The sequence below is a fragment of the Camellia sinensis genome, chromosome 15, assembly GCF_055761805.1.
Source record: "Camellia sinensis isolate YWXY chromosome 15, ASM5576180v1, whole genome shotgun sequence".
In the NCBI taxonomy this organism is placed as follows: Eukaryota; Viridiplantae; Streptophyta; class Magnoliopsida; order Ericales; family Theaceae; genus Camellia; species Camellia sinensis.
Window position 1 is genome coordinate 19,140,579 of NC_138975.1, and position 144,179 is coordinate 19,284,757.

Sequence of the window (144,179 nt, forward strand, 5' to 3'; positions counted from 1 at the left end):
GTATAACTTTATTCTGGCCAAAACAAAATTAACGATCATTTTGACAATTAAGTTAAAAATCCAAAAACTAACTTTTTTAATTTTATTTTATTTTAAATATACCATTCTCTATTTTTTAAAAAATAAAAATAAAAATAAAAAATTAATTTTTAACCTCATTTCCACAACAGTGATGTTAGAGACCTCTAATTTAGAGGTTCTAAACACACCTCTAATTAGAGGTCCCAAGCATTTTTGTTTCCACAGCCACCCTAAATCATTTTTTGGCACATACGGCACGGCGCTTTATGGTCAAGATTCAGTGAGTTTGATTTGAGTTTTTTGGATTAAGTTTTTTAAAAATTAAATTTTTTATTTTTCATATTTTTTTATTTTTAGTGAATATTTTTAAAATTTTAAGTATTTTTAAAACTTTTTTAGATGCACTTTACTTATATGTATCTAAAAAATAAAAAATTTGTAAAAAAATATTTTAAAAAATTAATAAATACATAAAAATATAAAAAATGTACTGAATTTTAGTATTTTTTTTTTGTATTTTTGGTATTTAGTGAATTTTTTAAAAAAAATTTATAATTTTTTTACTTTCTAAATATATTTATGTTAAGTATGTCTAAAAATTAAAAAAATTACGTAAAATATTAAAAAAATCCAATAAAAATAAAAAAATAAAATTTATTAAAAACTGTTTTCAGAAAAACCAAATAAACTGATTATTATTATTATGAATAATGATCCGGTTTTGTCCGCGTCTTTATTATCGTCTCCATTTCTTTACTTTCTCGTTACTCTTGTACTCTGACAGAGAGATAGAGATAGACTCTGTTTACTTATCACGCAAACACAGAGATAGAGATAGAGAGAGAGAGAGAGAGAGAGAAGAGGAGCGAGCGAGCTATGAAACGAAGCAAAAAAGCAAGATCATGGATTGGGAAAAGCAACAAAACCAACAACAACGTCAAGATGAAGTGATGAATAGTAGCAGCAACACCAACAACAACAACGGGGTACTTGTGACGGTGATGACTAACGAGCAATTGGAGATCCTCCGCAAGCAAATCGCTACTTACGCCACCATTTGTGACCAGCTCGTCCAAATGCACAAATCCCTCTCTTCTCACTCCGATCTCACTGGTACCTCTCTCTCTCTCTGTGTGTCTCTCTTAAAAATTTCTCAAGGATAACTATAATTATGTGCTGTTCGTGTTTCTCATACTTTTCCATTTCTCTACAATAATATGAACAACATAACATAACATAACCCTATTTTTATTTTTCAATAATTAAAAAAAAATTATGAATTGAATAAATTATTTGGAATTTTTACCTTTTCTTTTAGGGAGCTTTTTTAGTAAATCCATTATCTAAGAGTGTTGTTCCATAAAACCCATACTGTTTTTTAATATTCCATTAGGTCCATTTCATACAAAAAGACCAAAAAAGCCCTAAAGAAACACGCGCCCCTCTCTCTCTCTCTTTGAATCTAATAACCGTCTCTCTTCCCCTCTCTATTCTTGCGCAGGAAATCACGCGCAGTACCTCTACAGTCTAGAAATCCAAAACCATATTCCACATCGCCTCAACGCCCACAAGACTGTATTCCTTCCATTGTTGCATCGTCGCATCGTCTCATCATCTTCTCCCCCATCCCTACGCCGAGAAGACTGTCTTCATTCGATCGTCACATCGTCTCATCATCTTGTTCGTCGTTCGTACACCCAGAAAACTGTATACGTTCCTTCGTCGCATCGTCCCTTCGTCTCAACATCTTTGTCGTCAAAATGGGCACAAAACGTAAGCATTCTACTCATGCGTGTATTTAAACCGTAAACCTCTTTACCAACAACCAACATTGTGAACTTTTACAAATATCCCCTTTTCCTATGTATACAATATATAGGAGTCCTTATTGTTCATACCCTAAGATTTATTCTGAACCCCTCAATCGTAATCCCTAATTTTATTGATTTTTGCAGTCAAAAACATTACAGTTGCCATTACATTGTGTTCACAACTGTCAACATTCGAAAATGTTTTGGTTGTAGTTGTTGTTATTGAAATCTGTGAACATTCACATTGATTGGAAATGGTTTGATAATCAAATTATTCCAGATGTTATTCGGTTGTTGTGCAATGCTGTGAGCATTCACATGGTTTCAAAAATGTTTTGGCCAATTCTTTTTTTGTTGCTGTTGGTAACAGATGTGAACATTCACATTGAGTTAAAATGTTTGAGTAATCAGGTATTAATGGTGTTGTTGTTGTATGCTGTGACAATTCACAGGCATTGACACTCTTTGGCCAATTCTGTTGTTGTTCTTGTTGTTGGAAGATATGAACATTCACATTGCCTGAAAATTATAGGACAATCAGATATTATTGGTTTATTTTGTTCTAGGCTGTGAACATTTGCATTGCCTGAAAATTTTAGGACATTCAGATATTATTGGTGTTGTTGTTCTATACTGTCAACATTCACATTTCCTGGAAATTTTAGGAGAGTCAGATGGTATTGGTGTTGTTGTTCTACGATGTGAACATTCAGATTGCCTGAAAGTTTTAGTTCAATCAGATATTATTGGTGCTTTTGCTCTAGGCTGTGAACATTCACATTGTCTGAAAAATTTTAGATGAGTCAGATATTATTGGTGCTGTTGTTCTATGCTGTCAACATTCACATTGCTTGGAAATTTTGGGATAGTCAGATATTGTTGGTGCTGTAGTTCTAGGCTGTGAACATTCAAATTGCTTGAAAATTTTAAGAGAGTCAGATATTATTGGTGCTGTTGTTATATGCTGTGAACATTCACATTGCCTGAAATTTTTAGGACAATCAGATATTATTGGTGCTGCTCTTATATGCTGTGAACATTCACACTGACTGAAAATTTTAGGACAATCAGATATTATTGGTGCTGTTGTTATATGCTGTGAACATTCACATGGATTGAAAAATATTGGGCCAATGAATAGGGATATTTAGATTCTTTTCCCCCTATTGCGAATGTTTGCCTTGTTGGTATTGTTGATTGTTAATGGTGATCCAATAAGTTGATCCATCATTTTATATGTTTGTGTTAACATCCACATGTTCTTCAATGATGTTCATGGTTGTATAAAAATGCATTGTTTACCACACACTGACATGATATGTTCATTGTGTTTATCGTGACACAGTCGAAATACACATTCATGTACATATGTGAATGTTCATAACCACACACAAACTCTGGTGATTCACACCCACGCACACAACTGTGAACATGCACATCAGTGGAAATGTTGTGAATGTTCACATCTGTTCCACTATCCTAATCACATGAGCCTTCACTTAATTTTTTTTAAATGCTCCATTTTGCAGATGTCGCACAAAAGAAAACCAGAAAGAGAAAAAGAGATGAGTACCATGTGAAGGAAGAAACCCCAAAAACAAATACTTGCACCAATGTCGACATGCGCCATGTGAACTACAGATCTAATATGACCGGGCTGGTCAAATTGATGAAAACCACCAAGTTCACAGAAGCACAGCTTCGGTGCCTTCAACAAACACCTTTTTGGAATTTGTTTGATGCATTGAGAAACAATCAAATCGACCTTGATAAATGCATGAAGTATGATGATGTTGTTGTGCATGTACTACAAATGTACCAAGCTTCAGAAGATGCCTTCTACATTGGGGAGAAGAAGATGAAAATACATAACAGCGACATCAAGCTGATTTTTGGTGTGGACTGTGGCAGCAAGCCGATGGACATATCATATGGTGCGAAACCAAAGACTGGCATTGTAAACAGAAGATGCAAAAACGTCAGCCGGTTGACTTCAAAATGGATACGCACCCTTTTGACCGAGGCATTGAAAGGAAAAAAGAAAGATGACAACGAAGAAGTTGCCCGACTAGTGTGCATGTATGCTTGCCAAAAGCTTTTTTTCTCAACAAGCGGAGAGACAATAGGATGGGGCTACTACGCACATATGGTCCCACTGGAAAGCATGCAAGAATATGATTGGGCCAAGCAAATTAGGACAACGTTGACATCGTCTATTTCCCAAAATGACAAAAATCCAGCAAAAGTCACCGGCTGTGCCATGTTATTGATGGTAAGTACCCATGTTGTCAAATAATAACATTCACATATCCTCCAGTGTTGTTCATCTAAGCCAACTGTGAACATTGACATCTGCACCACTGATGTGAATGTCCGTAGGGAATTATATTTCACAGATGTGAATGTTCATATCTGAATCACCGATGCGAATGTCCATATTCACTCATAATATACTACTGTGAATGTTTACGACCCTGCTCCGTAGGCAATTATGTTTTCACTACTGTGAATGTTCACATTTGAAACACTGATGTGACTGATCACATTCACTCATAACATACTACTGTGCATGTTTACAATAGTGCCACAGCACTTATGTTTCTGTCATCATTCACATCAGTGATTCAAATGTGAACATTGTGAATGTTTACATTCAATGATAATGTACTACTGTGAATGTTTACGACACAGCTCCGTAGGCAATTATGTTTTCACTACTGTGAATGTTCACAACAGTGCGACATCACTCATGTTTCACAGATGTGAATGTTCACATTCCATGGTAATGTACTACTGGGATGTTCACAACAATGCGACTGTGATTAATATTCACATAGGTTGCCATTAGTATGCAAATGCTAAATAACAATATGCGTTTCTTGTTTTATTGAAGTACTGGTTGTGTGAGCACACAACCGTCCTACAACCTCACAGACCCAATGCTTTTCCTCGCTGTGTGAAGTGGGATCTGACTGCTTTACAGAAGAAGATGAAAACCACCTCTTTAGCTGATTTGGGTTTTAATGAGGTAGGGCCTTCAACTACTGATCAAAACATTCACATTATAACACCACCCAAATATATGCGTTAAGTAACATATTTCTTTCATTTTCAGGTTAATGCCGGTGAACTCTTTGCAATCCTAACAGAATTACAAAAGTTCAAGCGTAAAACATTGAAGGTGGAGCCTGAAATTTATGAACCAGCCAGAACATCTCCCAACGTTTCTGACATCAAGGGAGAACAACATAGTGGCAGCAACTCCCACTTTTCTGGGGATGGGGTGGAGCTGAAGGACAGTAATGAGGACATTCACATTCCATTTAGCAGCCAACATTATGACAGAGCTATTGTAATACCAAACACAAACCAACCTGATATCATTGATGTGCTTATCCAAGAAAATCGAAAGGCTTGGGGCGTCATAAGGCAATGGGAAGCAAAGTACAAACACCTTCAATTTTCATGAGAGTTGAGGGCAAGAGTCATAGCTGCTCTTGAACATAAATTGTTTAACCAGTCCAGCCCGCCCAACGTGAATATCGAAATGAAGAAGTGCATGGAGCAGAAGGATAAAGAAATCAAACGCTTAACGCAGCTGGTCATCGACTTAGAATGCGATAAAACAATTCTTCAGGATCTTTACGATGACCAGTCAGTGCACATTGTCACACAGGCTATGGCAGAAAGGCAACCCCCTAGCCCAATGCAACACAATATCAACCCACCTTCTAGGGTCAAGCGTATAAAGGAAAAAGATCGCAAAGAACATCGCTTGTCTGACTTCCAATACCCAGACTTACCTGGCCAAAAGCAGCCCCATCCAGTCGAAATGGTTAAAGATGTGGAGAAACACCCACCAGCGAAGCAGCCAAAAAAATTATCCTTTACCAACAAGTTCAAAGTCTGGGCCAAGATGTCCAAACAAGACAAAAAAAAGGTCCAAGCTTTACAAAAAAATGAAGGCGATGAGTAAGTGACTGTACAAACATCCAATGTTAACATTCACATTCCGTAATAGTCTATATTCCTCACTGTGTACAATTTTTTTGGTTTGTTCAGATATGTGCAATGTAAATATTTGCATTGGTTTGTTCATAATGCACAGGCTGCTGGTGTGGAAAGGAGATTCGAAGACTACACATGTGTATTTTGATGACATTGTCAACCTTATCAAGGAGGAATCAATACATAGCAATGTATGCCATTACAAATATAATTCACTCTTCATGCATATGCATACACAGACACACACACACTCACATCCACAAAATCTATATAATATGACCCCATGTTTGTGCAGCTCATAGATGCATATGCTGAACTGTTGCATGAACAACAAGAGGTGGTCAACCCAACTTCGGATAAAGCCTTATTGATCTTCACGAGCATGTGTTTGGTAAAATCTATCATTCCATTACTTGTAATGTGACTGTGAAACTTCACAATCCATTAATTATTTGTCAAATGTGTATAGAAAGTGATACGAGAGTACCATCCTCGCAAAAGGAGTAAACACATTGATGCACATGTCAAAAACTACCAAGAAGAGAGATATCTACTATTCCCATTGCATCATGAGTACCACTGGACGATAGTTGTGTATGATGCTAAAGACAATTTGTGGAAGCATTACAACTCGTTGCGCCCAAGAACAAGCATACATGACCCGCATATCGACCAAGCACAGGAAATTGTAAGTGGCTATTTTTCAACACAAACATGACTTGTTCTCGTGCATTAAATGACTGTACACACACATATGTTTGTTGGTGCCTAATTTGAAATTTCATACACAGAGGAAGTACATTGAGCATGTTGTGAGCGTTATTGGCGAGTCATCACCGCTACACACTAAGTTAGCAGGCCAAAATCCAGCACAACCAACCAAAAGTGTTGATGTCTGTCCTCAGCAAGGCGACGACTCGTAAGCCTCACTACATTTTTTTCAAATCCTCCATAACCATTATGTAAATATTCATGTCAACTGCTAATCAAAAACATTTCGCATTTACAGAGTGGACTGCGGACCTGCAGTATGTTACATCATGCGGGCGCACATATATTATGAAGAAATTGTGGGCAGCCTCAGTAGTGCAGAATGGTGTGGACTACGAGATTTGTTAGTGCATAGTTTTTTGAATCATAAGAAATCTGAGCTTCCTTAAAACCTATAGGTGGGGGGTGTCCACCTACAAACTAACCAACAGTCGATTTGAATGTTAATATGGAATGCGTTGATATTTTGACACAACAACTGATTGTAAAACAGTGATACAACATCTGTTAATAGGAAAAAGGCAGCTGCGAATTTTGAACTGCTTTTGGTGTTGTTATGTTTTACTTATGTGAATGTTCACAGTTGTACGACTAATGTGAATGTTCACAGTCACTTACGATATCCACACTGTTGTGTTGTTATGAGTGTAATTTCTGCAAATGTTTGAACCTGACTGTTGTATAATACACATACTTTGTGCAGGAGTGTACACTTGGTCTACGTGACATAATTACAGATCACATACACATGTGTGAATATTCACATTTGTTCTTGCTCATAGCAGTTGTAAATGGCATTCTTCTCTGCCAAATGTGAACATTCACTTATGATATTCAAATGCACTAATTTTTACAGCTGTGACTGTTCACAGTTGCAACACTGATGTGAATGTTCATACTCATTTATGATATTCATAATGCCGTGTTGTAATGAGCATATTTGATGCGATTTGTGGAACCAGTTTTTTATGTAATACACATACCTTGTGCAGGAATGTACACACTGTTTGCATGACATCATTACGGGTAACATGAACAGGTATGAATATTCACATTTCTTTCCATTCATAACAGTTGTGCATGTTCACACCATGTCAATCTTCATGCATGTGAAAGTTCACATCACATCTTGTATTCATGTCAATCTTCATGCATGTGAATGTCCACATCATGTATTTATCATTACAACTTTAACAAAAAAATCAGTTTCATACACAAAAAGAAAATGAAAAAGCACAAATGAAATACTAAGTTTGCCAAACCATTATTTTGCTTGCCAACACAACACAATCTTATTTCAGAAATGAATATAAGAATCCAATGTAAAATACAACGTTAAAATGAAAAATGTACATCCTATATCGGCTCCTTGCATGACTTCCGATTATGGCTCCCCAGCTTATCACATCTCCCGCACCTTATTTGCTTCAGTTTCTCACCCCTTGATGGGATCCTATTCTTTTTCGGCCTTCCGGGTGGTCTTTTCACAGTTGGCGGGTATATAGTGAAGTCCATGGGATCAAAAGGCGGCTTCTCCACCGATGGTATAGGGAATATGGCACCCGAATATGCTGTACGATATGTCTGTACATGAAAGTAATGTTCCACACAATCATTGAGATTGTAGCGGCTCTTCTGAATGGCAACAACAGCATGGTCACATGGGAATCCGTTGATTTGCCATTTGAAGCACGAACATGTACGCCTCGCAACATCAACAGTAACAGATGGTATCGAATGAACTTCAAACACATTCTCATTGGCTTTGCTAACTTGCCAAGACCTGCTGTCATTGAACGAATCCATAAGCCTTGTTTCAAATGTAGGACAAATAAGCTCATTCCATTTGTTTGCTTGGTCACGCCGTGCAGACATTTGCCGCGTCAACTGAGTACGAATTGTGTCCACCATTTGAGTGATAGGAAGATTACGCGCTTCTTTAATCCAGTTATTAAATGAATCCGCCGCATTGGAAGTCATCTCCCCATAACGCATGCCCCTGCACAATATCACAAACATTTTACAATACGAAAGTTAACAGGTCTGAACATTCACGTTGACTGATGTGAACATTAACATCATTCGCAGTGAACATTAACATCAACTTACACGATGCACAGATGTGAACACCAACATCAACTTAAATGACAGAATGATGTGAATGTTAACAACAGCAAAATATGACAACGGATGTGAAGATTCACATCATTCAAATCAGTCATTATTATCAGATGTGAACATTCACATCATTGACATTGAACATGAAACACAATTGGAAGATTTTTACAATTCCTAACTGATAATTCACATCGCTACCATTCTGACTTGACAAATGGAACACTTTATGAAACTATTATTACCTGAAGTATGAATTTGCCCAGTGCTCAGGTGCCAAGTCCTTGAAAAAATCATGTGCTCGTTGTTTACCCTCCTCTTTTAATTTTGCAAGCTTTTCATGGAACCTTACCACAGTTGGCTCATAAGCACAATCACCCAAACTACTTACTAAGTGATCCCTGAAGCCATTATCAATTCCTTTCATCCGGTCTCTTAAATTGCTCTTCAAGTGTTGTAAGCAATAACCGTGATGAGCCGATGGGAACACCTTCGGCATAGCTTCTAACAGGCCAAGATTACGATCCGAAATAAAAGTAATATGGCGCTTACCATCAACAACCTTCCCAAGTTCATGCAAGAACCACGACCAATTCGCCGTGGTCTCCGAATCAACTATCGCAAATGCAGCAGGAAACAGACCTACAACACAACACCAACACACAACTGTTCACAATATTCCAAAATGAATAGAAAACAATATAAACGAAACTGGTCATGTGAATGTTTACATCTACATTGCCCTATTACTATTATTATTTCTGGATTCAAGTTCATAAACAACAATGATGTGAACATTCACATTAACGACCATTAATAATTCATTTTTGATTTTTCATCAATTGATAATGTGAACATTCACAGTACTGTTCATTAATGGATCAACTGACAGTAGTATACACTGATGTGAATGTGAATGTTCACATAACTGTCATTACCAGGCACAGATGTATAATAATATGAATGGATCAGTGTATAATAATGTGAATGTTCACATTACAGTCATCAGCAGACACAGATGTGAACATTCACATCAGTGCATACTAATGTCAATGTTCACAGTACTTATAATTTCTCATTCACTCATTTGTCCACACTATGCATGTCAATGTGAATATTGACATGAATATACAGGTAAAAAAAATACTAACCATTGTTTCCGTCTTTCGCCGTTGCCGCCAGTAGCTGACCTTTGTACTTTCCTTTGAGGAATGTTCCATCCAAGAATAATAAAGGCCGACAAGAATTGAACCCAGAAATACACGCAGCGAATGATACAAAGAAACGACGAAACTGTTAACTACTCGCATCATAGTCAATATTGACATAACTCTCCGGATTGTACCGCATCACAGCATCCGAATACCACCGCAGCTGGTCAAACGATAATGAGTGATCTCCACGAATACCAGCCTTTGCTTTCTCCACAGCCAACCATACAACATGGTAACTCACATCTAGCCCATAATCCCTCTTCAAAATAGTCACAACATCACACGGCCGAGTCAACGACTTGTCCCTCACAATTTCAGATATGGTACTCGACACCAAATCCGAACTAACTCGCGGATTCTTCGATGTTCGGACATCCGTACCACAAGTATGCACATCACTAAAACTCTTGATGTAGAAAAAATCATTTGCTCGTTGTGCTCTACAATGTATAGCCCACAAGCAGCCCCTCTCCTCCCGCATCGCACACACAGCAGTAACTCTTGTTGTCTCGTTCTTCACGTATGTAAACTGAAACCCACATTGGATGGCATACTTACATAAAACGTCACGAAATTCTTGTGCACCTCCAACAAACCGTTGTCCCACATGCGTAATACCATTTGCCCAAGGGACTGACAACAACACCTTCTCGTTATGGTGGCAAAATCTCCGTAATGCATCAATTTCTTCCTCAACCCCCACATGCACCAATCCCAAACTAGTTGGCTGACCAATACCACTTTTCAACTCAACCACAACTTCTACATGTTGTACCCCCATTGATTTAACAAGCAGTAACATGTTCTGAAATTCTTCCTCATTGTCCAAATCACACTTACTAATCCCAGGTAGTTTATAGAACAGTGAAATAGAACCAGCAGACAACTCATCCCATTTCTCACACAAACACTCCACCAAACGAGAATAACACATTGCGCGGGCAACATTTATTACAGTTGTGCTGCAACCATATGTACACACCAACAGCATAAAGGTATCCATCTCCTATAAAAACACAAAAACACAACAACGAACAGTAATAAAAATCCATATGAAAATTCACTTTGTGCCAAAAATAGATAAGTACGCGTACAGTTCAAGTGCTAAATCCATAATTCAGAAAATGAAGATGTGAACATTCACATTGTTGTTAACAACATGTCAACATTAAGCAAACATCAAAGTAAAATGAGAAAATCAAAAATCTTCACATAATATTCGCAAGATGTGAACATTTACATTGACACAGACACTCTAAATTATATGACACACACAGAGCCTCATTCAGCAAACATCAATTTTAAATAAGAACGTCCACATTCTTCACATAATCCACATTAACAAAATGTGAACATTCACATTGACATATGTACTGATAATCAAATCGTCTACAGATATCCTCATTACGCATACGTCCAAGTAAAATGAGAACTACACATTTAATCAAAATCGACATGAAAAATCACATTGTGCAAAAAATCAAAAATTACTACGTGTACAGTTCAAGTGCTAAATCCATAATTCACAATACAAAGATGTGAACATTCACATTGATATTAACAAGTTGCCAAAATTGCAAACATCAAAGTAAAAATGAGAACATCAACAAACTTCACATAATATTAACAAAATCTGAACATTTACATTGACACATAGACTCTGAATTATATCACACACACAGAGCCTCATTAAGCAAACACCAATTTAAAATGAGAACATCCACATTCTTCACATAATCCACATTAACAAAATGTTAACATTCGCATTGCCATATATACTGATAATCAAATCATCTACAGAGATCCTCATTACGCATACGTCCAAGTAAAATGAGAACTAACATTGTTCTTCACATAATATGAATGTACTCCCCTCCACAGGACCACGTAAGAAGCATATAATTGAAAAATCAGAGCATCCAATTCATATCAATCCAAAAACAGAGCATCTGCTCCATCATACAAATGAAACTATAAACTGAACATGTATTCATAATCAAATTGATACTAACCTTAATCATGCAATCCTACAATCCTCCAGAAAGTCGAACACAACTGATTCGAACTACTTAAAGCTCGGAAAATGTGACAGCCGAACACCTACCTCTTCGTCGTCTTCACTCGCAAACCACAGAACCAGACTACAACACCAAGAATGAAACCCTAGCACAACCAATCCTTGGAACGAGTATGCAAAACATAAACGTATCTCTTGGAATTGGATTGATGAAGAAAAACGTAAAATAGAAACTGCCAAACTAAATCAGCGAGGAAACAGCCACGTAAACAGGCACGTAATATGTAAATACGTATTAACACTGTACATATATATATATGGGGGCAAAATAGTCCAGGAAAATATATTAAATTAGGAAAATGGACCTTATGGAATAAACAGAAAAGTTTATGGGACTAATCAGGTTATAATATTCTTTTGTGGACCTAATGGGTTATAACAACTCTAGAATGGATTTATCAATAAAAATCCCTTTCTTTTATTATGTAATATAAAATATTCTCATTTTTTTTAATATATCTTTTTATTGGTCAAAGAATTTGAGTTCTTACCTAATTTGTTCCCGTCAGTTACCTCTTTTCATTCCCTTCCTTTCCATTTTAATAATTTCCTAATAATTCCATATTTTTATCAATATATTGGTATTTTTATTTTTTTTATTGCACAATTGTTTTCACTAGTTCTTGAAATTTGTTTGGAATGATGTCAATTGTTGATTAATAATACACATTTTCAAACAATTAACAAAAAATGGGGTGAAATTTTGTTTGGATCAAACTGAGTTTTTGGTGATCGTCTTGGGAGTTATGTGTAATTAAGTCTTACTTCTTTTTATTCAGAATCCTTTGGTGATTATGCTTAAATATCGTGAATTTATATGATTGGGCCATTTTGTATCCAGTGATTCCTCTTGGTGGGCTTCAAGCCTTCTTTGTTTCCCCTCTTCGTCAAATATTGTACAATTTTTATTATTTTAGGTTTTTTTAGCCAGTATGTTTGGTTTTTTTTTTAAGGTAAGGTATAATTTTATTCAAACACAAAACAAGTACAAAGAACAAGGGTCAAAACCCAAAAACTCTAGTAATATTTGAATTTCAATTACTTGACTTTGCATGTGGGTTGGGTTGGGTTTGAATTACTAGGGTTGGACTTTTTGTATTGGGTAAATTACACTGAGCAATGCTAAATTACACCAACCCTTTTTAGTAATGCCAAATGATCCAAAGTTAATGCAAATAGTGCAAAGAAAGACACAAGGACAATAAGAGTAAATATACATTTCAGTGTAATAGAGATGATAACATTATTTTTTTCATCCATACAACTAACGGATTATTGATGAAAAATGAGTTTAGTGTTCCTTGAATTAAAATATCAAGGAAATCCAATGTAATTATACCAAAATTTTTGAGTTTGGTGTATTTTCTCCAAATCTCAGGAAGGTCATTGTAATTTAATCTTTTGTATTTTTAATTTGCATCATGTTATTTTCTACACATTCTATTTTTTTTATTTTTTATTATTTGAATGATGATAAGCTAATTGTGTTGTCGATTGTTTATATTAGTTTTCTCATGCCAATTATTTGGATTTTCTTTTTTTGAAAAAACTATATATTTTGGTTATATAATCCTTAGTGGGTATTATTGTTTATCGTATTTTTTTTAAACTCATTTTAGTTGATTTCACCTTGTATTTGTTCTTTAGGCATTGGTTAGAGAAGTTAATTGGTTGATATTTGTGTATTTATGCTTTGATTGTTACAATTACAAGGGATTAAAAAATTGGAAGGGAGGAAAGCTAGGCATCCTTAGAGAAAGGAAGTTGCCTTTATCTCCTTCTATTTGTTTGATTGATTAGGAAGGAAAGCAAAGGTGATAGAAAGGGTTAATTTTATTTGCACCCGTGCATATCAAAGGAACGATGATGTTTGAATGTCAAAAACATTAAAAAGAAAGAAAGAACCCGTGTATATCAAAGAAGAAGAAAAAGAAGAAGAGGTAGAGAGGGGCTTAACCTTCATCACGGCTGGAGGAAAATTGCTTTTTCCCTTCTTTCCTTTCTACCAAATGAAGAAAATGCTATAGATCCTTCCTCCCGCTTTTCTCCCTTACCATAAGGAAAATGGTGCTCAAACAGAATTTTCATACACAAATCCCATCCAAAATAATGTGGCAGTGGCAGTGGCAGTGGCAGTGGCATTTTTGAAATTATGAAGTGTCTTTTTTCTGGAATGGGAAGACCACGATGAGTCACACATCTTGTATAGAAATTTTGAATAGAAGTTGTGTTTGTTAACATTATTCTTAACATAAAGATCTTAAAGATGGGAGGAAACTCTTAACATGGTGTTTTTTTCTCCTCTTTTTTCATAAAATGACTGATTTTCTTTTGGTAAATATTAAGATTTTTTTTAAACTTGCTATAAAAATCTTGTTCTTGCTCTCTCAGGAGCCAGGTTGGGAAATCTATATTGTGACCCCTTAATGGCATCTGTTGGCCACAAGATTAGTGGCAGACAACGGTGGACTCCAACACCTGTACAACTTCAAATTCTTGAACGTTTATTTGACCAAGGGAATGGGACACCAAGCAAGCAGAAGATCAAAGACATAACCTCTGATTTGTCTCAACACGGCCAAATTTCCAAGTCAAATGTCTATCATTGGTTTCAGAACAGGCGTGCTAGATCAAAAAGGAAGCAGCATGTTGCAGCACCAAACAATGCAGAATCAGAAGTGGAGACAGAGGTTGAATCACCTGATGAAAAGAAGACAAAGCCAGAGGATTTCCAGTCTCAACATAACCCAGCTCCAAGGGCTGAGGATTTGTGCTTCCAAAACCCTGAAATAAGCTCTGGGATGCGTTCTTTAGATTCAAAGTCCAATAAAGGAGAGCCCATGTTTCCATCAAATGGCAGTTCAAAACCTGAAAGGAGTTTGGGACAAATTTCTTTCTATGATAGCATGTTATCGAACCCAAGTATGTATATCCTTTGAGCATTTGATTTCTTTTTACTGGCCAATCATGCAACACAGATTGATTCTGATGGACCTCATGCTCTGAACTGTTATTTATATAAGTTGATGCATATAGTAGTTGTAGTAATTAAGAAAATGTTATATTCATGTTCAAAGTTCTTTTTTTACTCTTTTTTCTTTTTCTTTTTCTTTTTTTTTTTAAGTTCCATGTTTGTGATTATATTACAGTTTGTTCAATTTTGATTCATCCTTTTTACTTGTGATCAGTTACTAACACACATGCATAGACACTCAGCACATTCTAATTGCATTGACTTTCTTTACAAGTCAACTTAACAAGCTATATCGCAATTACTATTTCTGGCTATGCACTTCTTTTGTTCTTTGTTTCTCCCGTATTTATTTATTTTTGTTTTGTCATTGTAGCACATTATTCTTGAATGAAATCTAGTTCTGGTTGTGGCACTTTTGTTGTCTGCAACACTTCTTTACTCAAATTTTGATTTATATATATCTTTCCATCTTCATATCCTGTCTTTTAAATTGAATTTGTCCCTTCTTTATTTAATGTGTTGTCATTCATATTAACATGCCAAAGGTTCATGTCAAATGTGTTTGTTTTGCATATTCAGATTACGTACTCTCCTGGCGTGTATAGTTTTTACTGTTTGAAAGGTTTTAGGCTATAGAATAACAATTTGATGTGATCATTAATGGGAGAGTTACTAGAACTATAAATTGAAATGTGCTGACAAAGTTCTGCACTACTTCCATGTGGAGATATTTAGAGAGCTTTTAGATAGGTTCAAAAAAGAACGGTTGGAGAATTAAAAATCTTTTTTGCTCGTTTCAATATTACTTTCATGGGTAAATTACACTTTGCACCGTTGCACTTTACACTGGATCCCACTTTAGTATTTCGGTTTTCAGTTGAAATAGTCAATTTCTTTCACTTCTCGTTAACTAGCAATTTAGCCCTTCCGTACGTTTTTCCGTTAAATAGTGTGACATAAAATGGTACATGACCCTCATGTGCATTTTAAAGGGTAAAAATGTAATTTTTTGTCTCTGTATTTCACAAATGGTTACAATTTATCCCTTTTGCATTCAAACTCACTGTCTCATTCAACTCCACACCCAATGCCACACCCATTTCGCTAATATGCACCTCCCAATCCACCCCAACAACCCATCCCACCATTTCCCCTCTCTACTCCTCTACTCTATGATGGACGAAATAGGAACTACTTCAGTGTCTAGGATTGCTTATCAATGACTCCAATGGCATAACTGTAGAGCTAGGGGGGCGGCAGAAATCAGAATAGTTGGTGCCGATTGCAACCCATTAGTGTTGACAACAAACAATAATCATTGGCTCACTTGTCATGCCTGAAAATCAATCCATTGGGCTATGGTGCGGTGGTTCTTTTTGGTCAGTGGTTTGGGCCATGTGAGATTGAAGCTGGGCCAATGGTGGTGGCTTAGGTTGGGATTGGGACAGAGGGGAAGTGGGAAGTTCGAAGTTCGTGGTGGTGGAGAAAGGGATGTTGGTGTGGCTGTGGGTAGTAGGGAAGGGATTGAATTTCTGGGATAAGGGGGAGAAGATGGGTGCGGTCTATCCATAGGGTGAGGGTAGACAAGTAGGCCTCTCTCTGTCAGCCTTGGGAAAATTTCGTGTCCCTTACTCGTTGAAATTCTATATTTGCCCTCAAAGCTACTTATGTGAACCTTAGATAGGAAATTCTGTCAGCCTATTTAACAGAAAATGGACAGAAGGGCCACATTGCTAGTTGACTATTTCAATTGGAAAATTATAGACTAAAGTGAGATTCTATATTTTTATCCATACTTTTTGCTGCTTTACACCGTGAGATATATTATACTTCTGATTTAACTTTTTTGACGTTCAGTAACTCTTGTTACATTGAGTGCAAGTACAACAAGGATATCATCTTGCATGATGGAGATACTTATTATTTTTGCTACTATTTCAATTGTTTAAGAAATATGGTTTGGTATCTTATTTTTTTAATGCTAGGTGGTTTTAACTTATTTCTCAAACCTAAGTTATTTCATAAAATCGTGTTTTGAAAATAGTAAGTAACATGGGCTTAGGAAATGAGTTAAAAACAACATAAATGTGAGAAATAAGTTTTCAAATAACCCGAGTTTGGTAAATAACTTTTAATTACCTGTTCATTGATGATTGCAGGAATCGACCACTTGATTGGAAAGATGAGAGCGTCAGGGAGCTACAATCCATATTTGCAGGAAGATGACTACAACATGACAAGTTGATACTATAATGCAAACTACTGTGGTTTAACGTTACTGGTCTACATAATATTACTATTTGTTGATGAAACATATGAACCCAATATATTAAAGATGCGTATAGTTTTACCACACCAATGAATATATGAGTTTGATAAATTTCCTTTCTCTTGATCATGAGATTGTGTTTTTGGTTGAATATTGAAATCTAGTAATATGCTTTGGGGAGTTTTTTGAGTGAATGATATAACTATTGCATTACTTGCCTACTTGGAGTGGTTGGTTAGTTAGTAATCAACACTTAACCTAAAATGAAAACCCCATAAGAGCTGGCCACAAACCTGTGTGGGGGAATGTATGGCTTAAATTGGAGCCATGACTTGATTGAAGAGGTTGCTTCTGAATGTGAGTCAACTGTTGACACCCAAATCCATCCTTCTTAACCCCAATATGAATTCTGAACATTAATATCCAAATATTCAACAAATCTTTAAAAACAAAACAAGTGTTTTTTTGAAATACCGAAATTTAATTTAATGGCTAAGCATAAAGCATTGACTACTAGATAAAAGTAGTATTTGGGTTACTTGCGGATTAATAGTGGGTTCATATCAACATGTTGACATAAATTATTATACGGGTCAAACATATTATATTTGAGTTATGTATGTTCAATCTAAACACAATCTATTTACTATTCGTGTTATTGTGTTGTGTCATAATCAAGTTTATATAAAAAAGGATCAATCATAAAGCTTTAATTACCTGTATTTGAGTTCCGTGCCAAATTCTCAACCCTACCTAAATGATATAATCAAATGATTGATGAAATTGTATTTTATCTTGATATATTTTTTATTTATTTATGTAAATATTTTTAGCTACTTTTTTTTGTAATTTTGTAGAAAATATTATAATTAATAATTTCTTTTAGAAAAAATTACACACACCACTCCAAATTTGAAAAAAAAAAAATAGTTAGTCGATATAATTATATTATATTAATATCCTTTGAAATTTTAATTTACATAATAATTAAAAAATATTAATCTATAATTTATTAGTTATATGAATAAAAAATAATATTATCATCTTTTTTAAACTAAAATGTATGTTTATTTTTATATATTTTAATATCTACTCACTATTTGTGTTAATTTAACCCATTTAATTTTACTAAAAAAATTAATATAATTAAGTTAAAAATATGAAAGTAATTGTATTTTTTTTTTAATCTCATAAGAAATTTATGTATGTAAACACCATAGATTAAAAATATAATAAGTGGTGTTTGATGAAAATTTGGATATGGTTAATAAATTTTGATTCAATAATATTACAAATTCACCTTTATCAATTCAAAATTTACTTAAAAAAATAAATGAATGGCTCAAATTCATTTCATATGTGAACTCCACACTTCATTAATTCAATCTTCACTACACAAATATATTCTTCATTTTCATTTATTCTTTTTCCTTTTTCATATTTTCAATCTTCGTAAAAGTGGTTCCTAACATTTTTCATTTTGATTTGATCTTTTTCCTTTTCCATATTTTCATTGATCTAATCCCGAGCAATAAGACTATGTGCATGTAAGTCAAACACAAAATGCTACACTGATATCTCATAAGGGGTGGATTCTAAAATTTACCCTTTCTGAATATCTGTATTTGGTATTTGCATTCTTAACCTTCCTTAATCATGAATCAATTGGAGAAAATTACAAGCCTATGTTTGGGAAGAAGGTTTTGTGACTTTTTTTGCTAAAATAGTCATAAAAAATAAAATAGGTTTTTTAACTTAATAAGATAAAACATCACATCCAGATCATAATCATTACATTCTTTATCTCACAAAAAAATTAAAAAAGCCAAAAGTCCTTCCAAAATCAAGCCTTTTAGCCCCAGACTAAAATATTCAAAAAGTCCAAAAACCCAACCCACTTTCCAAACGAAACCTACACTTCGGTTCATTACATATTTTTAAAGGTAAATTATACTAACGGTTTCTATAGCTTAAGAATTTTTAAGGGCAAATTACATGATCATTATCTAAACACATAATAAATATTAATTTGGTAAAAAAATAAAATAAATAAAGGGGGTTTTTTTTTAGGGTCTCTGGTATTAAGATTTTATAGCATAAATGACATCTAATATTTTCATAATGTCTAAGGTCCCTCAATTTGATCCAGAGAAATTTAATTCAGAGAATTTCTCTAGACTTCCCAAAGAAATTCTATCCAGAGAAATTCTGAACCAGAGAAATTCTCTTCAACTCAAAGAAATTCTCTGCTTCTCTCTAGAAAAATTTTTAGATTATGTAAAGAACTAACAGCTATGGATTTTAACTCAAAAAAAAAACCACCATCAACACTGATGCAAAGAGAAATGTGCACACCAGACAGATCATACACAAAATTATTACACTGAGTACAACTAAGAAACAAAATTTCTTTGAACTTTCAAATTTCTCTGACACACTCTCTAGAGAATTTCTCTGACCTTCCCTCTTCTCCAGAGAAATTTCCCTTCTCTCCAGAGAAAATTGAAATTTCTATGAACAAAATTATTTGCTTTTATAGAATCATTTCTCTGTGAAACTAGAGAAAATTCAAATCCTTTACTAGAGAAAATTCAAAATCTTGTACCAGAGAACTGAGTACAACCAAGAAACAAAATTTTTCTAAACTTTTAAATTTCTCTAACCCACTCTCTAGAGAATTTCTCTGGCCTTCCTTCCCCTCCAGAAAAATTTCCCTTCTCTCCAGAGAAAATTAAAAGCTCCCTAAACAAAATTATTTGCTTTTGTAGAATCCTTTATCAGAGAAAATTCAAAATCTTATACCAGAGAAGATTGAAACCAGAAAAAATTCTAAATCTTTATCAATTGAATAGAAAAGAAAGAATGAGAAGTGTAATATATATATATATATATATACTAATAGTACACAACCAAAGTAAAGTGCTGACTAGATTAAATTCTGGACCAGAGACTAAAACACAGAGAAAATACGTCTTCTATTGATTTGAAAAGTTACTGAAAATAAATTGCTCAAATTCATACATTTCGCACTACCAATGGCCGACATACATACGCAGCTCAAACAACAAGAGCTATTAGAGAGGGAGAAAGAGATTCTAGGGAAAGAGTTTGAGATTTCAGAGAGAGAGAGAGAGAAACAATGGCGGCAACGTATATTTGATGTTGTTTCCTACCAGTCCATGTGAGCGAACCGCCGAGGTGCTCGACCAATCTAGGCTTGGCGGTGGGTTCAGATCATATGGCGATGAGTCTTCGAAATCACAGTGGAGCCGCATAGGAATGGAGATTCGAACCAAGAATTAGGGTCGTCTCCTGCTGATGAGGTTGATGATTGGAGGGTATCGAAGAAGTTTTTATCTAGTAATGGTTTTGAGAGGAGAGAGATGAGGGTTTTTTTGGATCTGAGTTTAGAGTTGATGATTTTAAGAGTTGGGTATCGAAGAAGAGCTTTGTTCTTTCAGAAGAGAGTCAAATTTCTCTGGTATGATATATGGGTGTGGGTTTAGGGATCTTAGACATCAAAAAATAATATTGTGGATATTTTCCATTACTAAAAATGAGAGAGGGACCTTAGACTAATTTTCCCATAAATGAATGTCTAAAAATTTATCAATTGTGATTACATTATCATTATCATCCAATAGTGTAACAATTGTAATTTAAAATAATTATAAATTAACAACCATTTGAGATTTTAAAAAAAAAGAAAAAGGAAAAATTAGAAATAGATGAGATAGTCAATCAGAAGTTATATAAAAAAGAATATAATTTTCCTAAAAATATAAACCCTAAATCCAATTTCTCAACAATTGGGATGAACCCTTGAAAGCAGGTATAGATACGCAGCAATGGTCTGATCCGAATGCATCCTAAAGTTGTGAGCTTCAATTTTTAAAAATGGCAGCTGAGTCCTGTGTTGCGAATGCAAAATATACATATATACATGACAATCATAAGGGATCACTAGAAACCCTCGATTCACACCATGTTGTTGTTCGAAAAAGCAGTGCAAAGGCTTTCATTGTATACCTCTCTGCTCTTCTTCTCACAATAACTGCCTTCTCTCTCTTTCTCCTACAGGTATACATACATAGTATATTGATAATATATATTCTCTGCTGATTTTTTATTCTTCATATCTAATAGTGCAAAGTTTTCACTTTCTGCTTGTGGGTTTAGTGAAAGAAAGCTTTTTTGTTGCTACTTTGTTTGAGCAACTGTTTTGTGTTCATGGGTGTACCTATTTGATGCAATGCAACAATCTTGGGAAATTATAACAGTAAAAAGGGTGTTTAAATTTCTGGGTATCATCAACATACATGTAAATCTTGGAAACTCTGCTAAAGATATTCAATTTATCTCAATGCCAGAATGATGATTTACAAGATTTTACTTGTGGAGTGTGTATGTGTGTGTACTATTTGAAGAATATCACAAAATGTTTTTGTTATGGGACCCGAGTTATGCGTGATAAACTCTGACCTGATGATCCAACAAACAACAGGATGGATCAATTCATGTACTTCTTTGGAGCTTATTTTTAAGTGCATTCCTTGTCAAACAATTTATTTGGAAGCCTGTTGAGAAAGGTGAGAAGCTAGCAAAAAGGGTTTCTTTGCTCTGAACTTCTGTTTGCAGGATTTAATTTGTTTGGTTTATATTATTAGTAATAGCTTCAAGTTAATTTGGATGATGACACTAACTGTTATCCTTGTTTGGAGGCATTGCAAAAGCAGAGGGCATTTCTTTGTCATTATCATAAGTTTATTTATCCTGCATTCTCCTTGTCTATCATCATTTTCTTGTGAAAATGGTTTAGTTCGCCAAAGTTATTGCACTATTCTGACCATATGATCAAGATATGAGAGTCAGCTGAGTTGTTTAAAAAACATTAACAATTTTTTTACATGTAACATGAAGTGCTGGACCAATCCCTTTAATTAACATATTGCACTTTGTTGAAAAAGTTACAACTGCAGAGTTCTTTGTTATGGTTTCCCTACCAAGAATTGACATGTCTAAAACTTATTGACAGATCATATGTAATCAGGCTTGTCCATCACCAATTTAGGCGCTCACATTAGTCTATCTTTATTTGCTTCAAAACTGTGTGTAAGTTCATTTGTATTATCCTGTCTATTTCACAACTTTTGTGAAATTATATTCTTCAGTATTTAATTGTTGAGGACATATTGAAACACATTGCTGAGCAGCACGTGTATTATTTATAATATTTGTCTGGTATTTTTAAAATTGACTAATGATAACTCTATTGTCCTTCTAAGCAACACAAAGAAAACACAAACATAAACAAGCATACATATATCATACAAGCCTACAAGGGAAAGAGCATTTGTGAACATGTATATTGTCTTGCAGCATAAGGTTCTCTCTCTCTCTCTCTCTCTCTCTCTCTCTTTTGGTCTGCACAGCATAAGGTTCTCTAATTCTTGAAAACACAAGCCATTTGGTAATTACATATTTTTTTCCACAAATTTAGACTATTACACCGGCCATTTTTTCTGAATTGTATGTATGTTTTTGATATGTGGACTATTAAAAAGTGGTTATGAGAACAAGTTGGATAACATTCTCTGATATTTATCCACTCTCTCTCTCTCTCCCCCCTAAAAAAAAGATAGTCTACAAACAAATTAGAGTAATTCCCAAACAAGTAGTATGAGGATAAGAATGCTTGTTGTCCTAAATTAAATCTTCATTATGTTATGTGCAGTTGATAGCTGGTTTTTTATGATGCAAGATTGCGGCTGTTACTTAGCTTCCCTTATATTTTTTCCTTTTTTTAACTTCCCCGCAAGATAAGCTAGTTGTTTATTTGTTTCATTTTGGGGAGGTATTTTCATTACCTGTTCACTTTGTTTTATGTCTTAATGTTTCAGAGTCCATCATAATCATGCCAGCTTTTGGAGTCCAGCTTGAAACTCACTACAGCAGGTACTTCCTTATTTTTTTTATGTATGAGATTTTTTCATTTATTGAGAGAGTGGATCTAACTCCCATTTGCAAATATATGTTAGGTGTCAAACTGGAAAAAGGAAAAGTTGGTTCAATGGTACACTCTGTTTATTAGAATGTCTCTGCTGGTTCTTTGAATAGCAATGTCCAAAAAAAAATATATGGATATTGATTGGTGCCTATTAGGACTGCAAATGAACCAAACTGTTCATGAATAGGCTTGGCTCAGCTCGTTTAATAAATGAGCCAAGCTTGAATAAGTTTGGCTCGTTTATCTTTATTTAAATTATATAATAAATATTTATATATTCAATAATATATAAATAATTACATTATTTATATATTCAATAATATAAATAGTATTTTTTATTTAAATAATATAAATAATATTAAAAAATATGTTATCGAGCTGAGCTCGAGCCCAGTTGTTTATCGAGCCGAGCTTGAGTCCAGTTACTTATCAAGCCGAGCTAGAGCTCAATAAATGAGCTCAATAAGCAAATGAGCTGAGCTCGAGCTCAGCAAGGCTCAGCTTGGCTCGGCTCGGCTCGGCTCGTTTGCAGCCCTAATGGCTATATCTTAGGATGCTTGTTTTTAAACAAAACAAAAGCTATGGAACTCATCCATTCATAAGTATATTTGTGATATTAAACTTAAAAATCATATCTATCAAACTGAAGCAACAGTTACAAAAGAGCACTGGTTGGAGTATCTCTTCTTCCCTTTTTTTCCATAATCCAAAACATTCTCCAATTTTTCTAGCCTAAAAAAGAATATGGCCAACCTTGCCTTTAGCTGCTCAATAGCACCACTAGAGTAGTTTATGCTTAGGATCTCCCTTCTATTCACCAGTTCAAACAATCACGAAGAATAATATTTTGTTTTGCCTGTTATATGTATTTTTTCTCCTTTTGTCATTTCTAATCATTGGCTTCACTAATACTACTCTTTTTTTCCTCACATAGTGGGAGAATAATCCACCGCTTCATTCCCATTGAAAAGATTTTGAAACCTGTCCTGAATGAATGTGTGACCCCAGTCACTTGTTATTGGAACTTGTCTCTGATTGTACGTGAGGAAGAAGAACTTATGTTAGTTTTCAAGGTAAAATGATGTTTTCTCATTTGTACTTTCTATGCTTTTCGGAAAAACCTAATGATGATTATAACTTAAAAAGTCACAAAGAACAAGTGAGCCTTGAAGTGCATATTATAGTGCATAGAGGATTTTCACACCCCACATGTGGGACCCATCCCATGTCCCATTCTGTGAAGAACAGCTGATTGCTAAAGCAGTTGAATAGGGTGATTTATTGTTCAATAAATAAGGAACTATTTTTTGCAAAGATGTTGCCCCTTGTTATTTCCATTCAGCCCCCACTCTCCCTCTTTGTACTGACTCAAATAGGGCTTGAATTCTTGTCCAGGAACTTCACCCACCAGTGAAAATGTTAATCCCAATCTGGAAGGCGTTATGTGCTGCCACTGACAACCCGGTCACTCAAGGTCCAAGTAGATAAAATAATCAATGGTGTTGAACTGTTTCGAATAAAGAGCTATGATGCACCACAATCTACCTTCTCGGACAGTTCCTGGTCAATGGTATCTGATATAATATAACATCATTATGAGATTGGCGACTGTGCTAAATTTTGTTCCCTCAACTGAGTGTTTTGTACATGATTGAATTGATATACATTTCATATTTTGTAAACAGAAGATGGGAAATTTTAAGAAATTGATTTTACCAATCTATTCGTTAGAAGAATCAATATAGTGTCTGCTTTAATCCTTTTACTGGTCACTGCACTTCAAAATATGTAAATCATAGGGAATACATATTCTGTAAACGGAAGATGGGAAATTTTAAGAAATTGATTTTACCAATCTATTCGTTAGAAGAATCAATAGAGTGTCTGCTTTAATCCTTTTACTGGTCACTGCACTTCAAAATATGTAAATCATAGGGAATGCATATTCTGTAAACGGAAGATGGGAAATTTTAAGAAATTGATTTTACCAATCTATTCATTATAAGAATCAATATAGTGTCTGCTTTAATCTTTTTACTGGTCACTGCACTTCAAAATATGTAAATCATAGGGAATACCTGCATGGACATCATTAGCATGCGGTAGATTAAGCCCACCTGGTTGTTGGATGATTGAATTGCTGCTTCTTTGAGAAAGATGGTTGTCAAATTTTTTCATTCAATTATATCTTCTGTCCAGCTGCCGTGCTGTGTTGATTTAACGTCTATTGTGTTCTGGATGATATACATTGGGAATTTTTATTTTTATTTTTTTTGTTGTCCAACTTCATTCACAGTAATGGGGTTATCTGGAGGTATTTACTTCAAATTTTGAGTTATTTACTTCAAATTTTGACATAGTCCATGTATGATTTTAGCACTCATAATTTTAGTATATTTGCTGGACAAAGAAAAAAAAAAAGAAAGGGACAAGAGAAAAAGCAACTATATCTAGCTGTTTTGATCACACATATGCCAAGTAGCTTTGCCTTAAATGATTTTAAAAAAGAGGTGAAAAAATAAGGTGTGATTTTATTGTGTGCAAATAACTGTCGTTACAAACTACAAGCGACTCTGTTACACTGGTACAACATATTATTGGTACTTCAGCGGTCAGAATGAGAACTATACATAACAAATTGAAAGAATGGGTTCACAGTGGCAAGGAAAAAAGGCGCGTTGGTAGAGAACCACAGCCACCACTGAATCTGGAAAACCAACTGGTTACTCATCAAGACAGACCTCTGGCAGAGCTCAAACGCTGTGCTGCACGTTCTAAATTGGGTTCATGCTGATGTAACCCATGCCACAATTCATTAGAACCACCATTCCACAATCCAAGCTTAGCTATCTGTTTATGCAATGCCTCCAAGTTGACAAGAGGGACAGTTGTTGGTCGCCCGTGAGCACACTGCAAAACAAACTCTCCAGAATTATCAACAATGCAGCTAAGCAATCTCTCTCTCTCAGCTAAGCAAAACAAACTCTCAATTTTTTGTATTGATTGACAAATAGACTAGGGTACTGTCAACTCACTTGGAAACACAATGATGTTTGCTTCAGCTCTTCAACAATTAGGGAACACTCTGAAGGTAGCAATGTGTCCCCAAACATTATTGCACCTAAATAGTAAAACCAATAAGCAAAATTAAGAACATAATCCCCAAGAAAGAAGCTTTCACCCTTTTAAGAGCAGGAAATACAACTCCGGTGCAGCTAAAAAGTTACTAACATGCTGGAAATTTGAGATGTATCAGGAAGCAAGAAAGAAAAACCACGGCAAATGGCAAATGACACTAGTCCATATGAGAATATTTTGTGGACAAGCATCACCTCGCATAAAGCATTAAATAACTTAATTTGTGGATGATTGGTAACTAATGCAACTTTTACACAGACTAGCATTTTTCCTAAAGATTGAGGTTATTATACCTCTACACGCTTTGGAGTTAAGGACCCGATGAACGGATGGTGGTATAGTTGATGATTCATCTGTATCAGCAAGCTGTTGATCACAAATACAAACTGGAGTGAGAAAATCAACAAATATAGTTTGGGAAAATTTTAGATAATAAATGATGAATCAATAAACTCCAAAAAAATCATGGAAATGGAACTGTAAAAACTTCTCTGTATTACCTGTTGAAGAAATTCCAAGAGATCTACATCAGTCAAATTGACTCCTACAATACACGGCACCTGCACATTAAAGTAATTGTGATATTCAATAATGAGACAAAATAGAGATTGCGGATCTCTGAACTATGTCAATAATGTTATACATCTTGAGTAAATATACAACATTGAGGACACTTAAACATTTAAAGCACCTGGTTGGTCAATGTGTATGTCTATGGAAGTAATAACAATAACTTCTCTGGCAATAATATTTTCCTCTATATATGCATGTATATGTACGTAGTTGACAGACTAACTAGTAATACAATCAAGAAAAAAAAAATTTAAGCTTGTAAAAGAAGTTCAATGGCTGAGAGAGAGAAAGAGAGAGAGAGGCAGGAATGTTCTTCACCGCATTAAGTGTGACAACAGTTGGCTGCCTGTGTAGAAGATTCAGATTCCTGTAAAAACACAAAAGGGTGTACACCAAAAAAATCTCAGAATTTAAAAGATGAATTGTATAACAAGACAAATGCAATATATCATGCATTCTCTAACACCATCCATTTAGCGGGGAAAAAAAAAATCATCCCAGCAAATCCTCAACGAAAGATATGAAGCAGGAGATCCAAAAGGTTCTCCAAAGTCATCAGCACAAACAAAAATCTGACAGACTTGTTCACCAACATTGGTATGGGGTTAATATCTTTGAAGGTCATTCACATAATGATTGACACATAGATCAACAGTACTAATTAAAGATTTTCTAGACACAGAACACAGAAAAATTACTTTTTAAAAGACCTTGAACCCAGAGAACGAATGTTGCAGAGCCAACCCCAATTTTGAATCTGATCAGCATAGTTGTGCAACAACTGATACCCTATTTCAGGCAGGACCTGTTTACAGTTTCGAAAACAATAAAAATCAATAGTGAAGATCTAAAAATTTTCAGATAAATGTTTAACTTGGCACAGCATCTAGGGCTGTAATAGAACCCCGACATATACTGTGAAATGGAAATACCAATTTTTGCTCAGTATCTAGGTAAGTGACTATCTTCATTTCTCCAGATAGCACCTACGAATTTCACTAGTCTATTAGCCACACTGGATTTGTCATTTTAAAAAGTTTGAACTACAAAAGCATTTTACCTTCTGACGTAGTTCTTCCAAGCGGATCCTTTCATCTGCAGGGTGCTGTAAAAGACAATCACTTGCAAAGTAAGAAATGCAGCCAAATGCTGGAAGCAGACTCCAAAACCCTAAGCCAATAAATATGATTATGTGTGTTGGTATGTACACGAATCAAGCCCACACATGTTTGCATGTAGATGTATATATACTACCAGGCATCTACTGGCTAATGCTGACACGATTTCCCAGTTACAAGATTCTCATATGAGAAACTGTTAACCATTCCATGTCCTCAATCCACTTCTAAGATTTCCTGTGCTATGTACATCTCAACAATTGGTGTCATTGAACATTCTGCCGAGATAAAATAGGCCTCGACTGAGAATCATGAGAAGCAGTACTAAACTATGTTACACGGACTCGGGTGTAGATATTGGGTGCAGACGCAGGTGCAGGTACATCTAGGGGTCGGATACTTCAAAATTAAAAATTGAAAATACATAAATATGGATCCAAATTTGGATACGAGTACAGGAATACGGTAAATAGTTATTTTTTAAATATATTTATTATATAAAGATGAGTTAAATAGTTATTTTTAAATATATTTATTATTTTTATCTTATGTATTATTTTTATTGATAATATTTTTAATTTATTTATATAATTTTTTTTTAATTGATAAATATATTATAAATAAAAAAAATATAACAAATAAAGAATAACAAAATATGTTAAAATAAATAAAAAATAAAATTTGGATGATTTATTTTATAGATTTTTTTTTATTATATATGATTTAATTAGATTTATTATTATATAACAAATTATATTATTTATTATATGTTAAAAACGGAAGGGGGGAGAGATAGAGAACACAAATCGACGAGAGAGAGAGAGAGAGAGAGAGAGAAGAAGAAGAAGAAGAAGAAGAAGAAGACAAGGAGGAGATGATAAAGAAGAGAAGACAGAGAGAGAGAAGAGGAGATCGACATAGATGAAGACAGAGACAAGACGACACAGAGACACAAATCGACATAGATCTTCACCCTGTTGCTACCACTGCTCCACTGTAAGTTTCTCTCAACAACCCTTCTTTCTCCTCTCATGTCAGCCATGTCCAAGAAACCCATGCCGAATCTGACACATATCTCACACCCGCACCCATGTCGTATCGTGTCGACACGGGTACTCTGCCCTAAACCAGCGAGTCCATGTAACAGAGGTACTAAATAGTCCACAATTACAACGTCCATAGCATAATGTTTTAACTTGTGAACTAATGTTCTATTTGGCTCACTAGAATAAGATGGAATGGAATGGAATAATCATTCCTTAGGCTCCCCTATGGAATGATCAGTCCATTACAATGATGAATGATGATTCCATTTGCAATATATTTTTTAGTCAATCAAACATGGGAATGGATATTTTGATGTAATGATAATTCCATTCCATTCTATTCCAGTGAATAGAACACTACCTAAATATATCATTTGGCTACGGTCTTTCAAAAATTTAAAAACATGAGATAGATGGATCTCAAGAAGAAAAAAAGAAAGAAAGAAGTGCAGTGCTTAAACCTGGTCAATATAGCAAGCACTCCACCACCCACAATTGGAATGAACTTCTTATTCACCTGTTGGAGAACTTTGGCATCCTCCAGACAATTCTTATTGATAGATTCAGGAACTAATGAATCAGCAGCCGGATGCAAGATCCCAGAAGAGACATCAAGTATATTACTCTCATTGTGAAGATTATGTAATTTGTCTGCCCTCTGTATAGAAAACAAAATCACTTTGTAACCACTAATTTCATAACTTGACAACCCCAAGTTCTTTTAACAAACTGGTAATCATGATAGAATGTGATTTCAAAAAGAAAAGAAAAAATGCTAAGGTACTCAATTGCAGTCCGTAGACAGCTCTTCTACCATTTTAGCCCAGAATCTAATGGATCATGAGATTCCTTCAATGTGCAGTCTGAAGGTTAAGAGAGCGTAAAATCAGAAGTATATCATTTATATGGGTATGATGAAGGTATAAAGTGATAAGCAACAAAAGTGATAATCAAATAATAGTGAAGAAAAAAACAAACAAAGTTAAATTTATTCTAGGGTTTTTTACTTTTTTAGTCCCTGAAGTATGCAATTTGTCATTTGGTCACAAATGTCTAAAATTTGTCCCTAATGTATAAAAAAGTGTTTCACTTTAGTCCCCCCAACCTAACTCTATCTGGAAGTGTTGTTAAAGTCAAGGGTAAATGTGGAAACTCAATTAATAAAAACACATTTTTAGTCTAGTTAATTCTATTTGCACACCCCTCATTTTCTCAGTGCCCACACCATCTTCTAATTTTTCTATTACAGTTTTGTCCCTCAAACAAATTACTCTTTTGGATAAAAACCTAAACCCTAATTTCTCTATACACACATCTGTAGGGCTTGCAAATGTCGGAAGCAACATATATATACATGTTGGATGGCAGGAATATTTCCTTCTAAAGATGTTGGTTCTTTTTTTTGTTTTTAGCAGATATGTAATTATGATTTTAACGCTTTACCCCTAGTTCAGATGGAAAGAGACAAAATTATGTTAGGGGACCAAATTGAAACACTTTTTATAAATTGGGTAGTAAATTAACACAATTTAAACATGGGGGTCCAAAATGACACGGATCACTACTTTGGGAGCTAAAAGTGTATTTTTTTTAATTGAGTTTCTGCATTTACCCCTAAATTTAATGAAGTCTACAGACAAAGTTAAGTTAGGGGACCAAAATGAAACACTTTTTATACATTGAGGGCTTAGGCCTCACTTGGGGAGTAACTATTTTGGTCAAAAAGTCACTGTAAGTTGTCATATCACTCCCTCTATAGCGATCCTGGTTGTCCCTTTACCATTCTGTTGTAATTCGGACTCGGTTCCGTGAAGTTGGTAGTGGTATCTATCTTGTTGTCGTCCTTTAATTCCACTTGATTGAGTTTTAGGATGTTTTGAGCAGGGTTGTTACAGGTTGGTTAGGCCTTGGTTTCAATTCCTTGTTGTTCAGTTTTTAGGCGATTCGCTCAAGCGGGTCTTCTTGCGCTCGGGCGGGGATTGCACACCTCCAGTATTTCGTGTTCCTGCAAAACTTCTGCAGATGTGATTTTTACGCTCGAGCGGTAGCGCTCGAGCAGGTTTGTTGGCGCTCGAGCGGGTAGTACTTTCTGGGTATAAGTTCTGGGAGGGAGAAATCTACGCTCGAGCGGACTGGTTTTCGCGCTCGAGCGGAAGTGCTTTACTCTTGTGTCTTGGCGCTCGAGCGGGCCTTATTGCGCTTGAGCGTGTTCAGATTTTTGTTCTTGGCGCTCGAGCGTTGTGTTCTTCGCTCGAGCGGGTTATGCGTATATGAGTTATCCGCTGGGTGATTTTAAATCACTTTTTGCTTTTCTTTCTCTCTCCTACTTTTTCTAAAACCCATTTTGAGAGCTCCTCTCTCTAAAACCTTGACTTCTCTCTAAGTATTGATCTAGTAGGAGTGAGTTCCTCACCTTCGGCCTTTGTAAAAGTTGTGTTGATCGTTGAGGTCGTCGTTTTGATTCGAGAATCTTGGTCTTTGGAGCACTTTGGTTTTGGTCTCTTCTCCATCCGAGCTCTAACTTCGAGGTAGGGATATCCTACTCATCTTTATGAGCTTTGTCTTTAAATTTTTGCATTTTGATATGGTGGGGGTTGTTGGGTAATTTTGAGAGAGTTTGGGCCTTTGTGTAATTTTACAAAAGTTGGGGTTTTTATTTATATAAAACCTAAATGCATGTTTGGCATGGAAAAGTGAAATTAATGTTGAAACATTAATGAAAATGGAACCTAAGGGTTGTAATGTTAATTATGAAAAATGCCCTAATTACATTAATTGATTAATTTGTATAATTAATTGTTGGAAATGAGAGATTGATTTGAGAATGTGGAAATTGGAAAGGGAAGGGGTTAAAGGGTGTGGTTGGATCATTTATCGCTCACCTAATTGAAATGTTGATTTAATATCCATTTTTGTGCATTTATTTTCTGTTTAGAAATAACTGCTTTGGGCTATCGGTGGAGGATAGTCTTGATTGTTGTAGACAATGCATGATGATTAGGCAAACTAAAACTAATCAATTGAATGTTTCATAGAGTATGACGATGGATAGAATACATTAATTTTATGTATTGATTGATTGTGTATAGAACCCTTGTGTTTATATGCATTGTGTGTAGAGGAGGAGATGGGGGATGTACTCCGCGGTTTAGGGGAAGATGGGGGATGTACCTCTAAACCGGATAGTGTTGGGAGGAGATGGGGGATGAACTCCGTAGATACAGCTCATATGCTTGTCTAGAGAAGTGAAGATACAGCTCATAGGCTTATCTTTGAAAAGTGTAGATACAGCTCATATGCTTGTCTAGTGAAGTGTGGATACAGCTCATATGCTTATCTGTTGATGCGTAATATGTTTAACTGTTGATGTAGATACAGCTAATATTCTTATCTGTTGATGCGTAATATGTTTATCTGTTGATGTGTTAATATAGCTAATATGCTTATCTATTAAATAAAGATGGAGGATGAAAAGTGACATAGACTCGTATGTTATGAAATTGTGACGTGAGATATGTGGATGTATCAGTGTTGGCCATCTATCAATTGCTAATCTTTTAGTCGTTGTTCATAGTTGGTTTAGTATATCTCTGCTGGGCTGTGGCTCACCCTATATGGGAACATCATTTTCAGGTACAGGTAGCATGCCACCTCCAAGGACATAGCTTGGGAGGCTAGAGGCGGACACACTTTTGTTGTCTTATTTCTTTTGATGTATTATATGTAAATTCAAGCCAATGGCTTAATATGTAATTGAGTTAGTACACACTTTTGTAACCAAGTGTTAACTTGGAAAAGTGTAAGCCCGCAGGGCATTTGCTTTTGTCGTTAACATGTAATACTTTTGTAATGAAGTACCCTGATGAATTGAAGAATGTGGATCTTTTGTATATAAATGTATGTCTATATTGATGGGTTTATTGTTATTATTTTGAGGGCGTTACAACTTGGTATCAGAGTGTACCGAGTTCGAATACTTTGGGCACGTGGGAAGTGATTAGTATCACAATGGGTTTGTCTCGCTTGATACAGACTTAGATGTAGTGTCATATGCTATGTGTTTAAATTGATAACATGCTTATGTGTTTATATGGGTATGGGATTTAATTTCTAGGATGTTGATTGGATCCTTGGGTTTCTGGGAGTCTTGTTGGAAAGGCACTTGATCAATGTCGTTTCTAACCGGAACTCTAGTAACGCCTCGGGACTATCATCATCCGGAAATGAAATTCGTAAGTGCTTATGTGTTTATGTGCTTACGTGGAGTGAATTACAGTTGTCCATGAATTAGGACGCGTGTGTATAGCTTCGGCACATTTGTGAATGTGCTAATAGTCTTGGTTACCTTTATTAGAATGTTAGGACGAGGGCGTGGTAGACGTGGCAGGCATGGTAGGCAGGAGGTGCCTCTACCGGATGACGTTCCGGCAGTGCAGGAGGGAATTGGTCAGGCCAACGTGGCCGAGCCAATGGGTCAGCAGGCTATGGGCGCCTTGGCCCGAGAGATAGCAGGAGCTTTGGGTATTCTCAGAGCAGGGAATCAGGCAGTTGAGGCAGGCCCTTCTTTCTTGAAGAGGGAGTTCTTCCGGTCTAACCCGGACGAGTTTGTTGGGGATCCGAAGGAGCCACTTAAGGCTGACGAGTGGTTGGAAAAGATAGAGAAGACGTTCGAGATGCTTGGCATCGAGGACGGAGCATTGAAAGTGACCTTGGCATCCTTCCAACTGAAGGGAGATGCGGGTCAATGGTGGAAGTACGAGAAGGGCAGTGTTGGTGGTGCATGGGAGGCGTTTGTGAATGCTTTCCAGGAGAAGTTTTTATCTTCAGCTGCAAAGGAGAAGCTGAGGAAACAGTTTTGCCAGCTTAAACAGCAGGGCTTGTCAGTGACCGAGTTTGAGGCTACTTTTACCAGTCTGTCCAGGTTTGCACCTGAACTGGTGGCGTCCGAAGAACGCCGTTGCTTTGAGTTCGAGCGGAAATTGAGGTGAGGCCTCAAGTTGAGGGTTGGTGGGTCTTTCATCCGAGAGTATAGACGGTTGGTGGATGTTACAGCTCATATGGAGCTCATGATGCAGGAGGAGGATGAGGGGCAGAGAGGCTCCAAGAGGAGCCAAGATGGTCAGGGTGATGGTAAGAGACAGAGGGGTTCTAACCCTCAGCAGTCTCAGGGTGGTTTGGCTAGGTCGACCTTCCCAGTGCCGAGTGCAGGCTCCGGGAGAGGTAGTCAGGGGGATTTCACCTGTTACAAGTGTGGCCAGCTGGGTCACAAAGTTTTGGTTTTCCCGCAGAAGGGAGGGGGTCAGCGAGCTGTTTCTTCATCAGTTAGACCACAGGGCCAGAGTCAGGGCAGGGGCCAGTCCTTGTCTTGCTATCAGTGTGGTCAACTCGGGCACCTAAAGAGGTTTTGCCCGCAGTTGAGTGCCACTTCGGGAGCGTCTGGTTCTAGGCAAACGCAGAGTTTTCAGCCAGCTCAGTCTGCGCAGGCCTCGAGGGCCAACCCGGGAGCTTCGTTATCCCAGTCTGTGCAGCAGTCTTTTGCTCCTAGAGGTGAGCAGTTTGATCAGGGGCCTACAGGGCGCGTGTATGCGGTTACCGCGTAGGATCTAGTACCGGCTCCATCAGTAGTGAGAGGTACTTTTCTGTTTTGCAACTCGGTTGCTAGTGTGTTGATTGACACGAGTGCATCTCATTCTTTTGTATCTGCTGCATTTGCATCTGTTTTGAAATTGGAGTTGGCACAGTTAGCATCTCCTATTTGTGTGGTATCGCCTATTGGTTGTGAGTTAATCTTGAAACAAGGTGTTAGAGGATGTGATATAGAGGTCGCCGACCATAGGCTTCCTTTTCCTTTCGTTGTCATGCCTATGAAGGATTTTGATGTTATTTTGGGTATGGACTGGCTATCGTCATACCGGGCTGTTATCGATTGCTACCGCCAGAGGGTCACGTTATGTACCTTGAGCGGAGAGTGGTTCCATTTCTTGGGAGACCGGGTTGGTAGTGTTTTGCCACCGGGGTATGATTCGCGAGGGCGGAGTGAGCTTAGTGGTCTACTTGCTAGCTTTGAGAGTGGTAAGTGTGGTGAGACCCAGCTTGTGTTACCGAGGGTGGTTTGTGAGTATTCGGATGTCTTTCCCGAGGACCTTGTTAGTTTGCCACCTCACCGAGAGATAGAGTTCTCTATTGATCTAGTGCCTGGCACGGCGCCGATTTCTATGGCACCCTATCGTTTTGCTCCAGCAGAGTTGGTTGAGTTGAAAGTTCAGCTCCAGGAATTGCTAGATAAGGGTTTTGTTCGCCCTAGTGTTTCGCCGTGGGGAGCACCGACCCTCTTTGCTAAAAAGAAAGATGGCGCCTTGAGATTGTGTATAGACTACCGGAAGTTGAATCGGGCTACGGTGAAGAATAAGTACCCTATGCCCCGTATAAATGATCTGTTTGACCAGTTGAAGAGTTCCCGTTGTTTCTCTAAGATAGACTTAAGATCGGGTTACCACCAGTTGAGGGTCAGGGAGGAGGATATTCCTAAGACGGCATTTCGTACACGGTATGGCCATTATGAGTTTTTGGTGATGCCATTCGGGCTTACCAATGCACCGGCAGTCTTTATGGACTTGATGAACCGGATCTTCCGGGAATTCTTAGACCGTTTTGTAGTCGTTTTCGTGGACGACATTCTTATCTATTCGCCTTTTGAGGAGGAGCACGAGGAACACTTGAGAGTGGTGCTTGAGTTGCTTAGAGCCCATAGGCTGTATGCCAAGTTTGGGAAGTATGAGCTCTGGCTAAGGGAAGTCAAATTCTTAGGCCATGTGGTATCCGGGGAAGGGGTGTCCGTTGATGCATCCAAGGTAGAGGCAGTGCAAGATTGGGCACAGCCTAAGAGTGTGTTTGAGATCTGCAGTTTTCTGGGATTAGCTGGGTATTACCGTCGGTTTGTGAAGGATTTCTCCAGGCTAGCTTCGCCGTTGACTAGGTTGACGCAGAAATGGGTCAAGTTCGTATGGAGTGAGACTTGTGAAAAGTCGTTCCAAGAATTGAAGGTTAGATTGACCACCGCACCGGTTTTGATTATTCCGGAGAGAGGGTTGGGTTATGCGGTTTATTGTGATGCCTCACGAGAGGGTTTGGGTTGTGTGTTGATGCAAGATGGGAAAGTGGTAGCTTATGGCTCACGTCAGTTGAAAATTCACGAGAAGAATTACCCTACACACGACCTTGAGTTAGCAGCAGTGATCCTTGCCTTGAAGATTTGGAGGCACTACCTTTATGGTGAGAGGTTCGAGGTGTTCTCGGACCACAAGAGTTTGAAGTATCTGTTTACACAGAGAGACTTGAATTTAAGGCAGAGGAGATGGATGGAGTTCATTGAGGACTATGATTTTGAGTTGCACTATCATCCGGGAAAGGCCAATGTTGTGGCCGATGCCCTTAGTAGGAAATCCATTAGTGATATAGCCTGTATTGCCATCCGGGAATGGAAGATGTTGGGTGCACTTGGCGAGTTTGATTTGCATCTAGGCAAACCTATTGAGGCTGCGGCCTTGTTTTCTGTTGTTGCACAGCCTACACTTGTGACTAGAGTGTTAGAAGCACAGAGAGATGACCTTGAGGTAGAGTCCTTCCGAGAGAAGATCTCCAGTGGGAAAGTTTAGAAGGCTTTGACGGTGTATCCCGACCAGAGTGTGAGATACCGAGACCGTTTGTTTGTGCCGGAGTCTTGCCGAGAGGAAGTACTCCGAGAGTTCCATCATTCACGCCTTGCGGTGCATCCGGGAGGCACTAAGATGTATCGGGATTTGGGTCGCCAGTTTTGGTGGCGGGGTATGAAGAGAGATGTGGCAGTTTTCGTGTCTAAGTGCCTTACTGGTCAGCAAGTGAAGGCCGAGCATCAGAGGCCAGCGGGTTTGTTGCAACCCTTGCCTATTGCCGAGTGAAAGTGGGAGCATGTCACTATGGACTTCGTTGTAGGTCTTCCGAGGACTCAGCGGGATAGTGATGCTATTTGGGTGGTTGTAGACCGGTTGACTAAGTCGGCGCACTTCATTTCCATGCGTGTGAGAGATTCGGTAGATCATCTCGCCGACTTGTATATTCGGGACATAGTGAGATTGCACGGGGTCCCAGTGACGATCGTCTCAGATAGAGATCCTCGTTTTATTGCTAGGTTGTGGCAGAGTTTGCAGAGTGCCTTGGGCACTAAGTTGACCTTTAGTACGGCTTATCATCCTCAGACTGACGGGCAGTCCGAGCGTACTATTCAGATCTTTGAGGATATGCTTCGGGGTTGTGTCCTTGACTTTAGTGGGATGTGGGAGAGGCACTTACCATTGGTGGAATTTGCCTACAACAACAGCTTTCAGTCTAGCATCGGTATGGCACCGTTTGAGGCCTTGTATGGTCGACCGTGTAGGTCTCCAGTTTGTTGGGTCGAGGTGGGTGATGCACCTTTGTTGGGTCCGGCGTTGGTTAGAGAGACGACGGAGAAAGTTGAGCTTATCCGTAGGAGGCTTGTTACAGCCCAGAGTCGCCAAAAGAGTTATGCTGACCGTAGGAGGAGGCCTTTGGCGTTCGAGGCAGGTGATCATGTCTTCTTGAAAATATCACCTAGACGAGGTTTGATGAGATTTGGCAAGAGTGGAAGTTATCCCCTCAGTTTATTGGTCCTTTTGAGATCCTTGAGAGGATTGGCGAGGTTGCCTATCGTTTAGCCTTACCGCCGCAGTTGTCCGGAGTGCATGACGTGTTTCATGTGAGTATGCTTCGGAAGTATGAGCCGAATCCGTCCCACGTGTTAGATTGGACCGATTTAGAGGTAGATGAGGGTGCCTCGTATGGGGAGGGACCGGTTCGGCTCGTAGATAGGCGGGATCAAGTCCTGCGAGGCAAGACCATCTTTTAGTAAAGGTTTTGTGGAAACATCACGGAGTGGAGGAAGCCACTTGGGAACGTGAGTTGGAGGTCCGCGAGAAATATCCGGACTTGTTTATTAATGAGTAATCTTGTATTTAAATTTTGTAATGTTGTTGGACTTAAGAGCTTTATATATGTCTTGAGTTGTAAAACATTGGTAATGTTTTGGTTTAATGAAAGTATGTTGTAGAACTTACCTTGATATGGGAGTTGATTATGATATTGCATATGTTGGCTATATTGTAGGATTGGAGTTGTATCATGTACATTGATTATGATATGAACTGTGAACCATGTATATTGGAAATGGTTGGAAATGGAAGAAAATTGCATGTTGATAATGCACTTGTAATATATGCTGTGAAATGCCTCTTGAAAAGAGATGGAATTGACCGGTAATGGGTCGAAATGCTTAATATTATGTCGTAATATTGTTGAGAATGGAGAAAACCTGTTGTTGAAAAACTTGTGTTTAATTTCGGGGACGAAATTCTTTAAGGGGGGGAGGTTATAGCGATCCTGGTTGTCCCTTTACCGTTCTGTTGTAATCCGGACTCGGTTCCGTGAAGTTGGTAGCGGTATCTATCTTGTTGTCGTCCTTTAATTCCACTTGATTGAGTTTTAGGATGTTTTGAGCAGGGTTGTTACAGGTTGGTTAGGCCTTGGTTTCAATTCCTTGTTGTTCAGTTTTTAGGCGATCCGCTCGAGCGGGTCTTCTTGCGCTCGAGCGGGGATTGCACACCTCCAGTATTTCGTGTTCCTGCAAAACTTCTACAGATGTGATTTTTACGCTCAAGCGGGTTTGTTTATGCTCGAGCGGTAGCGTTCAAGCGGGTTTGTTGGCGCTCGAGCGGATAGTGCTTTCTGGGTATAAGTTCTGGGAGGGGGAAATCTACGCTCAAGCGGACTGGTTTTCGCGCTCGAGCAGAAGTGCTTTATTCTTGTGTCTTGGCGCTCGAGCGGGCCTTATTGCGCTCGAGCGTGTCCAGATTTTTGTTCTTGGCGCTCGAGCATTATGTTCTCCGCTCGAGCGGGTTATGCGTATATGAGTTATCCGCTGGGTGATTTTAAATCACTTTTTGCTTTTCTTTCTCTTTCCTACTTTTTCTAAAACCCATTTTGAGAGCTCCTCTCTCTAAAACCTTGACTTCTCTCTAAGTATTGATCTAGTAGGAGTGAGTTCCTCACCTTCGGCCTTTGTAAAAGTTGTGTTGATCGTCGAGGGCGTCATTTTGATCCGAGAATCTTGGTCTTTGGAGCACTTTGGTTTTGGTCTCTTCTCCATCCGAGCTCTAACTTCGAGGTAGGGATATCCTACTCCTCTTTATGAGCTTTGTCTTTAAATTTTTGCATTTTGATATGTTGGGGGTTGTTGGGTAATTTTGAGAGAGTTTGGGCCTTTGTGTAATTTTACAAAAGTTGGGGTTTTTATTTATATAAAACCTAAATGCATGTTTGGCATGGAAAAGTGAAATTAATGTTGAAACATTAATGAAAATGGAACCTAAGGGTTGTAATGTTAATTATGAAAAATACCCTAATTACATTAATTGATTAATTTGTATAATTAATTGTTGGAAATGAGGGATTGATTTGAGAATGTGGAAATTGGAAAGGAAATGGGTTAAAGGGTGTGGTTGGATCATTTATCGCTCACCTAATTGAAATGTTGATTTAATATCCATTTTTGTGCATTTATTTTCTGTTTAGAAATAACTGCTTTGGGCTATCGGTGGAGGATAGTCTTGATTGTTATAGGCAATGCATGATGATTAGGCAAACTAAAACTAATCAATTGAATGTGTCACAGAGTATGACGATGGATAGAATACATTAATTTTATGTATTGATTGATTGTGTATAGAACCCTTGTGTTTATATGCATTGTGTGTAGAGGAGGAGATGGGGGATGTACTCCGCGGTTTAGGGGAAGATGGGGGATGTACCTCTAAACCGGATAGTGTTGGGAGGAGATGGGGGATGAACTCCGTAGATACAGCTCATATGCTTGTCTAGAGAAGTGAAGATACAGCTCATAGGCTTATCTTTGAAAAATGTAGATACAGCTCATATGCTTGTCTAGTGAAGTATGGATACAGCTCATATGCTTATCTATTGATGCTTAATATGTTTAACTGTTGATGTAGATACAGCTAATATGCTTATCTGTTGATGCATAATATGTTTATCTGTTGATGTGTTGATATAGCTAATATGCTTATCTATTAAATAAAAATGGATGATGAAAAGTGACATAGACTCGTATGTTATGAAATTGTGACGTGAGATATGTGGATGTATCAGTGTTGGCCATCTATCAATTGCTAATCTTTTAGTCATTGTTCATAGTTGGTTTAGTATATCTCTGCTGGGTTGTGGTTCACCTTATATGGGAACATCATTTTCAGGTACAGGTAGCATGCCACCTCCAAGGACATAGCTTGGGAGGCTAGAGGCGGACACACTTTTGTTGTCTTATTTCTTTTGATGTATTACATGTAAATTCAAGCCAAGGGCTTAATATGTAATTGAGTTAGTACACTCTTTTGTAACCAAGTGTTAACTTGGAAAGGTGTAAGCCCGTAGGGCATTTGCTTTTGTCGTTAACATGTAATACTTTTGTAATGAAGTACCCTGATGAATTGAAGAATGTGGATCTTTTGTATATAATGTATGTCTATATTGATGGGTTTATTGTTATTATTTTGAGGGCGTTACACCCTCTACTTTTCTGCACATCTTTTCGTAAAAAGCAAAAAAGTTACTAAAATAGCTTGTTCCCAAACTAGGCCTTAATTGACACAATTTAAATTTGGGATCACAATGACACATCACATTCTTTGGGGACTAAAAAGGTAACTAATCCTTCCTTCTATAATACATTATTCATAAATGCTTCCATATTGTGGGAGAATAGGCAAAATAATATTAACTGTTCAATCTACAATCCTACATAACGCTACATAATCTTAACAGATGGAAATCTACCTAAAAAAATCTAGTACTCACCCATAGATCAATGGGAAGCATAACTTTTGCCTACACATAACAGAATTATTTTCAACTGAATCCATGCCATAAATGTGGAGGTGCTCTGACTTTTTGCATTTAAAATTTTTGAACGTCAGTTATGTCTTACGATGCTACATAATACTAACATAATCATAATAGATGGACACCTGCCTAAAAAACATGGTAGCTTCTCCCATAGATCAATGGGAAACGTAACTTTTTCCAACACATAACAACAACATTACCTTCAACCAAATCCTTACTGTAAATGTTAAGATCCTCTGATTTTTGCGTATCACATTTTTTAATGTCCTTCATGTCATGTGCTTTCTTCTTATCTGGTCTGAAAGCAAAACCTCAGTGAAGTTAGCAACTATCAGATTTGATCTAGCATTTTAAGCTTGACATGGAAATACTAAAAGTAATTATACCTGGTGTAGATCAATGGATCTTCCACAGAATTTGGCTCAGAATATAGTTGACATTCACCAGATGATTGTTGAGGATGCTTCAACCCACTCGTTTCTGCACAATACACATAAATCTTAACTGGTCTAGCTTATTTGCACCACCACCAAGTCCTACAAACAGTTTGTATTAAAGCAACACCTTGTGAAGTAGGGGCATTATTGATGGCCTGGGCTTTGAGTTTTTTTGCTTCCATGGCCAAATGGGTATTTAAGGTGAAGAATTTTTTCTTGCCTCTGTAAAAAGGTGGAGTTGAATGGCTTCTTTTTGGCCTTCTCTTACAAACATATCCTTCTTGTTGATATATAATCGGATCCTTTAGGCCTTCATTCACAACATCATAAATTGCTGAAGAAATATGGTGTGACGTTACTGCAGAACAGTTGGCATTATATTTACCATGCGAGTCTAAACATAACCACTCTGTTTCATCAATAAATATATCGGGACATTTTGAAAAGAGAACATCATCTAGATTATGTTGTTGGATAAATCTACAATTATCTTTCTTGGAACGAACATAACTTTCAAAACCTGAGCACATGTTTGCAAAACTTGTTGAGAAGTCTTCTTGGCTTGAGCTTTTTCGCAAAGAATCATCAAAATAAAAACCACGGTCCTTAATAACCCTTTCCGCTAAATAGTCATATCTATTGTCATATTTGATACGCCTCTCAAGTGCATTCTCATCAAAGAAATTATCCACATTCTGAGATTTGGTCCTAAATAATGGATCTGACATTACAGAAGACCATTCAGATTTAAGAGACTGACGACTTGAGAAAAATTCTCCGACACGTGCAATTGAGTCTGGTGGAAGGTCATTCTCTCCAGCTAAACACTCTCCACCTATTGCAGAAGACTCTATTGAATCCCTTGACAAAAAATCTAGACCTGTAAGCACCTCACACTTAGACATGGGTCCGGGGGAAGACCAAGCACTTGCTGCTTCATCCTGCCATAGAGTCCCTGGAAGGAAATCAAACCTCTAGTTATTGTCATCAATTTCTCCAACACAAACCCAATCATTAGGTTCAAGACTCTTTCTTTTGGCTCCAAAACCATTAATCCGAAAGTCAAATCCTTCAGAGCTTGCAGGTGATGCCCCATCAACTGGAAGGCTTCACCTACAGGAGCAATTATGCAGAAAGGGCTTTAGATCCTCGCTGATCTTGTCCACATCATCACCTATTTCAAAACAATCAGGAGATAATGCACTCCCATTAAATCCATTACTTATGCTGGCATCCACATTGAAATGTGTATCCTCTAATCTAGAACCCAAAATATAGTCTGTGTGCTCACTGGATCTTTTTTCCCCAAAGAACTTATTCCCCAAGAAATGGTCTTCAGAAGAGAAAACATTATGGTCAGTTGCCTGCAGATAGCTAGCACTCTTTTGGTTTACAGTTACTCTGGATGGGGCAAGCAATCCATCACACAATTGGAATGAGTAGTCAGTTTGATACAAAGATCCCAACCTGATCTGGTGTTCTGAAGCATCTTGACAAGAAAATCTATTGTCTTTCCAGTGAAACATATGGTCACTTTCTTTAGTTGGCATCTCCAACTGGGGGGAGAGAAGGCCAAAAGAAGCACGGTGATTGTATATCCTGCACCTCCTTTTTGCAATTTCATATTTTTCTGGAAAATCTGCTAATGTTTGGCAACAAAAGAAATCTTAGGATACACATGAAGGAAATCGATTGGGTAAATTACACCTTTGCTCATTGTTTGAGCCAAATTTCAGTTTAGTCCCTATAGCTTCAATTTCATCAATTTAAACCTCATACTTTCAATTCCGTACCAATGTGGTCAGCTGTCATTAACATTTTGGATGGAAAACATGTGTGAAACTAGAGGGACAACAGTAGAATTCAAAAGAACTATAGGGACCACAGGTGTAACCTATTCATTTTTCTTTTTGTGCAGGAATTGCTAAAATTTCCACATGTTGCCTTTTTCCGTCCAAAATGCTAACCACAATGGATAGAGGAACCACATTGAAACGTAATTGACAGTATGAGGTTTAAATTGATGAAATTGAAACTACAGGGACCGAAGTGAAAACTTCACTGGACCTAGAGGGACCAACAGTATAATTTACCCAAACAGATTTTTTGCCAGTTCACAAGCAAGCTATATAAACATCATTCATGAAATTTTGTTACTCTGGAAATGTGTTCTCTCTTTTCCAAATAGTTTTGAGGAATGTAACTATTGAAACAACTAGATCAGGGTATTCAAACTCTATATACAGAATTATCAGAAGCAAGACATTTAATAATAAAATATAGATCCTACCTTTTTCTGGTGATGAAACATCATCACCTTCCCTCCAGGTATTGTCTTCTTCTGACATAACAGTACCACGGCTAGAGGAATTTCCTTGAAACATATCAAAAGTCAAGACAAGTTTAAGAAATGAATTAACAAAAATAATGTTAACAGACAACAAAAAGATTATTCACAAATTTAGCAGTTTACCGTGAGAAAATTTTTCAGTCCACAAGTGTGTGATGGCCTTTTCAATAAAATTAATAATGGGAGACCAATCCTGAGAGAGAGAGAGAGAGAGGATCAAGGGAACAATTGGATTCCTAAATTACTTCACAACAGAGTGATAACCAAACAAATTAAATTAGTAAGACTAAAGCCTTGAAGGAAATACTAGGACACTGTAAGTGAGAAGAATGAGGTAGACAAGCCATCTACAGCATTTAGGCAAATGAATCACACACATGGGGGAAGAAACAACACCAATCATCCAAAATTGACAGAATGAAGGAAAATATATGTATATATACTGCTATATCAAGTGTAATGCACAAATGAAATTTTTTCAACAGAAACATCAATCCCCAAACAATCCCTGTTTCAACAGAAGCATGCGATCAACAGTGATCGATGTGAAATCGATCCCTCACTTTGAAAGTGATCGATCCCTTATTAGTTGTGATCGATTGCCACCCTAGTTTTCACAAATCCTTCGTAAATTGGCTTTGGAAGCTGAGTTTCAATATAAACACCTCTATAACTTGGTTTTCTATATCCCAACCATTGTTTTTTCACAGTCAAAATTCTGTAAACTCTAGAAAAATTCTCAGCAAATATTTTGATCATTATGAGAGAATTTTCTCGAGATAGTTTTCCAAAAACCTTACATATCTTTGCATTGTTGTGTTCTGCACACAGGGTTGATTGGGTAATTGGATCCGTTCAAGAATAGAGATCGAGGCTGTTGCTTCGTAGTGTCCAGAAGATCAAAAAGGCTGACTGAGTCAAGCTATGCTCGTGGAGTAACTACAAGTCATCAGAGTTGTAGATAAACCTAGGTATACGGTTGTAAGTTTTCTCGACTGTGTCCTGTATTCTATCATCATTTGGTGGATTTTTGTTGGGTGTTGTGGCCATGGTTTTTCCCTTTTGGGCTTTCCATGTAAAATCTGTGTTATCGTGTGATTGCTATTTACTGTGGTAAATTTTGATTAAAAGGCTAAAATAGGGCTAATAAACATAATTCACCACCCCCCCCCAACCCCTTTTCCGTTTCTAGGCACATTTTACTGAAGTCTCCAATATTTCAACTTTTTGAGAAATGACAAAAATCACTTTTCCACTCAAAACAATCTAATTGACAAAGGGCAAACAAACTTCATAAGCCAAGAAAATTCTCAATCAATTAGCTAATTATATATATCACAATTCATGATCAAACAAGAAGAAATGTTACCTTGAATTCAACAAAAGTCTTTGATGGTTCAAAAGTTATATCATACCAAGATCTTGGGCAACTTAAATTCAAAATGTATGTTTCATATGTTTGAGACCTACTTCGCTTCCCGTTTTGTAACTTCATGTTAGCCTCCTGCAGATCCGAAGAGTTGAACCTAGTGACTAACTCATTCAGCAGTTTATGAATTGGGCCCTTGCAGATATAAAGAGAGTTGATGTCTACATAAGTGAAGGTCAAGAAAATCAAAATTCTCAATTATCTCAATTGCCAATCTTTTTGTTTTATCAGTATCTTAATTGCTAATCTATCTAGTGCAATATAACCTTTGCACACTAACAAGATAATCAACTTCACGGATACAGACAAATTGACAGGCCTGCAAGAAAAAGGACCCTCAATTAGCACTATTGACAGTGGGGAATCAGTAAAGCATATCAAAACAGTTAAATAGTTATATCATCAAATGAAGTATACCTTCACAAATGAAGTATCACGAGGACTAGACATATATCCAGAAAGCTTTAATACACCATCAGAGACATTTAATTCATGTAGAGAGCTGAAAATCTCAATTCCAAAACCACTCGTCAACAGTGACAAAGGAGATGAGGAAGGAGTCGTGCAGAACAACTCATCCTCACTGCATGCAGGTAAAACAAAATGTAAGCAAACACATATATGACCCTCCAAGTGCTATATTGACAAATGTAGAGCAGGAACACCTCTCAATATCAACAACTTCGAAGAATACTTTTGGATGAACAATGGCAATTCTAAGAACACATTTTTTGACTGAGTGCAAGACCTTCTTCGGGCTTCCAATTTCATTATGCAAATCACAACCAAATCAAGTTAGTGCACATCATCACGAAAGAGTACATTAAGAAGATACACCACATCGAGATAGGTAGTTTTTGGCTTTGAACCTCTTCTAGTGAAAGCCTATCAGACGTACTAGCTAACCAGTGGACGCGATGCCTTGAACTATTCAACTGTTTGTGTAAGCCAAGATAATAGACTACACATAGTGTATCCTTAGACATAGTTTGGTTCTTACGGTTGTGTTCATTTTGGCCCTGAACAACGCCTGGTAATTCATGAGCGCTCTAGAGAATTTAGCTTTCTCAATTCTCATAAAACCGGCCCAGTTCACACTCATATAGGTGATTACTTATTAAGAGTGTCCTGCTATACCCCACTTGGATGTCCAAGCTATAAGAATCATTAAAATCAAAGCTTACCCTACTAACGCTGCAGGTATCACTCTTCATATCATAGAAATGGGTAAGAATAACCTCCTTAGTGATACGTGAAGTCATCCATAATTCAGTTGTCCCTTTGAACCTAGATCTTGGAATCTCCAGTCAACTAGGTTGGGTTGCCATTATGGCAACTTTTAAGTAATAGGCTTTAATCCCATTCCCCTCGATAAATAGTACACTTGCTCTCTGGCTAGCTCTTTAGTCAATGGATCTGTAATATTCTCCTTTGACTTTACATATTCCATAGAAATAATTCTATGTGAGAGCAAATGCCTAACGATATTATGTCTTCGACAAATGTGTCGAGACTTACTGTAGACACCCCATTTTTGACCGCCCTTAAGACTTGAGCGCCACTGATGGTCTACTTGGTGGTAAAAAGTGTGCAGTGCAAGGGTTCTATTTTCTTCAGCAAAGAGAGAGTCAAATCCCAACTTCACGCCCCATTTTTGGACTAAAACTATTTTGAATGGTTTTTAGACCTTAAAACCATCTCTTTTAAAATATTTTTGTAAAGATAATTCTACGATATTCTGACGCTCGCATTTGTTAAATGTCACGTTTTTCGGTAAACCAAGCAAAGACAAAGTGGAAATGAATGAAAGAGAGATGAACTCTTTGAAAAATATTTTAAAACGCCTTGTTTAGGGGTTTGAAGTTGAAGAAAAGAGAAGAGGAGAGAAGAAACCAAGTTGAGGGAGAAAATGGGTATGAACCGTTAAGAGAGAATCGAGTAGCGCTCGCTGAATCAGGCCTATCCTTTTGAATACTTGGATTTTAGCTATCAGGCCACCACCATTGGAAAGAAGACTTCCGGAGCTACAGTTTAGGCTCAAGAATGACCTGAAATGGAGTCCAGATAAAGGAATTAGGTTTGCTTCAAGTCGGGGACTAGGACTAATTTTTGTTGCCGGCCTCTATGGGAGTGTGGCGGCCATGAATGGCCAATGCCGTCCAAAAGTGACCCCTGCTGGCCATCAATGAGCCACTGTCGGCCACCACTGATGGCCGGCAGACCCCTTGTCTCAGCAGGTTTCACGCTGGATCTTTTGAGCCAACTGGAATCCTTTCATCTCCCCTCCATACACGTGTATGGACGGATGAAGCTCTTGCCAAGCTTCTTGAAGAAGCTTTGCATTGTTTTCCCTCTATATAAGGGGAGGCCCTCTCTCCTTAGAAGGGGTTCAGCCATTTTAGAAGAGTTATAGCTCTCTCTCTCTCTCTATATTTCTTACTCTCTCTCTATATTGTTGTTAGTTTTGTGCCTTGTTCTTGCACTTTTACACTGCAACACATAGAGATACACCACCACCATTGGACTGAGGTTCTTGGGAAGGTTACTTAAGTTCTGAAAGTGAGTTTTTGGCCCTTGAGGATGTTGTTTTCAAAGTTGGACTTCAAGGGTGAGCTTCTTCCCCATTTTAGCACTTTTTTGTATCTCATTTAGGCCATTCTTGAATATTGTTTTAGGTCTTGCTTTCAACTGAAAAAAGTCTTGTATTTAGGTGCTTTTGGTAATTGTTTAAGGTCTTTGTGCTGTTGAGGGTCTTCAACCCTCTTATTTGCTTTGTTTAGCCTTGTTTTGAGCCATGCCTTAAGGCCTTCGAGCTAGCCTTGGTTTGGCCTTCTAGCCACTGAAATCCAGTGGATTTTCAGTGGTAGGCATGTGGTTTTTAGGTCTCAAATCAGAGGGGGTGGCCCCCTTTCTTTTGATTCTTGTTTGGTTGAGCTTTTGGCCTTCCAAAGGAGCATGCCTCTCCGTATTTTTGAGGCTTGGTTCAGGCCCCTTTTTTGTGACTTTTAGGACCTGCCTTAAGTCTGTTCATGGCTGGTTTGGTCATATTTTGCATGCGTCTTACATGTGTAGTGTAACCCCATGTGTGGCTCATCAAAGTAGCATGTATTTCTTGCACATATTGGCTCCATTTCAGTAGGTTTTTGGTGATGTTTTACCATGTCTTAGATCTGTTTTGGGTTGGTTTTGTCACTCCATACATGCATAATACACTTGTAGTGTAAATCACTTAAACTAGGTTTATATGCTTCATGCTTTGACATGTCATTTTAGCTTGTTTGGTTTCCATTTCAGTAGGTTTTTGGTGATGTTTTGCCATGTCATACCTCTGTTTTGGTTTGGTTTGGTGGCCCTTTACATGCTCCATACACTTGTAGTGTAATTCCATGAATTAGCCTATTATGTCTCATGCTTTAACATGTCATTTTAGCATGCTTTTGGCTTAACTTTAGGAAGACTTTGTTCATGTTTTAGCATGTTTAAGGTCTGATTTATGTTGTCTTGGTCATGCATGACTTGCTTTGTATAGCTATAGTGCATTCTAGCTTGTTAGTTTTATGTATAAAGTCTACTAGCATGTGTTATTTGACCTATTTCAATGATTTGACATCACTTGAAATGTTATTTCAGTCCCTGTAATGTGGTCACACACTTGCATTTGACATGCTTTTCAATACCTTGGAGAGTTTGTGTTTTATGCCTCGTGAATGGATCATTGTGCATGCCTCTATGCTTAGGTCTTTGGGATGCCATCTCAGTGGATTTTTGGGGTTATTATGCCATGATATAACTCTGATTTTTGCTGGTTGGGTCATCCCATGCTCAGTCTTAACAGGTGGGGTGTAATCCACCTTATTTGCCTTGTATGCATCATGCCTCATACTCACCATGCTAGCTTGTTTTGGCTTACTTCCATACATGTTTTAATCTCATTTTAACATATTCTAGGACTGTTTTGGGCTGCCTTTGCCATATCCTTCATGCTTTGTATAGCTGTAGTGCAATTGGCCTTGCTAGCTTTGTGTTTTGATGCTTCATGCATGCTATATTTAAGCTATTTAGATGATTTGGCATCATTTAATGCTTCATTTCAGAGCATGTAGCATTGTCATATTCCCACTTCATTCATGCTTTAAGTGTCTTTGAGTGTTGTGCATTATTGCCTAGTTTATGGCTTAGCTTGTATGCTTGCGTGCCTAGGTATTTGAGCCTTCATCTCAGCATGTTTAAGTATTTGTTTAGACCTAATTAAGATCTGTCCATGCTTAATTCATGCACTTGTGCCATGTATTGCATGCCCCTTTTGTGTTACTCTTTGTTAGCTTTCAGGCCTTAGGACCCTTGCATGCCATACTTGTGTCGTTTGAATGATTTAGCATCATTTCTTACTTAATTTCAGTGCACTTAGTGTTGTTACACTTGCACATTTGTCACTCCTTAAGCACTCTAGAAAGTTGTGCTCTTAGGCCTCTTTGATGAGCCATTGCATTTTGCATGCTTGTGTGTGTTTTGGTGACTTAATTCCATCACCATTGGCCACTGATTTGGGCATAGTTGAGGTCTGCTCATCTTGGTTTAAGTCCATCCTTGCATGTTGTTGCATGCTTGTCTTGTATGTTGTCGTATGCTTGTGTAGACACCCCATTTTTGACCGACCTTAAGACTCAGACGTCACTGATTGAGCGCTTGGTGATGTTGTATAATGTGCTCGTTCAGAAGTTTCAGAGTTGCGACCGTGAGCCCTGCCTCCGGACTTCCGAACCCTCTTTTGTGCTTTGCCTCGGTTTGCGAACCAGGCTCGGTTTTCTTTGTTTCTTTTCCTGAGGGGAGGGAGAAGTCCCGTAAACCATCTCTCAGTGGCCATGGGCTACATTTGGTGGCCGTAGGCCATTTTGCCCATTTCGGAGTCCGGTTTCCGGTTTTTCGGGACCGTTGGCCGTGTGCCCCGGTTCGGGACCGCTTAACCATCTCCATTTGCTCCAATTTTTGGCATACATCTTATTTTCTCCCTTTTGAGGGACACTGGGGTCTGAGAAACCCACTTCGTGGCCGAATGCCACTTTCGGTGCCTAACAGCCCATTTTCGGGACCCCGAACTGCGTGTTTTGGCCCCCGAACATTCGTTTTGCAACGGTTTTCGTTCATTTTTTGGCAGGTACCTCTGTTTTATCACTGGGAAGGCCGTAGAAGGGTGGGAGGCCAGTAATTGTTGCAGCAACCAGTTATATATCCTCCGACGCCCTCCGATGCCCGTTTTTCACACTTCCGGGCTAATGTTGAATACCTTGGGGCCACTTTCTTGAACTTTGAACCACATACTTGTGATGTACACACATGGGAGGACCCTAAAAGTTGGTGGCCGGCCACTAATGTTTCTTGACCCTTTTGAACCCCTCCTTCCGGGCCAATGTTGAACACCTTGGGGCCACTTTCTTGAACTTTGAACCACATACTTGTGATGTACACACATGGGAGGACCCTAAAAGTTGGTTGCCGGCCACTAATGTTTCTTGACCGTTTTGAACCCCTCCTTCCGGGCCAATGTTGAACACCCTTGAGCCACTTTCTTGGACTTTTAACCACAGGGTTGTGTTGAGGGCACATGGGAGGACACCATTATGTGGTGGCCGGCCACTAAATCAACTTGACCCTTTTGACCCCTAGCCGGCCGGCTAGGGGATGTGGCCGGCCGGCCACCTGAAACAAAAATACCTGGCCGGCCATGATCCTCACACTGTTCACTTTACAGCTGTATAGCTTTATCCCCCAAAAAATATCCCAATCCGGGGGATATTTTGTGGGGGAAAACTTGCCTATTTTCCCCCACCTTTTGCCCCTCCTTTACTCCCCCTTTTTTGTCCATATAATCAGCTGGCAACATTGCATACAAGGGTTAGAAAAAATGGTCTTCAAGCCTTGAGACATAATCCTCCCTCCATCTCTCTCATTTTCCTTGAAAACTCCAAGTCCTACATCTTGTTTCCTTCATCACCACCAAGCTCTACCACCACCACCACTCCAATCCAGCAACAAGGGGAGGAATTCCAGCAGCTAAGAGGCAACAAATTTGGCCCAAGAAGCAACAAAAGAATTGGTCTTCAAGGGTGAGTTGCAATTTCCCCTTTTTGGCCCTTTTCTTGGATCTTTTGCAAGCCATACATGCTTGTATATTTGAGCTCCGACCAAAACTGAGAAGGTCATTTTTTTGAGCTCATTTTCATGACTCATTAAGGGCTCAACCCTGTTTGAGCCCTCTATCTTGCACTTGCTTCATTATCCCTCTAAAATGTCATTTTCTTGCATGATATTTTTAGCTTGTGTATGATCTGTTTTGGAGCATGAGGTAAACTATAAGTAGGCTTATTTTGAGCCCCTCTTCAACATTGAAGAAGGGCTCATCCTTGTTTGGGACCTCCATGTGCTACTTCATGTTATATCCATCTTTGGTCCCCATTTCTTGTATGACTTGGCAGCCTATCTTGGTTCCATTTTTGGTCATTTTACAGAGCTATAAAAGTTCTTATTTTGGCCCATTCTTCATGTTTCATTAAGGGCCTTTCATGGTTTGAGGCATATTTTATACACTTCATGTTATATCCCTCTTTTAATCCCCATTTTTGCATGATTTGGCAGCCTATCATGCTTCGGTTTTTGGTATTTTTACAGTACTAAAAATAGTCTTATTTTGGCCCATTATTCATGTTTCATTAAGGGTTTTTGGCTGTTTGATGAATATTTTGCATACTTTGTGTTATAGCCACTTTTGAGCCTCATTTTGCATCGCATTTCTAGCATGTTTGTATACTGTTTTGGAGTTTTTACAGTTCTGTAAATAGTCATATTTTTGGTCCCTCTTCAATGTTGTAGAAGGGAATTTTTCAGTTTGGGCTTTGCATATACCACTTGCCTCTTTGGCCACCTTTTGGCCCTTTTTCTTGCATGGGAGTGCAGCCATACCTGTGTTTGTTTTTGGGGTTTTTATAGTTCTGGAAAACATCATATTTTGGACCCCTCTTCAACTTTGTTGAAGGGCCCTAACCTGTTTGAGGACAGCAGATGTGAGTTGCTTCTTAATCTCATGTTTAGGGCCATTTCTTGCATGCTAGTTTTGCCCTGTCTTGGTTTGCTGTTTGGCCATGCTATAAACTGGAAAAGTGCATATTTAGGGGCTGCCTTGCTTCTGTCTATTCATTGTATGTGCCAATTTTGTATGTTTGGTATAGCTATAGGCCATTTCGGGTGCCAAAATTCATATTTCGGGACTATTCCCTGCATCGGGTGTGTTTTCGCCTCATTTCGGGGCTGTTTTCCCCCACTTTTCATTGCTGAAAATCCATTAGCATGTTTGCATATGTCATTTCCATGCCATTGCATTGCGTATGCCATTGCCTCGGTATGCGTGCCCGTGTGCACGCATTTCGAGGCACTTCATTTTCGTCTATCGGCCTCTTATGTGAGTGTGGCTGAGGCTCTCTCATGTTAGTATAAGTCCATGTTGCATTTTCCATGCCATTTTAGCCATATTGCATTGCGTATGCCATTGCCTCGGTTTGCGTGCCCGCGTGCACGCATTTCGAGGCACTTCATTTTCGTCTACCGGCCTCTTATGTGAGTGTGGCTGAGGCTCTCTCATGTTAGTATAAGTCCATGTTGCATTTTCCATGCCATTGCATTGCATATGCCATTGTCTCGGTATGCGTGCCCGTGTGCACGCATTTCGAGGCACTTCATTTTCGTCTATCGGCCTCTTATGTGAGTGTGGCTGAGGATCTCTCATGTTAGTATAAGTCCATGTTGCATTTTCCATGCCATTTTAGCCATATTGCATTGCGTATGCCATTGTCTCGATTTGCGTGCCCGCGTGCACGCATTTCGAGGCACTTCATTTTCGTCTACCGGCCTCTTATGTGAGTGTGGCTGAGGCTCTCTCATGTTAGTATAAGTCTATGTTGCATTTTCCATGCCATTGCATTGCATATGCCATTGCCTCGGTATGCGTGCCGGTGTGCACGCATTTCGAGGCACTTCATTTTCGTCTATCGGCCTCTTATATGAGTGTGGCTGAAGCTCTCTCATGTTAGTATAAGTCCATGTTGCATTTTCCATGCCATTTTAGCCATATTGCATTGCGTATGCCATTGCCTCGGTTTGCGTGCCCGCGTGCACGCATTTCGAGGCACTTCATTTTCGTCTACCGGCCTCTTATGTGAGTGTGGCTGAGGCTCTCTCATGTTAGTATAAGTCCATGTTGCATTTTCCATGCCATTGCATTGCATATGCCATTGCCTCGGTATGCGTGCCCGTGTGCACGCATTTCGAGGCACTTCATTTTCGTCTACCGGCCTCTTATGTGAGTGTGGCTGAGGCTCTCTCATGTTAGTGTAAGCCCATATCATATTTCTCTATCATTTGCATTGCGTATGCCATCGCCTCGGTTTGCGTGCCCGTGTGAACGCATTTCGAGACATCTCATTTTTACAGCATAGTGCATACTAGGTTGTATCTTAGATCGCGTATGTCATTTTTTCGGTTTGCGAGCTCGTGTGCACGCATTTTGAGGCATCTCTTTTTTACAGCATAGTGCATACTAGGTTGTATCTTAGAACGCATTCTGTCATTTTCTCGGTTTGCGTGCCTGTGTGCACGCATTTCGAGACATCTCATTTTCATAGCATTGTGCATGCTAGGCTGTATCTTAGTTGCATTTCATGCATGTCATGCATATTGCATCGTGTTCGGAATAGGAGTTAGCCCGGGCACGGGAAACGGGGTGCATTTCGTACTCCGAGTAACGGAATGTATCTCAATTCCCCAGTCACCGACACTCCGGATTATCCATGATGGAGTTAGGTTTTAGCTGTGTTTTCATGTGCATTCATCCTATATTGAATTGTGCATTTCGACTCCTCGGCCATCATGCCTCGGTATGCGTGATTGGTGGCACGAGGATCGAGGCATGCATATATTTGTGAAAATACATTGCTATGCCCCTTTCCTGCTCTCTGTTGCAGCAAAATGAAGAATCAGCAACTTTTCGGGACTTGGCACGCTTTTCAAGAATAACTGCTAAACAGAGGCTAATTGGGGCATCCCGGTGGATTTCCGCGCAAGGCAGCCTAAATGTGCATCATTCATCAGAAGCAAGGCAGTCGCTGGCTTGCACGCCAGTTTTTACAGTTTTCTTAGTTAATTCGTTAATTAATTAGGAATTTGTATAATATTTGGACTGTAATATTCTTTCATTTGGAACTGTATTATTTATTCAGACCCTCTGCGCGAGGGCACAACTGTAATAAGTGTGCGTGTGTGTGTTGTATGTCTTCCAACCCCACGTCTTTCTCCCTTTTATTTATCCGCTTTTGATGGTTAGATTAGGGCATGTTTAAATTAGCATACAGTATGACAGCATGTTTGCATCATTCATCTGTATTGCATGCACCGGGCTCGGCGCATCATACTAACTGCATTGTACTTTCAATTCCAAATTGAATACATGATAGTTGTAGCATTTCATATGCCATCTTAGAATAGCCGAGCCTGCTATAGTTGCATTTTGCATGTGTTGCATTAGGCATTTCTATATACTTAGGGTCATGCATGATTTCTAATACAGTTTTTTGTTTTGGATTGGAGTACTCGGTAAGCTTTATGTTTTAGCATCCTTGCATGCGTGTGAGTGCTGCCATGAACAGCATGGTTACCATGAGGCTAATTGCTTATGTGATATAACTGCCTAAATGCCTGTGGGTGAAGGTTGGGTTACTTAAATTGGAATAAATCATCAAATATTTCAAGCCTACCTGCGGGTAGCAAACCATTTTCAAAAAGCGAATATGAAATGTTTTGTTCCAATTCAGGCGATCCAGTCTATACTTGTATGCTGTGCGCATCACATAGTAACCTAGGCTAATAACCGGAATAAGAACATATAAAGTTTTCAAAAATTGATATCATGGTTAGTAGAGGCCGATCTTTGATCGGGCGAGCGGGGGTGCTCACGAAGTGACCTTCCCCAATCGTACCCAAGTTCCCGAGCCAAGGCAACTTTGGTGATGACGGACACGTGGCCTTTAGCACCGAGTCAGGGTTTCCTAAATTTCCCATTAAAAAATATTTAGGTGGCGACTCTGTATCTGGCAAAGCAGTCCATGTTTGGCACTTCTTTTCAAAATTTGTTTTTCTCAAAACGATTTGCCGGATTTGGACTCTTTGGTTCAGACTTAGAACCGTGACAAATTTGAGAGTCCTGAGCTGTAGTGACCCCCAATATGAACAGAACGGGAGCTCGTTCCTCCCGGGGCGTTCGGGGACGTCTACAGCTTGCTCCATCTTTGCATGTTGTTGCATGTTTGTCTCGCATGTTGTCGCATGCTAGTTCCATTACATGTTGTTTGCATGCTTGCCTTACATCGTATTGTGTGCCATGTGCATTAGCATTATGCATGCCATTAGCCTTGCTAGGTTGTAACGCCCTCAAAATAATAACATTAACCCATCAATATAAACATGCATTGATATATAAAAGCTTCACTTTCTTCTATTCATCAGAGTTCCATTACCAAAAGTATTACATGTTAACAACAAAAGCAAATGCCTAAAGGCTTACAGCTTTCCAAGTTAACACTTGGTTACAACAAAAGAGTACTAACTCATTTACACATTAAGCCCTTGGCTTGAATATACATGTAATACATCAAAGAAATAAAACAACAAAAGTCCGCCCGCCTCTAGCCTCCCAAGCTACGTCCTTGGAGGTGGCATGCTACCTGTACCTGAAAATGATAGTCCCATATAGGGTGAGCCACAGCCCAGTAGAAATACACTAAACCAAATATGAACAATGACTAAAAGATTAGCAGTTGATAGATGGCCAACAATGATACTTTCCCTTATCACACTTTACAGTTTCATGACATACAAGTCCATGTTACAATCCATTTTTTTCAATTCCTTTCAATTCTCAATTCATAACCATGGCTCAGAACCTGGCCAAACAACTCACATGAGGCAATAACTCATATTAAGCACTTTCCCATTTCATAATAGATAAGCATACTAGCTATATCACACATCAACAGATAAGCATACAAGCTATATCATCACTTCCATAGATATGCATAAGAGCACCATCACACTTCCAATGACAAGCATATGAGCTCTGTCAACACATTAATAGATAAGCATATGAGCTCTATCTACGGAGTCCATCCCCTATCTCCTCCCAACAACATCCGATTTAGAGGTCCATCCCCTATCTTCCCCTAAACCGTGGAGTACATCCCCTATCTCCTCCAACACAACACAATGCATATAAACGATAATTATACACATCATCACACAACACATAATTTTAATGTATTTTTTCAACCATCATACTCAATGACACATTCCAGTGATTAGTTTCGGTTTGCCTAATCATCATGCATTGTCTACAACAATCAAGATTATCCTCCACCGATAGCCCAGAGCAGTTATTTCTATACAGAAAATAAATGCAACAATGGATATATAATCAACATTTCAACCAGGTGAGTGATAAATAATCCAACTACACCCTTTAATTCCATACATTTCCAAATCAATTTCTCATTCCTCATCATTAATTATGCAAATTAATTAACCAATGTAATTAGGGCATTTTTCATAATTAACATCACAACCCTTAGATTCCATTTTCATTAATGTTTTAGCAATAATTTCACTTTTCTATGCCAAACATGCATCTAGGTTTTATATAGCTAAAACCCCAACTTTTGTAAATTTACACAAAAGTCCCAAACTTTCACAAAATTATCAAACCAACCCCAACATCTCAAAATACTAAAATTTAAAGACAAAGCCCATAATGAGGAGTAGGTTATCCCTACCTCGAAGTTAGAGCTCAGAAGGAGAAGAGACCAAAACCAAAGTGCTCCAAAGACCAAGATTTTTGGATCAAAACGACGCCCTCGACGATCAACACAACTTTTACAAAGGCCGAAGGGAAGGAGGACACTCTAACTAGATCAAACCCTAGAGAAAAAGGAGTTTCTAGAGAGAGAGGCTCTCAAAAATGGTTTTTAGAAAAAGTAAGAGAGAGAAAGAAAAGCAAAAAGTGATTTAAAATCACCCAGCGGATAACTCATATACGTATGACCCGCTCGAGCGGAGAACACAACGCTCGAGCGCCAAGAACAAAAATCTGAACACGCTCGAGCGCAATAAGGTCCGCTCGAGCGCCAAGACACAAGAATAAAGCACTTCCGCTCGAGCGCGAAAACCAGTCCGCTCGAGCATAGATTTCCACCTCCCATAACTTATACCCAGAAAGTACTACCCGCTCGAGCGCCACCAAACCCGCTCGAGCGCCATCGCTCGAGCGTAAACAAACCTGCTCGAGCGTAAAAAATCACATCTGCAGAAGTTGTGCAGGAACACGAAATACTGGAGGTGTGCAATCCCCGTTCGAGCACAAGAAGACCCGCTTGAGCGGATCGCCTAAAAACTGGATAACAAGGAATTGAAACCAAGGCCTAACCAACCTGTAACAACCTTGCTCAAAACATCCTAAAACTTAATCAAGTGGAATTAAAGGACGGCAACAAAATGGATACCACTACCAACTTCACGGAACCGAGTCCGGAATACAACAGAACAGTAAAGGGACAATCGGGATCGCTATATAGGTTGTTCATATTGCATTAGCATTGTGTATGCCATCCTTGCATTGCATTGTTGTTTGGATTAAGTGCTAATTCGAGCACGAGAAACGAGGAACGTTGCATACTTCAAGTGATGAAACGTGTCTCAATTCTCGGTCGCCGACGCTCTTGATTATCCATGATAGAGTTTTAGACTTTATGTGTTTATTTGTGCATTCATTTCATATTGATGCGCACAAGTTGGATCTTTGGCCATCATGCATCGGGATGCGTGATTGATGGTCTTGGATTCGACCATGCCTCTCCCTTGATATTTTGAGGTGATATGGAGTGGCATAGTGCATACATACCCTTGGGAGACCCTCAATTTTCTCTATTTCGTGCTCTGTTGCAGCTTGGTGTCATAGCACATCAGTAGCCGGCAGTGTCCTACAGATGGCCGGTACCTCCTCATCCTTGGCTGGCAGTATACTTTATTTGGCCGGCAGGTAGTCGGCAGCATCTCTCCATGGCCGGTAGCCCACTGATGCACTCCCCAGACTGGTTTTGGTAAGTTCCAGCAGCAAGGTCTCAAGGGCACCCTGCAAACAGAGCCTCTAAAGAGTAACCGGAGAGCTTACCGGGACGGGAACCGAGCATGCATGTTCACCTTCTTCAACTTGCCGAGGCAACATTGTTTAATGCTTACTTGTTAGTTAGCTTCAATTTAATTAGTTAATTAATTAAGTTTTGTAATAATTAGTTGTAACTAGTTTTTGATTTGGTTATGTAATAATTAATTAGCTTGTTAGTTACTTAATTAGTTGGCATATATTATTCATTCAAACCCTCCGTCGAGAGGGCAAATTTTGTAATAAGTGTGCGTGCATGTGTGCATGTCTTCCAACCTCTATTTCTTTCTCCCTTTTACTTACCTGCTTTTGATGGTTAGTTCTAGGTCATTTTCATTTAGCATACTTATGCTTGCATGTTTGCATCATTTATCTACATTGCATGCACCGGGCTCGGCGCATCATACTAATTGCATCGTATTTCAATTCCAAGTTGAATACATGTATCAATTATCGCATCTCACATGTCATCTTAGAATAGCCAAGCCTATTTCTAGTTGCATTTTGCATGCGTTGCATTAGCCATCTTAACATGAACTAGAATCATGTATTGATTGCTAACTAGCTATTGTTTTGGCTTGGAGTACTAGGTAAGCTTTTATGCTTTAGCATACTGCATGTGTGTTAATGTTACCATGAAAACATGTTTACCATGAGACTATTTGCTTATGTGATATAAACTGCCTGAATCCCTGTGGGTGAAAGTTTGATTACTTGAATTGGAAAAATAAAAAAACTATAAAAAATGTATTTGAATTTGAAAATATGAACTTGCCATTTTTTTATTTTTTTATTTTTATAGCCAAAATAAATTATACTTATTATTGAAATTAGTTATAATAAATAAATAAGTAAATCACATATATGAATTTAGCAAATACATGAGTAATGAGATATTGATTATCTTAACATTAATTCTTTAAGTGCAAATGTTACAGAATTATTATTTTGGTTCGTTTTAGTTTTCTTTAATAATCTTATATATATATATATATATATATTGTGCTTGTGCAATAAACAATATTTTTTGAAATAATTTATTTTTAACATTATGCCTATTTACATTTTTTTCAAAACATTTATAAAAAAAATGAACAATAAAAAATATATTTTGTGCTTTTTAAATATATAGCTATATATATACTAGCAACAAACTTGTACCACACACGGAGTGGAAATTATATATTTTTTTAAATATAAAAATAATTTATCGTATTTATTTTAACTGTAGAAAGTAATTTCATTAAAACAAAAATGGTTTAATAATTTTAAACTAATTGTTAAAATGTAATTGTTAAAAGAATGTCAAATTTCATTAATGACTATTATATTTTATATTAATTAAGTGTATCACGTACTAAGTATAATTGGCATAGGGGCTTCAACCGAGTTAGGGTTAGATTGAGCTAAACTATATATAAAGATTATATGTTAACTCAACTCGAACACAACATCAAGATTAATATAGTCATTCTAAACTTGACCCTTAAATTCTTCAAATTCTAAGCCTGCTCAATTAATCCATTATACATGGATTGTTATTATTATAAAAATGATTGATACATCGAATTTGAGCTTGTTCGAATCGCCCGAATTATGTAAGCCGAACGAGTAATCGGATGACCAGTGCCACTCTTGTCAATTGCGATTGTCACCCTTATCAACTGCGGCTGTCACATTTATCAACCGACATATTAATCGACATTTGTCGGATAACCAGCCAAACGACTTTTTGGTTGACCGATATGCACAAATTCGGACGAGACTAAATTCAGTGGATATAGCATTCCCATTATTATTATTATTATTTGGGGTGTCTTGGAGTGATTTTAAATGAATTTGTCATTTTTAATGATAATTTCAATTTGGACTATTAGGTCAAGTTTGACATATATCAAACAAGTCAAAAAGTCAAAAACTTACTTAAAAAATTAAAAAGTTAATATTATTCACCAAAAGTTAACAATTACGACTGCACAACTCCCAATACTAATTTTTCCCTACAAATCAATTTTTACAATTTTTTATTACATATTTTTCCATAAAAAGTCAAAAATTAACCCAAACATTCATATTTTCTTCCTCAATTTTTTAGTCCAAAAAAATAAAAAGTGTATTTATTTAGGACACCTCAAACAACCCCTTAGTAAAATTCAATTGAAAATGATTTTTGCCCTTTTAACAAATGCTTGAGTTTAAGCTCTATAAAACACACAAACACACACACACATTTAAAAAGCACAAAATATTTTTTTTATTGTTCATTTTTTGTTAAAATGTTTTCAAAAAAAATGCAAATATGCAGAATGTTAAAAATAAATTATTTAAAAAATATTGTTTAGTTCAAAAGCACAAATGTTTTTTTAAAAAAAAAACAAAAACAACAATACCTCCACCGAATACAAAATATATTTTTTATTGTTCATTTTTTTTATAATTTTTTTTGGAAAAAAATATAAATAAGCAGAATGTAAAAAATAAATTATTTTAAAAAATATTGTTTAGTTCAAAAGCACATTTTAAAAAAAATAATAATAATAATAATAATAACAACGTTATGTCTATCAAATTTTAACTTGATCGAATTGTCTGAATTTGTCTATGCCGGTCGTCCGAGAGGTCGTCCAGCGGATGTCGATTGATGCACTGGATGACAAAGATGACAGATGTAGTTGATAAGGGTGACAATCGAACACATCGGATGACAGTCGCAGTTGACAAAGATGACAACTGCGATTGGCAATGGTGACGTCAATCATCCGACTTATGTAATCCAGACAATTTAGAAGAGCCTAAATTTGATAAATCAATCATTTTTCTAAAATACTTGAAACATGAAAGACTAAACTCAAGAAGAAGAAAAAAAAATAAAAGATCAAATATAGGAGGGGCAAAATATAGATAGCATTTGGTAAAATTTTCTAAATATGATTTGAGAATAAAGTTATATTTTGAGTTTATGAATTTTGGAATTATGATTTGAGTGTAAAAAATTTGTTTGGTTATAAGTTTTGAAAAGAGTTTTGGAGGGAGTTTTGAGTTTTTGAAATTAGAAAAGTTATTTGATTCAAAAACTTACAACTCATAACCAAATACACAACTTAAAATTATATTCAAAACTCATATAAAAATTAAAAAAATTTCAATTTTTTTTTATTATAATATAAAAATAAGGGGTAAATTACAAATATAACTCTTGAGGTTTGCTTAAAATACAAATTGTTTCTCGTGGTTTGGGAAATTACAAATACCTCTCTACCAGAATTTTTTATTTAACAAAATTAATTGAAAATGTGAAATTTCTAAATGTTTAACTATACAATAATAAAATTATTTGAATTATTACTTGAAATAAAATTTTAACATTATTAAAAATTGTTAATTAGTTTGATGATTTATTAATAAAATGACTTATTTGTTTTGAAATTAGAAACCTTAAAGTTGTAATTTAAGTAAATGCCAGGGGTTGTGTTTGTAATTTACTCAAAAATAAGACGTGCCAAAAAAAAACGAACACTGTTCCGATCAACCAGCCGGATGTCTGAGAGAGTGACTGGGTTAGCCAAATTTTCTCGTCTTTAATTTTTAAAAATAAATGTGAAATTATAATTTAAAAAATCAAAATAAAAGCCATAGTCATTAAAATGGGTAAAAATGTGTTTGGCAAACATGACCAAACACAACCATAATTTACCCAAAAAGTTAACGATCAAAGTATAGTAAAATTTACGTTAAAAAAAAAATTATAGTGAAATTTGGACAATCCGAGTCCAGCCCGGTTCCCCTCACTCGACTCATTCAACAAATGGTGCAATCAAACTTTGACCCGCCCTGCGGAGCCCGGAGAAAAATTCAAATCAGATTACCGAGAGAGAGAGAGAGAGAGAGAGAGCGAGAGAGAGACAGTGAAGTGTACGTACCGTTGTTGAAGAAGAGATTGAAGATGCCGAAGAACGAAATGAAAGCAAAATCGACGAGGAATCCACTGAGGGACGTCTCTAATGGCTTAACTTTCTCGAAATCTGTGAAGAAGAAAGCCCCTGTGAACGAAGATCGAGTCGAAAACGACGCCATCGATCGCCTCCTTCTCGTCCATTCCGATCTCTCCTCTCTCATTCACCAGGTAACTTATTTGTGGTTCTAGAGAGAGAAACACAATAGCAATTTCATATTTGATCGAACATTGGTTTGGTGGAAATCGAAACCCTTAGATTTGTCTGAAATTGTTGTGTTTTGCTGCTTTGTTTCTGCACTGATTCACTGATAAGATCTAGGTTTTTTTTTTTCTTTTGAATTTCTCTGCATTCCATTCCATTTCATTTCTAGGTCTGTCTATCAATGAATGCTTCAGTAAAAAGAACAAATTTTTATTTCAGTAATCACCTTGATTTTTCTTGGTTGCTTCTTATTTGTTATTGTAGTGTAGTGTGAATTTTTGTGTGTAGTGTGAATTTTTGTGTGTATGCTCATCTTTTGTTAGATGATTTCAATTTGGGTTACTGTTAGCTACATATTACTTTGAATCGAATGTGGGATTTGAAAATCTCACTTTGGGTATAGAAATTTCCTTAAGATGCAACTTGGGCTATATTTATCGAGAATTGAAAGTTAAGCATTGTTCTGTGTTCAGTTTTCTCTATGTTTTTGGGAATTGACTGAACCAAAAACGGTGAGGAACCATAATTTTGTACTTGGTTAATTCAATCTGAACATTGTTGTAGATTTTGTCTCCCTAACTGCAGAATAGAGTACTAATATATTGTGTTTTATCTTATTCATCAGTGTGATTCTAAGATTGTACATGACTGTGGCATAGCAGTTGAGTTTGTCTCTGGCCTTTGAAGTTTGAAATGATTGCTAATGATAGTTTCATTTTGTTCAATGATTATTATAAGCTCATACTTCCTGTAGTTATTTATGTTTTTCTTAGTCTAATTAGGATGAAAAAGAAAAGAACACTGATCATGTGGCATGAGGAATCAAAAGCATAAACTAAAAATAATGAAATCATCCACTTGGATGATGAAAGGATTGTGATGGTCACAATTTCTGTTTTGATTTTCCTCGCTGATTCATTGAAGTTCTTTGTGTGACAAAAGTCATTATGGCAGTCCTAAGGACATGAAGCATGTCCTTAATTTGGAAAGCATAGGAACATATGAGCATAAAAAAGGCACTAGTTAGACAATGATGAAAAACTACATGATTAGGTTGATTGTTTGTACTTACTAAATAATCTGACCATTGAGGCATTATGCGAAGAAACTACCAATATGATGGAAATGTTGGACATGGTTATCTTAAGAACAAGTAGGTTATATTTGAGAATCTTGGACCTGGCCTCACTGCCAGCTGTAGAACCCAGTAAACAACAATTAGGGGAAGCTACTAAGAAATATTTTGTAGATATTCTGTGTACTTACGTTATGCATGACTTTTTGCACAACATTTTTTTAATCATTAAATTTAAATCTATAAATTTTGGCCCTCTGTCTCTGCCCCAGGCCAGATTCTTAACGGCCAGCCTAGGCCCTGCCTATGGCCCTAGGGCTAGGGCCTGGCTGGGCATTTTTCAAAATTTTGGTAAGTTGGTCTGGCTTCGGATACATTCGCTCAGGCCTCTACATAAGGGGCTTGGGGCCGTCTTGCATGCCTAGTAATCATCATCTGAGTTTTTATTCAAATTGCCACATACTTTTTGGTGTCCTATATTTTTTTTTTGATGTCCTACTCTTGCTGGAGCCACTAGCCCCTCTCACATGGGTTGGACCACCTTTGAAAAGATTACATGGGTTGGAGTCTTTGTAACCACCTTTTAAAAGATACACCGTCCAAATAGCTTCTGTAATGGTTAGTCCCTAAATGTATATATATATACCACCCCTTTTTGGCAAACTAATAAGTTATAATTTACCTCAATTTGTAGGAAATGTGTGTAAATTAATGTGTATATTGCAGATTGATGAACTTGTTGTGCAAGCATTCAAAGTTAAAGTACCAAGCAAAAAGGGGAGAAAGGAAATTGAATCTTTCACGCAAGTCTTGTCGGAAATCTCATCTTCTTTGAAGGTTGATGTTATAGTTGATTAATGTTAGCATATTTATATTTGCAAACTTTTGTTGCACATGTGATGGATGTTTTGTTTTGCTGAGTGCAGCCATGGGCTCCTAGATTCAAGAAAGCACTCTCCAGTGACTCTGTTGGTTCTGAGAATCAGTTGGGACAGTCTTTGGTGAGTAGAACTGTTCCTCCTGTAAATGAAGATACAAGCAATGTTCAGAGTCCAGAACAAACCAAACTTGACTTTCTGGTCTCTCCTTCGCCACTAGTGTCTTGGCGTGCTGAATGTACTACTGAGTGTGGTAGACAGCTATTTCTGCTCACACCTCTGCCAAGACCAAAAGCATTTTCATCCAAACTTAAAGACTCATCTAAATCGGTAATTGGAAAGATAACATCTAATACTGTTGGTTTTTCTATTTCTGGGGTTACAAATGATGATCGGCTTGAAGATGTAGCAATAAAGCCAGCCCCAAGTAAAGTTTCCAATTCTGTTGTGACTAAAAGGGAAAGCACTCTGGAACCTGGGTTTAATTCTCCGCTGAAGTTCTCAGAAATGGACCGCTCTGTGCTTGTTATGACTCCACGCCTGAAAATGTCACCACCCAAGTCTTGTGTACTGCTCGAACCTATTTCTGAGATATCTTACAAAGATAATCATGGGGTCCGAAAATCAACCCCATTTCCTGTTGGAATTCCAGATTTTAGTGAGTCAGAAGTGTCTGAATCCTCCAGCAGTGAAGCTTCTGAGAATTTGGCTTTGAAATATCCAGAACTATTTGGGATACAGCCATCTCATAAACTGGGAAATGGAAGGAAGGGAGGAGTAGAAGCATCACCGGATTGGTTTATGTCACCTCCTAAAACTTGCGTTTTGATGGAACCGCCTGATGAGAAATCATTGACTAATGCTACTAGCAATTATCAGTTGCCAAGGACTGCTTGTGTAGTGAAAGGAAATGATGTTCAAAGTGATAATTATTTAACCGGGAAATCTTGTAATCAAGGTATTATGTTTCTTTTCACCAGAAGAACATGTTGAACTTGATTTTGTTTAAAGTTTTAATTGGGTGTTACTATCTTTTTTGACAGAACCTGGTGGCTTCTCTGCTCTAATTGAAAGCACTCCCATGTGGAAGGAGCCTGAAAGCACTTTTCGAACAGGGAAGCATCCTGGAGAGAACACTTTAAAGAAGGAGTTGTGGACGAGGTTTGAAGCAGCAACTAGCAATGGGATACGAAGCAAAGTCTCTGTTATTCAAGAGACTGCTCTGAAAGGATTTCTTGACAGATTGGAAGAGGTTTCTTGTGATGAGACAACTCCATTACCTGAGAGTTTGTGATGATAAACATGATGTTGTTGGCAAAATTTTGAACTCTACGTGGTGTGTTGTTGGCTTGAGGGAGGCTTTGGAGATTTTTGTTGTACTTCATCGACTATGAAGGTTATAACTTGCAACCGATAAAGAAAATGGAAAAATAAGAGGAATTAACTTTTGTGTGTCACTCTCTCTCTCTCTCTCTCTCTCTCTCTCTGTTTTGTATAGATAGGTGCAAGAAAGGCTGCAGAACTTCAACAGTGTTCCTATGTTTCTTCTGAGGATTATATGAACTTATTTTTCAAGGAAGTTTTTGGGCATGAAACAAATATTATAAACCTTTTCATCCAAATTTATCAGCTGACAATATTTTCATCCTACGTTTATGGTAAATTATATTGTTTAGGCTGTCCATTTTTAACCCAGAGCATGCTTTTGGCACAACAATTTTATTTTTTCCGGGCAAGTATGTTTATACAATGGACAAAAAATCAAGAACCAGTCACAAAAAAATTTAAGTAAAGCAATTTGAGAGGGAAATTGTTTCTTTATGACAATCCCATCATTTGACATGTATTGCCCTGAGTTTAGAATAAGATATGTAAATGAGTCGAATTAAGTTGAATAGTGAATTAAAGCTTGGTTTGAAATTTTAAAAAAAATAAAAAAAATGGTTGAGTTTGATATTTTTTTTATGAAACTAAATTCAAATAAATTTTAATCCTGTCAAGTACAAATATTAAGCTTGATTAGTTTAATTTTATGCTCAAGTTTGGTCTAATTTATAAAACAAACCAGTTTTGAACCAATTTTTAAGAAATTATACCATGTTTGGTTCCATTTTTTGAACTCCATTTTTAGGAAAATTTAGAGTTTTTGTTTGGTTAAGCCCACCGCCCCCCCCCCCCCCCCAAAAAAAAATCTAAAATTTCAAATTTCTGGATGCATATGGGAAAAAAATATATTACATATTCTTTATATAATCGAGCAATTACCTAATGACTCCTATTTGCCTCAAACAATTACCTATTGCTTTCTTTATTACGTCTGACCAAACCAAACTTCTTCTTCTTTGGTGGTGCTATTTTTTGATGTGATGCAATTTATTTATTTTTTATTTATTTATTGGTGAAGGATTGTTATACGTTGACTCGAAATCTAAGTAGCGCACTGAATCTGATTTTGTAGAATTTTTTTTAAATTTAACTTATAAAATTAAAAAAAAAAGCAAACACCCGAACAATAATCACTTTTTCAAAAACACTTTTTAAAAATAAAATTCTAAAAATTAACACAAAAAAGTGGAACCAAACATAATTGCGGGATCGGTTAGTTAATTTTCATTAAAAAAAGCCCACAGGTATGGGGTTAAAAAAAGAAAATCATAAAACAAAAAGGGTGATTTCATAAATTAATGAAAACATAGAGGTTCGGCCATAAATAACCAAACTATGTCGTTTCCCGTTCACTGGAAACTTCAAAACCCTCGCACATCAGCAAAGCCCTAACCCCATACTCTCTCTCTGTCTCTCTCTCTCTCCCCTCTGGTTATTCAATGGCCGATTCGACTCACTTGGTTAAGCACATAGAATCCTATGTTGACTCTTCTAGCTCTCCTTCTCAGCAGGTCCAATGCTCACTACTACTCTTATTTCCTTGATGCTCCGTTTGGTTGGCGTGTAATTTCAGCAAAAGCAAATAATTTTCATTTTTCATGGCTTCAGCTTTCTCAGCAACCAAACAGAATGTCAAAAAAAGAAAAAAAAATCCTCTCTTGTTAGGGCAATTGCATTTTGTTTTTCCTTTATTTTTATTATTTTTTATATTTTTAATTCATTTGGGTTGTTTATGTTTCGTGTAATGCTTAATTATTCTCATACATAGGTTTATTTTTAGTGGTTTACTCAAAATTAAGGCAAAATTATCATTTCTATGCTTTGAGTATGAGAGGGTTTGGAGACTTACTTTGTTTGTCCTTTGCATTACAGAGTGCAAGTTTAGATGCAATTACTGCTCTCTTGAAGAATGACATGTTAACTATTGAAGCACTTGTAAGTTATTTTTGTATTTTTTAAAAAAAAATTTCATTGTTTTCTTTTACTATTTTATAATAATACCTCTCTGAATGATTGTTCTTTAAAATATAGGTTAGAGAGATGGAGATGTATTTGACTATTACAGACAGCATTATTCGTGCAAGAGGTACTTTATTATTTGTTTTTAACTTCTAAATGCGTTAATTTTTCGGTTGTTTATTTCAAAATGAATCAAGGGTTTGATTTGGGATATATGTAAACGGTGCTATGTAAACGGTGAATCTTATTCACACACACACACACACTGCTATGTAAACGGTGCTGTTGAAGTTCAATTTTTTGTTATTGTGTCATGATTGTTCCCAGCCTTCCAAAGCCTCATCAAAAGACAGATGGCTGAGACAAAATCTATTTGCTTTTTATTCCTGTTGTTATTGCAAAAATTTTCAATATAATATATATATATATATGTATTGTGAACTATCTGTATGACATGGATTTTTCACACATTTTATCTTGTTGTGTTCTAGGTATACTTCTTCTTGCTGAGTTGCTGGGACGTCTTGCATCAAAGCCTGTGGATGATGCTTCCATACGTAGCTTAATAGGATTCTTCACAGAAAGGCTGGTGAGTAATCAATCACATAATGAACTGCTATGCACTAAAGTAGAAATGGTCATCTGTTTAGTTCTCAATTGCTTCTTCACGCTTTAGGTTTTTTTTCTTTATTTTGTCTCTATAACTTCTATTTCCTTTTGTCCTCTTTAGATCACACTACTATTTATTTCCTTTAGAACATGTACCTGTACCATTGTTGCTTCATTTGTTTGAGAATGTGTTTTTTTGTTATTATTTTAAGTTTTTTTTTGGATCAGCAACAAAAAGATGTCTTTAAAACTGAAAATTACGGTACAAAGCGGGACAAGTCGTTCTCTAACAAAGAAAGAGAGAAAAGAAAAAAAAAGCCAGTGACAAAACATGTAAAATTGACTTGTTAAACATGTAAACTCCATTCAACACCACATTTGTCATCCAATTAAATTACAAAAGAATCAAATAAGCACAATATTAACACCAACTTTTATTTATTTATTATTATTTTTATTAGATTTTTTAGTCTACAACGTTTGAAAGAGCTAGAAATATAAAATTTCGAATACACAGTGTCTTTCATTAATACAATAAACATGGGAGATGATTTTCAATACTTCAAACATGTTTTGTTATCATCAAAATTAACCATTTGAAGCCTTGGTGCTAACAATCTCTCATTTTCTGATGATGACAAACTATTAAAGGATTTCAGAAAATTCATTTTTCAAAAAGTTTTATAAGCCTATACCAATCAAAAGAGTGAAAACGAGATTCATAGCTCACGGTGCAGCTCACCATTAATAATGCAATTCTTCTTTAATCAAGCTTTCTTCCAACAACGAATAGAACATACTAGGCATATTAACATTTTCCAATAACATTTTCAATCTTCAAAGATCAAATAATCAATTTTAGCATCAATTAACAACATTTGCAATTCCAAAATAATAATGAGCAGTAATATCACCACTTGCTCCCCCTTTTGTCATCAAAAAAAAGAAAAAAAAAAAAAGAAAAAAAAAAGAGAGAAGGGACATGGGAGGAATAAAAAACAGAGAACTATTCTTAACAATAGTGACAATAGCCACAGTAATTAACAAATCTCAACTATTTGCCAATTGATGTTCAACACACAAGCATCACAATTAGCATCAACAAGAGTTAAGGATTGTTTTAACAGTTTTATCCAAAAAAAAAGAAAAAAGAGAGAGATTGTTTTAACAATTGTAATCCATAATTAATTATCCATACAACACTTTAACATAGAACAGTTATTTGTCTTAAAAAATTCACATTATTATAGCAATTGCAAAAGATCATAGAGAGGAGAACCAGTGTTAAGGAGAAGGAGCATTTGGGAATCTTCTATGCCACTCCTGTAACATCCAGATCATAAACGACTGCAACTGTTGACTCAATTCTTTATCATGCACACACTGATGGTCATTCAAGAGTTGTGTATGATTAGCTTGAAAGTTATTCACTGTATTGACCATGTTCGTCACACTTTCCCCTGCAGTAGTGATGGTGTTCTTTTGCTGGCGCCTGCACCAGATCACTGACAAAAAATATACCAGAGTGCAGGACCTCTAGCAATATTTAAAAGATATTTTTACTGATAGTTGCGTTAATAGCTTGTCCAAGCTTTTCGAGGTTCTAAACAAAAAGAGATGGTGAAGGGTTTCACCTAGCCAAAGGCTCTGGTTGGGAACATGTAGGTTAGTCATCTCACCATCACTTTAGTATGGGAGATGGACTAAACCACTCAAGGTTTGAGCCCAAACACTCCTATTGCTCCCCCCTTCCCAAATCTAGCTTTCTCCCACTCGGATCATTCTCTCTCATTCCACCCTTGCTCTCTTGTTGTCCCATATCACATGTATCCCTTTCTAGTTTAAGAATGTGATCTAGTTAGAACTAGTACAATTGTTATGTTTAGCACCATAAGAGTTAGTTAGAGTTAGCTGGGTCTTTATCCTATAAATAGGTGGTTAGGCCTCTCTAGTATGAGAGTTTAATGATATTTTGACATTGAATATTTCAGAGCTTGAGAGCTCTTGTACCCATTTTGGGATTTTCTCTCTCTAATGAAATCTCTTTCTTGATTGGCTTCATCATTTTGGTATCAAAGCATTAGAGTTTTGATCCAATTGTGTTAGATTGGATTGGTTCATCATCTAATTCTACACCATGGACTTACGTACCTGATTCAAACTTCCAGTTTTTGAGCTTTCAAGAACCCTAGTGGCAAATTGAGAACAACTTCAATCTGATTTTGATCCATTGCTAAGGTGCGACTTCAATCTGATTCCAATCGCGACAATCTGGGTTTCGTTTTCTTGGGTTGATTTGAGTTCGCAAATATTGTCTGGGTTTGCAGATGAGTTCGAACGACCTGCAGATCGACTTTGCTGGCTGAGTCGAAATCAGACTTGGGATTACTATCTTGAATCGAAATCAGACTTGGTTTGGAGCTTCGATCGTGAATGCCCTAGATTTCTCACCAAGATCTTCATCTCTAGTTCGTAGCACCTAGGTTCTCTTCGAGACCCTAAATCGACCTCAGTTATGAGTTTTGTTCGAAGTTGAATGCGAAGTAGACTTCCATTTTCGGGGGACAAAGGACACATCGCGAATTGAAACCTAGTCAGCCTCCGATTTCTGCGTTTCGCAACTGTGACTATTGTGAAATCAACAAAGCTTCATCGCGCTCCATTTGTGATTGAAATTCCAACTTGTAATAGCTAAGGAAGAAGAAACAGAGGCATAAGGAAGAAAGTGCAGAATCTGTGTATTATTTTCAGAATTTCACCTATCCCCCATATGGGAGTTCCTCAACTATTTATAACTACTTCTTCACCTCACACTTCTAACTGACTAACTAATTCACAGCTGACTTCTCACACTTCTAATTGACTAACTAATTCACAACTGATTTCCTGTAATTGACTAACTAATCTCTTCCTGTAACTGACTAACTAATCTCTCAACTACTACCTAACTGACTTTCCTCAACTGACCCACAATTCAGAACCTTCTTGACATAACATTCCCTGCTGCTTGAGAAATAGCCTTGACCTCAAGGCTGAAATTGAGGATATTTTGCTTCTATCTCAGAATGATCAACCCAGGTAGCATCCTCTGGAAAAGAATTCGTCCATTGGACTAACCACTGAACCACAGCCTTATTACCCCGCTTAACCATCCTCTATCTAAGACAGCCATAGGTTTCAGTTGCAAAGTTTCCTCAAGACCTACTGGGGGAAGAATGGTGTGAGCTAACACATTAGTCCCGATTTTCTTCTTAAGCAGTGAGACATGAAAAACAGGGTGAATTTTAGCAGTTGTTGGGAACTCCAGCTTATAAGCTACTGAACCAACCCTTTCCAAGACCTGATATGGTCCATAAAACCTTGGAGATAGCTTCATATTTCTCTGCAAAGCCACTGTAGTCTGCTGATAGGGTTGTAACCTGAGGAACACCCAGTCCCCAATTTCAAATTCCCTTTCAGACCTGCCCTTATCAACATAATGTTTCATCCTCTGCTGTGCCTGAGTTAAATGCTCCCTTAAGGTCTTGATAATAGCAGCCCTCTCTTTTACCCAATTATCCACAACTGCTACTAAAGAAAGTGTGGAAAGGCAAAAAGTATGGTCAGGAGGTTCTTGTCCATAGACTGCAAAGTAAGGAGTAGTTTTGGTGGCAGCATGATAGGTGGTATTATACCACCACTCAGCTAAAGAGAGCCACTTAGCCCACTGCCTAGGATAGTCTCCAGACATACACCTGAGGTAGTTCTCCAAACATTTGTTCAAAATTTCAGTTTGACCATCCGTTTGAGGGTGATAAGCAGTGCTAAGGCACAACTTACAGCCTTGTAAAGTGAAAAGTTCATGCCAAAAATGGCTAGCAAACACAGCATCTCTATCTGAAACAATGGTAGAAGGAAGACCATGCAACTTAAACACTTGATTAAAGAATACTTTGGCCACATCTGCAGCTGTATAAGGATGTGATAAAGCCATGAAATGGCCATATTTTGACAACCTATCTACTACTACAAAGATCACAGACTTGCCTTGAGAATTTGGTAAACGTTCAATGAAATCCATGGAAATATCAGACCATTCCCTATTAGGAATAGGAAGGGGCTGCAATAGGCCTGGATACTTGACATTTTCACTTTTGTACCTCTGACATGTATCACATTCAGAAATGAACTGAGCCACATCCTGCTGTAGGCCCTTCCAATAAAAACTTCTATGTAGTCTTTTTGTGGTCTTGATTATTCCCGAGTGTCCTCCCAAAGGTGAAGAATGGAAGTCCTGAATAAGCTGCATCCTGAGGGCTGAGTTTCCAACTACCAACCTGCCATGGTAGGTTAAAATATCATGGTCCCAAGCATAACCAGCATGAGCTTGACCTTGTTGCAGGTTCAAAATCAACTGTTGAATGTCAGCATCTTCACTCCAACTGAGCTTTACTTCGGCCAACCAATTGGTAGAGATACAAGATAAAGCATGAATCATAGCTATTGAATCAGCAGTATTGATTAACTCTTCTTTCCTGGACAAAGCATCAGCAGCTTGGTTATCTTTCCCACATTTGTATGTGATAGTGTAGTCAAAACCCAATAGCTTGGTCACCCATTTTTGCTGGAAAGGAGTTCCCACTCTCTGCTCCAAAAGATATTTTAGGCTTTGGTGGTCAGTCCTAATAAGGAAGTGCCTACCTAGAAGGTAATGCCTCCATTTGAGGATTGCTAGCACTACTGCCATTAATTCTTTTTCATAGGTAGAGAGAGCTTGGTCTCTTGCTGAAATGCCCTTACTCCAATAGGCAATGGGATGTCCATCTTGCATAAGCACAGCCCCAAGGCCTGTGCCAGAGGGCATATGACTCTAAAACAAAGGCCTTACTATAATCAGGTAAGGCAAGGACTGGTGTGGAAAGCAGGGTAGCTTTGAGTTGAAGAAAAGCTGTTGGAGTTGTAGGGGACCATACAAAGGAATCTTTCTTGAGCAAACAATGAAGTGGAGAGCAAATTCGACCATAATGCTGGATAAATCTTCTGTAATAACCAGTGAGACCCAAAAAACCCCTCAATGCCTTGATAGTAGAAGGGATTGGCCAAGATTTGATAGCTTGTAACTTTGTTGGTTCTGCAGAAACACCCTTAGCTGAAACAAAATGTCCCAAATACTCCACCTCATCCTTCCCAAAAACATATTTGGACATTTTTGCAAACAAATCATGTTGCCTAAGCAATTGTAAAGTGAGCTGCAAATGCTTTAAATGGTCTCCCCCATGACCCACTATATACCAGGATATCATCAAAAAAGACCAGAATAAATTTCCTTAAAAAAGGTCTAAAGACTTCATTCATGAGACTTTGAAAGGTAAAAGGGGCATTAGGAGTCCAAAGGGCATCACTAAAAATTCATAGTGCCCATCATGGGTTCTAAAAGCCGTTTTGTCAATGTTAGAGGAATGAACCCTGATTTGGTGGTAGCCCGACTTGAGATCCAGTTTAGAAAAATACTGTGCCCCACATAATTCATCCAAAAGTTTATCAATTACTGGGATAGGAAACTTATCTTTGACAGTAGCGTTATTAAGAGCTCTATAATCTACACACATTCTCCAAGTGCCATCTTTCTTCTTAACCAATAGCACTGGCGAAGAATATGGACTGACACTAGGCCTTATTATACCAGAGGTAAGCATGTCTTTTACTTGTTTCTCAATCTCAGTTTTTTGAAAATAAGGGTACCTGTAAGGTCTCACATTTGCAGGTTCAGTCCCTGGTTTGAGAGGGATGCAATGGTCATGAGATCTAGGAGGAGGTAAGTCCTTTGGCTCTTGAAATATATCTGCAAAGTCAGACAGCAAAGCTGCCAAATCTGGTGGAGTTTCCTCTTCCCTCACAAGACAATCAGCTTGCAACAAATAGAGTTTGGCTATGGCTCCTTGTGGCTGTTTGTGCAGCAACTTCTGCATTTTTTCTGAGCTTAAAGCCTTTAACTCATCACTCTTTCCCCCTCTTAAAGCATGTTTTCTGCCATTGAGATGAAACTCCATGCTAAGATGCTTAAAATCCCACTTAACTGGACCTAGAGTTGCCAACCATTGGATACCCAAAACCATATCACAGCCCTTTAGTTGCAGGACCCTCATGTCAGCCTGAAAAATTGTGCCTTGCATTTCCCACTGAAAATCTTTGCACATGGCTGTACTCAACATTCTGGTCCCATCAGCAAGTGATACTAGTAAGGAATCAGTATTTTCAGTCTCAATATTAGCTCTTTTGGCCACTGCTGGACTCGGAAAATTATGTGTACTCCTTGAATCAATCAAGATGATGATGAGGTGTTTTTTAACATTACCTCTAACCCTCATTGTTCTATAAGAGATTGTACCAGTTAAAGCATTCAAAGAAATCTGCAGTTCCTCCCCAGATAACTGTTCCTCATCTTCTCTTTTATCTTCCTCAAGAACTGGTAGTTGATCATCTTCCTCCCCATCTTCTCCTCCTTCCATAACATACAATTGCTTCTTTTTATAGACATGCCCTTTAGTATTCCTCTCATTGCACTTAAAACATAACCCTTTGGCCTTCTTTTCCTCCAATTCCTTAGATAACTCTTTTCGAACATATCTCCCATTACCCACTTGTGACCTGTTTACAGAAAAAGGAGGGATGCCTTCTGATTTGGTTCCCAACCTAGTCTTTTTGGTAATGGCTTCAATACTTGTTTCTTGAAGTTTTGCCAACCCAATAGCCTGAGTGATAGAGGTTGGTTTAAACATTAATACCCTTGGTTGAATTTCATCCTTAAGACCACTTATGAAACAACTAATAAAGAAAGTTTCAGGGAGGTTTTGAGTTTTGTTCGCCAAAACCTCAAACTGTTCTTGGTAAGCTCTCACAGTAGTGGTTTGCTTTAATTTGGTTAGGTTACCCATTGCATCTTCATATGAATTTGGGCCAAATCTTGATAGAAGTCCTTGTGTAAACAAATCCCAAGTAATATGATGATGGCATCTTTCAAACCATTGAAACCACTGCAAGGACGAGTCCTCCAAATGAAGAGATGCCAATTTCACTTTATCAAGATTGTCAACAGTATTGTACTCAAAAAATCTTTCACATTTATAAAGCCAACCAGTTGGATTATCACCATAGAAGCGAGGAAATTCAATCTTCGCAATTCGTTGATGAGATTGGTAGTCTATCCTGAATGGCAATTCCCCACGAGCTTGAAAATCCCACGGGCTTGAACCCTTACTGGAGAAACCCCTGACTGTTCTTGGCGGAGCATTCTAGAATTGTCACTCCGATCTACATGCTGTTTCCCATAGATGTGCCCTTCCATTTGATCATACTTCATACTCATGGCAGCAATCAATTCCTTGATATCCCCCAATTCTTTGAGAGAACTCCTGATTTCCCCGATTTCCTTCGCATTTCTCTCATTACCCTCCTTTAATGAGCGTGATGTCTCAATTTTTTTAGCTTCCTGGGCTGCTCTAGTTCTGTCGGCCATAGTGGCAGCAGAGGATGAACAGGCCAAGAACCTGGGTGCTCTGATACCAATGTAATAGCTAAGGAAGAAGAAACAGAGGCATAAGGAAGAAAGTGCAGAATCTGTGTATTATTTTCAGAATTTTACCTATCCCCCATATGGGAGTTCCTCAACTATTTATAACTACTTCTTCACCTCACACTTCTAACTGACTAACTAATTCACAACTGACTTCTCACACTTCTAACTGACTAACTAATTCACAACTGATTTCCTGTAACTGACTAACTAATCTCTTTCTGTAACTGACTAACTAATCTCTCAACCACTACCTAACTGACTTCCCTCAACTGACCCACAATTCAGAACCTTCTTGAAATAACACAACTTCAACTACAACATTCATGATGGTCAACTAAGCTAGCGCTAGAATCGCAAAGCCAAGTTCATCGCAATCTTGAGAGCTTGATTAGAGATTTCTTTAGAACAGTTGTGATCTCTGCATTTGGACTTGCAACTTGTATAACCCAGTTCTGGTTTTGATCAACTCTATTTCGACTCTCTGGTTCTAGTTATTTGTTTACTCAAACATCACGAACCAGTGTTATTAGAGGCGTGACCTTAGTTGCACGAAGCGGAAGCGGGAGCGGGAGCGGGGAAGCGTGGTCATGTAAAGAAGTCGTAATTTGGGAGCGCTTATATATTATTTTTATTGAAATATTTTTAATTTATCTATATAAACATTTAAATTTTTTTTTTTAATTAACATATATATGTTAGAAAATTTTTATTTTTATGTAATATTTAATTAATTAAATATAACATAAAAAATATTTTTAAAAATAAATAACAAATAAAAGTAGTGAAGTGATATTTTTTAGAACACTAGTCATTATCTTTGAATAAAATTTATTATATTTTATTTAATAAAACAACATTTATGTTTTATTTAAATATATTTTTTTATTTTTTATCTTATATATTATTTTTATTGATAATATTTTTAAATTATATATATATTTTCAAAAAATATATATAAATATATTGTGAGATATAATTTTTTTTTCTCCAATTAATATTTGAAATATATTATAACTATCATAACTTGTTATAAATTATATTTTATTTTGTGTTATTAGATTTTACTTAGAATTAAAATCTATTTATTTTGTGGATATAAAAATTAACATTAACTTAATATATATATAACCCATTACATTTATTTATATTTATAAAGGTAAAATAAATAAATAGAAAATATATGAGAATAATTATAAATACATTTAATATTTATATTATAATCAAGAAAGAGAGAAAAGAGACTCAGCCGAATCAAAAAAAAAAAAAAAAAAAAAAAAAAATTTAAAAAAAAAAACAAAAGAAAGAGAGAAGAGAGACTCAAACAGAGGCGAGGGAGGAGAGAGAGAGAAGAGGAGGAGGCGATCGAGAGAGAAGAAAAGTAGATCGAGAGACGAGACGAGATCGATCGACGGAGAGAGGAGACGAGATCGACCGATCTAGAGAAGACGAGTCATGAGATTGAGAGAAGAGGGACAAACAGATCGAGAGGAAGAGAAGAAGATAGATCCGCGACCAGATTCGCGTTTCTCTAGCATCAAACTCGCGATTCTTCTACGAATCTAAGTCAGAAGCGCAGAATCGCGCTTTTGAGGAAGAATCGTGAGCAAGTTGAACGATTCCTACTACTAAGGGCGTGACTAAGCGCTCGCCTAAGCGAGAAGCGAGGCGAGGCGAGGCGACCCTACAGCGCTTCATCTCCACTGAGGGAAGGCGAAATGGTGAAGCGAGGTCGAAGCGTATAAAGCGAGGCTTAGGCGTCGAAGCGAGAGGCGATTAGAAGCGTCGCTTCACCAGTTTTGGTTTGCTTTCGGTTCGAAAGATCTGGGCCCTTGATTTGAATGACTTTTGTGCTATTTGTGGACATGCGTTGCACTTTATAATAGCTTTCCGACATCGTTCCAGTCAAAGGTGAGTACTTGCTTCTTCTTCCTTTCTTCTCTTCTCTACCCCTGCTGCTTCTTCCTTTCGTCTTCCCTAGTTCCAGTCGAAAGAGAAAGACCTCACTGATTACTTGATTGCTTTATACTTTCTTCTTTTTCTTTTTTTTTTCTTTTCCCCCTCTTCTTCTTTTTCGTCTTCGTTGGTTCTTTCGTCTGCTCCTGAAACCCACCCACCTCCTTTTTTTTTTTTTTTTTCCTTTTCCCTCTTCGTCTTTTTCGGCAGACCCCCCCTCCCTTTTTTTTCTTGGTTCTTGTTTTGTTTCTCTTGTTATTAATTTTGCTGAAAAATTTTTCAATTAATTTTACTAAATTGATTTTACAATTGTTTAATTATTTTGCTGTGCCTGTGTTATTTTACAATTATTTTGCTATGTTAATTGTATAATTAATTTGCTGAAACACTATTTAAATCAGTTATTTTGCTGAAAAAATTTCAATTAATTTGCTGAAAAAATTGTTTAAATCAGTTAATTATTTTGAAAAAAAATCACTATTTAAATCAGTTAAGTATTTTGCTATTTAATTATTTTTCTTTGCATTTCAATTAATTTTACTATTTTTCCATTATTTTGCTGTGTTAACTGTTTAATTATTGTTTTGTTGGATATTTTCTTTTATTTATGGATATTTAGTATTTGGAATGATAACTGCATGATGGTTCTTGAAAATATTTATATTTTTGTCTATACCATTTATTTTAAAAAAATATCCTTTCTGGTCGCCTCAATTCGATGAAGCCCTCGCCTCGCCTCGCCTCATCGCCTCGCGTTTAGGCGTTAGGAGACCTTGTCGCCTCAGTTTGCTTTTCGCCTTAAAAAACACTGTCACGAACACTGAGTTTGAAGCCTAGACATGTTGATCTGCCTTTGGATTTAATTGCGACCTATGATCAAGTTATGCGATGAAATCAGATTCAATTCGATTCGAAGCCCTGGGTTGTCGATCAGATTCAAATTTTGTTCTGGATCTCACACCTAGTAAGGGTAATTCGATCAATCTCTCATTTCTTGGGTTGTTTTGGATTGTGGTCCTCTGTGTTCTTGAATTGTTGCATTGTTTTGGATTGTCTCATTATTGTTCTTGAACTGTTTTGGGCTGTCCCATTATTGTTCTTGAGTTGTTTGGTCAAATTGGGTTGTGTTATTGTGACTTTGCATATTTGGGGGTAACTTAATGGCTCAACGAGGTCGTGGTAGGACATATGTCCCAGATTTTGGTGATGATGCCAAAGATAATGGGGTTTCATATCAAAGAGATGAGATGGTTGAGATGAGACGGCAAATTGCCGCTTTAACTGAGACAGTGCAACGTCTCCTACCTCTTATTGAAGGTAGTAATGGTTCCAAGGATCGTCACTTTGATGATTCCTTCGATGCTCCGCATAGGCGTAGAGGACATTCATGTGTGTTTGATTTTAAATTGAATGACCCCATAATTGATTTAGAGTTTCCCGAATTCTGTGGAAGCTACAATCTGGATGTGTTCAAGGAATGGTTGAAGACAATTGAGAATCATTTGGAGTGTTATGATGTGTTGGAAGCAAGGAAAGTGAAATTGGTCTCTCAAAGCCTCAAAGATTGTGCCTCCGATTGGTGGTAACAATTACAAGTTGGTAGGCAAAGAAATGGCCAAGAAAAGGTTAGAGAGTGGAGAAAGATGAGAAAGAAGCTCAAGGAGCACTTCTTGCCTTCTAGTCACGTGGCACCTTTGTTGGTTGAGAAGCACCAAAAGAAGGGCATTTCAAATTTTGGACATCAATACCGAAGAGGCTTGGCAATTGGACACCCATCCTATGACTATGTCCAAGTTGGTTACTCAACTAGCGTGGGAATGAAAGAGACTTTCAATGAAAGACATCATCATAAGATGCTCTTTAGTGACGAGGTGATTCAACCAAGTTATGATGACGAAGATGTGGAAAAAAGTAGTGATCATGAGCAAGATTATGATCTGGATGTTCCTATCTTTGATGTTGGAGCTTCCATCTTTAGTGGAGAAGATTATGATCAAACACAAGGTTGTGATGAAGATGTTCCTATCTTTGATGCGGAACAAGGATATGATGAAAATGTTTCTATCTTTGATGAACCAATGAGTGGGGCGTTCGATTATGATGAAGTTAATGTTCATGAATATGAAAAGAAAGTTGATGTTTGTGCATATGGAGGAGTTCCAATCTTTGACCACTATGATGATGAGGATGACCTTGTAGAGAGCGAAGGTGTACTTGAAGATGAAGAAAGTTTTGTAGATGAAGCAAGTTTTGCTCTCACATTGCTTCCCATGAAGGAAGTGGTTGCAATTCATCTTATTCCTTTTCTAGGTTCCAAGAAAATTATGGCGGAGAGTTATGACATTGAAGTTTCATGGGTGTTGAATGATCTTTGCTTCCGAGAAATGCTTCTTATGCTATCTTCAAAGTCGTTTGTTTCACTTTGTGTTGATTTGCTGCCAGCCCGGCTTCGTGGAGGAAGGATGCGTTTATTTTGGGCCCATGCGAGAAGCGCTATTTTGATGACATCTTGCTTCCTAAACGGCATGCTACATGGGTGGTCTATTCACACCTCAACATGGCTTCGGTTGATGCCCATAAACGAGAACTCATTTTGATAGAAGGATATTTGCTAGGATGATCTTGAATAAGAACTTGCGACTACTTAGTCTTGTTCACCGTTGCATGTCCATCATTCTTCCATAAGTCATTGTTTTGAGTCATTTTGTTGATTTTGTTGTCTTGAGTCATTTTGTTGTAATCCCAACTTGAGGACAAGTTGTTTTCTTTAGAGGGGAAGTCTGATGTAGTTGGAACTAGTATGGTTGTTATGTTTAGCACCATAAGAGTTAGTTAGAGTTAGTTGGAGTTAGTTGGGTCTTTATCTTATAAATAAGTGGTTAGGCCCCTCTAGTATGGGAGTTCTATGATATTTTGATATTGAATTTTTTAGAGTTTGAGAGCTCTTGTACCCATTTTGGGATTTTCTCTATCTAATGAAATCTCTTTCTTGATTGGCTTCATCAGAATGCTAACCATCACTGGTACTATTGTCATTGTTCGTAATAATGAGGATCCAAATTAAAATTCTGTTTTCGCTCTATGTCCCTTGTCTGAACAATATACTTAACTTACGGGGCTTGAAAATTAAAATCCTCTTTTTGCTTTATTCGGAAATCTAGTTATACCTTTGATGGTATAACTAGATTAAAATTAAAATGCTGTTTTTGCTCTGTGTCCCTTGTCTGAACAATATACTTAACTTATGGGGCGTGAAAATTAAAATTCTCTTTTTGCTTTATTCAGAAAATCTAGTTATACCTTTAAGGGGCTTGAAAAAGTATGAGGCATTTCCCCCCCTTTTTTTTCCAATTGTATATGGGTTGTGCCTGCTCCGTATGTACTCCAATACAATTTTATTTTGTTGCTGATTAAAAAAACGAAAGTATGAGGTGTTATTAAATATATAAATATTTTACATAGATATTTGAAATTTGCACAAGCTGGTTTGTATTTATCTGCAGCGTGTAGCTTTACTTTTAAGCATTTTTAATTATTGTAGACTAATTGCCATTGAATTTATGTGAGTTAATTACAAAGATAGATGATATTATGTTTACATCAGGCAGATTGGAAGGCCTTGCGTGGTGCAATTGTTGGTTGTTTGGCACTATTGAAGAGGAAAAGTAATGTTGGCATGGTTACTGTTAATGAAGCAAGAGCAGTTGTCCAGTCCTATCTACAAAACTTACAGGTGCAATCCTTGGGACAGCATGATAGGAAGGTATAACTATCATCTTGCCGAGTGTTATACTGGCTTTTTTATTAACTTCATTGCTAACACCTACCAGAATGAGTCTGAATGTAACTATCTTGACATTCAGAACAAATAAAGGGGAGAGAGTGAGAGAGCTACTATGACTATGTCTTATGGACCTTTGCCATTCAACTTTATTATCTAAATGTTCTTGCAGATCTGCTTTGAACTTCTGGAGTGCATATTAGATTGCTACCCTGATGCAGTTGTGGCACTGGTATTGTTCTCAATCCTGTCTTGTCCCTGCGTTTTGGTTTTTGTAGTGAATGATCTTAGTTGTCTTTGTATAGCGTGGCTATAGGTTTGGTCTGTTGTCTTCTAATATTTTTCCTTAGTTAAAAGGTCAACACTGGGAAAATTATCAGTACTATCTGAATTTTGTGTAGTTTCTCCTGTATTGTGGTTTATTGCTACGGTGATCTTCTTTCCGTTTTCATGTTGTTGTGACTTTTTAACATGACTGCTTGACTTGGTCCCATCACTATGGTGTTTAGTAAGGGGGATTTGATACAAATCAGTGTGATATAGGACCAGAGGGTTAAGGACAACAAATATAAGTACTGAGGCTGGAGTTGATTTAAGAAGGATTGGGTTTACCAAAGTAGACTTCTGTATGGATGAAATAATGGTTATTTAAATTTTGGTTATCTTGAGTGCAAAAAGAAATAAAGAGAGAAGGAGAAGAGAATATTCTAGGAATCACTTGTACAATCTTGCAGGCTTCACAAATGGGGTTAGTGTTGCATCACTGTCCTACAGAGAGGCATCAAAATTTTAAAATTTTCTCTATTGATCTCTATTGAATTTGAAAGGTTATATTGATATACGTATAAGCTGCAAGAAATCTCTACTCCAAGTAGGACTTTGATTCTGTAATTAGAAATGTGTGACTCTTTACTTACAAAAAATATTTAAAGGAGCTATGAATGATGCGTAAATAGCCAATACTATAGCATGACTTGTGCTATGGTTCATGGATGACCAGCATCAAGCTTTTCTCAGCTGCCAAGCTAGACACCTCTATATAAATAATGAATATTGGCTTGTTTTGAAGCAGCAAATGAAGATATCTGTTGAAGCCTGTTACTGTTACTGTTGCTGTCAGTTTGAATGACTATGAACCCATATGTGATTGCCTTGGCTTTCCTCCCTCTTCTGTTCTTTTTCCTTTATGATGTGATTCTCTTAACTGATATATTTTATTAAGTTCTTAACCATCAAGTTTTGCCAAACCTATTTATTTAAGCCTTATCAAACTTTGAAAGAAGATGGGCCTCAAAATGAAAGACCCTATATTTCTCAAAGCCCTTTTCCAGCTCAACACGTGAGCTTTTGCCATGGTGCTAAAAGTGAACATTTGGTGCAGCAAAAACAAAACAAATAAGAAAAGGGTAAAGCTGTCATTTGAACTATTCTATCACTTAAATATATATGTATACATATAAATATTTTTTTTGAACCAAAAAAAAAATAAAAATAAAAAATAAAATTGAAGATGGTTTCAATTCTACAACCAGAATCCTGTAATTAATCATCTCTTTATATTGTTTGGAGACAGACTTCTGAGGATCAGAATCAGTTGTGTAATTAACCGATTGAAGTCAGCCTGTAGTCGTCTGAAATATGCATTTTAGTGCATGCACATTGTATATGCTGCCTGCTTGTTCATTACTAAAGTTCGATCACAAGCTACATCTTTATGCATGATAGCATCAATGCTATGGGTTTATTGTCTTTCTGAAGTTCCTTTTTCTTCCCCCTCCTATATTTTTGGTTATATGTCAGCATTCGGCCTTCTTCATATGCTAGTTCATTTAGAAAACTAATTGTCTGTAATTTGGAAACTTGTATACAGTGACTAATGTTGAGTGATGTTGATATTATACTATTATTATAATAATATGCCATGGTTTGGTCCTATTGTGTGGGTCTTCTTTCCTTGAAAAATGTTTAACAATACTTTATTTTCATTTGTTGCGACTTCCATAGTGGCTCCCCTCCCCTTCCCCCTCTGTGGTGCACTCACATAAGTCCCATCCCATAATTTTTTTGTATTATACTTTTTATTTTTTACATTAATAACTTTTATTTTTTGGGTACAGGGTGATAACCTTGTCTATGGAATCTGTGAAGCTATTGATGGAGAAAAAGATCCTGAATGCCTAATGATCACATTTCATATTGTGGAAGTTTTGGCACGATTATTTCCAGATCCACTTGGTCCACTAGCAAGTTTTGCTGCAGATCTTTTTGAAATTTTGGGCTGTTACTTCCCTATCCATTTTACACATGTAAGATAAATGAGTAGTTTTCTTTTATTATATTCATTTCTATTTGGTATTTTCTTGCTTCAACTTACCAGGTTTATGTAGGGTGACTTATTTTTTTTTGAATTTTTTCCCCCCACCATTAATGAAATATAAGAATAGATTTTGTGGTTGATGGGCAGGGCACCATAAAGAGGTGTATTTCCCAATCTCTCTCTCTCTCTCTATAGGGAAGAGTGTAAAATGCATGTATTTTGATTCATTTGCTACTTACACTATATTTTTCTTTTATTGCTAATTCATTTGACTTTATTTTTCAAACTAGCCAAAAGGTGAAGAAGTTGATGTGAAAAAGGATGAGCTGTCAAGAGCACTAATGGTATGTAATTCGCTCCTAGCACTACCAGCGAGATTTTTCTCTTTTTGTTAATGATATTTTCTACTTGCATAGGCTTGTGGTTTATTTTACCTATATTCCCACAATTTCTATGCACAAACGTATTAATGGAAATACTGTTGTTGCAAGAACTGTATGTTTGATTAGTTCCTGATTATATTTTCTTTTTTAGTTATATGTCAGGGCTTTCTTTGTACGTGCTTAGAAAGTGGTTGCCTACTAGTGTATAGATAAACAATAGATGCTGAACTATTATGTAGGAAAATGACTGGAAAAGTATAGTTTATGTAGCCATATTTAAGTAGCTTGAAGCTCTGCTAAGTTGTCTTGGTGTGTGAATTTGATTTTGTACATTATTCTCAGAAAATGATAATGTTGACCTTGCCTTGTTACTGTTTATTACTTTGTTGTTCAACTTGGATTGGAAGAGGTGTTGGATTAATAAAATAAAATAGATAATACACATTTTGAAAACTGAATGATCCGAACGACTTGTTTCAAAGTTTTATCTGTATTTGTTCATAAAATCAGATTTACGTGCTGCTTAAATGCTTTTGTAAACTGGGAGCAGCAAAGAAGTCTAATTATCTTGTCATCCAAATATATGGAAAGAAAAAGAAAACTTTCATTTGGTAATCATTTTGAAGCTAATAATTGCTGCTTTTCTAGATGGAGTTATTTTACACTTTGCTCGATAGTGTGGCTTTCAAAAGGGCTACAATTCTCTGCTTTTTATCATGCTTCTTTGGTGCACTAGAAAGTTATATTTCCTTAGTTTTTAACCAAAACCTATTTTTTCACCTACCAGCTGGCATTCGCTTCTACAGCTCTTTTTGAGCCATTTGCCATTCCATTGCTTCTGGAAAAACTTTCTTCTTCTCTACCGTCTGCAAAGGTTGGTAAAAACAAATTGCGTCTCTAGTTTTGTTCCTGTAAGTAGTATATTCCATCACGCTAAACTAAAACATTATCTATGTCTATTTCGTCAATGACTTTCTATGCCCACAGGTTGAGTCTTTGAGATATCTTAGCTATTGCAGCGTGATGTATGGAGCAGACAGAATGGCAAAACATGCTGAAACTCTTTGGTCTTCATTAAAAGATACAATATATAATTCATCACAACCTATTTCATCCTTGGAGACGGAACCACCGGATGGTATGGGTTTTCAGGAGAATCAAATTACAACAGAAGCTCTCCTACTTATGCAAAAGGTTATTCTGCAAAATGATGGCTTGTTCATAAGTTTGATTGTTGATGATGAAGAAATAAAGTCGACTATCAACTCCATCACTAGTTTTAAGAATTATGCTGATATTCCTACGCAAAACAAGAAGAAACTATATGCAGTTGGTCAAATCTTATCTGTTTCTGCCAAAGCTTCCATAGCTTCCTGCAATAGAGTGTTTGAAAGTTTCTTCCTCTGCTTAATGGATGCTTTGGGGCTTTCAGGTTCATCTGGGGATAGTCATCCAGAAGAAGATTATGAATTTTCTGGAAGACTTAAATATGGAGCCCTATATCTTTGCATTGAACTCCTTGCTGCATGCAGATATTTGGTTTTGGGCTGTGAAGAAAGTTCAGTTACTGTGTCTGCACATGAGAAATGGTGCTGCATGCTTCAGAGTTTTTGCTACTCATTAACTGAAACCTTATGTTGTACCCTAGTAACAAGTACAGACAAAGACATTCAGAATGCATATATTCACTCTGGAGGTATTTTGTGTAGGCACAACATATGGATGATTTTATATATGTGTTTAATTGATAACACCTTATTTTCCATCCCATAATCATTTTTTAATTTTTTTAAAAGTTTGTTTTGTCTTTTACTTTTTCCCAATGCATGTACTTTGTTTATTCCTTGAGAAGCTTGTGCAATAGGGATTCACAAAGATTAGGCTTACATGTCACATTAACTCAGGCAAGTGTGTGAACAGGGTTTAATGTTTAGGTGTCATGCATGTCTAATACATCAACTTTGAGGCATCGGGTCATGGCTGACTTTTTTAAGCACATAATTTCATTTTTCTATATCCAGAATGAATGAAGTGTCTCAGTAACATGGGATCTCCAACATGTGTAGTTGACTCATCTGATATATGCATTGATCTAGGAAGGTTCCTCCCTCTCTTTGTTGCATGCTTTCTAGGTTTGCTTACAAATAAAGTTTGCTTATTTATCAAAAGAAAAAAAAAAAAAAAAAAAAAGGCCTACCAAACAACTTCCACATGCCCATGCCTATGGCATGTTGTGTCCATTGTGATTGTTTATTTGACGTTCATGTTATTAGGGGTGTAACAACTATCTTAAAATGATTTTGTTGCCCTTTAGTGCTAGATCAGGAATATCACCAAAAGTAGCAATATACCCTCAACAATGATGGCTACACTACATGTGTTAAATATTGACCGAGAAATGCATTCCTTTTGAAGACATTCAGGCATCAACTGTTTTTTTTTTTTTGTTTTTCCAGATAATATATAAACCTGTCCGTGCCAAATTAACTCAATATCTACTTTTTTTATTGTGTAGGTATAATAGTTTGTAGTTTTTTTTTTCCTTCCCTTTTTTGATATGGGCTTTTTATGCAGCTTCAATGGAAGTGAAACTATTAATCTCTGTCCACACAGCAATTTTGTCTTCAGTAACTTGTTTTTGGAATATTATCTATTAGTCTCATGAGCTAACATTATTTAAATATGTTATTTCTCAAATGAGTGTACCCCTCTGATTTGCCACATGCTTATTTGTTATATTTGTGATTTTCAATTAATTTTAGATTTCCTCTCTCCTGTCTCCCTAAAGAAATAGAAAAATTGTCTTGTAATAATAAAATAAAAAATTTGTTTCAAGATGTTTTCTATGAATATTTATAAATTAAACTCAAATGAACTAAGTCTTGTCTGGATTTATTATATTTTCATGTTTGGATGCATAGTCTATTCTGAGTATGCTGATTCTCTTTCTCTCTCTCTCTCTCTCTCTCTCTCCCCCTTTCTGTCAAATTACAGTGAGGGGCTTGCAGATTTTGGCTACATTTCCTGGAAGCTTCTTACCTATATCAAAATCCATATTTGAAAATATTTTGATGAGGTTGATGTCAATCATCAGTTTGAATTTTGACAAGGCATTTTTGTGGAAGTTGTCATTGAAAGCGTTAGTGGAAATTGGCTCATTTGTTGATAATCGTCATGAAGCTGACAAGGCACCAATCTTTAAGGGTATTGTTGTAGAAAAGATTGTTTCGTTGATGTCTCCTGATGATTCTACCATGCCTTTATCACTCAAACTCGAAGCAATTTCTGAGATTGGCACAACTGGGCTGAATTTTATGCTGACAATTGTCCAAGGGTTGGAAAAGACTGTATTTGCCAAATTATCAGAGTCTTTTGTATGTCTGATTGTTAAATTCCTTTTCTGTTTGACTAAAATTATAGTTCTTCCATTGGGACATCATGTACTGTCCTCACCAAACGGAACAAAGCTATGACCTTTTTGTGTCGCTAAGTTGTTTGAAGTTGTGTCTATATTTTGGTATATACACTATAAAACTCAATGGACAACATTGGGACACTGTTAACATAAAAACACCTGACTCAAACAATGAGGATAGTGCATAGTTCCTGCTCTTTGTTGGTTTTTCATCAATAACTTTTTCTTTCCCCTCTCCAAGTTACTTTTGGAGCTGCTAATTCCTTCGTTTAAACTTATATTCTGCTTGTGTAGGTACATGGGAATGTCGAATCAGCTGAGTCCACTGTTCAGCTTTTGGAATGTTTCTCTAATAAGTTGCTTCCATGGTATGCAAACCTCATCTAAATATTTCTTTCACTTATTCTAGTTCATCATAGTCCCTAGTTGTTCACTTATTCTAGTTCATCATAGTCCCTAGTTGCTGAGGTTCTGCCATCCTTTTCAATGTTTTCTTTTTCGTACATGATTACTTAAGTAACATTTTGTTCTGAAGCTAGTGAGTTCTCAATTATTGTATACACATCCGTATTGTTGTTTTTACTCTTACCACTTTTGAGTTTTGCTGTTTGTGCAACACCTTTCCAAGGGATGTTTACACAAATTTGACCTGTTGTTTAGTGAGACTTTCTTCCTGAGTTACAAGCTCCTAAATAAACATCCCATCTTCTCTGGTAGAATGAATCATATTGTTCCAGCAATATTTGCACTGCCTTTTTTATGGTAGAATGTAAACTGTAAGATAATTAGCCTTTCTGGTGTGGAACGTAGAAGTGAAAACAGAGAGGAGAAAGACTCAAGAGGCCACAAGCTTAAACACTCGCAATATTATTAATTCAAATCTGAATGGTAAAATGCAAAACTTAATATTTATAGACCATTAACCCAAATTTTAAAGTCTGAAACTAAACCCTAATAGAAAAATAAAAAAAGAAATTAGAATCCGTAATAAATAGGAAATCAAATATTAATAAGACTCCCAATTAAACAATAATAAAAAAGAAAATCAATATAAACATTAAAGACATAAAATTGTAAAATTGTAGATAACTTCTCCTTGTGCATGCATGAATATTGACCCTATTTTCTGCATCACTTTCCCTCTATAATACAGTCCACACATTGTTGTACCGTTGGTACATCTCCATTAGAGCTTGCTCTGCCTCTGACTTTCTCCGGAGGCTTCGCACTCGGTCACCCTTCCTCTCTCCGCTGAAGGCTGTATCAGCTCTCTCCCTCTCCACCCTTGGTGGGTCTGCGCCATCTCAATTCCTAGGGGGGCCCATAGTCTTTCCACGCTGGCAACAACCACCCACACCCGTCATATTTTAGCAAATGCCAAACAATACCTGAATATCCTGAATATTTCCAAATCTCATTTAGAAAAAAAGAAAAGAAAAAAAGAAGCTGGAATTAATCTGGATTACTATAGTATTGGAACCTATATGTTATTTTTTTCAATAAATAAAATATTTCTTGTTTAAAATTCTTAGCGTGCATGCTCTCCTGATGATACTCAGTATGTATATATATTTAAGTAGGTCTCAAATTGTGAATTACATAGATGCCAGATAATGAATCCCAAATTTTGGTACTAATGCTTGTAAATGTACAGAGAGTGGATGGGAGAGTATTTTTCATCCCTTCATATTGTTTTTCTCTTCCTAAATTTCTAACGATGCTACTCTTTGTAGAAAGTTAGTAGACTATTGTTTGCCATTTTACCTTATTACCTGCTGATGATTTAGAAAAACCTTGTGAGCTCAGGTTTGATAAAATTGGAGGTTTTGAGGAAGTCCCATTCCACTTTGCCATTAATATTTGGGACCAAATTGAAAAAAGCACTGATTTCAGCATTGGGCTCCAGGAAAAAGTAAGTATACCTGCCATATCATTTATTGAATATTTTTACTGATAAATTAGCTGTTTAGTTGATCTTTTTTAACATCTTTAAGTTCATTTTTGCATCATTGCACTGGCTTCAACAGTTTTGCAACTTTATGGAGAATGTACTCTCAGTAGTACTGATTGTAGAATTACCTGCATTTAGGAACTTGTTGGTGCAACAATGAAAGCAGTAAAGCTAGCTGTTGCGAATTGTTCAGAGGAAAGTCAAAGCATCATCGTCCAAAAAGCCTTCAATGTACTTTTATCAAGTACTTTCTCATCGAAGGAGATCATATCTGGTACCACTTCAACCAAACTTGAAGCTTCACAGCTTAATCATGGTTTGAACAGTTTTCCATGTAGAGACCAGTGGAGAGTTTCATTGTTTGCTTCAGTCATCATAGCTCTTCGTCCTCAAACACACATCCCAAATGTAAAAGCTATAGTGCATATATTTTTGACAACCCTCCTCAGTGGTCATGTTCCCGCAGCTCAGGCTTTGGGTTCCATTGTTAACAAACTACCTCTAAAAATCAACACAATGGAGACCTCAGATGGCTGTAGTTTAGAAGAAGTATTGGATATAATCTTTAGCACTAGTGTGTGGACTTCTGACGGTAATGGTCTTTTAAGGAGGGTCTGTGGAACAGGTGATGGCAGTGATATTAGTCTTAGTGGTTTAAGACTAAGTAATGTAAACAATAGCTTGCTTCACATCCATGCCATTGTTGGACTAGCATGGATGGGAAAAGGTTTGCTTATGCGGGGTCATGAAAAAGTGAGAGACATAACAATGACTATTTTGAGTTGTTTACTGTCGGACAGCGATGTTGGGGCCTTGTCATTGAAGCAGGGTCCATCAAAAGATGGTACTGAGCAGGATGTACTTGCTGTGATGAAATCTGCAGCAGATGCATTTCATATTCTCATGAGTGATTCTGAGGCTTGTTTGAACCGAAGATTTCACACAATTATTCGACCACTCTATAAGCAACGCTATTTCTCAACCATGATGCCCATTGTGCTATCTTCAGTGGCGAAATCTGATTCTCCAATCACAAGGTACATGCAGGCATAGCTTAAGAAATTTCCTATGTTTTGTAGGTTGATAATCTTCAACCTGTTGTTAACATGTTATGCTATTGTACAATATCTGTGGCTCACATTTATTTTATGCAATCTCTTAAGTTCACTGAATGTTTCCTACCTAGCCTTGAAATCCTAACCCAGATTTTTGAGTGTTGATGTTCTTAAAGAATTGCTTACAGTTTTAGCTTCATCTGGCTTTGTACTGTTGTCTTCTTCTTGTTTATTCACTTAGCAGTACCACAGCTGTAAAGTATATCATTGATTGACTACACTGATGCTTCATCTATTTTATGTCACATTACACCTGGCCATTTTCTTAATGGATATGAGAAGAGGACTTTTTTGCATGCACTACTGCTTGGCATTTCATACTCAGCAGGTTAAAGGGGTTTTTTTTTTTTTTTTTTTTTTTTTTTCTCCTTCCCCTTTCCAGTTTTTACATATCTATAGTTAATCCCTTATATTTATTTATGACACTTTATTGTTGGAAATTATTGCTAATTGATTTAATGCTATTTCCAACACCCAAACAGTGTGGGTGTTTGGGAAGTGGGTTTTTTTGTAGGTTTTTTTAGTTGTAGGATATTATTGGAGAAATTTTTTTTTATATTTGGGAAGATAGTTGGGTTTTTTTGTGGTTGGATGTGATGTTTGTGAGAGAAAAAATGAAATGATTATGGGGTTTGATGTGATATTTTGTTTAGATTTGTTTTTTTTGGTTTTGTAACTAATTTGTCTTTTAGTGAAAAAAAAAAAAAAAAAACCTAAAACTAACTTCCCAAACAACCCCTGTATCATCACTGCTCTCCATATAATTTCTTTGGTAATTTCGCAAATATTTTACTAGTTCTATTGGTATGTGTTTATATGTGCTAAGCAGGATGCTAATATACTACTGCCTGCAATATTAGGCCAACAAAAGATAAATGTTGATTACCATTTCTGAACCTTTTGTATTTGATTGTTGTGCTTTCAATTTGCTCTTGTTTGTTGTTGTTGCATTAGAAGATAGGTAAATCCTTTTTTATGATGAACATTTGTTAATTATGGATCTAGTTGGATGTTGATCAACCAGATCCAACCTCAGCATTGTTAGTTAAAATTTATGTCCTGTAATTATGATGAATTTAATAATCACTAATCTTGTAGACTTTGTGAATTTGGCTTTTCGAAAGCCCTAGTTCTTGATTTGATAAATTGTTTATTAATATTGATTTTCTGTCAAATTGCTATATGATCTCAGATCCATGCTGTATCGAGCCTTTGCACACATTATATCTGACGCTCCACTCAGCGCTATGTTGAGCGAAGCTAAGAAGGTTGGTGTTGGATAAGCTCAAAACTTCTACTCAAAGTGTTGTTTTGTTGATTCAGATTTGGCAATTAGCACCCTTCTGTTTTGCAGCTCCTTCCCATATTACTGGATTGCTTATCCATGTTGAGTGAGGAGATTTCGGACAGAGACATAATCTACAGTATCCTGCTAGTCTTGTCTGGAATATTGACAGACAAAAATGGTAAGATCATTGCTGTATTACAAGACCGTGTCTTCTTAGTTTTTCATTTATACGTGCATCTGCTCTTGTTCTAGGATTCAAAAACTTGTGTAAAATAAATAAATAAAAAATAATATATACTACCTTCACTGCTATTACATCTGCCAACTGTACATGGACTGTCTCCACCTGCTTTCTTCTGCTACTGGTGAGAGGCAGAAATCTAGAGGAATGGTTGGGCCAACCAAGTGCTCGAGTTGTGAAAGAGGGAGGGAAGGGGACACACTAAGATAATGCTTGCTAAAAGGAAGATTCAAATGAGTAAAAAGGAAAAGATATATTATCCCACAGAATCAATCGCACATAGGAAAAGACATATTTACACAATTATATAAGGGTAAACATAATTACACAAATTTTGAAAATTACACAACTACCAAAGTGTACTCCATGTCAAATTTTGATATTGTTGCTTTTTCAGTGGTACACTCCGCCTCAGCCATCATATGAAAACATGTTTGTGGAAGTTAAAATTGAAAACAATTTCCATGCATTCACGAGATTATTACTTTTAGACGACCATTCTAACATTGAATGTCCAACCACTTATTGTGACAATTCTCTCTTTTGACTCATGTATGCAGGTCAAGAAGCTGTTGTAGAGAATGCACACATCATTATTAGTCGTCTTCTTGGGCTTATCTCCTACCCCCATATGATGGTATAAGACTTTTCCACAGGAACTCCACTAGTCTTTTAGCGGGGACTTTCCTTTAGCGTGGTGTTACAATATGATTTGATTTATGAAGGAAAAATTCAAAATCTATGTTATGAATTCATCATCCTTATTTTTCTAATTCAACTATTTTTATCATGATTTTCATTTTCCACTGTTCATTACTGACCTTCAGGCTATGAATTCATTGCCACTTTAGACTCGGGTCAAAAAGGGCATTGTAAACCTAGGTGTTTCTCTTGTAGATTTGTTCTTGTGGATAAATGTTCCTGGTAATATTGTGTTATAATTGTGATTTTGGCATGGTTATTCATTATTCCTTGGAAAATGTGGAGCACAAGCATATGAATGCACTATTACCATTGTACTAGAAAATTAAACATGCATTATAGCACACTCAGTCAATTTTAGTATTAAGTACAATGGGGCTAACTGCTGAATAATGGTAACATGGTAGCCATATTTATAGAAATACGTCTCTAATTTAGTCATAAAAATATTCTACTGTATAAAAGCTTTACTGTTTTATAGATTGTTGTTTTTTAAACTATAATTGATTGTAATCTGCTATATGGGTGATAATTAAGACCTACTAGAAGAATCATGCTGATCTTTGTGATTGCAGATCATCTTAACTTCTTCTGTTGCATCTTTGAATTATTTCCAAATTTATCAAAATATTTGAACATTATGGAAAATAAGTCAGTTTTTATAATTTTACAAATGCCCTCTATATCATGTAGCCTAATGACTCGATTTTAAGTATATGAAGGGAATTCTAATATTCTTGGAAATTTTGATTTTTTGGTCTATCAGCAAAATTCTAAAAACCAAAGCATTATCACCTATAAATGTAACATCGATTGCCATATATAGTTAATTCTATAATCTAACTCATATATTGCTCATTCTGAATTTTCAAGTTTGTATAATTAAAAAATAACCTAAGTTCATTTTCATTTTGTTGAATCAAAAGCACCCAAATATATTTTCTCTTAATTCTTGTTTTTTAAGATTCTGTTTATCATCCCGAGCTTTCTTTTCTTGTTCACTTTTTGTGGAAATAAATTTCTTAAATTTATTGCACAGCTCCTGTTGAAATTATGCAAAAATTGTCCTTTTGTGTTCAGCTTGTTCGAGAGACAGCAATTCAGTGTCTTGTTGCCATGTCTGCGCTACCCCATGCAAGGATATATCCCATGAGAACACAGGTTCGCTCTTATCATGCAAATGTCGAAAATGAAAATGAAACACATTACAAGTTTAAATAATTGTTCTTGAATAGTACCCGCTCCAATTGAAAGACTTACGTTTTTTTCACCTTTGTTGTTTCATTAATCTTATGGTAAATAATGGAATTGAAAAAGAAAAAAAAAATCTACTGCCTTATTAATTAAGGCATTGTGTCTGACATCTGTGTGTATTTACATTTTCAGGTACTACGAACTATATCAAATGCTCTTGGTGATCCAAAAAGGGCTGTACGGCAAGAAGCTGTCAGATGTCGGCAAGCATGGTTAGAGCTTCTAGATCTGTATTGGTGGTGTTTTCAATTAGTTTGATCTCCTTTTGAAGGTAAGTTTGACATTTGTTTTCCATTGTTTTCTGTTCTCAATAAAACAGGGCTTCAATTGCATCTAGAAGTCTTCATTTTTGAGGAGGCATAGAAGAATTCATCTAGGGCTGGCTAGGTAAGATGTAAAGAGTCTTCCTGAATATTTTGTGGTTATTTATTGGACTGCAATGATTTTATTATATTTGAATGTGAATAGAGTGAAAAGGAATGTAAGGTAGATGCTGACATGTACTGCATTAATAAATTGACGTCTTCAATTGAAAATCTTCTTCACAACGATATTTTATCTAAGCATTCTGCATCAATATCATGATTTTCTTTGCCTCTATAATTATATTTATTAGACATGAAGGTCTTGCATTGTGAAGAATTGTTTTATTTGACACATGATATTTTGAAGCTAAGTAGTACCGTGGACACTTCTAAGAAGGTAATGTATAGTGTCAAACACTGACACAACATGAAACTTCCTAACACTTAGATACATATGAAACACATTACAAGTTTAAATAAAATAACTTGAATCCAATGATAATAAAAATGATTTGTAAATGCTTCTTAGATCTGAAGTAAAGGGGACACCGAAGGAAGGAAATTGTGAAATAGAAGGTGGAGTCCTGTTACAGTGCTACCTAAAAATTCAAGAGAATGAAGGGTAGAATATATAAGTGTGGCCGTGGAAAAGTAAATACGAAAAAAAGTAAATCATTTGGAAAATCATGAAAGATTATGATTCTTCTACGTACACCTCTCCCACAACTTCTTGATGCATATTTTATTCAATTCAAAAGCACATGCATGTGCTGAACGCAACGATCTAAGAAGTACGGATACGAACATCTGGCACAACACATGAAGGATACGCATAAAATATATAATTTTATATATTTATTATAGATATATATGGATAAATAATTATTATATGTCTTATATATTAATGTTTAATTCAAAGATAGTACTTTTGTAATTTTTAAAGTCTAAAAACGTTGGTTTTCTTCTATCATTGGCTTGCAAATTATTTTATTCCAACTTGTAATGTGTTTTAAGCAATACACGCATTTCTCAAGTGTTTGAACCGCGTCTGAGTCTATTTTATTTTATTTTTTTTAAATTAGCAAACATGTTTGGACGTGTGTTCGATTGGTGTTGGGAGGTGTTCGACAAGTGTTGTGTCATGTTGGCAACATGTTGTTGTCCTAGAAGTGGCTGTGTTTGTTAGTGTAACATGTATAGTTGTCTTCCTTCAAACATACTTTTCTTTTTTCCATAGGGAATATCCAAACAAAACCAAACAAAACCAAGCCTTAAGTCCCATCAAATGGGGTCAGCTACATGAATCTTTCTTCTCCACGTGGCTCTATTAAAGGCCATTTCGTTAGTCAAATTAAGTAGATCCATATCTCTATTTACAACGTTAGCCAACGTTAATCTAGACTTACCTGGTCTCCTAACACTTCCATTTACTGTCACTGCATTGCATCTTTTTACTACTGCCCCTGTTGGTCTCTGTTGAATATGATCAAACCATCTCAATCGTTTCTTTCTCAATTTATCTTCTACTCCTACACATTTCCAAACACACTCATTCCTAATTCTGTCTTGTCTAGTCTTGTCACACATTCACCTTAGCATCCTCATCTCAGCAACACTCATCTTATCTACATGTTGTTTCTTGGTTGCCCAACACTCCGTCCCATACAGCATCGCCGGTCTAATAGTCATTCTATAGAACTTACCTTTTAGTCTAGTGGGTATTCGTTTATCGCACAGTACCCCAGATGCACTTCTCCACTTAAGCCATCCTGCCTTAATCCTATGGGCCATATCCACATCAATCTCCTCCGTCGTTGTGATAATTGACCCTAAATAACGAAAATGTTCACTTTTAGGCAATTTTTGGTTCTCAATCTTCATTTCTCCTCTACTTTCATTGTTACTATTACTAAATTTACATTCCATGTACTCTGTCTTAGTTCTGCTTTTCCGAAATCCTTTAGATTCAAGTGCGTTTTTTCAAATCTCCAACTTTGTGTTAACTTCTTCTCTAGTCTCATCCACTAACACAATATCATATGCAAAAAGTATACACCATGGCACGTCATCTTGAATATTTATCGTCAACTCATTCATAACTAAAGCAAAAAGATAAGGACTTAGGGTAGATCTTTGGTGTAACCTTACTGTGATAGGAAATTCATTTCTCTCTCCAGTAGGCGATCTAATAGTGGTCACCGTCTTTTCATACATGTCCCGAATCACATCAATGTAATCTTTTGTCACTCATTTCTTTTCTAACACCCACCATATTATATCCCGAGGCACTCTATTATATGCTTTCTCAAGGTCGATAAATACCATATGAATGTCTCTTTTCTTTTCTCTATACTTTTTTATTACTTTCCTCAAAAGATAGATTGCTTCCATTGTTGACCTGCTAGGCATAAACCCAAATTGATTCTCTGACACCTCTGTTATATCTCGCAATCGGCGTTCCATCACCCTCTCTCACACTTTCATTATATGACACATTAGCTTGATTCCTCTATAATTGTTGCAATTATGGACATCTCCTTTATTCTTATAGATTGGCACTAAAATACTCTTTTTTTACTCATTTGGCATGTTCCTAGTCAACAAAATTTTGCTAAACAACTTAGTCAACCAAGCAACCTTTTTTTACCCAAACACTTCCAAGCTTCAATAGGGATATCATCGGGTCCTAAAGCATTATTTGATTTCATTTTCTTAAGTGCAATCTCCACTTCAAATTCGTAATCTTGCGATAGAACTTATAGTTTTGGTTTATTGTATTACTGGTTATTTCTTCCTCTATTGACGTACTTTCATGTTCCTCATTTAATAGTTTCTCAAATAGTTCTTCCATCTCTCCTTGATCTCTTCATCCTTCATCAATACCTTAGAATCCTCACTCTTGATGCACTTAACTTGATTAAAATCTCTTGTTTTCCTTTCCTGTATCTTAGCAAGTTTGTATACCCTCTTTTCTCCCTCCTTACTATCTAGTCTAGTGTATAGGTCATCATAAACTTTTAACTTAGTCTCTCTCACTACTTTTTGACCTCTTTATTAGCTAATTTATAGCTCTTAAGGTTTTCCTTAATTCTATTCTTCGGCCACTTTTTAAAGCACTCTTTTTTTGCCTTAACTACCGCTTGAACCTCTTCCCTCCACCACCAAGTTTCCCTGGAGCTGGGTCCCATTCCTTTTGACTCTCCAAGCACTTCTCTTAAGATTCTCCTCATACAATTGGCCATCGCATAGTGTTAGCATCATCTTCCAAGTCCAAGTACCTTCCTTATTCATTCCATTCTTAAATATTTCTAACTTATCCCCTTTTAGGTCCCACCATCTCGTCCTACGATGCTCACCATCCTTCCTAGCTTGGTATTGCCCTTTAAAACATAAATCTGGTACCAAAATCCTATGTTGAGAGGCCAGGCTCTCTCTAAGAATCGCCTTACAATCACTGCATTTTAGGTGGTTCACTTTTCTCACTAAAAAATAATCTATTTGGCTCTTAACTGACCCACTCTTAAAGGTTATCAAATGCTCCTCCCTCTTCTTATACATAGTATTGGCCACCACCAAGTCAGAAGCCAACGCAAAATCTAAAATACTCTCTCCAGCCTCAGTTTTATCACAAAAACTGTATCCACCATGCATCCTTTCATAACCTAGTTTATCTATGCCTACATGGCCATTGAAATATCCACCTATAATTAGGTATTCTCCTACGGGTATCTCCTGTTAGATCTCATCCATTCGCTCTAAAAAATCCATCTTAGTCTGACCATCTAATCCTACTTGAGGAACGTATGCACTAATAACGTTCACTATATTCCATCCAATAACTAATTTAATTAACATAATCCTATCCCCTTTTCTAATGACCGCCACTACATTTTCCACAAGACTCTTGGCAACTATGATTCCTACTTCATTCTTGCACCTATCCTTACCACTACAATGCAGTTTAAAACCGGTATCCTCAATTTCCCTAACTTTCTCACTAATCCACTTAGTTTCTTGTACGCGTACTCTTCTCCTAATCATAACATCTATCAATTCTATCGTCTTACTAGTTAAAGTTCTTATATTCCGAGTGGCTATCTTAAACCTATAGTCTTGGACTAACTTCTTTACCTGTGCTCATTCAGAAAAATGCGGGAACCTTTGCCCATTTTTCACCGCACCCAAGTGTCGATGCTGCGCCCCTTGCACACTTTTCGAAACACCCGGAAGCAGGTACAACGCGTCACTTGAGGGGAATGACTTAGCATTTAATCAATTCAAAGTAGGATTCATTATCATAAGGGATCCGAGCGACTTTTTACGTGTTGGTTGTCGGTTACCTAATACACAACCCTCCTTTTTTACTCGGACTTGGGATCGGCGGAGTTGTTAACAACCCCGACGGAGTTCCAGAGGGAATATCGAAGAATTTAATTCATAAGACGATGAAACGGGCATATAAGTTGTCTCATATTTGTTTATTTTGATGTTAGGGCACATGTACAGAGGAATATCAGTGCACATGCCTGCAACCGACTTGTTTGGATGTTTTTTGGCGACATTTGGCTGTGGACCTTGTGGTGAAACATCGAAGCATCCCCTTAGCATGAGACTGACAAATAGAGTTGTCATGCTATCAAGCTTACCATATGTACTGCATATGTATATATGCAAAATGTTGAGAAATTTCTAGGTTGTTCTGCCTATGACAGATTATTATCTTTAAATCAGTTTTTCTTGTATTCTTTTGTGTATTTAATTTGTTCCGTTCAGTTTTCCCCAGGAAGCAAAAGTTTGGTCCTTGTTTCATTTATCAGGTGCAATTGTATATTCAGAATTGTTGTGAGAAACAACTTTATCATGGTGATGAAATATGTTTTTGCTTTTTGTGGGCGTGCATGGTTGCTTCATTATGAAAGGTCTAAAGTAGGATATTCGGTGTGTATGTTTTGGTGAAAAATATTTGTTTGGTTTTGAAACTAACGTGCTAGTGGTTGTTTAGTGGTAGGGATGGTGGTGTTAATGTTAGTGTGGGGGGGATTGATTAAAACTTTAATTCCGAAAACACATTTTACTTTTTAAAAGTGAAAAATAATGTTCGTCTTAATAAACTTCTTTTTTTCTTTTGATCGTGATTTTATTTTAAACTTTCATTTTTATCATGCTAAACGCCAGAAATGGTATCTGTTAACCATGACGCTGGAGAAGTTTTCAATAATGCTGAAAAATTTACTACACATTTTATGCATTTGTTTTTTGAATTTTTTTACACATTTCTGCAGTTTCACAAATGCCCTTTGAGTAGTCTTTAGCATTTTTCATGTATTTAAACTAATAAATCAATTATCAAATGCAGTTCACTCCAAAGCACAAGGCAATTAATGTCAACAATTTAAGAGAACTAATAAAATGTTAATTGATGGTATGGTGCCAAAAATAAACAAAGAAAAGAAAAAAAATAAGAATCTTAAACCATTACTTTCAACAGGTTTATACTCAAATTGGTATGGCTAAAATCAGTTGGGCAAATGCACTAAAAAAGAATTTCTTTATTTGAAGGAAAAAAAAAAAAAAAAAAAAAAACAAAACAAAGCAAAGCAAAGCAAAATATACTGTAAGAAGACGTTTATAACAAATGATTTAACACTTCCAAAATAAAGAAAAGCATGAACAACTAAGTTGAGTTGTAATTAACACTACTAACCATTTGACACGTAATTTCAAAATAAAGAATAGCATGAACTACTTATTTAAGTTGCAATTAACAACACTAATAAATCTGAATAAGAGAACTTAAACCATTGATTGATAATAAATAAAATTAAATACAAAAAATGAGGTAAATATTTTCAAAATTTGGTTCTACTTGCCACATAATGAAACCCTACCTACCACTGGATTTATCTCTACTTTTACCACATCAAATCCTCAACTTATACCACAAGAATTAACCAAGCAACCACTTAAACCAGCAACAAAGATGAAAAGAACAAATTATGATTGCTGGGAAAAACCGAGCACCCGAAGTAAAATAGTTTTACTCCATGCAAAACAAAAGTTACTTATCCAACTATTAGCCTTTTTACTTACTACTACTATTCTATTAAGTTCAACTATTATTATCCTTTATTCAACAGTTGCATAAACAGCAATCAATCCGACATGTCGTACTCGCCTCCACTAGATTGCTCCATGTCTTGGTCTTGGCCTTGGTCTTGGTCATGCACAACCTTCTGTTTCACCCTAACACCATCCTCAATGTCTGCCCCTCCTCTTTTTGAACCTGAGTAACCCTGTAATCACCGCCAAGTAGAGAAATGTTATCATGAATCATGAATGGAAGACGAAAAAGAGTGACTAAAAGCAGAGTTCACCATAAGCAAAATCCAGCACATCAAAATCCACATCATACCATTGATTCCTTCAATTCGATTACAGCAACAGTTGATCTTTTCCTTACTGTCACTCTTGAAGGTACTGGGAAATGCTCAACTTCTTCACTTGACTTTCCTTCTTTGGCTCTCTTTTTCCTTAAAATGAGCTTTGTTGGAAGAGGCTGCATTGTAATAAGAATCAGTAAAAGCACAGCAATATACTGAAACAAAACTCGGTAATAATAATAAGCAAACTTGTCCAGGTCAATACCGCATAGTGTGCCTCTGATTCACCAAATGACACGAAGTATGTTGCAGGGTCATCAGCATCATCACCACGTACCTAAAGAAGCGTAAAAAGAGAACAAAATTCAGTAACAGTTTTGACTAAACTAAAACCATCTTTCTAGATAATGTTTCAACAATTTGGCACATACATCCCAATGGTACTCCCGAACCCACGAATATGAGACATCTTCATTTTCATCATACATATCCTTTGATAGCTGCAACCACCAGAATTTGAAATGAATAAATAGATGATCAATTAAAGTCAATCTTACAAGTACAAGATCAAAGCTTGGAAATATTATATCGGAAAGTATGCTTTAACATTTCAATTAAATGTACCTCATCTGGTGCAGGTGCCATGTATGCTAAGAATTTTTCAGGCTTAGAAGAGTCTGAGCCAGTTGCCACATAACTTTTCATGATGGCCTATGGGAAGCATATGAAGAGTCAGTTAAAGACAGGACAGCCATATCTATCTCAAATAATATTAAAATTTTAAATCAGCATCACATGAAAACATCTTCAGTATCGAAGACAAACAAAAGACAGATTAGTCCAGACAGAAAGATGGCAAAGGACATAATGATAAAAAAGAATCTCAAGACAAGCAAACTTGAGAGAAGAAATATGAAACTGAATACAATTGACACGGAGAGAGAGAGAGAGAGAGAGAGGGTGTAATACAATATCAAAATGGCAAACAATTAGGACTGAGCAAGAAATCCGTAAAATCCGTAATCCGATCCAGTCCAGTCCAATCCGATAGGTTTGGATTGGTTTTTCGAATCCGTGGTTCGGTTCCGGATTGAAGAATTAAAAATCCGTAGTCCACGGATTGGTTCCGGATTGAACCTCACGGTTCCGGATTGGAACCGATCCGGACCGTATACAAATAGTCTATATTTTTATTATACATCCTCCCCCATAGTATCTTCTCTTATTCTATATAAAATCTAAACTCAAACCTAAACCTCGTATAATATCTTCTTTTATTACTTTTGTTTTTTAGTTTTTAGTTTTAATTTGTAATGATCTAAATACTTATGATGAAACTAGTTTTTTTATGATTGTTTAAATTCTAGAACATTATGTCGTTATTATAAAAAAATATGTTGCTATTGTAGAACTAATATAGCGCTATGTTTATATTTTTATAAAATTAAAGTATTATATATATATATATATTTTTTTTTGTTATTTAATTATGTGAATCCGTGGTCCTAAACCGATCCAATCCGTGTTGAAATGGATTGGTTCGGATTGGTTCCAAGATTTAAACGGATCGGATTGGTTCCGATTTTTCAGGAACCGTAGATAACGGATTGGTCCTGGTTTTATCCCAATCCGGTCCAATCCGGACCATGCTCACCCCTACAAACAATTGAAGTGAAACTAAAAGTTGTTAAGAAACTAGAAGCAAATAGCGAGTAGATCATAGTTATGCACCAATAGTTTAACTACTGCAAAGCTATCAAGGAGCTTTCAACATACATTCTTTAAATGCTCGGAATCAAATGAAGACTCACTTCTATGTTGCATAGAAACCGGGTGATTGATGTTGAAATCTGGTATGAGAGATTGAAGTGCCAGAAGTAACAAAGCTCCAAAATAGAGCATAACGTAACCGCAAGTTTAACCGCAGAAAATAACTTCAAGGATCCATGGAAAATTTAATTTCCATTTAAGATTTGTTTTTAGTATAGAAGACACACATTTATGCAATGCTCGTCGTCGAGTTAGTTCTGATCCATGTTTTTGGAACACTTGCAATACATTTAGGGGGAGAAAAGGAATGTGTTTCCAGCCTGTTTGCTGGAAAGGGTATTCCATAAATAAGGATATCAAGTTATAACATTTTTTATGACCGTGATTGATACCTAATTTTTCACACTACAAAATACCGACCAAGGATTTTTCACACTAATATGAGGATCTACTGCTGAACAGCAAACAAGCAAATAATACTTGTCTGGTGAAACAATCAGAGACAAATCAATAGATGCCGAAATGTATTTCAGACAACAGGCTATTTTTAAAGACACTAGCAAAATTGTGCTTCTTTTGACTTCAGTTTTATCAATTATTTAACGCTTTTCAAAGTAGAGAAACACATTATACATTTGATTCTGGCCACCTGTTATTACACTAGGGTAAAGAACATAATGGATCAATAAAGTGCCCATACTTGAATCTTAACCTACAAATATAGTAATATCATATAATCGGGCTACCAATCTGTCATATCTATGCAATAGAACACCCATGGATGTCTTACCCGAGATTCATGGTCATCACGAACAGATTTGTCCAACTTGCTGAAGGGCTCTGCATCAGCAGTAGGAGCACTATCAAAAGTTGCAACGACAAACTGGTCATCATACCTAGCACAAAAACACAAGCTCAATGTCACTAAAAAAATGGACACCAAAACATCATTAAGGACAAGAATAAACATCCCACAAGCTAGGATATACTATTAAATGAATGCATAACATGGAACATATTTCAATTACACACTCAGACAGACTTCTTATCATTCTAGGATATACTATTAAATGAATGCATTTCATGGAACAGATCAGGGCTAAAACTTTTACATTGCTAATTTAATTTTTACAAAGCAAACCTCCGCACAAGTACAATCACACCGAATTCAGATATGTTCTATATCGGCAGATACAAAATATGCTTTATGGTCAAAAAAGGACTATCATTATTTTTTTTTGGGGTAACAGCATAGAAAAAAAATAATAACAAATAAAGGGGGCGTGGGGGGTGGGGGGAAATATCAAATCAGTGGTAATTATAAATCAATGATAAATTTTATAAATATTAACAATTAAAATTATAAATTTTTTCATTAATATGTAATTATTTTTTCAGAATTTCACTGTGTTGTAGTTACCCCTCCCCCCCCCCCCCAAAAAAAAAAAAAATCAAAATGGGATGTTACTCATGTATGGAAGGTTAAACAATGAAAACTTCCCACACTTTAACAAAAGTGGCCTATACATTCAAAAGACAAAAAGGCCTCGAGACTCTTACAACTGAAGAGAATCAACAAAATTCACAATCTGATCAAGATTTGGGATAACTCTCCCAAACAATCAACTACACAAAATACAAAAAGAGACTCTTAAGTTACTATACACCAGGAAAAGATCTTCTGTCCGCTGCCTATACAAAAACCAAAACAAATACAAATGAGCCAAACTCATTTGATTCACCATTACACTTCCAAAGGCAAACACCAATTCACAAAATCAGTCAGCTCCTAATAAGATTATCAATCACAAGGATCTCCTTATGAGTTGCATTTCATACAAAGAAGGCTACCTTGGTTGGAGCTCCCAAGGTCCAAATGCCTTTCCAAGGAAAATTCTCCCTTTTGTACCCTACTAAAGCCCCATAAGAAGACTTGACATCAAACCTTCCTTAACTACAATCCACCCTAAAAAAATCAGCACCTACCCAACATTCCTAATCCCTAAAATCATATCAAGCAAATTAATCAACTGCTCTATTTTCAGTCCTTCACATTCCTCCTTATGCTGATATCAGAAAAAAATTTGTTGCCTACAACCCTGATGTAATTCACCACCAAGGCTTCTTTATTGATAGCGTAAAGAAAAATAGAAAGAAAGATGCTGCATTTCCACACCACTTTTGCCACCAAAACTTCACCCTACCCTCTTCCCACCCTAAAAATATCAAAACCTCACAAAGTCATCCCAAAATAAAGGTGAACGTATCCTGCTAACCTCCTTCGAACAATTCCACATCCAATAGTTTTTGACTTTAAAGAAGATCCAAACAAAAGGTCTCAATATGTAACTGGAAGGATACTTGTTTCTACAGCTCAACCACATTTGGAACTTCTCCCACAAGAATTAGCTACAACTTAACCAAATGTATCTTTAGTCCCATAACGACCTCAAACCCCAAAAGTACACAACGAAGATAATCCACAAGTACTGGATTTGCTCCACAAAACTTCAAAGCATCATCCGCATACAAGAAATCAGAAAATGTCATCAAAGAACCCTCTATCAAACCCACTCTAAAATCCTTCATCAGAGTCGATGATTCCATTATTTGAATGAAAAGCAAGGGATATAATATCACATTGCCTCAAACCCCTCTCTTCGCTCTATTCTGTTCTCCATCATTGAGTTAACGTTTTTTCCAGTTAAATAATTCATTTGGCCTCTCGTAAGGACATTCTACATTGCATAAACAAAAGATGCAACAAATAAGCTCCATACCGTTCAAAATCAGGTAGTAATGGCAGAATTTCAACAGGATGCAGCTTGCTATTTGTTGCATGAACAGGTCGTGACTTGCATCTCTCAAATGAAGCCTCAATTTCTTGGATTCTCCTTTCCCTAAAAAGTAGGAAACACATCTTTTATTAAAAGAATAGATATCACACACAAGTCTATTCTGCTTACATTCTCTTCACATGGACATGATGGAATATAGCAAACCTATTATTGAAGTTCTCCAAAATGTTGTGGCCTCCCCGAGCTTCTCGCAGTTCTTTTGCTTGTTTTTCAGTCAGAGACTGCAAATAGCATAGCAATAATAATGACATAGCTTTCCAAATAATTTGTCAGAAGAGCAAAAAATGCTTCTCATATGATGCTGTAGTTATAGATTACCTGTTTTGCTGCTTCCGTGCTCAGAGGAGAGATGTACTGTGTTTTGACCAGCCAAGAAACACCTTTATCAGTTGGCCGTTCTTTCTTTCTTATGCCATCTTTTTTGACAGGTGTCACTGGATCATCATCTTGTAACAACAGCTCATCTTCTGGATCAAAGGGCAACCTTTCACCCTTGGGAGGACTAGTCAAGGAGAAAAAGTTCTATCAGGGTTACGTTGCTAAAAAGAACAGCTGAGGGAATTCAAAGTGGGCTATCAAGAGAAAATACTTGTATATACTGAGATCAAGCAGATCAAGCGGTATCCCAAGATCCGGCTCAACATATAGTCGAGGCTTGTGCATTTTCTCCAATGATGTAACTGTGTATTTTGTGAATCTGCAAATATGGATCATGAGCTTTGGAACAAAAGCAAAACAATTGAAATAAAACTAGAAATTTCAATATTTCAAAACAATTATAACAGATTTGATTATTTTTCCATAATGGTAAATTTCAAATAAGTTCTACTTTTCCCACAAAATTTCCATTACTATGTCGATAAGGTTTAACGATATGTTAATAGGACGGGAAGATTTTTTTTTGAAAAAAGTAGGACTCATTGGAAATTTTCGTTAAAAATTACAGTTCCAAGTTGTGGCATGTTCAAGTAGATCGTGCGGTAAATGTAAACGAAAGAATCAAGTCAGTACCCATTTTTATTTACTTGGTGCACATCTAGTGAGGAAAGAGAGGGAGCAAGGAGGACAAAAAACAAACAAAAGCAACTATTTCCATACCAAAAATTACAAAACCATCAGCAAAATTTGAAATTTTGAAAATAGATCTGTAATATTACTTCTGTTAGGGTCTGAAAAGGCTATCTTAATTCTTGGGTTTAGAGAAATTTCATTTCAGAAATATGAAAAGTTGGAGGCATGTAAGTTCTGAAAAGTGCAACAAATTCAGTAAGGGGTTCATTTTTAAAAAATTGGGAAGTTGAAGAGGGGTCCGTATGGATAAGGATATCTTAATTCTTGGTTTTAGAGAGATTTCGTTTCAGATAAAAAGTTGGAGGCTAGTAAGTTCTGCAAAAAAACAGCAGATTCAAGGAGAGGTTTATGTTACAAAAATGGGAAGTTGGAGTCCGGTTCATTTGGCAAATAGAAAAGTTAGGCTTCAGTTGCATTTTCCTAATACTAAAACTTTATCAGGAGACCAATTGAAAATTTGATATATAAAGAGGCAGACTTAGAAAATAAGAATTTACATCCACTGCTCCAAACACATTCAGATGTCCTATTTCAGCACATTCATCAAAAAAATTTCATGTATTCTTTTAACTACTATATATTCAGTATTTTGATATATTTTGCATCCAACAAGCTCTGTATATGTGGCTAGAGAATTTTGATTTGCTAAATAAAAGTGCTTCCAAGCAACTTGAGGGGCAAGAAAAAAAGTGCACACCCTACTATTGATGCAGACACCACCATGAGCCAATCAACTCATTCTTTCATGCATACTATATTTAAAACACAAAATTATAAGCATGTGTAACCATGTGATTGGCAGGGTGGCTGGGCGCATAACCATGTATGAATAAGGTTAAATGTTCAATAAGATTGCATACCTATCTCTGTCTCTCTTCAAAGCCATAAGCTTTGGTTGTGCAGATGGATCTGGTAACTCGTTCCGGAATCTTCAAAGAGCGCACACAAAGAATAAGCGATTAGTATTAATAACAAAGAAAACACACCCTCCCAGCACTCTGAGATGCAAGAAGACTGCCACAAATAAACTAAAGAATTAGAAAATGATTTTAGTTAAGAAAAGCAAAGGATACATTCAAAACAATACTAGGTGTGAGTACAAAGTTAATGATAATAAAACATACATATGTGATAGCATAACATTACAAGCCTAGTCGAAATAAGAACAGCAAAGGAAACATTCTTAACAATACTAGGTGTGAGTCCAAAGTTAATGAAAATAAAACATACATATGTGACAGCATAAAGTCAAATGCCTAGTTGAAAACAGAAAAAGCATTGTAAAAAGATTTCAAGAAAAGGAAGAACAGAATTTACTGAATTAGCTACCTATTTACCAGAAACAAACTTAGGGCATTGGTTAGACAGGCTCCATATAAGAGTAAGAAGTCCCCTTTCTCAAAAATTGTATGATCAGGAGCCTAATTTAACAATACATGTGTACATGATGTATGTCAACAGTTGTATCAGAGACGTCCAAAGTTCTGAAGATTTAGTGTCACCTATTTGGAAAGTCTGAATAAGCAGATAGCCATGGAAGGCTTTGAGACAAATGCATACATAAGTTGAATGAGCTGTTTTAATATGATGGTCATTCTACTGTATCATCCTTTAAATCCAACCCTCCCTCCTATCCATCTGAAGTTTCAATAGCAATATTTTAAAAAAAAATTTGGAGGCCCAAATATCACCGCAAGGGATTACAATGAAAAGATATTGCTACAAAATTCCCAAATCCTAACATATACACACGCAAGCATGTCAATGAACAAAGAGTTAGAGTGAATCGTTAATTGAAGAAAATTACTGATCAAAAGAGTTAATCTTGTATGTAATAGTTCTTGGTATAGATATACATTGTTTATTATAATATCCAGACAGATAACTGTTGCAGAGCCTGGAATCACATGCACAATCAAGTTCCATCCTAAGAATGCACAGACAAAGAGATGACAGGAATCAATTGAGTTATGGTACATTTAGGGAGCATAACATAAATAAGGACGTAAAGTTCCCCCGATTCATTTTTTTTCAGAATTTCAAAAAAAAATCTTAAATCATAGGTACATTTCCCAACTATTTACTAAAACTATTTGGTTCGGAATTTCAGATATATAGAGCAAACAAAGCATCCTACTTGTAATGAAGCTGCTACACATGCCTTTCTTTCAATTTACTACAAATTTTTATTTTTATTTTTAAAGTAATTGTAACAACACACAGATCCCACATTTCATTGTAGCATTGGCCATAATCTAAAAACGCAAATACACTAAATTAACATTTTAAAAATGTCTTCTGGATAAGAAATAGATACTATAGTACCAGCCAGTACAGACTGCATTAGCAGCATTTCACAAATGGCACTTAATTAGAAATATCTAAGAGGTCCAATATGAATATATCCCTTTGGTCTCCTAAAATACAAAAGTTGTCAACGTTTAAAATATTCTTCTTTGCAGATAGCTCGATAAATAAAATAAATCTATCAATGAATATGTCCTTCAGACCTAAGGGACTGGAAGAAGGAAGTCTCTTTAGCATATTTGTTTCAATAACTAACTACCAGTGTAACAAAATCCAATCTGTTCCTGTTCAACATGCTGACACATAAAATTTCACCCATAAATCAGAGCAGATTAGCCTCTACCATTTCCTTCTGGATACAACAAGCCAGTTCTGTCCTCTTTCGGCAATATCAGACAATAAAACCATGTCAAGGCCATTACTTTACCGACAACATATGTAAAGGCTCTAATGTAAATATGAATAACTTTAAAGCCATCTATCAAGGTAAATAACAAAACTTCCAAAACAAGTAGAATTGTCTATCTATTGATGTAGCAAACAACTATGAACAACCACCTTCTTCCTTTTCTAGAATTTCTTAGTGCTTTCTGTCAACTAAATTCCAAAATAGCAAAAACCCTTTCGGTAATTCACCGGTGACATCCCCTGCCAGCAGCGACCACCCTCTGATAACTCACCAAACATGTTTTCTTGTTTTTGTTTTTATTTGTTTTGAAAATATGTGTGCACCAAACGTGTTTTATGTTTGTGCTTTTGCAAAACAAAAAACAAAAACATTTCTCCTACTTTCTGTAAACAGTAACAAACAATTGGCAGTGTTATCAAATGGCAACTAAATGATTTAGCTTAAAAACAACTAATTAAGGGAATACAATGTGATGAGAAAATAAATAGAAATCCATATGAGGATTTAAACTTTTATATACAAAATATTCTTATTTCTTTAACTTCAAAACCTTTCTCAATATCTACCATAATTGTGAAATTACTTGGGTTACTTTAGAAAGAAAGAAAAAATTATACCCTTGGCTATTCAATAGCTCAAATTTGACAAAAGATCTTTAATTTGAAGATTGTGCTTTATTAGTCATAACAACTACCTAGTTTTAAGCATGAGAAACTCAAAAGTTTGTAGATAGATACTTAGAAAAATTTCAAAATAAAATATAATAAATGCTTTAAAACTTTCCAATATATATTTCATTAACCATTATGTCATTACTGTTTCAAATCCAAAACTATTCACTAAGACATTCTTGCACCTGTACATTCCATTCCTATAAGAAAAATTAAATGCCCACCAAAGTGGTATTCATCAGCCATGACTAAGGCATCTGCTACAAGTATACTATTCCCTCCAATAGCTAGCCTGCTACAGGTGCTAGCTCTCAATCAGGATAACTGCCAATCATAAAAAGCACAGTTACATTTTCTCCAATTGTTGACTTTCTTTTTGATAAGTAAGATGCCCTTACTACAAACATCACCTCTGAGGCTCTGAAGTATCATACCCACATTTAAAATGTTTGTCGTTGACCAACTCGTTACCCCCTACCAGTCCGAGATATGTGTCCCCACCTCTTCCTCTACAGCTAATAATCTCTTTTAATGACCTCTAGATCCTCGATACCAGTACTATTTGGGTTGGCAATTAATGGAATGCACTAATGAAAGTAAAATTAAAATGATATAAGACGAATCAGAAATCTAGAATAGGCTACATATTAGCTTTAAACACCCATGTCTCGATCCCAAAACAAAGGGAGGGAGGGAGAGAGAGAGAGAGAGAGAGAGAGAGAGCTGCCATAGCAGTCTATAATCGCATAAATGATGGCTCAAATGAAAAACGCAGCTCGAATACAAGCTGGAACGACCCTTTATTAGACTTTAAGGCTGCCCTAACAAAAGTAAAAGATCAACCTGCCTTTATGTAAATCTAATTGAAAGACTATTATTTTTATCCAGTAAAATAAAAGACAATAAACAACTGAGTCACATGACATGCTTAAAATCACATGGCCTTTTAAAATTAAAGTACGATGAGCAAATACCCCTAACAAGAACTTAAATGACTGATAATGAACTAATTACCAAATAAGCAGATAAAACACTACTTAAGAAAGAGTTGGTGCCGCTCACTAAATTTTGTGGTTCTTTGACTTGTTCAAAAAGGAAACGAGACGAGAACATTTGTCACTTATGTCCAAGAGACTATGTTTGGTCCTCCCCAAGATGCTTTTTGAAGTGTCTGGGGAAAGGGTAGGGCCAAGAAGGTAAACATCTTACCTTCGAATTTTCAAAGGAATGATTTGTTGCGATCATGAGATGCAAGGGAAAACTCTTGTTTATCATTTTTGCTCAGACTATTTGTTTGTTTATAGGTACTTCAAACTACAATGAGTTAAAAATGGGCCGCAACCGTTTCATAATGTCGTTACATAATCGTAGGGACAGTCACCACTACCCGTTACGGCTACTATGACGGTGTAATTGAATTTCATAGGCGTAACAGCCGCCACCAGTATGTAACCAGTATGTAACGCCCATAATAGACAGTTATGACACCATTATGGTGATTACGTAACGGTGGTGATGACTTTTACTACATTAGAAAGCCAATTTTTTCCCTCATTTTCTCAACTTCTAATTTTTATTTATTCACGTAACATTAAAGATTGAACATGAAAACGAATATGTCAGATAAACATAAAATCCAAACTTAATGTCACAAAATACTCACTTCAACTTGCAGATAAATGTTGTAGGCTTCTTTAACCGGTTCTCAACCCTATCACCACCCAAAAGTGGAGCCGACCTCCTCTCACCCATGCGTGACCCACTAATCGACCCATGTCCCTTCACCCCAGAGGATAACAATTGGGTCTTTTGCAGAACCGCATTCTGGGATTCCTTCAACTGCTGCCTATGCTTCTCTTCTTGCTTTTGTTTCTCTAACTCTCTCTTTTTTCTCAACCTCCTCTCTTCCTCCGTCTCAATCCTCCCAGAAGGCCCATTTGATTTCTTTGCTGCCATTGGGGGAACAGGAGGTTTAAGGTGTTTAGGGTGCACCCCTTGATTTGAATGACCGAGTTCACGCCACCCAGACCCTGTTACATCCTTGGAAGGCCCTTTTTCACCATCTGCTCTACTTTCCTTAGTTCGACCAACTGTTGGAGCAGACGAAGGAGGGGGCGGTGGCGATGGAGGTTGCGATGGGGGCGGTGGAGGAGGAATCAAAGAACTTGGCGGCGGGGAGGAAGGAGGGGGCGGTGGAGGTGGTGGTTGCAATGGATTGAATTGGGAGAATTGGGATGATGGGAAGTACATTGGAGCAGGTCCAGGTGGTAAATTCATTGAATTCTGAGACAAAGGAGGGGGAGGAGGCGGGTAGGAAGACTCCGGGGGAGGCGGTGGCAATGGATACGGATATTGTGGTTGCTGTTGCTGAGGAGGAAGTTGATTTCTTGAAGGAGGAGCATAATGTTGTTGTGATGAAGATGATGATGATGATCCATAACCACCATGTTGAAACCCAGAATTTGGATGAATCTGACTATAATTCTGAGAATTGTAAGACCCATCTCCACCACTATAACCCCAATTCTGAGAATACTGATTCCCTCTAGGTTGTGGACCAGGTGGTGGTGGTGGTGGAGGTAAAGGGTTCTGATTAGGCGGCGGACCAAAAGTCGACTGTGGAGGTGGAGGGAATGGCCTGTAAGACGCCATACCCTAAAATTGACTATAAAAATTAAGAATCAAACTCAAAATTTGGCTCAGAAGATCAAAGAAGAGATTGAAACTGTCAATGGGACCAAAATTCAATACCCAAAAACAAAATTCTATCTTTACCTTGAATTTTCAGCTAAAAAACCCTAGGGAGAGAGATAGAGATTCAATGGCTATTCGCCGTGCTCTATGAAGAGATAAATTAAAACCCTAGGAGAGAGAGTTGTGAGACTTGGATATGAGTTGTTCCTAAAAACCTAGCTGGATGAAATTGAAAGCACGGATCGCAAACTCTGAAACGCCGGAGACGAATAGATACTCCATCGGAGATGTATGTATTCAGTGTATCTATGCGTGTAGTCTATATATATATATATAGAGAGAGAAAGAGAGAGAGAGAGAGAGAGAGAGACTAGCCGGAGAGTGAGAGCAGAGAGCAATTTGTAGTATTTTGCATATACGCTTCGTTACAGCGAGGGCAGAGAGAGAGAGAGAGAGAGGTGTCCAGATACCGGGCCTTACATGCGTCGCTGTTTTCGGACAATGCCCTTCCACCTCAACTCAATCGAAACCCAAACTTCATCCCATTCCTTCTAGTTTGTTTTTAAATTTTAAATTGTTTGTGGAATTTTTAGAATTTTTTTTTTTACTTTTTGTGTTTTTTTACCCTATGTAATATTGTATTTAAAAATATACATAATCTAGCTGATCTCTTTTTTTTTTTTTTTTTCTGTTTTACGGTGTTGATTTTATCCTGTTTCTCTCTTCCATCTCTTCTTCGACAATCATCACCATACTACCCGTTATCGCTCTTTTCATCTCGATCATTGGCTGATCACTAAGGAAGTTTTCATATTTAATCCAAAATTTGACTCATGATCGAAATTTGACATTGTTAAATACATTATTGTACTCTATGCTACAATCTTAATTCTATAAAAATTTATTTGGTAACGTAACGGTGGAGCTTATGACACAACTATTAGTTGCGATAATGAATAATACGTAAAAATGTTTGATGGTTTCTATTTATTTATTTATTTTGTAATAATGTCTCTCTGCATAGAAGTTTTTTCTAAGGGTGACCACCATCCCACTTAGGCCAAGTTTGGCAACACTAAAATAATCCATCTTTTTATCTTTTTATTTTTTTTCATCACATCACCTCTCTACTTTTCTGCACATCTTTTCGTAAAAAGACAAAAAATGCACTTATTTAGATCATCCCAAACAACCTCTTACTTGCCCAATCTGTCCCAATATTTTTTAAGATTTAAAATAATTATTTTGCCTTTCGAGACAAGTTTAGTTTAGATTTTGTACCCATTTAATATTTGGGTTAGACTTGAGATAAAGATATCTAACCCAGGAACATGTGCCATTTATAAAATATCAATTATAATTTTATATTATTTTTAGTTATAAAATAAAGTAGAAAAAATATAAAAGAAAGATAATATATATTTTAGGGTTTAAATTAAAATATTTGTTAAAAATCATATTTATTTTACCATTGAATTTTGTTAACGTTTCAAATTCAAAAAAAAAATAAATTTTTTAAAATAATTTAATATCCATTCAAGAACAGAAAAAAAAAAAAATCCTTCATATTTATTGGGTCAATTGGCAGGTTTGAGATTTTAATCTTTTTAGAGTTAGGCATAGGATGACTATATTAGGCCTGATATCACATAGCCAAGTTTGAAATAACACATATTCTCTTATTATATAGTGCAAGTCCGGACTGAGGCTTGTCCACCGTTATTTTTCTCTCTCCGTGGATGCTTTCTTCTCCCAGTGTGAAGGTTTGTTATCATCCTTGTGTGAAAGCTCTCTTGATCTATTTTTGTACTTTGATATGATTTATTAGACAACTTATTATCGGATGTATAATGTATTAAGTCATGTGCTTTTCTATTAAAAGATTATAATCTAAAAAATATATATGGTTTAAAAAATATGAAATTAATTTGATCTAAAATGGTATTTTAGTTATAATATTGAGTTTAATAATAATAATAATAGTCTACTATTTATTATAAAAATGTGAAGAATCAATCACATTTTCTAATTTTTTTAAAATCTCAATTTTACTCTATCAAATCTATTATATTTTTTAAAAGTCATGAAGAGTTCTATATAAACCAATTATCTCTTTATTTTTAGAGTTGAACAGTCAAAAATGGTATATCTGCTTCCAAGAGTCCTATATAAATATAAACAAACTGTCTTCATTCTTATAAAAAAAGGGATCAAATCAATAATTTTAGTTGAATCTTAAAGTTGTATGCATTCGGTCGAATCTAGATAGAAGAAAACGCATGCGTTTTTAAAACATATGTTTGTGTTGCATCTCAAGAATTCACAGGTGTAGATGCGCTAGAACGTCCCGGGGGGGATCCCGTTTTGTTCATTTGGGTTTACTACAGTTCGGACTCGAATGTCACGGTTCTTAATCTGATCTCGCAAAGTGCAATGCAAGACTGATAAATCACCAAAGAGTCCAAATCCGGCAAATCGTTTTGGAAAACTGATTTTAAGAAAGAAGTGCCAAACATAGACTGTTTTGCCAGATACAGAGTCGCCACCTAAATATTTTATTTTGAGGGAATTTAGGAACCCTGACTCGTTGCCTAAGGCCACGTGTCCGTCATCACCAAAGTTGCCTTGGCTCAGGAACTTGGGTACGAGAGGGGAAGGTCATGCAATGAGCACCCCCGCTCGCCTGATCGAAGATCGGCCTGTACGAAGCATGATATTTTGTTTTGAAAACATATGCGTTCTTACTCCGGTTATTAGCCTAAAATTACTATGTGATGCGCACAACACACAAGTATAGACCGGATCGCCTAAATCGGAACAAAACATTTCATGTTTGTTTATTTGAAAATAGTTTGATGGTGCTACTTGCAAGTAGGGTAAGACGTGGATTTGCCACCCTCGGGTGGGTTTAGAAAACATGATTTTTGCCACCCTGCAAAATGGGCTTAAAACTCGTATTCAATGAATTATTCCAATTCAGGTAGTCCAACTTTCATCCACAGGCATTCAGGCAGTTATATCACATAAGCAAATAGCCTCATGGCAAGCATGCTATCATGGCAACACTTACACACATGCGGTATGCTAAAGCGTAAACGCTTACCTAGTACTCCGAGCCAAAACAATAGCTAGTTAGTAATCAAATGCATGATCCTAGTTCATGTTAAGATGACTAATGCAAAAATACAACTAGAATAGGTTTAGCCAATCTAAGAATGGCATATGAAATGCGACAACTCGATACATGTATTCAAGTTGGAATTGAAATACTATGCAATTAGTATGATGCGCCGAGCCCGGTGCATGCGATACAGATGAATGATGCGAACATGCGAACATAAGGATGCTAATTGAAACATGACCTAAAACTAACCATTGAAAGCAGGTAAGTAAAAGGGAGAAAGATGTGGGGTTGGAAGACATTCACACACTCACGCACACTTATTACAAAATTCGCCCTTTTGACGGAGGGTCCGAATAAATAATACAAACCGAATAATTAATCAACTACCCTAGCTAATTAAATATTACAAAACCCTTAACTAATTAAAACAAATTAACTAAGATATGAAACTAAAGAGGTCGTCGCAGCTCTGCCTCGGAATGATTGAATGATGCATACTCAATCGTCTCGTTCGGAAACCCGTTGCCATGCCACATGTTGTCTCTGTTTGCACTGTTTTACACCTCTGAAAACTGCACAAGTCCCAAAGATGCTTCTGAACCACTCCCTGAGCACTGTGGGATGTCATCGGCCAAAATATAGGAACATCGGCCATGTGGAATTGGTCATCGACCATTTGTGAGGATCTCGGCCAACAATGTTTAGTTGATCGGCACTGTAGATGGCCGGCCGGCCATATCTTCCTGCAAAATGTTATTTTGCTACAGCAGAGGACAAACAGAACATGCAATGCATTTTCAAGGCAATGTGTGCACAACCACCCTTTCTATTATGTCATGAACTCAAAGGAGTATGGTTCTCGACCCTCAGACCATCAATCGCGCATTTCAATGCATGATGGCCAAAGGAGCCAAGTGTGCAAATCAATGTGGAATGAATGCAACAAAAACATATGAATGCCTAGAACTCTATCATGCTTGATCAAGAGCATCGACGACTGAGGATTGAGGCACGTTTCGGCACTTCAAGTACAAACATTCTTCGTTCCTCGTGTTTGGGTTGACACCCCAAACCAAACACAATGCAATGCATGCAACCAAGTACAATGCAACATGGAAATGCAAGGCAATGTAACATGAGCATGACAAATGCAATGCAATGCAACCTAACATGTAAACAACATGATATACAATAAGTATGCAATACGACTATGCAACCTAGATATGTAAACACACAATGTGATAGGCATGCAACAATGATACCAACAATAAGTATGCAACAACATGCAATGCGATAAGCATATAACAATACACAAACCGCATGATCCATGGACTTATACTGAAAATGGATAGGCCTCAGCCATACCAAAACAGTGGCCAAAGTGCTAAGAAATGATGGAATGAGATGCACAATAAGCATGCAAATGTAATGGCCTATAACCTAGGCGTAAGGATATAACTCTCAAGCATGAGCAAGAAGTGACAAACACAATATTGCGGCAATGAGATGAGCTCTGAAATGATATTAGGAATGATGCCAAATCAACCAAACAACGCAAGCATAGCATGCAATAAAGCTCAAGGGTTAAGGCTAGCAAAGTGGTTTACACCATGGCCATAACAAGTGAGCCCCAACGGACCAAGGTGACTTCAAACAGTCCCAAGGCAGACCAAGACAAGGCTAGAACATGCATGGAATGAGGCCAAAACATGTTAGAAAGGTGAGCACAAAACATGAAGCATGTAAGGCTACAAAGGGGTGTTACACTACACCTATTACAACCAAGCATGTCATGACTTAAATAATGAAAAACAGAGTTACATTATGTTAAAATAAGCCCGAAAATCCACTGAGATGGCATCTTAAAGACCTAAATATGATGGCATGCACAATGATCCAATCATGAGACATAAAACATCAACTCTTCAAGGCTTTGAAAGGGCGACAAATGCAAGTGTATGGCTACACTACATGGACTAAAATCACATATGGGATGATGCCAAATCATGAAAAAGGTCTAAGTAGTGCATGCTAATGGCTTGGACACTCGAAGCTAACAAGCTAAGATGTATGGTAGCTATACAAAGCAATGTATGTATGATCAAAACAACATGAAACAGAGCTTTAGCATGCTGAAATATGACTAAAAGTTCCTTTAAGTTGAGCCAAAGTATGCAAGCATGATGGTCTAAATGCAAGGTGCATGTTAAGGCAAATAAGAGGATTGCTAAACAAGTGCATGCTGCATGTAAGAGGCTATCAAACTAACTTAAAACAGAGGTATAGCATAACCAAATAACACCAAATACTTGCTGAAATGAAGCAAAAATATATTAAGCAAACATGCTACCATTACAAGCCATTAACACAAGCAAATGAGACACAAGGAGAGATGGGTATCCCTTTCCTATACAAGACTCTAAAATCACATTTCCACCACTGAAAATTCTTTGGATTTTAGTGGTAGAAAGGTCAAGCCAAAACAAGAACAAAGGCTAAAAAGGATGACCCAAAATAATGCCAAACAAGGCCTAAGAGGGGTAGACAACCCCCAACCCAAAAGAGACCTTAAACAATCATCTTAAGCATATAAAAATAGAACTTTTTTTAGTTTATAGTTAAGCTTGAAATAATATGCAAATAGGTCTAAAAGCTTAAGCCAAAATAGGGAAACAAAAGGTTAGTTGCTCACCCTTGAAGAACACCTTCAAGAACACAACTCCAGCCACTCCCATGGATCAAAACCAACCCAAGAACTCTGAAACCAACTTCCTGGTGTCTCAGCAACCAAAGGAAGGTATTCTACTAGGTGCTCCAGTGCAAAAGTATGAACAAAAACACACTTTAGGTCACAAATACACACACAAATATATAGAGAGAGGGAGGTATACAGAGAGAGATATATATATCTTCTATATCAATTTTGCTGAACCTCTAGAAAGGGAGGAGAGGCTCTCCTCTTATAGGAAATCAAATTCAAAGCTTCTTAGAGAAGCTAAGTTTTGGTTCAAATCCCTCCATACACGTGTATGGAGGGCAGAGTCTGTGCTCACCAGCTGGCACAGCTGGCATGCACAATGCCTGAAAAAGGAAAAGAAAAGGCCTCGGCCAGAAAATATGGCCGATCGACCAAAATAAGTGCCGACCGACCAACAAAAGTGCCGACCGGCCAACATTTATGGCCGATGGCAAGGAAACAAGGCCGATGGCATCATACCATAGCCGATGGGGTGTGGGGATGGCTAACAAGCTAACCCCCCTTTCCTCAGAAGTAAAAACACAAGTCCTTGGTCCACAACCAGGCACAAAATAGACGAGTTAAGAGATCTTAAGACGAGGCGCGCAGCCGAGACCTTCGGGAACTCAAAATGAACACGAGCATGGATGATCATCGAGTGTTCAAACGATGACGTCCAAGTCTTAAGGACGGTCAAAAATAGGGTGTCTACAATAGATTATTTTCACACTTTCTTTTTGTTTAAATTATATTTTATGAATTTTAATATTTTATATGGTACTTTAGTAACCAATGTACGATATCAAAATTCTAAATAAGAATCACTTTCGTTGGTTTTATTTTTTAAATCTATTTTTTAGTTTTTGGTTTTTCATATTTTCCACCACTTTCATTGATTTTATTTTTTAAATTTGTTTTCCAATTTTTGATTTTTCATATTTCAATTTTGATGATTAAAGTTAATGAAATTTCTTCATATTTTATATTTAAATTAGACTTTCACATGAAAATCTAATATCTAATAATCTAAATAGAATTAAAAATAAAATATTAATAAAAAATATATAAATTCAAATACGTATAGATTTATTATTATATATATTTTTTGTTATTATAAATTATTATTTAATATAAATTATTTTTTTTCCAAAAAGAATACACAACAAATTATTTTTTAAGTGTATTTATATTAAGTGAATCTAAATTTAAAATTAAAAATAAAAAATAAAAAGTATTAAATTAAGTAAATCTAAAAAGAAAATAAACGGGTTATCAAAAAAAATAGTGTCAAAGACAAAAAAACATGAAAATCAAAAAATTCAAAACAAAAGTTTGAAAAAACAAACCAAACCAAATACTATAAACTTCTCTCTCTTTTTTTAAATGTTTCTTTACTAATCTCTAATTTTACACAAATTATTCACAAATTTATTTCAATTTTTATGTGAATTTAATAATCTAATAAAAAGTGGTGCATATACACAAAAATTTAACACTAAACATCCATATTATGATTAACTATTTAATTATAAATAATTAATTTCTCATTGTTACATTTATTATATTGTTACAAAAGATTTCAGATATTACATTTATGATATCTTATATATGTCAATATCTAAATATCTAAATATATAAAAAAATATAAATATAAATTTTTATATGTTACTATATTTATACATTGTCAATCTGTAATGCCATTGTAAGAATCTGAATTTTTAGACAACTAATTCGTTTGTTAATAACAATATTAAGTTTATTAATAGTGATTATTGAATTATTAAATTATAATGTTAATAACATCATGATTAATACTAATATTAAACTCTTTTAAATAAATTTATTTATCTTTATGTGATTAAATTGCTGTATCTAAATACAATTGTGAAAACTAAATGAGTTAAACAAATAATAACTAAGTTAGTTAGAGGATAGTAAGGAACAAAACATCTAGTGAACATGTTATTGATTTTATTTTATAAAAGAAAAAGAAAAAGCAAAAGAAAAAGCAAAAGAAAAAAAGAAATTCAGATTTTTGGGTAGAGCATTTTGGCTGCCTTTTCTTCCCAAGAAAGCTGTTGGAGGCATGCCAAGGCATGCATACATCTACACTCTAAGCCTACATGTAGGTAATATTTCCCAAGCCAAAAGAAAAATAAATAAATAAAATAAAAATAGGTCACAAATTCCTATAAATAAGAGCATTGTTTAGCCCTTTCATTCTATACATGCAGGTGAGCAAAAGAAAGAAAAAGAGACGAGAAAAAGAAAATAAAAAGAGAGGAAGATGAGAGGGTGCTTGGTGGTCACCATTTCAAAACAAATTTTGAGAATAGTTTGTAAAAAACTCTTGAGGTAGGAATACTCAACCTCTATCCTCCTTTAGATTTTTTTTTTTACTGAATCTATATATTAAAAATATACAAGAGTATGCATTGTTAATACACACATAGCAAGAATAGCTCAATGCATGTTTACATTTTGATAGAATAATAATTTCATGATTATATGATTTCTATTCCTTCTTACAAGCATAAATTAGATGGTTTAGCCATTGATTTTATCTTCTTATGTGGTCAAATATTCTCCATGTTTGAAATAATCTTGCATGGGGGTAAAATGAGATAAGGTTGGTTCATTTTTACTCGAAACTTATGTTTTCTTCATTGTCTCAGATTTTATCGGAGGTAAAATGCTTTAATAAATTGAAAATAACTTGTGTCAAAAATCTGTTGTTACTGGGAATATATATAGGTGTTCTATACATGTATAAATTTTTATAAAATCATTTGACACTATTTTCTTACCGAAATAAATATTTGTCTTAAGTGTTGTTCACATCACAGCAGAAACAGTGACTTCAAACAGGTCTCATTTCTCTGCAAATGGTATTATTCTGCACGACCACTTGGGATAGTTAGATATAAGAGTTATCTTTCATTTGCCGCTAATTTCACAAAAAATGGATAAGCTTAAAGGGAGAAATTGTAGTTTTACTAAATTGCACAAGAATCTGTCCTATTTTCTTAGAAAAATTATTTGACCATCTTCCATTCATTTCCAGTCTTCAAACTCTTCTTGAAATAAGTTCTAAACTCAAATATCTAGCAATCTGTTCTAACCATACCTCTTTTTGACACCGTTTGATGCCCCTTTTTATTTTTCAAACACAAATCACCTGTGCTGGAAGTTACTGTAACTCACTGTCCCAGAAACTAGTTTTCTTCCAAAATTTATTTCTCCATTTTAAAATCATTTTTAGCCCTGGTTTTCTCATGAAATATTTTCCTAACTCAATGAACTAGAACTAGTTAAAATATTGCAATAACTGAATTTCGTTTAATATGGGTTTCATTATTTTTAGTCTGACCATACAGTGCTGAAAAGAAGAAGTGTGCGAAATTCATTGAAATTTTGTGATGACTCCTAAGACACTTTATAATATTTATTTTGGTTGCCATACGTGATTATGTTGTGCTATATAAACCTCATATCACTGTGGTTTGCAAACTAAAACTCGTACATGCATCAAAATGTGAATTTGACGAAGTAAGTAAAGAAACACGAAATTTAACCGATGCATTAAAGTTTAAAAGTGATGGGGTGAGCCCGGTTTAGAGTCTTGCGCAAGTGAATTGCGAACCCTAACATGGCACGGGAAGGTATTTTGGTTCTTAGCACTATAGGCGATATAAGGTTGGTGGTGCGGGTGTCACAACATAGACCATTCCCTTAGGGCAGACCGTGATGTCATAACTCGGGTACGTAACCTAGTGCGTGGGCATCATTGGTAGTTACCGCAAGTAACATTTGAATATTTGACCAAGGGAGAGTCAAAATTGCTCGTGGCCATTGTTTAGCGGTTGAGTGGAAATAGTGCTCCGCTAGAAGTTACTTAAAATTACCTGATGTACTAAATCTATGTGAATTTAAAAGAAAATTTGACATTTTTTCCTTATGATTGTTTCTGCTTGCCTTTGTTCTTATTATCTATTGTTATTATTTCAACTGATTGCATCCCTGTTATGTTTATTAAATGCTACTTGTCATTCTACACAGTATTCATTAATTGTGATTATTATTATTGGGGTGGGTATTTTCAGGTTGTAGTATCTTATTGAGCTCGTCGTTCATTGGCATTCTCATTGCCCTAGTGTTTTATGCCAAGTATTGAAGAAACCGAAGGAAACACCGATGCCTTGCAAGGTGACATTCAGCCTTGGTCAGCTTGAAGAGTGCCCAAGTTCCATGAACTATTTTTCTAAGTTTTCTAGTTTTTCTCTAGTTTTCTTTTTATATTTGTGTTATTTTTATTTTTTATTTTTTTTATGTATTAATACTAAGCCTTGAGTTTGATTGAAATTGTAAGTTGAGAATTTTTAATTTATGTGTTATTAATTAATGAATGATAGTAAACTTGGTGGTAGTAATGATTATAAGTTCTTAATTAAGAAAATTGATTTTAAGTTTTAAACCTTAATATAATGTCCTCAAATTTTGGGGCGTCACAACATGGTATCAGAGCTTAGATCTAGAAACCCTTGAGACCTTGGGTAGACGTAAGCACACATCTCTTAATACACTTTAATTAAAAACATTTTATGATCTAAACCTTACCAAAAGTATAATAGTGTTGTATTTTCTTTGTAGGATGTCGAGCCCACCCCACAACGATGACTGACTCTCGGATCCAGAATCTGAGTCAGAAGAGGAGCCATTACTAAGCGATCTAGAAATAGGGGTGGAGACTTCAGAGTCTGAACCAGAGGAAGAGGATCCGGAAGAAGAAATGATGAAAGAGGTAAACAAGGAGGTTCATATGGAAATAAACTTTGTGGAACCCTTGGCCATCATTTTTCTTGAAGAGTTTGAAGGAGAAGAGAGCGAGACGGAGTCGGACCCCATCTCCTTCATAGAATATGCCTTCGAAAAAGACGAGGCAGACTCGGGAAATGTGGCGCAGGAGGTGGCATTCCCAATTGGACTTAGGGTGTATGTCAGCCTACAACCAATAATACCTTGCGAGTAGAAGCATCGAAGTAAGGATGACAAATACTTAGGACCTGTAAGATTCATTCGGGAATTTGCCAGGGCCATCTACGAGGTCGACCCTTTACCACCAGTCTTGGCCGACAATTACACAAACCTCTTCCGCCAGCGAGACATTTCTTAGTAGCCCCACCGGCTAGAAAAGATTATCCCTACGGATGGGACGTTGAATTTCCAAGATCCACTCACTTACGAAGAGATTATTGTGTGGATTCTGAGTTAACCCGTGGGATTGGAAGGACCTAGGCTGTTGGTTCGTTGGAATTGCTACGGACTTTACGACGCAAGTTGGGAGCATACCTGGCAAGTGCATCAACACTATCCGTAGCTCTTCAATTAAGAGGGATTAAAGGGGGGTAGACTAGGCTGCTTAACAATTTTATTGTGATCTCATTGTAAAAGTCTAGTCTTACAGTTATTAGTAATGGGGTGAAAGAATCCTCTCGGTTATGTAGTAGTTGTAATTCTCAGTCATGTAATCGATCTTTAATGCAATGAAGAATTTCAGTTCTAATTGAACCTATTGAATACTTGCCCACACAAAATAAATAATTAAATAGACACTTACATAATAATAATAGATAATTAATTAATATCCTTCATATAGAAAATGACAAGAAGAACTAGAGGAAATGGATCCAATGACAACAACAACAACAACAACGATAACAACAATAACAGTGACATCATGAATTTCGTTCGGGCAATTACTAATGAGCTAAGAAACCAACCCAGGCGTGAAGACAACAAAACAGAATTAATAGAGAAGTTTCAAAAACTCAGGCCCCAAAATTTTTTCTAAGAACCCAATCCCTACACGGTTGAGGCCTGGATAAGGCATGTGAAGAAAATACTGGAGACGCTAGAGATTTAGAATGAGCAAGACCAAGTGTCCCTCGCCTCATTTCTCTTCGACGGGGAGGCTGATTTCTGGTGGGCAATGATTAAGGAAAGCTGTCAAGTGGCAGAACTATCTTGGAGACAGTTCGAGGAATTGTTTATGGAAAAATACTTTCCAAACTCGGTAAGGCAGGAGATGATCCAAGAATTTCTTCAATTGAAACAAAGGGGCATAACTGTGACATAGTATGCCAATCGATTTGCAGCTCCTTCTCGCCATGCCACAGCTATAGTGGCAAATGAAATAGGCAAGGTAAGGCGCTTTGAGTGGGGACTCGACTCAGGAATCTAAGACAAGCTGGTTACCGTGCAGCTACCTACTTATGCACATGTAATAGATATGGCTCTTGCTCTAGAAAGAGAGAAGATGGACACTGCAAGGACTTAAGGTCAACAGTCTAGAGCCAACCAACAAAGAAGCGGAGGAACCTCAAGGAACAATAAGACCCCTGCCGCTTCAGTACCTTATGTGTCACGACCCAATCCCAGGGGCTTAGGATTGGAATCGCAACTTACTAACTTTTTCTATTTGTAGCAAATTAACCTGCGCAAGCAGAAATAAAATAATTAAACAAGAATTTACTTCGTTTTACTATTTTAATAAGAGAAATACATTTATAGGGCTTTTATTATTTTATTATTCAGTGACCGGCTCTGAGTAGAACAAAAGGGAGCAAAAATATAAAAAAAAAAAGAGAAAAAGGAAAAAAAAAAGTGGTTCAATATCAATCCACATGTGGGTTCCATTTCATGAGGTTATGAGTTTTCCTCTATATCTCGTCACCTGAAATGGTAACAGCTATAAGCACACAGTAAAGTGAGAAACATTATGCCAAGAGTATAGGGAATACAAAATAATCATAGATAGTTAGTTAAGCCAAAACATTTACATAACTCAATTTGGTAAATAAATCATTTAAGTGGCAGAAACTGAAATACAAAAATTATGAAAATAAATAACTATAACCACAGAACAGAACAGAACAGAGGTCACAGAAGTGACAATCAGAACAGAGGTCAGTGGATCCATGACAAACAGAGGATCACAAAGTGGCCAAACAAAGGCCAATAGTTATTTAAGTCCCCTAAGGCATGGGACTCCGGTGGTGGTACTTACAAAATATAATTGTTTATAAGGTTATAACCAAATATTCTTTGAAATTTAAATGAACATGTCCATGGGTTTCATTTAAACAAATAGAGTTTAGAAATTAATCCACGTAATTGAAATATGAAAAATGTTTGGGAGCTTTAAATTGGGAGCACTAAAGGAGCTCTAGTGAGTGGGTCTCACTGACTGATGTGATGTTTTGGCCTTAAGTTTTTTTTTTTTGAATTTCCACCTCATTAGTGGTCAATTAGTGCTCCCAAATTAGTGGGATGTATCATTGTTGTTGAAATATTTCTCAAACATATCTTGAATTAATATACTTATAAAATATAACTTGTATAAAATAAATTATGGTAAGTCAAAACATACGTAAAACTTATTATGATAACCAAATATTCTTTGAAATTTAAACAAACATATCCATGGGTTTCATTTAAACAAATAGAGTTTAGAAATTAATCCACGTAATTGAAATATTTCTAAAACATATCTTGAATTAATATACTTATAAAATATAACTTATATAAAATAAATTATGGTAAGTCAAAATATATGTAAAACTTATTATGATAACTCAAGGTATAATATAACTCACTTTAATACTGACCCTTAGGCTTACTCCACTATCACAACCTTCTTACTATAAGTTTCTTACTTTCATTTACGTGCCTCTGTCTTGTTTTTTTTTTTTTTTTTTTCCCTTTTTCCTTACTTTCTTTTCTACAGATTGATCCATTCCTCCCTATAGGGAGGTAAGACGACTCACAGGCCAACACGTGGCCGATTCAAATCCTTTCACAGATTTGTTTCATAACTCTCCTGATTTGCTCATAGATTTATAGTTATCTTAATAAATATTCAAGATAATTATACTTTGGCCCAGTTTCCGAGCATAACTATATAAATAAATTAATCCCTAATTAAATTACACTTTATCATATACCAACAAAAAATTAATTATTTATTTTACTACCACACCCACTATTATTATTATTATTGTTATCAACATTATTATTTATTTACTCTTACTTTTATATTTATTTATTTACCATCTTTAACTCTAATTTGGCCCAACTAGTATTATAATTCCATATTTGTGTTAATTTGGCCCCAAATAATAATCCATAATTAATCCCATATTTGATAACCCAATGCCGAATTAGATTTATATATTTATTATTATTTATTTATTTAATAATATATCATCACATACAACCATAATTATATTTAACTATAATTATTTATGTGGTATTTAATTAAACGTTCAGGGTGTCACATTATGCTAGGGGGGCACAACAACAACAAGGATACAATCCTAAACAACGTGGTAAGGAAGGGGTTAGAAGGTGTTATGAATGTGGCCAAGAAGGGCACTTCAGGAACAACTGCCCTCAAAGGTCAAGCTACTGCATCAATCAAGAGGGAGCCACTCAAGGAAACAAATGCGCGCCAACTTAGTGAACACGAACTACGCAAAATTCCCAATCCAGCAGAGGTCAGCCGCCAGCTAATCGAAATATAGGAAAATCTAGGACTCAACAACCAGGAGATGCCAATCCAAGGAAACCTTGGGGGCCAAATCAGGGCGACACCGAAAGAGTCTTTGCACTCTAAAAATGAGAAGACATTGGAAATCTTTCAGTGATTCTAGGTATACTCATCCTTATGAACTCTTGTGTGCAAGTCTTGTTTGATTCTGGAGCATCACACTCTTTCATAGCTGCTTCATGTGTTACAACTTTGGGATTAGAGCCCGAACGTTTAGGAATACCTATGAGTGTAGCTTCACCATTAGAAGGTCAAACTTGAGTAGATCTCGTATGCAAATCATGTGAACTAGGAGTCTCCAGTTTGCGTTTAATTTGCGACCTACGAGTCATGGAAATGTCAGACTTTGACGTTATCTTAGGAATGGACTGATTATCAACTCATACAACCACCATTGATTGCTATCGAAAGACGGTAACTACTTACTCTCAAGATGGAACACGATTCCTATTTAAGGGAGATAGACAAGATTCTCTATCACCGACACTTCGAAAGTCAAAGTGGTACAGTCACCTGGCTGGGTGACTAGCCAGCTTAGTTCTAGAAGATAAAGATTATATGGAACTAGGGCTACCTCGTGTGGTGTGTGAGTATGCTGATGTATTTCCAAAGGAACTACCAAGGCTACCCCCAAAGCGAGAAGTAGACTTTACTATTGAACTACAACCTGGTACATCACCGATCTTAATGGCACCACATTGTGTGGCACTAGCTGAACTGAGAGAGCTAAAGACACAGTTGCAAGAATTATTGGATAAGGAATTTATAAGGCCAAGCACGTCCCCGTGGGGAGCACCAACCTTATTTGCTAAAAAGAAAGATGGGACACTTAGGTTGTGCATTGATTATCGACAACTTAATAGAGTTACCATTAAGAATCGGTATGCACTACCTAGGATTGATGACCTCTTGGATTAGCTTAGAGGGGCAAAGTATTTCTCAAAGATAGACCTCAGGTCTTGGTATCACCAGTTCCGTATTCAGGAATAAGATATTCTTAAGACTGCTTTTCGAACCCATTACAACCACAATGAGTTCATAGTAATGCCATTTGGCCTAACCAATGCACTAGGCGTGTTCTTGAGCTTAATGAACAAATTATTCACGCCTTACTTAGATCAATTTGTGGTAGTTTTCGTTAATGATATTTTGGTGTATTCCAAGTCTGAAGGAGACCATGACCAACATTTGAGAATAGTACTTCAAACCTTGAAGAAGAACTAACTGTATGCTAAGGCTAATAAATGTGAGTTCTAGATGGAAAAAGTAAAGTTTTTGGGTCACGTGGTGTCTGAAAAGAGAATATCAGTGGACCCAACTGAAGTAGAAGCTATGACAGAATGAAAGCAACCTAAGAACACATTTAAGATTCATAGTTTCTTAGGATTGGCTGGTTACTATCGAAAATTCATTCAAGACTTCTCAAAATTGGCCAAACCAATGACCCATTTGACTCAAAAAGGAGTTAAGTTTGAATGGAATGAGTCTTATAAAAATTCATTCCAAGAACTCAAGAAAAGATTGATGAATGCCCCTATTCTCATTGTACCAGAACGAGACGTTGTGTACAATGTGTATTGTGATGCTTCCAAGAAGGTTTGTGGTGCGTATTGATGCAAAATGGTAAGGTGGTGGCATATGGATCAAGGCAATTAAAGAATTATGAGAGAATTATCCCACTCATGACTTGGAGTTAGCAGCTATAGTTCACGCACTCAAAATTTGGAGACACTACCTGTATGGTGAAAAGTTTGAGATATTCACTGATCACAAAAGCTTGAAGTATTTGTTCACCCAAAAGGATCTGAACATGCGTCAGAGACACTAGATGTAGTATCTCGAGGATTACCAATTTACTTTTTCCTATCATCTCGGCAAGGCTAACATGGTGGCAGATGCGCTAAGTCGCAAGAATAGAGGGATTGTTACTAGTTTAGCACCTAGAGAATGGAGTATGGTTGGAACACTCAATGAATTTAGGGTACAAATGGAGGTTCAAGATGAAAAGGCTTACCTTGGTGCTCAGATTGCTACACCTAAAATTTTGAGCGAGATATTAGAATCACAAAAGTACAATAAGGACGTAGCATTCATCAAGGCACAAATGGAATCTAGTGAAACCATGCCTGGTTGGGAAATTCAGATAGATGGGAGTTTGAAATATCAAGGTTGAATGTTCGTACCAAGCAATGACTCACTAAGGAAAAAGGTACTTAAGGAATTCCATCATTCAGTATTCGCAGTAGATCCAGGAGGTGTACTAAGATGTACCAAGACTTAAAACGCCAATATTGGTAAGGCAGAATGAAAAGGGATAGAGCAAAGTTTGTGTCTCAGTGCTTGACATGTCAACAAGTAAAGGCTGAACACCAAAGATCGACAGGAACACTTCAATTTTTACCAATCTCAGAGTGGAAATGGGAACACATAACCACGAATTTCGTGACGGGTTTGCTTCGGTCACCATAGGGACATGACGACATGTGGGTAGTGGTAGATCGACTAACTAAGACAGCCCGATTCTTACCTATCGGGTTATCAGATACATTGGACTCACTCAGTAGATTGTTCATCAAAAAAGTGATCAGATTACACAGAGTACCAGTTAACATCGTGTCTGACTATGATCCTTGATTCACTTCTCAATTTTGGTAGAGCTTGCAGAAGGCAATGGGAACGAACCTATGCTTTAGCATCTCATTTCACCCATAAACAGATGGGCAGTCTGAAAGGACGATACAAACCTTGGAAGACATGCTTCGAGGTTGCGTTATGGATTTTAAGGGAAGTTCGGAGAAACGCCCTGTAGACCTCCCGAACTCTCTCCGCGCGCGAGGGCGCGAATTGGGTTCTTAGCTACTACAGTTCGGACTCCTGTCACGGTTCTGAATCTAATCTCACAAAGTGCAATGTAAGACTGATAAATCACCAAAGAGTCAAAATTCGACAATTGGTTTCGAAGAATCAATTTTGAAAAAAAGTGTCAAACATGGACTGCTTTGCCAGATTTCAGAGTCGCCATCTAAATGTTTTGTTTTGGGAAATTTAGGAAACCCTGACTCGTGCTTAAGGCCACGTGTCCGTCATTACCAAAGTTGCCTCGGCACGGGAACTTGGGTACGAGAGGGGGAAGGTCATGAAATGAGCACCCCCGCTCGCTCGATCGAAGGATCGCCCTCTACTAAGCATGATATGTTATTTTTGAAAACGCATGTGTTCTTATTCCGGTTTATTAATCCAACTTACTATGTGATGCGCACAGCATACAAGTATAGACTAAATTACTCGATTTGGAACAAAACATCTCATGTTTGTTTTTCGAAAATAGTTTGAAGATGCTACTCGCAAGTAGGCTAAAACGTGGATTTGCCTCCCTCAAGTGGGCTTAAAACATGATGATTTTGCCACCCTCAAGTGGGCTTAAAACTCACATTTTGATGAATTGTTCCAATTCAAGTAATGAAGCCTTCATCCACAGGCATTCATGCAGTTATATCAATTAAGCAAATAGCCTCATGGAAAGCATGCTATCGTGGCAACACTCACACTCATGCAAGGATGCTAAAGCATAAACACTTACGGTGTACTCCGAGCCAAAACAGAAAACTAGTTAGAAATATGCATGAATCTAACAATGTCAACAATGCCTAATGCAATGCATACAAAAATGCAACTAAGTAGGCTTGGCTATCTAAGATGGCATATGAATGCAACACTCGATAACATGCTTTGAAACACGTATTCAAGTAAGTATTGAAATTCAATGAAGTTTGAATGATGTGCCAAGCCCGGTGCATGCAATATGAATGAATGATGCACGCATGCAAAACATAAGCATGCTAATTGAAACATGCCCTAAAACTAACCACTGAAAGAGGGTAAATAAAAGGGAGAAAGACGTGGGGTTGGAAGACATTCATACATACACGCACACTTATTACAACATTTGCCCTCTTGACGGAGAGTCTGAATAAATAGGCTAAGCTAAGCTACTTATTACAAAATAAAACTAATTAACTATTCTAGTTAACTAATTAGTTATTACAACACAAATCGATTAGCTAAGTACATTAACTAATTAAGTACAAAACCGACGAGTTAACTAGTTAATCAAAGCAGTTAAAAGCATGCTCGGTTGCTTCTTCCCGAAATCCCGTCGCCTTGCCACCGGTTGCCTCTGTTTGCGTTCACTTTGATTCTGAACACCAAACCCATTCCCAGTCTATTTCTGCTCCAGAACCAGAACAACCTTGAATCATCTTCAGGTTGGTGGACTGTCGGCCACCAAGGGAGGCTGTAGGCCGCCTGTTGGCCACTTAAGTAGGCTGTAGGCCACTTAAAGTGGCCGGTCAGCCATTTTCTTTGGCCGGTCGGCCAGTTGCTTTTGCATACCTCTATTTTGCTGCAAACATTGTTCAACAAGGACAAAACAAGGCATTTGTAGGGCATGTGTGTACAACCACCCTCCTTATCATTTCTCAAGTTCAAAGGAGTGCGGTACTCGGCTCTCGGGCCACCAACCGAGCATTACAATGCACGATGGCCGAGAAATAGAGTTTGTACAAGTTAATGAATGCACAAGTAACACACAAGACTCGAGAGGCCTCCACCCTATCATGCACAATCAAGGGGGACGACGACTAAGAAATGAGGCACGTTTCGTCACTTCAAGTACAAAACGTCATTCGTTTCTCGTGTTTGGATTAACGTTCGATCCAAACACATGCAATGCATCACACATGCAAACAACATGCCTATCTATCAATCCTAGAGTGGCATGCACAAGGCTCTACCATATAAGCAATGCATGTATGGCATGTTTAAAGGCTAAGGCATAAAAACTAGTGAAGTGTATTACACATGAGGCATGCACTATCCATCTCAAATGCTCAAACCAACTATGGACAGACCTACACTATGCCAAAACAGTGGCGAAATCATGCTGGAAATGAAACACCAAAAGCTACAACAACATGCTCATGCATTGGCTCGCAAGCTAGGCATTAAACACAACTCTCAAACACAATGAAGAAGTGATACACAAGAGAGTATGGCAGAGATGTAGGCACTGAAATTGCATACCAAATGATGCTATATCATGCAAACAGCACAAGAATAGCATGTTAGGGTGCTCAAAACTCAAGACTAGCTAAAGCATTTGCACCATAGCTATATCAAGCAAGCCCCAAAGGACCAAGATCACTCAAAACAGTCCTAAGGCATGTGAAAACAATGCTAGAAACATGGTGGAGTGTAGCCAAAATAAGCTAGAATGGTAAGCTAAAACACTAAGCATGCAAGGCTAATGAGTAGGATTACACTACAAATACCAAAACCAAGCAAGAGGTGACTCTATCAACCAAAATTAGAGTTGTAACATGGCAAAATAAGGTCAAAAACATGCTGAGATGGTAGCCTAAAAGCTTAGGCAAGCATGCATACAAATTAGACCATGATCAAGATATAAGGCACAACTCTCCAAAAGCATTGAAAGAGTGAAACATGTGAGAGTATGTCTACACTACATGCACTGAAATCATGTGAGAGATGAGACCAAGCCATGCAAACAACTCAAGTAAAGCATGCTAGATAGAGACTTTGAAACTCAAAGCTAGTGAGCAAGATTGCACTAGGGCTATACAAAGCAAGGCATATATGACCAAAACCACTTAAAATAGAGCTTAAGCATGGAAAAACATGAGTAAAAGCTTGCTGGAGCAGAGCCAAAACATGCTAAAATGATAGGCCAAAACATCAAGTGAGCTAGGCTAGCATGCAAGATTGCACTACAAGTGTGTGAAGCATGCAAGAGGCAATCAAACCAACCCAAAATAGAGTTATAACATGGCAAATAATGGCTAAAACATGCTTAAACTAAGCAAATTCAAGGCACAAAGGCATGCTACTTTGGGAGGCTACAAGTAAGATTACACTACAAGTGCAATAACCATACAGGAGGTGACCAAGACAGCCAAAACGAGAGTTATGGCAGGTCAAAACAGTCACAAAAATGAGCTTAAACAAAGCCACAAAGAAGTAGAAATACATGCTCTTTTGATGGGCCAGTAACACATGCAAACAAGAGAAGAGGAGGGGGGACCACACCCACCTATTTGGGCCCTCAAAACAAGTTTTCTACCACTGAAATTCCTCTGAGTTTTAGTGGTAAAAAGGCCAAAAAGAGATGATCCCAAAGGCCTTAAGAGATGGCACAAAGCGAAGCAAAATAAGCCACCAAAGGGGGTAAATCACCCCTAACTCAAACTAGGCCTTAAACAACCATTTTAAGCACTTAAAAATAGAACTTTTTGCAGTTGAAAGCTAAGCCAAAAGTAGCATGCAAAGGTGGCCAAATATACAATCAAAATAAAGCTTAAAATGGGGAATAGGACTCACCCTTGAAGAACAACAAGAACAATAACTTCTTGAGCTCAAAACCAGCTTTTAGAACTCAAACACACCCTTCAAGAACCTCAGCAACAAAGATGGTGGTGTTTGGCTAGGAGGTTGTGTGCAAATATGCAAAGAAAATGTAATTCTAAGCACTATGGAGCACAACAATATAGAGAGAGAGAAATCTAGATAGAGAGTAGATATTTTTCTTCTCCAAAATTCTGAAACTGGAAAAGGGAGAGAGAGTCTTCCTCTTATAGAATTCCCAGCTTCAAGCTTCTTGGACAAGCTAGAAGCTTGGTGCAATCCCTCCATACACGTGAATGGAGGATGCATTCTGTGCTCACCAGCTGGCACAGCTGGCACCAACAATATCTGCAAAAGTAGAAAAATGGCCGTAGGCCACTTCAAGTGGCCTACAGGGGGGAAAAAGTGGCCTATAACCACCAAAAGTGGCCGACGGCCTCTCCCCTCCCTCTAGGCAAGGAGTAACAAGGTATGGCACAAAAACAAGCCAAAAGGAAGAGATCCAAGAGGCCACAAGGCAAGGCACTCAGTTGGAAGCCCCGAAACTAGCCTACCGACCACCGCAAGTGGCCTACAAGAGAGAAAAGTAGTCTACAACTACAAAAAGTGGCCTACAGGCCTCTCTCTTCCTCCAGGTAAGGGCACCAAGGCATGGCCCCAAAAACCAACCAAGAAGAAGAGAGAGTGAAGAGGTCCTGAGACAAGGCACTCAGCCGAAGGCCCCGGAAACTCGAAACGAGCACAAACATGTGCAATCATTGCGTGTACGAACGATGACGTCCGAGTCTTAAGGTCGGTCAAAAATAGGGTGTCTACAGTTGTCCTTCTTTGACAGAACTTAGAAGTCATGAAATGACGGGAGTGAATGTCAAAGCTCAGAGACGACCCATTTTTGACAAGGTCGAAGAGTTAGACAAATAGACAAGATAACAAAAAGGAGGGAGCCCGCAGGCAGGGGCAAAATGCAAATGACATGCACAATGCAGAACATAACTTATGATTATACAAAGAGGGCTGTACTGAAACATCTAGATGCGAATGTCATGCAAGGAAATGTTACAGCAGACTGTACATAAGCAAGTAAGTAAACGCGCCAAGTGCGGGAATTATAGACCGAACTACATTTTATGCAGAAAGGATGTAAGAAAATTATGCAATCTTCACTGCGGCTCACGCAGGAAAAACCCAAAGTGACTATTGAGAACATCGAAAGTCTCAAACGAAACACCTCCTAGTGTATCAAATGCGAAAGGAGAAAGACTGCGCAAGAAAGCGCGGTCATCCAAATGTGTGTCAAACGCGAGAGGAGAAAGGTAACCAAACGCGTGTCAAACATGAGAGGAGAAAGGTACGTCCAAACGCGTGTCAAACGCGATAGGAGAAAGGTACGTCCAAACGCGTGTTAAATGCGAAGGGAGAAAGGTACGTCCAAACGCGTGTCAAATGCGAGAGGGGAAAGGTACGTCCAAATGCGTGTCAAACATGAGGGGAGAAAGGTACGTCCAAATGCAAGGAGAGAAAGGTATGTCCAAACGCGTGTCAAACGCGAGAGGAGAAAGGGTGCATAATAATGCAGGGGAAACAGTGCATAATAATGCAAGTAGAATGGTGCATAACAATGCGAGTGGAGCGAGCATAACAATGCAAGTGAAACGGTGCATAACAATGCAAGTGGAGTTGTGTATAGCAATGCAAGTAGAACGAGCATAACAATGCAAGTGGAACGTGCATAACAATGCAAGTAGAAAAGGTGCATAACAATGTAGGTAGAACAACGCATAACAATGCAAGTGAAAAGTGCATAACAATGCAAGTGAGACGGTGCATAACAATGCAGGTAGAGCAGTGCATAACAACGCAAGTGAAACGTGCATAACAACGCGAGTGAAACGTGCATAACAATGCGAGTGAAAAGTGCATACACATTCCGTGCACAACAACAACGCACTTCTGATGTAACATCAATAACATGTTTGAAGTAAAATGCCGAATAAGGAAATACACACCCTAACGAGATCAATTCAAACGCAACCTTTGATTTACCTCTCAGAGGGGTCACAATATACTTAAAAAGGATACACCTCACTCCTGAAGATTGACGATGAGTCGTGCATCGAAGACATGAATCGAAGCTCCCGCAGGGACATTTTGAGCCGAAAAGTGAACTTTTCTTGCACTTTCTCGAGCGCCAAGGACTCCAAACAGCATAAAAACGCACAGGGAGAACCATGAACACCTGTAGGCCACCCCTAGGGACTGTCGTCCACTTTTCAAAGTTGTAGGCCCCTTAAGTTGCCGGTCAGCCACAAAACCTGGCCGATCGGCTAGTTTACACCATTTCGGGGCAGTTTTGTCTTTTAACACTCGGTTCTATAAGACCATAACTCCAAAACACATTTGCTCACACCCTCAAGGCTGAAATTCACTCATCTTTCTTCTTAGACCCTTTTCTCTCTTGGATCCGGACTTTGCACGCGTTTTCCAACGCCCCACACAAAGTTGATTCACTAAAATCTTCCGATTTCCTTCACTTTGAACCGAACAGAATTTGTTTTCGGAGCTTCTTTATCTATTTTCACCATTTGAGGTATGTTTCCCTTGAACTTGTCTTGAGTTTGGCACCCCTTTCTGGGTTTTGACTTTCTTTGACTTTTTCTCTTCCCGAGAGTTGACTTTTGTTGACTTTTGGCAATTTTTGCTGATTTTGCTCATTTTTGCCTACTTTTCAACTTCTTTTCAGATGGCAGACCATATTCCACACGATGGGGGTTCCCCAAGAGTAGAGGATGAGCCTGACATCATGCCATTGCCGTCGAGGATTTGGCCTTTCGACCCGGATAGGTACCATCCTTAGGAGCACGTACTACCACCGAGCACTGTTCGTCAGTTTATAGACTTTGCATGACGCGTACCCGCGGACCTGCTACTACGGGAGCCAGAGTCCCACCTGTGCCGTGACGTACCCGGGGTATGCACCGCACTCTTATATTTCCTGCAATGTACTTTACATTTCTCGCATAATTTGTACTTTATTGTATTTCATCTGCTCATACTGAACACAGCTCACACACAACACTTTGCTCATTTTGAACAGGGCTTACACACAGCATTCTGTTCATTCTGCACGCAGCTTACACGCAGCATTCTGTTCATGATGCACATAGCTTGTACACAACATTCTGCTCATTCTGCACACAACTCACACACAACATTCTGTTCATGATATACACAACATTCTATTCATGATGCACACAGCATTCTATTCATGATGCACATAACTTACACACAACATTCTGTTCATGATGCACACAGCTTACACACAACATTTTGTTCATTTTGAATACAGGTGATTACTCGCTTCACACGAGGGTATGGATCGACTTTTGCGAGAGAGTGGTACTCAGACCTCCCAGGCGCCGTCTGACATATTGTCGACGAGGAAGGCTTCGGCCTATTCTGCACAGGGCTCTCGCATCTGACGGCGAGCAGGATCACTTTGGGTGCATTGGTAGAGAGGTGGTGGGATACCACTAACTCTTTCCAATTTTCTGCCACTGGGGACATGACGATGACCCCATATGATTTCTCAATGCTGACAGGCCTCGATGTGGGAGGTCGGCCGATTCCGTATGATCTAGACATGGGGGAGTGGGAGGCAGCCTGGATCTACCTGTTGGGAGCACTTCCATCCATCTTCCAATCCGGCACAGTCAGGTACACATGGTTCTCGGACCACTTCAGAGGGACCGAGCCCGTGACTGTCGAGGACATAGAGCAGTATGCCCGTGGATTCTTGATGTACCTCCTCGGCACCACACTGTTCGCCGACAGGTCGAACACAGTCGAGCTATATTTTCTGAGCGCTCTGGTAGACTTGTCCCAGGTCCGGGATTATGATTAGGGCGGTGCTGGCCTTGCAACCCTCTATTGCTATATGAGTTTAGTTTTCCGCAGGAGCGGGGTGAGAGTAGGCGGCTATTGGAGAGCCTGGGAGGTACGTTTTACTTTTCAGCTTTGCAGTTCCTGCTATGCTTTCTGCTTTGCATTTTCTTGCTTACTACATTTCCTGTATTTGCTGCATTCTGTGTTGCACACATGTTCTGCTTTCTGCATCATCTGTGTATTCTGTATTCTCACTACCATTATCTTGCTTCTCCACAGTTATGGATGTGCGCCTATTTCCCGGTGCTAGCCCCTGAGCTTGAGGTCGAGGCACCTCTCGAGATTCCTCATTCACGCCGATATGATGGGAGATGCCTACCGAGGCCCCGGGAGACCTTACCATATCTCCGGCATTACTGCGACACGGTGCGGACGACCGAGGTAATCTAGAACTCTCAGTTCTTTATGCTTTCAGCTTCAATTCATTTTGCACATCTAATGGCAACTAATCAAATCATGCACTTACTATTCGCAGATCACTTGGCAGCCTTGGATAGCTATGCCAGGGTTCTCCCGGTTCCAGTTTACTGGGGCATAGGTCGCCTCCCGGTACCGGATTCTATTTAAGGGACCGATTGGTAGAGCCTGGTTTCTCGGAGAGCGCTTCATGCGCCAAACACTGGGCTATCCCCATCAGGCAATCCCTTCATCGCCTCCATCAGACATGCGCACCACAGAGAGTCTCTCTCTCCCTTCGGGAGGTTAGTGACCTCATGTAGGGTGCTGACGCAGTTCTTTTTCTCAAGGAGGGGGAGTACACGACATACCTCCATACATATCTGATGGCCCTATTGACAGGTGTTCGTGTCCCTATGAGGAGAGTTGTTGACATTCCCTCGTCGAGTAGTGTTCGAGTTGCAGACGTCCCCTCGACGAGCAGGGCCAGTGCATTGAGAGGTAGGGCTAGGGGGATGTCTTCTACTAGGTAGTGTACTGGATGGCCAGATCCTCCGACAGAGCTGACAGGTTGGCAGTATGGGACACCTTATCAAATTCCACTTGAGCCCCTATTGCCTAATCACCGATATGTCAGGACTTCTGACTCAACACCGGTATGCACTACAGCTTTCACTTATCACTCAAATACTTAGACATTCATTCACTCATGGCTTTATCTTGCATTTGCAGCCCTCCGTAGGATATGTAAAGGGGTTGCTCGAGGCGATGGCCTCTCTTGAGGGTATGGTCTTGCGGAGGGAGACGATGTTGCATTCCCACGGCATTCTGGTACTTTTCAGTTTCCTTGCATTTATCATACTTCTGGTGACATACCGAAACTGAACACTTCATTGCACTAATTCACTGTATGCATAGATCACCTCTAACACGACATACTACATGCACATATTATATCTGGTTTCTGCATATACTCTGTACAACATACATTGCATCTGATACATATACTGCAACTGATGTATTCAAATTGTCTTTTCAGGTCACACCCTTGCAGACAGGACCCTCTGAGCCTTCCCGAGCAGCAGGGAGAGGGACTCCGGCATGTGGCCGAGGGAGACGTTGGGCGCCTGTCCGACGTGATGACGAGTCTAGTGAGGAGGAGGAGCCAGCGAATCCTCAGTCAGAGACATCCGAGGGTGGTGATGATACTAGCTCAGGTTCTGAGGGTGGCAATGATGCTGAGGAGGATTCCAAGGATGGTGGCTCTGGTTCAGATAGCGGTGCTGACGGCGATGGTGCAGAGTCTGCTGAGCTGAGGAAGAGGACGAAGAGGGCCTCTTGATCCTGAGCTACATAGCACCGATTCAGACGCTTTTGCTTTGTTTTCTTTTTGCTAGTAATTTTTGCACATTGTACAACCTTAGGCAGTTCTCTTTTCTTTAAAACTTTTACTTTTGTAAAGAGAAACCATGATGGAATAAAAACAGCCTTTTTGTTCAAAAAGTGTTGCATTTTACATTCTAAGCATCGCATCGCACTGTTTTACACAAAAATGAGATTGATGAATATTGAACGTTCGTGTGTTGTAAAATCAGGTAGTGAACCGACACAACAAACAAAACAACACAACTTACAGAAAAATTCGATAAACGAATTACAACAACTCGATAAGTAAAGAGTAACAACTCGATAAACCCATTGCAACAATTCGATAAACCAAGCGCAACAACTCGATGAGCAATACTCAACAACTTGATAAATGAAGCAAATTCAACAAATCGAGTAAAATCGAACAACAGAACGCATCTGAAACAAAACAAGACACAAATTCCAGCACTTCAACCACTTTAAGAGGACCAGAGGCTACTTGCTGGAGAGGAGGGGTGGCTATCGGCCACCTACAGTGGCTATAGGCCACTTAATGCATGTGTCGGCCACTTAAAGGGGTCGGTCGGCCACTTTAACTGGTCGGTTGGCCAGTGAGGCTGGGAACCTCCAGATTTTGGCCACCTGTCCTCCACTCAACCCTTATCCTCTATAAAGGTTCCAACTTCGTGGTTCTCTCATTCTAACTCAGTTTTTGCTCCAAATGGAAGCATCTTTTGTCCAAAACCTCACAAATTGGATTGCACACTTGGATGGCTCGAAAAAGTTAAATTTTTGGGGTTTCGGAATAAAAGCACTATTCACGCTGAGTCACACCCCGCTGCGTTTTCCGTTCCTTCATACCGTGGCTAGGTGTTGGAATCCGGTAACTCATGTTTTTAGCTTTGGCGGGCAAGAGATGTGTCATACTTTTGAAGATTTCTAAGCTTTGATGGAGTCCGACTGCGATGAAGAGATCTTGCCCCAATTTCGCTTCGGCCACATCCAAGCCTTATGACGGATGTGCAGGCTCACTTTGCATAACGCTTGGTCTTTGATCCGTGACGGAGAATTGTACATCCCCAGCTTGATTCATCGGTTTTCTGATGTCGGTGATCGCGGCGATCATCGCTGGCAGGGTTTTCGGCGACATGCGCTTTGCTTGTGCATGTTGTCTCATTTCTTGCTTGCCCCAGGCTCCGGAGGATCTAGCATCCGTTTGATCAAGGTTGCCCAAGGCTTAAAAGAGGGCAAGAGCTGCATTGCCATGACGCTAGCTAAGACACTGATCGGTTTGGATGCCTTCCATGGCCGAGAGACGGCTAGGTTCGCGGGGAGTCCACTACTGCTACAGGTAATGTTTCCCTCCCTATCTCACATATATTTCTCACATCACTCGGCCCTCAGGCTCCTTTTTTTTTTCTCTCAAAACCCTTTTCTCACTTTTCTCTCAACGTATACCTCTCTATTCTTTAATCTCTCATTTGTCATCCCTCCCCAGATATGGTTGATGGACAAGTTGAGAGTGGTGGACCCATGCCTAGCATATTCAGCTCGCGGCTATTTCTTCCGGCAATGTCTAGTTGATGCCCCAGATGAGGGATGGTGGTGCGAATGGATGTGCAGTCTGTCCGCTATCAACATTGCTTGGCGCTGCCCCTGACTCAATTTGTCGGCGATGAGTTACAGCAAGTCTCGTTAGCTGGGCATTCAGCTAATTGGCCTGACACACTGTGTCTTTTACTTCCCGTTTCAATTCAGGCGTCAGTTTGGGCATGATCAGACTTGCCCCGAATATGGGGTAGAGTACCCTATTGCATTTCCAGTTCGAGGCTCACAGCTAGCTCGGTATGCCACAGCATAGAGAACAAGAGAACTTCTGGCCCCCGCTCCTAGTTTCAGTTGCGCCCTTTCTAATGAGTGCATAGCTCGGCTTGATGACGAGGCACAGACCGGGCCTACTTTGGCATCAGAGGCTTCCACAAGCTCTGGGAGGGGATGCAGGAACACCTGACTATGCCTCGAGTTTATTGCTTTAATCTGTACTTTCAAGTTTTCTTTATGAATGTAATAAAAAGCAACTTCAATTTGTATTCAAGAGTAGGAGAACTTTGTATTGAAATCAATGTAATTGAAGGTTGTAGGTACTAAAATTTTTTCATTTGGTCCAAAAATGGTCTAAGTCGTAAAAAATTAATTTGAACAAAGTCAACTCTTATTAAAACTTTTCAAAATCATTTTCGATATGGATCACAACTAGACACGCCTGATATCTATCTTCGAGATGCACAACCTCGAATCCCAACAACTGGAAAGTTACCCTAGTTTGAATAGCACTGCACTGGAGATCACAACCGAGCTCTTGAATGCAGAAAAGACAAAGATGACCAACATGATCACATGGACAAAGTTGATTTGGAAGTGTTTATGGCCGGACTTCAGAATAAAGTTGCCTACGTATCCCAAAGACAGGAATCAAGCCTTAAGTAGTTCGGTTCAGGTTCACTCGTGTATTAACGCTCTCTTTTTGTGCTCTAATTTTTGCCAAGGCCGCCCTTTCTGGATTTTCAACCTTGCTAGCTCAGTTTTTATTATTTCAAAATTTTCATGCTCTAACTTTTGCCTAGGTCACCTTTTCGGGTTTTCGGCCTAGCGAGCCACTCAAGGATAATATTTCTTCAACTTGTCCATCTTGATCGACTGGGAGAACTCAAGGCCATCTAGGTCCATCAGAATGACAGCTTCACCCGACCAAATTGACTTAATGATATAGGGACCAGTCCAATTGGGTCTGAACTTGCCCCTAGGGTCGTGGATGGGAGCTCGGTTGTCTTTGAGCACTAGATCCCCCTCTTTCAAATTCCTGGACTTAACCTTGTTGTTGAAAGCCCTGACAATTCTTTGTTGATAACCTTGGACGTGATACAGTGCTTTCAGCCTTCTCTCGTCAAACAGCATGAGTTCTTCGAACCTGCTTTGCTGCCAATCTGCCTCAACTATCTGGCACTCATCCATTACTCGCAATGGCGGAACCTCAACTTCGATAGGCAGAACAACCTCCATTCCACAGACCAAGGAGTACGGAGTTGCCCTAGTAGAAGTTCAAATTGAAGTTCGGTAGCCCCAAAGAGTAAATGGCAGCTTATCTGGCGGCCTCAACAGCTCCGTTAGTTTGCGGATGATATGTGGATGACTTATGAAAAGCCACATTGTACTTCTCTAACAAGTCAATCACCTCCTTCTTGAAGTGGGAACCATTATCCGAAATAATCTCATTCGGGACCCCATAGTGACAGATGATGTTGTTCCTGATGAACTTAGCAACATGCGATGCCTTCAACACCGCATAGGATTGGGCCTCAACCCACTTCATGAAGTAGTCTATCGCTACAAGAATATACTCATGCCCGTTCGACCCCTTCGGAGTGACTGCCCCAATCACATCGATCTCCCATACTGAAAACAGCCATGGTGAAGTCATGTTGTAAAGCTTCGACGGCGGAATGTTCATGCGGTTTGCATGGATCTGGCATTTGTGGCATCGTCGAGCAAAGCCAATACAATCCTCCTCCATGGTTGACCAATATTAACCCTGTCTAAGGATCTTTCGGGCTAGCATCACCCTACTCATGTGCGCTCCACACTCTCCTCTATGAATGGCCTCCATCAAGCGCTTGGACTCTTCAGCATCAACAAACAGCTTATGCATCCCGAGGTGACCCCGCTTGTACAGTTTACCCCCGCAGACGATGAACTGAGCAGCCATTCTTCGAATTGCTCTCTTATCTTTGGCATTTGCCCCTGGTGGATATACCTCATTTTCCAAGAAGTTCCAGATGTCGTAATACCAAGGGTTCTGATCTTGTATCTCATCCATGGCAACAATCAGCTCGTAGGCTGGCACGAATTTCTGTTCAATGATGATCAGACGCATTCGGACTCCAAAAGGGATGTCTATCATAGACGATAGAGTTGTTAAAGAATCGGTGAACCTGTTGTTCTCTCTTAACAGATGAGCGAAGTTTAGTTTTTCAAAACGAGGAATCAGCCTGTCCAAGGTCTAGTGATAGATTCTCATCTTTTCTTCTTTAACTTTCCAATCTCCTTTAGCTTGAGATACAACAAGGTTCGAGTCCCCGATGGCATCCAACCGTTTTGCCCCTAGTTCCAGTGTGGCTTCTAGTCCAGCAATACATGCCTCATACTCTGCCTTATTGTTCGATACTTTGAACTGGAGTTTGAATGCTAAGGGTATGCGGGAATTGTCGGGTGCTATCAGTAACACTCCTATCCCGTACCCGTATTAGTTTGACGCTCCATCAAAGTACATAGTCCAGGTCTCTTCTTCAATATACAGAATGGCCTTATCTGGGAATAAATACTCAACTGCTTCATCTCCCTCTACTGGGTGATCGGTTAGGAATTCCGCTACCGCTCTCCTTTTCACTGACTTGCGCGTCATGTACTTCAGATCGAATTCAGAAAGCAGAAGCAACCAACGGGCTAGCCTACCCGTAAGAGCT

At 37.4% G+C, this 144,179-nt stretch overlaps 7 protein-coding genes across 14 annotated transcripts; 4 read left to right on the forward strand and 3 right to left on the reverse strand.

Annotated features, from left to right (window-relative positions):
* The first annotated feature begins 750 nt into the window (after window positions 1-750).
* On the forward strand, window positions 751-17,371 carry LOC114285653 (WUSCHEL-related homeobox 8-like). 2 transcript variants are annotated; one of them, XM_082907890.1, is made up of 3 exons: window positions 751-1,134; window positions 14,409-14,939; window positions 16,849-17,212. In XM_082907890.1, exons 1-3 carry the CDS (start codon window positions 924-926, stop codon window positions 16,938-16,940), a joined length of 834 nt encoding a protein of 277 aa, XP_082764016.1. In that variant the 5' UTR covers window positions 751-923; the 3' UTR covers window positions 16,941-17,212. The 2 variants fall into 2 exon arrangements, with proteins under 2 accessions (XP_082764016.1, XP_082764017.1); XM_082907891.1 differs by having other exon boundaries at window positions 754-1,134; window positions 17,151-17,371.
* A 3,643-nt stretch (window positions 17,372-21,014) lies between these two features.
* Window positions 21,015-25,138, forward strand: LOC114313378 (uncharacterized). 2 transcript variants are annotated; one of them, XR_014356211.1, is made up of 6 exons: window positions 21,021-21,340; window positions 21,765-21,849; window positions 23,161-23,215; window positions 23,299-23,333; window positions 24,202-24,340; window positions 24,663-25,138. XR_014356211.1 is itself a non-coding variant. In XM_082907775.1 (5 exons), the coding sequence occupies exons 1-5, from the start codon at window positions 21,158-21,160 to the stop codon at window positions 24,753-24,755; spliced, it is 555 nt and encodes a 184-aa protein (XP_082763901.1). In that variant the 5' UTR covers window positions 21,015-21,157; the 3' UTR covers window positions 24,756-25,138. The 2 variants fall into 2 exon arrangements, 1 of the variants encoding a protein (XP_082763901.1); XM_082907775.1 differs by lacking the exon at window positions 23,299-23,333 and having other exon boundaries at window positions 21,015-21,340.
* A 640-nt stretch (window positions 25,139-25,778) lies between these two features.
* Window positions 25,779-46,118, reverse strand: LOC114310957 (DNA mismatch repair protein MLH3; the record flags this gene model as incomplete). The annotated part of the gene is made up of 17 exons (XM_028257055.2): window positions 25,779-26,177; window positions 26,303-26,388; window positions 26,699-26,771; window positions 26,906-26,965; window positions 27,297-27,345; window positions 27,677-27,783; window positions 27,911-27,964; window positions 28,039-28,192; window positions 29,604-29,800; window positions 42,478-42,662; window positions 42,724-43,148; window positions 43,707-43,923; window positions 44,023-44,092; window positions 45,269-45,489; window positions 45,632-45,647; window positions 45,746-45,911; window positions 45,994-46,118. Coding segments are annotated over 17 exons (2,385 nt in total), but the record flags the coding sequence as incomplete, so codon positions are not given.
* On the reverse strand, window positions 29,781-42,478 carry LOC114310955 (uncharacterized). Of its 2 annotated transcripts, none has more exons than XM_082907778.1 (4): window positions 41,770-42,478; window positions 41,499-41,592; window positions 41,313-41,410; window positions 29,781-30,005 (listed from the first exon to the last, which is right to left on the reverse strand). In XM_082907778.1, the coding sequence occupies exons 1-4, from the start codon at window positions 42,452-42,454 to the stop codon at window positions 29,953-29,955; spliced, it is 930 nt and encodes a 309-aa protein (XP_082763904.1). In that variant the 5' UTR covers window positions 42,455-42,478; the 3' UTR covers window positions 29,781-29,952. The 2 variants fall into 2 exon arrangements, with proteins under 2 accessions (XP_082763904.1, XP_082763903.1); XM_082907777.1 differs by having other exon boundaries at window positions 29,787-30,005; window positions 41,677-42,478.
* A 16,213-nt stretch (window positions 46,119-62,331) lies between the features above and the next one.
* Window positions 62,332-66,265, forward strand: LOC114313375 (uncharacterized). The gene is made up of 4 exons (XM_028259765.2): window positions 62,332-62,703; window positions 64,539-64,649; window positions 64,739-65,648; window positions 65,734-66,265. Exons 1-4 carry the CDS (start codon window positions 62,386-62,388, stop codon window positions 65,982-65,984), a joined length of 1,590 nt encoding a protein of 529 aa, XP_028115566.2. The 5' UTR covers window positions 62,332-62,385; the 3' UTR covers window positions 65,985-66,265.
* Window positions 66,266-67,374: 1,109 nt separating this feature from the next.
* MET18 (ARM repeat superfamily protein) lies at window positions 67,375-99,791 on the forward strand. 5 transcript variants are annotated; one of them, XR_003647167.2, is made up of 22 exons: window positions 67,375-67,587; window positions 67,949-68,011; window positions 68,108-68,162; window positions 68,527-68,624; window positions 81,757-81,915; window positions 82,106-82,165; window positions 84,051-84,239; window positions 84,541-84,594; window positions 85,421-85,507; window positions 85,621-86,329; window positions 87,628-88,007; window positions 88,343-88,416; window positions 89,855-89,960; window positions 90,138-91,036; window positions 92,307-92,382; window positions 92,469-92,580; window positions 93,204-93,280; window positions 94,426-94,506; window positions 94,732-94,811; window positions 94,919-94,986; window positions 99,050-99,137; window positions 99,398-99,791. XR_003647167.2 is itself a non-coding variant. In XM_028259761.2 (21 exons), the coding sequence occupies exons 1-20, from the start codon at window positions 67,516-67,518 to the stop codon at window positions 94,950-94,952; spliced, it is 3,465 nt and encodes a 1,154-aa protein (XP_028115562.2). In that variant the 5' UTR covers window positions 67,375-67,515; the 3' UTR covers window positions 94,953-94,986; window positions 99,398-99,791. The 5 variants fall into 5 exon arrangements, 4 of the variants coding, with proteins under 4 accessions (XP_028115562.2, XP_028115561.2, XP_082765509.1 ...); XM_028259761.2 differs by lacking the exon at window positions 99,050-99,137; XM_082909383.1 differs by lacking the exon at window positions 99,050-99,137 and having other exon boundaries at window positions 67,431-67,587; window positions 81,761-81,915.
* An 887-nt stretch (window positions 99,792-100,678) lies between these two features.
* ELF7 (hydroxyproline-rich glycoprotein family protein) lies at window positions 100,679-113,617 on the reverse strand. Its single transcript, XM_028259764.2, has 12 exons — window positions 112,034-113,617; window positions 107,844-107,912; window positions 106,502-106,609; window positions 106,231-106,414; window positions 106,057-106,133; window positions 105,835-105,954; window positions 103,845-103,950; window positions 101,909-101,995; window positions 101,716-101,784; window positions 101,550-101,621; window positions 101,317-101,460; window positions 100,679-101,197 (listed from the first exon to the last, which is right to left on the reverse strand). The coding sequence occupies exons 1-12, from the start codon at window positions 113,020-113,022 to the stop codon at window positions 101,057-101,059; spliced, it is 2,166 nt and encodes a 721-aa protein (XP_028115565.2). The 5' UTR covers window positions 113,023-113,617; the 3' UTR covers window positions 100,679-101,056.
* Window positions 113,618-144,179: the final 30,562 nt, after the last annotated feature.

Bases quoted from the DNA above. Each gene is read 5' to 3' on its own strand.
- LOC114310955 (XM_082907777.1), bottom strand. From the start codon at position 42,454: ATGTCTAAGTGTGAGGTGCTTACAGGTCTAGATTTTTTGTCAAGGGAT. The intron at 41,593-41,676 runs GTGTTGCTTTAA...TGTATTGTGCAG, and splicing joins TAATGCCCCTACTTCACAAG to AAACGAGTGGGTTGAAGCAT. The intron at 41,411-41,498 runs GTATAATTACTT...TTTTGCTTTCAG, and splicing joins GATCCATTGATCTACACCAG to ACCAGATAAGAAGAAAGCAC.
- ELF7 (XM_028259764.2), bottom strand. From the start codon at position 113,022: ATGGCGTCTTACAGGCCATTCCCTCCACCTCCACAGTCGACTTTTGGT. The intron at 101,996-103,844 runs GTAAGACATCCA...TGCTTCCCATAG, and splicing joins GTGATGACCATGAATCTCGG to GCCATCATGAAAAGTTATGT. The intron at 101,198-101,316 runs GTATGATGTGGA...CGGTGATTACAG, and splicing joins TCGAATTGAAGGAATCAATG to GGTTACTCAGGTTCAAAAAG.
- LOC114313378 (XM_082907775.1), top strand. From the start codon at position 21,158: ATGGCAGCTGAGTCCTGTGTTGCGAATGCAAAATATACATATATACAT. The intron at 21,341-21,764 runs GTATACATACAT...AACAAACAACAG, and splicing joins TCTCTCTCTTTCTCCTACAG to GATGGATCAATTCATGTACT. The intron at 23,216-24,201 runs GTACTTCCTTAT...TTCCTCACATAG, and splicing joins CTTGAAACTCACTACAGCAG to TGGGAGAATAATCCACCGCT.
- MET18 (XM_028259760.2), top strand. From the start codon at position 67,516: ATGGCCGATTCGACTCACTTGGTTAAGCACATAGAATCCTATGTTGAC. The intron at 67,588-67,948 runs GTCCAATGCTCA...TTTGCATTACAG, and splicing joins CTAGCTCTCCTTCTCAGCAG to AGTGCAAGTTTAGATGCAAT. The intron at 86,330-87,627 runs GTATTTTGTGTA...GTCAAATTACAG, and splicing joins TGCATATATTCACTCTGGAG to TGAGGGGCTTGCAGATTTTG.
- LOC114285653 (XM_082907890.1), top strand. From the start codon at position 924: ATGGATTGGGAAAAGCAACAAAACCAACAACAACGTCAAGATGAAGTG. The intron at 1,135-14,408 runs GTACCTCTCTCT...TTGCTCTCTCAG, and splicing joins TTCTCACTCCGATCTCACTG to GAGCCAGGTTGGGAAATCTA. The intron at 14,940-16,848 runs GTATGTATATCC...TTTGACGTTCAG, and splicing joins TAGCATGTTATCGAACCCAA to TAACTCTTGTTACATTGAGT.
- LOC114313375 (XM_028259765.2), top strand. From the start codon at position 62,386: ATGGTGCAATCAAACTTTGACCCGCCCTGCGGAGCCCGGAGAAAAATT. The intron at 62,704-64,538 runs GTAACTTATTTG...TGTATATTGCAG, and splicing joins TCTCCTCTCTCATTCACCAG to ATTGATGAACTTGTTGTGCA. The intron at 64,650-64,738 runs GTTGATGTTATA...TGCTGAGTGCAG, and splicing joins AAATCTCATCTTCTTTGAAG to CCATGGGCTCCTAGATTCAA.